This window comes from Thunnus thynnus, chromosome 12 (genome assembly GCF_963924715.1).
Source record: "Thunnus thynnus chromosome 12, fThuThy2.1, whole genome shotgun sequence".
Taxonomy (NCBI): domain Eukaryota; kingdom Metazoa; phylum Chordata; class Actinopteri; order Scombriformes; family Scombridae; genus Thunnus; species Thunnus thynnus.
In genome coordinates, this window is record NC_089528.1 from 25,576,177 (window position 1) to 25,720,355 (window position 144,179).

Here is a 144,179-nt window from a genome sequence, read left to right on the forward strand (position 1 = left end):
AGTATGAACAGGAGGAATGATTATGGCAAGAAAAACATGTTTCAATGTTCATTTGGGCTCCTGACTGTTTTAGGACAAACTTGAAAAATTTTGTACCCGTCCTTTAATCAGCAGTGGATTGTACAGTATCTACATACATTTTCTCAAGCACTGTAATTAAGTACAATAAGACTTAACTTAAATATTTTCATTTTATGCCACTTTATTAAATATAGTGCATTTTACAGATTTAACTACCTAACAGTATATGAAGTAGTTAAAATGATAACTAATTTATAATAACACTCCCAGCTAAATCATTAAAGTGCTGCTCAAGTAGCTGTAATAATAATTAAGTCATGTGATGTATAATATATATTTCTCTGCATAATGAGCACCTTTACTTTAGATAATTTACTGATAATATAAAACTTTGAATTCAAGACTTTTACTTGTAATGGATTATTTTTACATTGTGGCATTAATACTTGTGTAAACGATCTGAATAATTCTCCCCGACTGTATATAATACAGGAAATCAAATATTGCAACTTTGTTTTAGTTCTCTTTTTATCGACAAACTGACTAACATGCAGATAATGGAGTAATCCGCCAAATCTAATCTGTGTTGTTCAAAATCACGACGCTTATACTGTTTTGACCTCATATGAGGATGTTTTTAGATGAGCAGATACTGAGAGAGAAGATATTGATCATTAGGATTCTCAGTAGACTACTTTCTCGTACAGGGGGTAATTTTTTAAAACTCCATTATGAAGGATCTGCAAGAGCTGAACATTGAACCCAATTAATGAAGTTAATGAATTTTCTCCTATTGAACCTGATCTGATTGTATTTTGTATGATATTTGGTGCAGAAATATAATAATTTAGGTGCAGAGGTGGAGGAAATATTCATATCAATCAATCAATCAATCAATCAATTTTTATTTATATAGCGCCAAATCACAACAAAAGTCATCTCAGGGCACCTTTCACATAATTTCCTTAAATAAAAGTAGCATCAACACACACATCTCTTATGTAGGGCTGCAACTAATTTTTATTTTCATTGATTAATCTGGAAATTATTTTCTTAATTCATGATCAGCTGTTTGGTCTATAAAATGTCAGAAAAGGTCAATCACTGTTTCCCAAAGCTGAAGATGCAACCTGAAATCTCTTGTTTTGTCCCGACAAACAATCCACACCCAAATATTCAGTTTATGAACAGAAAGGACTAAAGAAAATAATCAAGTTTAAGAAACTGGAACCAGAGAATTTTTGTAATGTTTTTCTTAAAAAACGACCTAAAACGATTCATCGATCATTAAAAATAGTTCGATCGACTAATGGATTAATCGACTAATCATTGCAGCTCTTCTCTTATTATATGTAAAAATCCTGAATTTACAGTTATAGTTAAGTAAAACTACAGTTTTGGCAACAAAATGTATGTGAAGAATCAAATATTCTTTCACCTCAGTGTTATATTATCATATTATTAGATAATTATTATAGTTGCGATTTTAATGTTATTTGGTCCAAGTGGAGCTATTCTATAAAAATGGTTTAAAAATTAAAAATCATTTGCTCAGCTAGTCACCTTTCTGCATTAAACATAAAAACAAATTTTGTTCTCATTTAATACAATTGATCACTGATTACCTTGTAGTTTACTATCAGACTAATGGCCCCTTATTAAACTTTTTATCGTTGTCTTCGTGTAAAGCGTCATAATGCCATGTACGTCATTAGAGATTCAGGGCTGGATCTCAGCACCATGGAGAAGTCAGCATATTGGGTTACCAGGCAGAATCACTGCTTCAAAAAAAAAAAAAAAGAAAAAAAAAAAAAGAAATGTCTTTCTCCGTTTTGGCTGATAGATGGCGATAAAGATCCCACGCTCCCTCCTCCAGCCAGTCACACAGCCCTATTGGTGTGTAATGAGATGGGGTCCCCGTCTCAGCTGTCTCCTAGGTAACCGGGGCTGGGGACAGGGAGAGGGCAGAGTGTGTGTCTATGTGTGTGTGCGTGTGTGTGTGTGTGTGTGTTTACGTGTTGTTTGAACTGGATCTTCACAACTGATAAGGGACTTTATGAGGATTTTCAGAGAGTTAATGTGACATCTGAGTCTCATATTTGTGTAAGAACAGATGATGATGAAGAAGATGCACAGCAGTGACCTTCACGTGGGAAAGAACGAACAGCCTTGACATTGAGAAATAAGTCACAATGGTTTTCAAATTGACATGTTTTCAATTTTTTATTACCTCTCACAATAAAAGTAACTCCAAAATCTTACAAAACTACCATTTTAGTGACCAATAAAGTCCCAAAAAAGACTTAATTTGATATGCCAAAATAAAGCAGAAAGTACATTTGATTCAAAACATGTGGCTTCTGCAGAAGTGATGACGCCGTTAGCTTTCACCTCACGTTGCATAAGTCATAACCAGGATCAGGCACGTTCTGTTTGGGAGTGAGAGGCTAAGTGCAAGTTTAATAGTTTCCAGTGATTTTCGGTTCGCCCCAGAGTTGAACCCCATGTGCCATTCAAGTTCTAATTATGATTTTAATGAGAGGCTGTTTTGCATGATCCCCACTGAGCCGAAATCAATGTTTCTCTTGATGGAGGGAAGTCATGACAGTCTTGTTTCAGTCTGGAGAGAGGAGGAGGAGGAGGAGGAGGAGGAGGAGGAGGAGGAGGAGGAGGAGAGGAGAATTTAAAGAATAGAAAGAAGAAATAAAATATAATGATGATAAACTATTTATATAGCACTTTTCTTAACATTGTTACAAAGTGCTTTACAGTAGCTTTATATAAGCTGACGAAGGTCAGGGCACCCAATCAGTTTTTGGATTGTCAACTTTTTTCATGTGATGAGCGTGTAACCCAATAAACCTGAACATTAGAAGCTGCTTTTGAATCTCATCTTAAATACAGAAGGGTGACAAATTAAAGGAAAACCCGAATAAATGTGGAGTGCAGAAACATGAGGGATGCTGATGCTTCATTACAGGGCACCAAGAGTCACTGAATGGTTTGATGAGTATGAAAAAGAATGAATCATACAGTTAAATCTATATGTAACATACATAAGAAAATGTATGTATGTGATACTGTTGGAGGTGATAATTCAACTTTATGTTTATTATTGATTTAGTAGCCAAATGCCTATAATGTATTTGTGAATACTGAAAAATATTTTTCAGATCTCAGATATGATATTATAATGTGGTGTTCAATTGTTATTTGCAAGAAGTTTTGGTCAGAAGATGCTTGACCAAAACCCTTTATGTAAAACTACACAGGAAATCAGAACAGATACATGAGAAATGTGGAAAGTTGTGCCTGCCAGAAAGCTTAGAATATCTTAGAATAACATATAAAGTATTTTAAAACATTATAGCAGGTCTATACTTGTAATTGTTTTTAAGAAATTAGAGGGATCTATTGGCAGAATTGGAATATAATATTGATAAGTATGTTTTTATTAGTGTATAATCACCTGAAACTAAGAATTGTTTCGTTTTCGTTACCTTAGAATGAGCCCTTTATATCTACATAGGGAGCGGGTCCACCACTATGTTTCTGCAGTAGCTCTAGAGAGGACCTTACACGTTTTTTGTGAGTTTCGCTGCCACCGTAGGTTCTCCTACGCGCTTGGAATCAACAACCTCACTGCTCGATGCCACTGAATCCTACACACTGGTCTTCTACATCCAGGTGTGGAAATGATTATGTTTTATTATGTAGGCTACTAGTGATTTACAAAGTCACAGTGCTGCACTGATTATTTTTCCTGCTGACTGTACATATTCATGACCATTTCCTTTACTGCAAGAACCACAAGGCTCCACTAAAACTCTCCAAAGCCACCAACCTTCATCACGTCTCAAACAACTTAGCCAGATCTTTCTTCCTGCTGTATCGCTGATGGGAAAAACATGCAGCAACACCTCCTGTATGTGTAATGAGTTCAATTTAAAGTGAGATATTCACCTCCGGCTAACAGCTGCTCTAAGAATAAGCACAATTAAAGTACAAAATTCAATCAATATATAGATTTTTTTAATGGAAAGCCAGTTACTTATGCTTTCATTTGACTAAATAAAACTTCTAAAGGAATCATTAATCCTATTTTTTAAGAAACATCAACAGGATTTCAGGGTACATTTTTTTGTGCAAGCTTTCTATCTGTACTAGAAGAGGCCTCCTGACTCCCACAGTCTTCTTGCGGCTTCTTTTATAACATTTCTATGAGCCTTTAGTCAAATTACTGTAAAATCAGTGAATTAAAAGCAAGTAAAAGTCAGCCTGCCATCTGAAGTAGAGCAGAACCGATACACTGAAGGTGTTAGACCACCCACTGTAGCATGCAGGAGGCAACATGATGGGCTATGGAAATGGCAAAGTAATTCTCTGTGTGCCAAATAACATAATTCTATATCACACTGCCACAGCAGGCAGATATAAACCGCATCCTGTCACGTTTGAGTCTAGAGGAGGTCTAAAGGGGATGGAGATCAAGTCTTGATCAGAGAAAAGTGTGTTAGAGGACTACTCAGGATCGAGGCCAATACTTAAAAGAAACAACATATAGCTATTGGCAAAACGATCTCATCTCGAGGTCCATTTATTGCAGCTCTGGAGCGTTCAATCTTTCAATCCTTAAAGTGCTGAGAAAGAGTGGAAATTTGAGATGAAATTGTTTTGTCATCTGCTGTTTCCAGGCTCAAGAAGGAACTTGGAAATTCAACATACAGCTCCATTCTGAGGCATAAATTACAGTAAGTTTCTTAATATCACCAGTGGCGTATAGCCATAGCTGAGGTTCCTTTTATTTCCATATGTTACTATACACCGTGTATATGAATGTACTTATCAATGCATTTAAGTTAAGGCCCGTCTCACCACTAAGATTGCACATGTGAAATCCCTTAACTTTTTAATAGTGATGGGAAGAAAATATGTAAAACATCCAAAAAACATTGACTATTTTTATAGTTTTATACATGATGCATCAGAGTCAAACTCAGCATGAGAACAAGACTCTTTAAGCTCTTAAACAAGACTGTTTTTATTACCACTTCCAATAAATTCAAGGTAAACTTGAAGATTAGCGCTAAACATGCAGCAGGTCAATAACTCTCTGTCTGTCAGGTCTTTATCTCCCTTTGGAAAGTTGCTCTACAAAAGAAGTATGCACTCAAGTACTAAAAGGCACACTGGACACTAGTGTCTGCCAAATGGTGTATGTTATAGTAGCCTATCAGTGGCAGTGCCTTGACTGTATGGTAGAGAGCTTTTTATATCAAACACATTGTAATAAATAGAGGTCCACCAATACACTCAGTGATTGAATCTACAGGACATGTGATGATGCACATAGTGAGATAAAGCTGAACTTTGTAGGAAGAAGGTTTCAAACTTTTTCATCGGTTATGTAGTTAGACTTTCTTAAATGTTCGTTCAGGTGTAAGATAGCAGTAAACCTAAATCCTAAATGTTGATTATACCTCAGTTTGCTGAGGTCCTGTCTGAATTTAATCAGAAATGTAAAATTTCTTTTAAAATCTCAATTTGAACTACTGATATACACTGAAAGGTTTAAAATATACAGGTGGGAGATTAAGAGGTATAAATAACTTCATAGAACCAAATGTGAAATACCTTTATGCTTATGACCTTTTTTCTGCATTGATAAAAGCTCCTTTGGAAATCTAGTGAGGAACTTCATGGCTCAAAACTGGTTTAAGAACATCAAATTGTAAAGCTCTATCGCCTTGCTTGTGAATGTGTGATCTTCCAAGTTAACACTTGTAATGCCAGGAGATTGTTAAGGTCGAGGAGAACATGTCGAAGAAGATAAATAAATCTGATGACACTGATTTGCACAAAAAAAGGATTTTTGAAAAAACATGGAGGTCATCTTTATGTAAGGTCTTGTCATCTTGATCAAATGAAGGTATTGTATCCTTTGTTGTCATTCAGTGAAAACTTCACTGACTTATTCATTTACTTAACACATTATTCACTTCATATTGCATTTGTGTAAAACATCAGCCTCCCAGTGGTAATTATAAGTAGCATGTGGGAATGTATTGTTGACTCAAACTCCATAAAAAACTAAAAACTCTTAAGTAAGAAAGTTCATTTGTTGACCTTAGAATCAGTATGTATGAAAAAAATGTTTAACTAGAGGTTCACTTACTAGCCTTTACTGAGCTTTCAATCATATTTCACTGTCCTCATCAGTGTAATTTCACTGACAAAGTTTGCAAAAGCTAGTAAGTGGATCCTCAATTGAGATTATTTTGTCACACATCCAGGAAGTTTCTTCACGGAAATGACAAAAATGGAAGCAAACAAACCAACATCACCAGTTCAAGAACATACATCACAGTTATCTTTCACGCATATTCACATTATCACAGTCAGCATCTAGAGTGAGGGAAAACATCTGTTGCAGTTTACGACTGATATCACATAAATAGAAAAGGATTTTAGATATGGGACATCCAACAAATTAAACATGTGGACATTTCCACGGATCTGTCAGCTTTTTACGCACACACACACACAAAGCTAAACCCTCATACACACATGTACACAACCACACATCTTAGTGTCAAGTATTTTGGGCAGTGGCCAGAGGAGATAAAACAATAGCTGGAAAACCTGTGAATTAAATAAACAAGCCTCTATCTTTGAGCAGAGCATAAGACTGAAATACAAAACTTACAGCATATTGTACAGCACATCTCTCACAGCAGAGAGAAGTAACTGAAATCCTATTTAAAGTGTTGGAAAGACCACAGAGTTTTTGAGTTTTATGCATAACAATGATGTGAAACACAGTCATAGCAGAATGTCAGCAGACTTGGCTGAGTCTTGATATGAGCCGTCTCTGGGACATGTATGGCTTCCAGATTCAGCTATAGGTTTTGATAACGTGCGCTCGAATGAATCTGGAATGAAAATCAGCTGCAGTTAGCAACACTCAGGTTAGCTTTGGGGCCAGTGTCAGCCAGGTGCGTCATATATCATCAGTCTGACAGCCGGGTGTCCTAGAATAAGGCCTGTAATGGGTCAAGGCATCTTGGCTACTTGTTCTGCACTCCCTCTGCTCTGAGCAGAGTTTATTTGCTTTGTCAACCACGGCAGCTGCAACCAAACGAGCTGGTCATCATTTCTTAGTGGTGGAGTGTAAGAAAAATGTCTCTAATGACTGTTTTAGTTTTATGGTTTTGTGTTTTATCAGACAGATGAATCATGTGACAATATTTGATTTAAAAAACCATCACGGCCATTTTTTAAAAACTTTTTGAGCGGCTTAGTGTCCAGGAGTATCTTGATGGCCAGGTATGACTATGAAAAAAGCATGTATGTCCATTAAACCCCTGGATAAGTTTTACAAAACCCTAGAGGTCAGGCTACAACACTTCTTCATCAGTGAGTAGATCTGGGACGTGTGCGTTGCCCCGTCACTCCTCTGAACAAGGGATCCCTCAGAGTGCAGCATGTCACAGTTGGCACAGGAAGGCCTGAGCCCAGCACATTTAATTAGCCAAGCTGTCTTGGCATTGGACGGGAGGGGGGACACACACAGTGACGAGTCATCAACATCACCAAGGGCGCGGTGCTGCTCATTGCCATACTGCACATCTAAAACTTAACAGAATGGGAATAGGACACATGGGTGTTTATATAGACATTTGTCACTGGGAGATGGGAGTCTTCATTGGGAAATTGAGTAATGCAGCAAAAATAAGCCCAAGCAATGACTGACCTTTCTTGTAGAAATGCATAAGGTGTGTTCCTGTGAGGGTTTAATGTGCCAAACCTGTGTGTGTGTGTGTGTGTGTGTGTGTGTGAGACAGGAGATACATGCGCCTCACTGCTCCACATATCTGTCGTTATCATTCAAGTCAATATGCCAGATTGAATGAGAAAAAAAAAAAAAAAAAAGACTGTTGCTATGAAAAAAAAAGCAAAGTTAGGAGAAACAGTTTGGAAGAAACCATTCTGACATCCCTCTCTTGTAGCTGCTGCTTGCATGTGAAGAGCCCACCCCACCTCAGCTGTAGTGAGGAGAGCCCAGTCCAGGCAGCCAGCAACCAGCGCGTCTCTGCCTACCAATAGGCATGCTCGGCTCAGGCTCTGTGCAGTGCTCTCAGTCTCAGCAGCTGAAGCTGGGCGCAGGGGAACTGCGACGGCCGCGCCAAGCATCTTCCCAGGTATGCGTCTCTCTGTCGCTACGCCCTTATTCGTTTTTGCAATGTTATGGCATCCTTGCTGCATGATATTCCCTGCTCTGCCTACACTGGTTTATTTCTAGGGAGGGGTTGCTGTGTCTTTTTTTTTTTTTTTTTTCTTTTTTTTTTTGTGTTGCTCACGTAGCTTCCACGGTAGCGCAGGGCAGCGGGTCTTGGTAAACACTCACAGTCAGCGAAGACGCATCTGCAAAAAAAAAAAAAAAACCCTCTCCGTTAGCCGCGCGTCAACTTGCACACACCTCAAAATGTTCGCCCTTCGACACACCAACCAGCGCTGAGGAGCCGCTGCTGCTGCTGCTGCTGCTGCTGGTTGTGGTGGTTGTGGTGGCGAGGCGGGGATGTGCGCTCGCTGCTGTGCTGCATGTATTTCTCGGGGAAAAATTTGCAACGGGGTTATGATTTGGCCAAGCAGCTTTCGTCAAAACATGACCGCTGACTATATTTTTCAACTTACAGTGCGTGCAGGTAGAGGTTTTTTTTTTTTTTTTTTTTTTTTCTTTTTTTCTGGTAGGCGCTGGACTTGCGGCAAGGGGGCGAAGCAGGTATTGGAAGCTGATTTGAAAAATCATTTCATAGCAGTCAATTTTATGTAGGCTGTGCCATATTGCAGTAGGCTATAGCAAGGCTGTAGTAGGTCATACTGTATCCATGCATAGACAGTTCTTCCTACAATAGTCATATATTATTGATAGCTATGTGTTATGATACAACGGATCTATTTCAAATCATTAATACATTGAGTTATCCAGAGGAAAAAAAATAGTGAGGAAGATGTTTTTCGTAAAATCAGATGGACTTAGTTAACACAAAGTACTCTTAATCATACATATGCTGAACTTGTCATTTAAATGAGTTTGCATAAGCAGTTTTTTTTTTATGAATAGGCTGAGCTGTGGTGCTCTGTTTTCTCTGTCACTAGGTAAGATGTAGGTACACTCCCTTAGCAGTTAGGGTGGTGCTGCCTGCTAGTGCTGATGTGTTACAGTGGCCACTACCTGTGCATGCAGACTGCTAGGCCTGGCTGTACATTTGGGGGGCCTCCCTCCCTTCCTCAGCTCCCCAAGGGAAGATAATGGTTTGGTGGGTGATGGTCAATAAAACTACATTTTTAAAAAGTTCAAAGTAAATTTAGACTCAGCCCCCCCTCCCTTCAGTTTAAGTTATGTTTTTTAGTGCTGCACATGAGAGTTATCACCGCAGATTAAAATTGATTCCTGTTTCCAAATGCATAAAAAGGACTCAGCTCTTTAATAGCAGCAATTATCAGTTGATGAATGACCTCAAAAACAACTTTTACAGCTGCTGTTATTGTTAGTTCTCCTCACATTTAAACCCCCATCGTATTCCCTAATAAAGGATATCAACAATGCTAATGTAAAAAATCTTGTTTTGTTGTAATTTATTATGGCAGTTTTGTTGTTGCTATGCAAAAAAGGCTCATGTGCCATATTCCCACTGCAATCATTTGAAGCTGTGACCTTGTCAAAAAAGGGACTGCTGTGTGTATAGTTCACTCTGGTTCCCTCTGATAAAAGTCAGTGTTAAAGGAAGCCACTTTTTTTTACGTAGAATCAATCTTTACTGGTCACGACTGCTCCTGGATTTGGCTAATTCAAGAAGCCCTTGAGTTGATTTTTGCTGCATTTATCACACTACCTATTCACTCCACTTGAAGAGCCAGGAATAGTTGGAGGACTTATACATCAGAAGCCCCGATTTCAGCATGCTGATTTTTGGATGTTATTTTAGGCTCCGCATAAGCTTGTCTAGTCAGTGAAGTTACAATACCATTCATAAATTGGATAATCCATTTTCACATATGTTGTCCTTGAAAATATGGTTATGCACAGTGTGGTTTTAAAGTGGAGATTTTCTGCTCAGCTGTATTAGTTATCTGTAGGCTATGGGCTGATATGAAGTGTTACAGTGACTCATACGGTGTGAAATAAGCTCCCAGGCTAGAGGCAACTCCTAACTGCAAAGTGGACAAAGTTATGGAGTGAGAAATGTTAAGGTCACCTTAAGGTCAAGAGAAGAGGAGAGAATTTCTCCAAATCCATTCGAATGAAATGATCTTGTTTAGAATAGATATTTTTTGCGTTGTTGATGTAGACAGAGCAAGAAAAGAATTTACTTTAAACTTTTTTTTTGGGACTCTTTTCCTGTTTGGTTACTGTTACACCCAATTAGCATTGCCAGTTGAGAAGTTATATGTAAAATTTAGCAAAGATGTAAAACAAAGTCATTCTATATTATCATATTAATATTTATTGTTTCCAGTTCCTAGTCTTTTACTGTATTGCTCTATCATTAAAAGTCTGTCACTTACATGAAAGAGGACACAAGGAGGTATCGTATAAGCTGATTTAAATACATTGATTTGTTGGTATTGCTGCTCATGGTAAATATGAAACCAGTGCATTTTGTTTATACATTGGGGAAAACTCAAGACACTGCAACAACAAGTATTCTGTCTTGGGAAACTTCCAGAGAAGTAGTACTGCAGGTGTGGTGCTTACTATAGCGCTGTAAACTGTTTTCAGTCTGTGTAATGTTTGGTGTCAGATATTAATCTGTGTGTCTTTGGATCACATTAAAATACTTCTCAGTTCAGTTTATTCCATGGTCTGTAAATAAATACAACAGAGATGGAGTAGGAAAATAAATAAATATGTTCTCTGTGAACAATTTGTCAAAGAATCTCCATAACTTCAAGTGACTAGTGGTATGTTAGTCTAGTCGAACGCTAACATCTTTGATTCAACACTGTACTTGTCCTTTAAGTGACACCTTTTTAATGGAAAATGAATAGTGAGCCACTATTCAAGTCCAAACACGATTAGCCAAAATGCTAATGTGTGCAAAGCCTTTGATCACTGCGTTACTGTTTTATAAGCCATCCACTGTCATCTCCAGGCAGGACAGACTGTTATAGCCACTAATTAATATATCAGACAGGCAGGGCTGCTTGTGCACTCATATACACATCACAAGACACACACACACACACACACACGAACACACACTCTGTATAGGAACTTAGGAGAACAGACTTAACATAGAAAAATGTAGTTTGTGTCCAAGTATAAAAGTATAGAGTATAATATATGATAATATTTGAGTATAAATACATTAATTCTCAAGCAAAAATGCAGACTACAGAATATCTTTGCGTTTTGGACTGTTGGTCGAACAAAAAAAAGCTGTTTGATGACAGTATGATGGGCCTTTTTCATCATTTTCTGACTTTTCATAGACCAAACAATTCGTTGATTAATAAAGACAGTAACTGGCAGATTAATCAGTCTGAAAACTTAAGAAATAACTTGGTTGCTTTGTTGTTAAACTGACTTAGCGATGGCCACGCCTGGTGCGGTGGCCTGGAAAGTTTAAATATGGTTGGTTTGGTTACAAAGTGTTTGTCATAGAATAAATAAAGAAATAAATACAATATGATCATCAGAATATACTTGTCCAGAGGGAATTATCAATATATACATTTGTACAAGGGCTGAGATTTGACATTGTAACTAAAGCTGAAATCATGTTATATCAGTTATTGTGGGCAGAGCTTGGTAGGAAAAGGTGATGTGATGTATGTCTGTGCACCAATCACAGCTACATTTGAATCAAAAAGTGATGATGATGTGATTGTTTGCTTATGTTTCCAGCACTGTCAATCAAATCTGATCAAACCACACCCACACAGTCCTGATGAAGTAGATTAGTTGAATTTTTGAGTGTTTAACTTTTAATAAATAACAACTAAGGATATTTATTTCTGAATATTAATCGTTGAATATTTAGACATAATCATTTTACGCTGCAGAGAAATATTTAAGATAATTAAAAAGCCACATTCTCAGGGGCTTAAAACTTTACGCCTCACTTTCGTGTTCATTGCAGTTTTTTGTTAACTTTTATAACACTGACACTGCAAGTTAGACTTGAACCTTGAACTGGATTTTATGAATCAGGAGCTGAATCACTTTAATTACATGTAATAAATGTACCATATTTTTTTCCTGACGCCATTACTACAGAAGAAATACTGGTAACTTATGAACTTACACCATGTATACTGACACACAGCCCAGAGGCAAAGGGTGGTATACATTATGTACATTAATGCATACTGAATATTCCATTTTCTCCATGTCTGTGGGCATACAGAGCAGTTGCAGTAAGGAGTTACGGGGGGAGGGTAAATATATATATAATGGTAGAGATTACCTTAAGAGTAGGCAATCTTATCTATATTTTGTTTTTAATTAATGTTGAGGAATTTCTTTGTAGTTTCTGTTAGCAAATACAGTTATTCTTGCATATTAGAAGTAAAGCATTGAATGTTCACATGCTTATATTAGTCCACATGCCCAGACGCTGCTCTAAGTTTCTGGAGAGCAGTGATTGTATTGACTGAACCTATCCACCGAGAACCTGCTTGTGCTGAGGTTAATCACATTTTCCACTGTATTTATACCAGACAAATAGAGAAATTATAGGCAGTGGTTTAATGGATGAGAACAGCTCTCAATTTAGCACCTCTTATGCGAGACAATGGTTTTAGACACTTTGGAAAGATGATAAAATGTCTTTAGGACGAGCCAAGGGTGTAACTAGGAGATATCACCTGGACTGTACTACAGACTAAGAAAGGATGAGTTCATAATTTCTGTGATATGCACTGTTAAAATTGAAGTTGTACATTGTAGAGTCACTCTTGGACACACAATAATGACCGTGTTTAATTTAGGACAAGCTTGCAACATAGCTCATGCTGAAAAAAGTAATGCATTAACACATCTTGAAAGGAAACGCAAACATATGTTTTCTGACATCAGCTAGTGCGTTGAAAATCACACATCCTCATTTTAGGTGCATGCTGAAATAATCTGTTCACATGTTACCTCTTCCCTCCCCTGTGCTCCCCTCAGTGATGGCCTCTGCTGAGCAACCGTGCTCCAGCTTCCACCAGCAGCACTGCGCATAAGGCAACACACCCACCTTTGCCCTCCTGCCCAGAAGTGAGAGAGACACCACCATGTACAGCGTGGAGGACCTACTCATTTCGCATGGATATAAATTGCCCAAGAGCGGTCCTCCGTCTGCCACGCCTTATGACAAGCGCCCTGCTGATTGCCAGCGTGAACTTGTGGACAACAGGGCTGGCCGGGGGACACTGAACGGGTATGAGGCGGACCGGGGGGCATCTATCACAGGCATCTATGGCAGCAGGCAGGCACTGGTGAAGGGCTACCCCGCCACAGACAACGAGAGCGGGGAAAGGAACCAAAGGAGAAAAGAAGCCGGCATCGGTATCCTAGACGCTCAGCCCTTGGGTGATTCTCTTGCCACAGATAGTGGGTGAGTTTTCTTTTTTTTTTCCCCCCTCTCTTTTGCGATCCCCCACACCCTTTACCTTCCATTTTTTTCCCTCTTCCCCTTTCTCACTGGGGCCCTTCGGTATTGCATGCAAAACCGAGTCTGCACTGCGCAGGGTTTTTTTCCTCCTCTTCCCTTTCCCCTCCTTCCTGAGCTGCAGAACACTGTGGCTGCAGCAGCACCGCTGACATATCGTATGCTGGGATATGAGGAATTATGAAAGGTGCCTTTGCACTCATTTAAGTTGTTTGCATGCCTGAACAGAGGGGTAGCTTGTGTCTCTGTGGAGCCCACCCATGCACTAGTATCGTCTCCACAGCGTCTACCAGGCAGGCAGATGTAAACAGCAGCACTAGACAGTGAGCAAACTGAGGAGGACTGAACATGCCTCAAGACAGGCGCGTAATCACTCCACTGTAAACACTGGCACACTGAATCACGCCCAGCACGTGCTCTGTGATGTAAGCATGTTGCTGGGCAAGTGTGCACAGTGCGGCTCCCCTCAGCCATACAGTAGCATATGCTGCTGAGGATGATCCATTGACTTTGCTGCTAAATGAATGAGTACAGTGACTAACACAGTGATTTAGTGCAGTGCAGATATGAGATGGAGCTCTTATAAAGGCTAATTGTTATTCATTCATTTTTTGAGTTCTCTTTTATTATTGATTAGACTGGATATTTTACAAACATATCATAATATGTTTTTATGATATATTTTTTCTGTTTTTTATGGAACTGCTAACTGCAAATCACTGGCCTTATGCGGTTGTTTTATAAATATGAATCACCTACCCTGAGGAAAATACAATGATTGATTTATTGTTTTTGAAAGATCCAATTGTTACATTTGAATTCCAACAAGGATTTCAAACCACACTCCCTCATTTCATTACAACTGACGGTCATCAAGGTGGCTTAAAACATGCTTGGATGTGACTGATGACCTGGGGATAGTCATGGGGTATCACAGTATTTCCTCTGCTTCATTCAGCAGTGCCGCTCCACCGCAACAAGAAAATTACCACAACTGCTTAAGAAAATTAGAAAATGGCCCGTTTGCACACAAAGAAGTGCAGCTCTGATTTTTAGACTTAATCTGTTATGATTAGGTATGTTACTTCTAAAATAATTGTTTTGGCAGTGGAACATGTATTACAGCTATATCTTGCACCTAAGAGGTAAATATGGAACCATAACTAAAATTATCTTCAGGCGGCACTGCTTTATCACACTACAGTGGAACCGCTGTTTTGAACATGCCAACAGTAACTCGTCATGCAGTTGCCATTTGATGTTAGTTTCTGCAAGCATTTGATAAATTGTAGAAATGCTTGTGATACTACATATTTTCCCTAGCAACAATCAAAAAGGCTCTCTTCTTGTTACCGTCTCCCAAAGCTGATTGCTTTAAATGTTTATCGTTTATAGGTAGGTCATACTGTATTTCCTATCTTGCTAATTGAATTATGTGATCAATTAAACAGAGGGAAAGAGATACTTCTGCTTTTGTGTGAAATCAGGTAATGAGGTGTTTTTACTTAAGACTTTCTTTAAGAACCACTGTCGCTGTCCAGATGACCAGCTTCTAAGATAAGGTCAGCACAATTTAATATGCAGATCATATTGCAGTAGCATCACAATTTCATGGTGTCTTCAAGGGACTTGGGAGCAGCTGACTTAAGCACTTCTGTCTCATACTGTATGTGTTGGCTCTCCTCGATTAAGTTGTGTAGGAAAGCCAATACTGCCAAAGCCAAAACACAGGCTTGAAACTGGGATGGACATGCAACTTGTAACAATTGTAAAATCTCAAAAGGATACTGTTGATGTTTTATATTATCATAGAAACTGAGATCATGCTCTTTCATTTGTTGACTCATTAATTTTTTGGGCAACTATTGTAACTACACCCAGGAAAATAAGAAAAAGTGTTTGCAAGATTTCCTAGATCTAGAGTCCAACTCACTCTTTCTCTGTACATGGTAACTGTCTTATTAACACTGAGCTTTTCTGTCTTTATAGGTTCTATGATGTTCCTAGTTTGACTTATTCAGAACCGCTAAGCCATGACGAGAGGGATGTTTCCTACTGGCGGAGGCGAGGCCAGGACTTCAGCATTCTCCTGGACTATGCTGATGGCAGGGAGCTGAGGGCCTCTGCTGGGGCATGGAGGCCACAGGCCCTAATTGCAGCAGAGGAACACAGGGCAGAGCGGCATGCGCAGCAGCTATGGGAGGACATTTCCTGGCTGAGAGACCCAGACGCAGCCCCTTGTCAGCTAAGGGTGACTGGGGAGAGGAAGTGCCAGAGCCTTGGTACAGAGGAGTGGAGGCCCGCTGTGGGCCTGGGAAGGCAGTTGTCGGATGGGGATGGGGAGAGGTGGGCTCAGGACCAGTACCGTCTGAGGACACCTGAGGGTTTTTTTCACCCTAGAACTAAAGCAAAGTCTCAGTCTCTCCCCAGAGTTTTGTCACCTGATGGAACTGACAGCAGAGATCTCATTCCATCCAGACCAAGCCTACCTGACAGACAACAGAGGATAAACAGCACTGTCTTCTCTGGACCCTATAGTAGGTATATCTACAGTGCTGTAGGCAGGGACCGATGGGGCAGGAATGCCGGGCCAAGCAGCCATGTTGCACTTTTACCAAAGCCCAGGTTCAGCAGGCCTTTAAAGCCTCCGTCATATGAGATTCACCAGCAGACTAGGGGTAGCGCAGAAATGCTTGCTATAGACCAGGGTGCCAAACAAAAAGACAGGTCTATCTATTATCCAAGGGGTGGGGACCTGAGACAAGACTATTTCGCACAACACTCCCTCTCTGGAATGGAGCCCCCTGGCTACATCCCACCCCCATCTTATAAAAGAGCCCCACCCCCAAGAGCAGTTTCAATCAATCGCAATGAAATGGCAAACCTAAGATGGAGGGCGGAAGCTCTGCAGATGCCCAGCTCAGATCCTGGAAGGTGGTTTTCCAGACAGGCAAGTAGTTCATGGCTAGAATATTATGGAGACCGTGGAGCGTCCTATCGAAAACTGGTACATTCTGGACATGAAGAACAACCAGGTCATGCACGTCAATTACCTACTGAAGACCCAAGAGGGAAGCAAATCTCAGGAGGGCCTGGCGGAAATTCTCTCATTGACTCAGACAAGATCCGAAACATCAACAAAGAGAATCCGTCCGCTAAGATTTTAGGACAATCTACACATGATAGTGCCTTTCCTCCCCAACAGGGGCCAGCTCTCAATACTGACAGCCGCAAAACAGCTCTCAATGACAATGACAGCAGTAATCGATGGTGCAACAGGGCAATGAACAAAAAAAGTGACAGTGTAGGTCCTGAGCAAAACCGTAGTCAGTTTTTTCCTTCATCTATTCTGGGTAAACCACCACCTCCCCCATGCAAGCCGGCTGACCAGGGTGTCTCTGAAACTGTGACAGAAGTAAAAAAGGTGGAACAACCTGAACAACCAGAGAAAGACAAAACCAAGAATCTAAAAAAGAGACTTAGTGAGACAATTTTCTGTTTGGTGTCTGTCCCTGTTACTCCACAGCTCACTGGGACCATCCGTGATCAGAATAACAACAATGAGAAGTCACCAGACCCATCAGACAGTCCTAGTGACAACAAAACTGGCCATTTAACAAACCAAAGTCTCCAAAGCACATCTTCAGCTGAGGCTGAGCTGCAAGCACTAACTGGTAGCATAGCAAGCAGCAAAACAAGCAGCAGAGCGAGCAGCAAAATGTTTAAAAAAGTACCTTGTAGACCCCCTAAAATAAACCATTACAAGGAGCTGAAACTGTCGGGATCCTGGCCTGCAAACCAGTATCGAGACCAAGAGACACAAACTAGCCCAGAGGCCCGAAAACCTGCCCCTGAAAACAAGGAAGCACAACAAGACCCTGTCCCTCCCGGCACTGAAGTCCCTCCTGATAGCAGCGGTGTAGTGGGCACTGCCTTCAGTTTTCCTATAAAGGGAGTGAAGAGCCTGAAACTGTCAAGCAACAGCGCTTTCTCCCTGACCGCCACCTTCTCCAACCAGCTGAACAAGAGCACAGCTCAGCAGCCAGCAGTACCACCCTCAGGAAACGTGGAGGAGACCAAACCAGCAGCAAACAGTGGGCAGGAGTCATTCGAAGTTCCTGAGTTCTTGCTGAAACCGGCCAGCCAGCGACCATGGGATGCTGTCAAAGAGCTGGAGACCATCAAAAAAGAAGTCCAGGATCAACAGCAGCAACAGAGCAGCAAACAGCCCAGCAAACAGCCCAGTGTTGACAAGTGCATAGAGGACCTCAATGAGGCCTACAAAGACATCTTGGAGCTAGGCACTGCCAGCAATAAAGTCCCAAATGGTTCTGTTCAAATTCCTGAGCGTATCAAAATCCGATTGACATCAGAACCTCTCAACAAGCCCAGCAGCCTTAGGCGCAGTGCAGTAAGCTGGTCTGTTGACCCAGAATACAGGGAGGTCAAGAGCGCCTTCTCCAGGCCTGCAACAAAGTCCGTAACCTTCAGCAAGCAGCTTAGGGAGGAGCTCCCAGTCCCACCTCGGGAAACAGGCTTTAGAGAATACAGGGTTGTTGCGCATCTTTCGCGCAGACGGAGCAATGATGGCAGAACAGTGAAATTAGACCTGCCAGATGAGCCTATTGAGACGCCACTTTGTGACTTTAGTCCAACAACGCACACCACAGCAGCAGAGGTGCCGTGGGCAGATAGACAGCCAATGCAGGATGCCTCTACACTCACTAGTCCTCCTGATTATGAGGACATATGCCAGGCTTTGCGTCAGTCTAGAGACTCGGATGTCAATAAAGCGTCTGCAGGCAATTCCAAACCTAATGACGCAGAGACTCTTCAAGATCTCAGTGCTGAATCAGAAGAGGAGTGTCCTATTTGTAAAAGAGAGCTTGAGAATCAGATGAGACAGGGCCCATTGCCTCCACTTCATGAGGAGAACAGCTCGGACAGCTCCGCCAATCAAAATGGCAGTCCACCACAATGCGTTGCATTAGAAAGTCCAGCAGAAGATACAACACAGGAGCTCCAAGACTCAAATTTGAATCAATCAGGGTCTGAACTGTGTGCTGAAACAAGGGATCAGCATTCATTGACAGAGGAAAATGTGGGAGGGGGTGAAAACACAGACAATGTTCAGGTAGAAAACTTGGACAATTTGTGCGTGATTAATCCTGCTGAGAGCATACCAGCGAATGGAGCTACAGAGGACAGCACATCCACGATGTTAGCAACTGATGTGCCTGCAGACCCCCAAGTCACAGAGGAACCGAGTGTAAGTGAAACAGTAACTAAGGAAGTGGAATCGGGAGAGAGAGAAGCCATTACAGGAGAAACACCCGAAGGCAGTGCAGACAAACAGACAGCTGAAGTGAAAAGTGAGTGCGAGGAACAAGACAATACAATGCCTGATGACAAGCAGGAGCAAGAGAAGAAGCCATTTGCTGTCCCAGAGCATAGACTTGGTCTACGGACCCATTTGGGGCGAGACCACCCAGGGTTACCAGAGTTTCCACCAGATAGACTGCCACTCTCAGTTCCCCCGAACCTAGACCGCAGGCTGTCTCTAAGTTTGGAGGGAGAGAAGAGGAGCAGGGGCCCCTCCCACCGAATGGAAGCTCTGCAGAACAAGCTGGCTATTTCTCCAGGCCGGGTGGCAGTTGAGCGCATGGCCAGAATGAGGGAGGTGGACGTTATGTATCGTATGAGGCGCCTCAGCATCAGGAGTACTGACTCTGGGGAGGGGGAGGCAGAGGTAGAGGGGGAGGGCAAGGACGAGCAAATAGAGGAGCCCATCCCTGCTTCTCAGAGAGACAAGGAGAATGATGAGGAGGTCACCCATTCACGGCAAGTCTCTGAGGAGACAGCATCGCAAGATGAGGAGTCATCTTTCTCAGGTAAGATAAGAAAATTAGAAGAAACAAAACCATGGACCATGCATACAACTAAACAAAATTACTCCCAACTCAAAATTATCCAGGGTAACATTAAGTAGGTAAAACTTTAATTTGCCTTGTGGTTCACGCAGTTTCTGTAGAGGAAGAAATAATAAATAAATAAATAAATAAATAAAAAATATTTGTTCAGTGGAACATACAACTTCACTGTCCATATCCACAGATGTATTATGCTTGCTTTAGGATGACTGCAGACTAAACTACCAGTAATTTCATTTAAATATTTAAAATTCAGTGTTTATTGACGTAGTATATGGCTATTTAGAGAGGTTGTCATTGTATGTTGTATGGGCCAGTTTGACCCAAAATCTTACTCAGTAAAGGAACACACAAATTGTGTGAGATGGCTGAAATCACATTGTAGTTCTTATTTTTTCACACTTTATGGGTATTTCCTCACCCATAATGAAAATAAAAATTCATAAGAAAAGTTTAAGTTTTATATAATCAGGGGAGCACAATTGTTCATAAGGATGCATCTTAAGAATACATTTTTCATTTATCTCTGGTGGTAACAGGTAATCAAAATTGAAGTAACTATATATAGGCCTTGCTGTTAAAGACATTTCCACAAGATGGTGTCACTGCTTAAACATAGTGCAAGTGCTGAAAATTAAACCCACTGACATTTGTTTCACTGGAATAAACACAACACATTTTTTTTACTGTGCGGTCAAAAGTCAGTTATTTTTGACTCTGATGAATATTGCAGCTTTTGTCAGTATACAATAACAATACTAGATAAAGACAGAATACAGTATTTTGAGTGAATAATTTTCTTCTTTACGTCTCAGAACCCCATGATCCCAGCCGAGTGGAGACAGTGTAGAAAGACTGCGTCCATCATCTCCATCTGAGGTTTATAGCTTCAACACTGTGACCTGGCTGCCTACTAGAATGCCTTCATCTCATCTTGACACTGAAATGGCCTTCTTGTCCGACAAGAGCATTGTGTACACCCTCACCCTCGGCGCTGCGTTGACTACTAAGAGTGCTGTTCCACTGCCAAAGGGAGGTGCCCCTTTAACTTGTGGGGCAACTTCCACCCCGAAACCCTTCCCCAGCCTTCCCACACTGACTTCCCACTATCCCATCTGTCCTCCATCCTTGAGCCCAACCTCTTATAGGGTTTCTACTAGTTAGTCTTCTTGTAGCGGCTTGTCCTCTCTATTCTATCCTCCCTATGCTTTTCTCATTGGCAGACATTATGCAATTATTTCGTGCATACTAGAACTTCTAAAATGTCCATTGTGAATACAGTCGAGACATTTTTTGCATACTGAACGAATCTGTTTGTTTACGGGCGAGCTGGATATGAATGTAAGCGTTTATGTTTAACCTAACGTAGACATAGAAAGGTTATTGTCATAAACCTGTTCCGTTGCATTTAAACTACACCAAAATAAACTGCGTATCTGATTGTCGTGGTGAGGCGACAGCTGTTTTAGAACTGGACATCACTGTCTCTGGCTCAAGAACTGTTTTGATTTTCAGATGAGATCAATCAGCCTTTCTTTTTTAAAATTTAGACATCGTGCCCTTTCTCATTGCTTTTGTACACACTGCAACCATAGCCCATTAAGCTCTTCAATGAAGAGTGACTCTATACCATATGACATGATAGATCAGTTACCTATTATACAATACATTGTTTCTACGCTGGAGAGGGAGAGTTGCCTTCTTTAACCAGATGTGTGTTTCCTGGTTGGATCAGGTGAAGTTGCTGGTTAGTCCCCTGATCAATCCGATGTATAGCTCCCATTTCCAGGTAATTTCAGGAAGCAATAAAGGCACGGATTGAGTTAAAGTGGTGGTTGGCAACTTTGCTAAACATTAAAGAATGAAATATGGATATAAAACAAAAAAAAGATACGTAGAGCAATATTGTTGTACAAACAGCTCAGTGGTGTAGTGGAGCTACCTGTAGGAACCATTGTCAGGAGTTTTAATGTGAACGTGTCATTCAAATCATATTACAGGTATATGGAATCGTGTCAGGGTATTTGGGGCGCTTAACAGGGGGTGGGTGCTTTACTTCATGATATATATCTATGTTCATACATCTGTATCGCAAAGAGACAACATTTCACTGAATATTTATTTTTTTTTTACCATCGAATTGTTAATCAGTTTGCATAATGTACAAAATAAAGTATATTTTAAATATTTTAAGAGATATTTTGTATTTAACCATGAAATTTTATTTCTCCACACTTATATCAAACTGAAAGTATCATATGTCTGTAAAGTATCATATTGAGAGTAAACATAATTTTCTAGTGCTTTAAAATCTAACAGAATGATATAAGATGGGATGGCCCTGGGTGTGCCTTGATCACACGATTCGGTTTCAGTCAGCGATAGGGTTCATCATTGCGAGTGTTGACGTGATGGAAACTTTCTGATTGTGCCATGATTTCCTATTTGATAGTGCTTTTTCATACGCTAACAGAGTCGATGTTGGACGCTCCTTGTGATATTTGATACATCAACCCCATCTCAGTTGTATTTCCTATGTTGGTGGTCAGTCATGGCCTGTGTCTTAGTTTTGTCTTTGTATGTCTTCCAATTCAGATCATGTACTGTTCTGTTGTTGGTTCCTCGAAACATGTTTAGAAATAAAATTGGGAAATTGTTTCTTTTCTTCCCTTCCTCCATTCCTTCCTTCTTTCCCTCCTCCTCCTTCCCTTCTTTGTTTCTTTAATTTTACAGCGTATTCATTATGTGTAAATGGTTCTGCTGTCACTAACATTGACTGCACTAAAGGATACAATGCAGTGTGCTATGTTTGTCTTAAAACCATGTATTTGCAAAATGGATGAAAAAGATTTTTGAAAAAAATACAGGGTTTTTTAAATAAAGTTAAAAGCATAATAGTCTTAAAACTAACTCAACACATGTAATGATAAAAAAAAAATATTTTTGTGGATAAAAACAAATTTGCATTTACGTGGTTTTTTTCGACAAAGTAGCGCTGCATTGGTGTAACGTATCAACAACAGATCTGTAGGAATTCATCACTGTTTAATCATTCGTCAAGTATCACTTAATTGTTATGTAGCATTTTACAGTTGTAGCATTTTATCAACTCAGAACTTTGTCTTAGTATTTCAAACATTTCTTGTAAATTTTGAATATTCATGTCGCCTTATTATGTGTGCATTACATTATACTCCAGGCAATGCCAAATATTAACGTACTAAGCACTGTTTCATACATTAGGTTTTTACAAACAACTTACTGATCTACCATTCCTCCAGCTGGAGAGGTACAGTAGCATTGTGGATAGTTTCTGCTCTTCATGCTGTTAATATCTGTAGGAACATTGAATCAAAACTGTGAACTCCAAACTATACTAAAAGCATAATTTTAAAAAGTACAGGATGAGATTCAGTGTTTCAAGGCAACAGTCAGCATCACAGGGAGGACAAGCTGTGTACTGGCATAATTACTAACACATCTCATTTTCAATTCATTTAAAGACTGAAAGGCCTTGCCTCAGTCTTGTGTGTAAACTGCCCCTGACTACATTTAAATAGGCTATTTCAGTACATACGCCCCCCCAATAATTGGCATGTCAGGTACACTTGAACATAGTGTCATTTGACTTTTGTACTGCAGGTTATGTGCAACATGAAGTAATTATGCACACTTGTAATATTTTCTATTTTCATATGAGATTTAAGTGCTTTTTGTACTCACTGACATCTTTTTTTCTTCCTTGCATGAAATGCAAGAGAGAGGAGGAAAAAAAATGTTTTTCATAAAGTATATTTGCATTTGGTACTCCAATAGTAAAACCAGTGGGCAAAACATTATGTTTCATAATTTAATTTACAAAACTATGCCAAGTATTTAAATGCTATTTTTAGAGTAAATCAAAAGAGAACTCATTCATTTTTTCCTTTAAGACATGCCTTTATCTTTGTATCTATAAATATGAGCATAATCCATAGTCATATGATTGTGCTACTGTTGTATGATACTGCAGTCTGATTCATAAATAAACTCTTTGCATGAAATTTGTGTTTGTGATTAATTGCCTAAAAGAGCTACATGAATTATGTCATATATTGTCCACTGTGGGTATTTAAACCCTCTTTTCTCTAACACATCTGTTACTGTATGTGAAGAACACAAGGAAGCAAATAATCATAAACAATAGTCGTGATTTCAGCAAGAATGTCAGAATTAGAGTCATATTTTACAAAGCACAGATATTTCATTTTGAAATGAAACTCCAGTTATAATTGACTTCCATTCTTAAAATATTAAAGCAGTAGAAAAAGAGCCTATGTGTATGTACACAAGTATGTGCATGTTTTCACACATGCACATTGGTGTACTGGCAATTTGAGCCCAATTACCCTGCCAGACTATCAAACTGAGCTCCACTTGCTGGATCAAAGTGTTGGCAAAGACAATACTTGAGCTGAACCTAAACTGTAAAGACCTCCCAGCATGCTCTCTGAGGCTTGGAGGACATCCATCCTCAGACGCTTTTCAAATTCCTCTGTGTGCCATCTTTCTCTAAAAGGAGAGAGAAGTCTGATTAGTACTTCCTTTTATGTGATACTTTGTTGATCCCTGTATGGGAAAGCTTTCTTTTCATTAGTATCCCGATCCTTTGCTCTAAGGCACTTTGACGGGTGCTTGAAACAGCAGGAGGACTGAGAAAGAGGAGGGGTTATATACAGAGACCAGCTACCAGTATAGCTTGTCTCATTATGTACATGCAGCATCTGTCAGTGCTTCATAACATTTAGCAAATAATTAGGTCTACATACTAATGAAAAGGCAGTTATTATTTATATTGTCACACAAATACACAATCACAAAAACAGAAAAACAACTTTTCCATTGTTTTAGTTAAAATGTAAGCATCCCAAATTAGCCAGTTTGGTGTCAAATAACCTACCTTGAATGGAGAAAGATTGGATATATAACCACATAACATTTTAATATAGCCCACTAATAACATCTGTGCATGACTATATAATGTAATAATGTAATGTAAAATAAGAATATAGGTACAACACAACAGTTTATTCTATATTAATTGTACCTATTCATTTCATATCATAATTGTGACCACATAACTGATTTATTAAAATACAGACACACCCCTGGGCCACATTAATTTAACACTGATGACATAATAATTGGCACCTGTGACCACATGATACTTAATTAATGCTGTTTTTAAAGAACAGCAGTAACACTATATTGCCAGGTGAAGGAGTAATTCTAATAACCAATTTGAATATCATTTTCACTAGCCTATAAATATCAAATTAACATATTAATTGAACATCTTTCTTTTTAATTCATTTAACAGCTTTTAGCCGGAATTAGTGTTTCAGCTCCAAGGGTCACTTCACTTTAGCCGGTGCTGTAGGTTAACTAAGTTAATATTGCAATAATTTGGTTTGGTCAGTCTACTAGCTTCAGGTTGATGGATGAAGACTAGAGTCTGAAGCCGTGTGAGTGGCTGTGTGAGGCTGTACTTTATCGCGTTAGCATGCTGACATTAGTTAATTTAGGTTAACGCTAAGTACAGCTGAGGCTGACGGGATTGTTATTAGTTTTGCAGGTATTTTAACCTGACACGCCAGATGGTTTGTTACACAAAACCATCTGAGAAGTCGTCCATGGAAACTGTTTGGAAAAGGTCAGGCCCTTTCAAAAAATACTTGGCAGGTGAACCATCTGTCTATCACCGTCTAACATTGTCTTACCTTGCGAGGTAGCTAGATTGGCGACGCTGATTGGTCCGAATCACTGGTGGACACAAGAGTATAACTTGAAGCCTGACAAGATGGGTTCTGTGTGATTTTGTGATGTCGTGATCTTGCAAATCCAGCTGCCTCACAATGTAACAGGTATTTAGTAATACACCAAATTTAAATTTGACTTGATGATGGCACTAAATTAAAATTAAACAATCACCAAGTTATTATAATTCTTTCTGAGCCGGACATGAATGTGTGTACCACATGTCACATGAATACATCCAAAAGTTGACATTCCCCTCCATACCACAAATGTCAACCTCATGGTGGTGCAAGAAGAAAACTCAGGTGATCTCCACATTCATTAGGATTCATCGCCTGGGAACCTTTATGTCTGTACAAAGTTTTGTACCTATCCATCCATGATAAGATGATAATGATGATGGGATATTTTACTGGGTGAGTACAGAATGTGACCTGTTGGTGGCGTTAGAGGTAAAGTCAGGAGATCATCAAAGTCATTACGATTCATCCTCTGGGCACCATGAATGGTTATTGCAAATTTCACGGAAATCCGCCCAACAGTTGGCAATGCACTAAAAGCCAAAAATGTCAACCTAATGGTGGTGCTAGAGGAGAAGTCAATAGATCACTAAAGGCAGCAGAATTCATCCCGAGGGAACCATGAATGTCTGTTGAATCTGGACCAAAGTGGTGTTTCGACTGACCAACTGACAGACCGACCAACCAACATTATCATCCCTAATGCCAAGGAGCTACCACGGCGGAAAACTCCAGAAAACCAGTAAAGAGTCTTTGCACTTAACTTGGTTACATATTTTAAATTTTTAATGGGTGAGCAGTGGTGAAGTTTAACTAAGTACATTTACTGAAGAACTGTACTTAATTACAGTCTTGAGGTAATTGTACTTAACTTGAGTATTTTCATTTTGTGCGACTCTATACTTCTACTCCACTACATTTCAGAGGGAAATATTCTCCTTTTTACCCCACTGCATTTATTTCACAGCTACTGTTACTAACTTAGTTACTTTTCAAGTCAGTATTGTATAAGTAAAACATATGATTAGTTTTATGCAGTTATAGATTAAAGTATTCAACAGAATGTGTTAAAATTTGCTCTACCTTGACAACATTAAAATGCTGCCTAAGTTACACGTACACATCAATTAATTAGTTTTAATATTCAAATCATGTATATACAGTATATATACATGTATGATAAATATTACACTCTGGGACATTTTGCATAATGAGCACTTTTACTATTGATACTTTATGTACATTTTGCTGACAATACTTATGTACTTTTACTTAAGTAAGATTTTGAATGAGTGTAGATTTGAGTAATACTTCCTCCAACACTGTGGGTAAGTTGTATTTCCCATACTTAACTTAGTGCACTAAGCTAACTACTTATGCTAACGCTGCCATTAACGTTAGCCCTAAACCAGACAACTTTTTCTGAAATTATTTACAGTAATTTTCCACATAATGTTTTGTTGTGGTATGTTTGGGTCTTACCTTTGTTGTTAGACATTATTCAGAACAGGTTTTCTTACAAATGGAAGTTAGTCCTTAGCTTTGTCATAGAAAGGAGGCTAAAGTCAAAGCTGGTTAGTTGATGCTTAACTGATAGAATCTTTGTGCACTTTTTGTACGTTAGTCCCGTTATTAAACGTTGCTTACCTTGGTAACCATCTTGAAAAAGTAGAACTGCAGAAAAATTTGTTATTTTGTCACTTTTAGCTAACAGAGGACAACTTTTTTTGTGTAGTTCTCATGTGAGTCATCAAGTGAATCTTAATTTATTGCAGCTGTGACATTGAGAGACTTTAAGAAAATCCTCTCTTCAATTTCTGCTAAAAGCAAGTTATTTTGTTACTGTGTAGACCTATTAATATAATTAACAGCTAAGTTTAAATTACTGATAGCATTTACTATGTCAAAAATGTCTACTATTACTAAGCCACTGTTGCTACTACTTAATAATACGCCATGGATATATGCTGCTACTTCTATCACTGCCATTTTGACTGTTACCCTAGTAGTGGCACTATTTTTGTTTTCTTATTTATTGACATAAAAACAGTCACAATTTCCTTAGATTCCACGAAATGATCATACATAGAATATCAAAATATTCATCTTATGGTTTGCAGAAGAAAAATAAAAAAACAACAAACTAACTCTGAGCTAGGGGGACTTACAGTTCATATGGAGATTTTAAACAAAAATCAGTTATTCATAGTTTTTACAACCTTTGGATTAAAGGAAAATTGAATTGAATCAGTGTACTGTTCGACCTCCTTTGTGAAAACCAAGAAGTTAGACTTTACCTGTAAATTAGCTTTTATGAATAGAAATTTAGCCAATAAAATCAAATGATTTATTATATATAGCTGGTAATTCCATTAAGAGTTATCTTCTGGTATTCCAAACAGTACATATTTCCTAAATAATGTAACATTTTAATCAAGGGAGCTACAACAAAATGTACAACTGATATCAATATCCTAGTAGTGGCACTAGCTGTTAATACTAGTTACTATTAAACTTGCTCTAACCTCACTCATGTTACACTACACACATTGTTGAGAAACTGAAGAGATTCATTCCAAAGTCAAATGTTGACTTTTTGAATATTTAATGTTTGCCAGTGAAATTAAAACTCATTATAATGGGGTATTATAATCACTATAATGATCACACAATGAGATGACGAAATTGTCTGTGTTATCCAAACACAGTGTCTGGTAAAATCTCACACCTTTTCCCACTGCAGATATGTGGCATTCTCAAATTGAAACAGTATGCCACTGTTCTCTGGACCTCACTGCCATCCATCCCTCCAGCTGTCCCTCTATCGCAGCTGCCTCTGTCTCCGAGCCAGACCTCGGTAAGTAAACCACATATCTGTTATTACTGTACACCTGTCAATCCTGGTTGCCTCAGTTGCTTGGGGAATAAGTAATTCCAATAATGGCACAGTGACAGTTATCCTCCCTCTCCTCCACTCCTCAGTCATAACACATACATGGCATTCTCGTCTGTACCACACCCCAAAAGTGAGTAATAAAATGCAACTGTAAGGCTCCCATTTGCAGACTTGGGTTGTTGCATTAGCAAACAGATGTAGTATACAGCATAAAAAGTAAAAATATATAAATGGAACCAATAAAATATGTTAATAAAACAGCTGACAGTTATGCATGACCGTGATCAATGGAACTACTGTACAAGAATGTGATATCATTGATGATATTGTGATATCAATTACTGTAAATTCATGTGGGGCGTGTACAACAACAGCGTTGCGCATTGAGACTATGAAATTAGTGCAACATATTTGCAAATTAGAAAATAAAATTGATAAATTTTTCATTAAATATATGTAAAATTTTAAAAATGATCATCATTGACATCATGACATCGTCAAAATTCATCCTCGTGTGAATTAATATCAAATTTACAAAATGTGCACATACTTCTTTATGCACTCTTTAGCTTTGTTTTGTTCTCAGTGTTTGTTATATTGAGTGGAAATATGAAATTAGGAGATCAGGTACATTAACTTAACTAACTTCCTTGTTTGTGTTATGTTGAGTTGATATATGTTACGAGTAAAGTTAAAGCAAATTCTTGTCAGCACATTTGTAGCAAACGCTTTTAGTGTAGTAATCACAAATCACACATTTGCCTCAGGGAGCTTCATAGTATGCACAGCAATACGACATCCAAAAAAACATTTACCAGGGTAAAAATGGAAGAAACAGAAGTAACTGCATATCCTGTTGTAAATACTTAGGGCCACAAGGTGGAGACAAACAACAAATTAACAGAAATAAGAACCACAACCCATGACTAACCCTCCTTCTATTTCACTAACAGGTTTCATCATGCCTTTATCATATAAATAGCATTCATCTTGTCACCTGGACACATACAGTAAATGTCAGTAGATTAATGCATCAGTCTTTACCAATCTGGATATGCCTACACATATCAAAAATACAAAGTGTCAGCAATAACAATTCGACCTATAAACAGCAGATTTTACACCAGCTACAATGTCTGCAGCGTTGTACAATTTCAAACTCATTTTTTTGCAACAGCTGATATTGTGGCAAATGCCATTTGTTGCTGTAATAGAAATGCCAGTATCTAGGTGTGGAGCATGGGAAATCAAACATTTGGTTGACTTCAGTGCCCCCTGTGGTGGCAAAAACATTTTAGAGCATTCTTTGCAATGTTTATATGCCCCATTTCCATTCCCATTTTTGGAGAAAACAAAAGCTGCAAAACTTTTCATAAATATTTACATTGTCCTGTGTGTGTGTGTATTTGTGCAGGTGGGCAACCCAACATGACCAACACAGCAGAGATCCTGTTTTGTGCATTTCACAGCTGCTGTGTAGTAAGTGCTTTTGCAAGGATCATGGTCATAACACATTAAATGGTAAGTGGAGATACTGTAGACTCAATTCTGTACCATTAATTTTACTGGGAATTAATCTCCTGTCAGTTGTGGTCCTTAAAAACCTACAATGTGATCTTTATAACACTGATGCTTTATCCTAATGTTGGATACATTTTTTATTTGTATCAGTTAAATTAATGCAGATATAAATGTCACAAATATAACACCAATGTGTAGAATAACTGCCATACAAGGAGTACCTGCACACTAAATTAAAGTTCCCTTTAACTGACCAACTACAGGTCAGTTAGGTCCTCAGGCAATAGATTCGAATTTTGTATGCGGCGCTTATCCCACTTAGGTTTTGTGGATTTACACATGACCACTGTTTTATTTCAGTGTATAGATAAATCATGCATTGCTCAAAGATTTGGTTTGGTCCAGCTGTGTGCTGTAAGACTCCAGTGTTGTAGGGCAGAGCCTGGAGCACATTGTGCTGCTGGATTGTAGTTTTAACAGCTGATTCGATCACCCTGTGCTGGGAGCCCGACGCTTCCTGGCTATTTATGGCAGATGCCCCTCTATCGAGGCCGCTCTCTTCAGCCCATACATGGTTGCTGTTGGATAAGGTTACCATGCCGATTTTGGCCCACACTCCCCAAACCCTTTGGAAGCAGTGTTGGGTCGCCTTTTACCATCAGTCTAAACTAACACACCAGAGTCCCAAACCTGATTTACAAGAATGGACATTTTAAGAAACACAGGCTTGACTTTTGGAATAGTTTGAAGAACCACTTAGGACTAGTCTGTTCGAGCACCCCTGTTGTGTATTTTTCTCAGCTATTCTTCACCCTTCCTCTCACCTCAGCCGCTGTCTCTCTCCCTCTCTCCTTTACCCCTCTCCTGCTTACCCCACTCCCTCTCATTCCCTCTCCCTCTCCCTTCGTCTCTTTCTTCTTTGCTCTGCTGTTCCTGGACTTATTTATTTGGCCGGGTGCAGCAGAGCAAGTGGGAAAGCACCACGCTATATTTGTCGGCTGCTGAGGTTGGACCTGCTTCATGGTGGATGACTTTGGATCCTCTGTTGTTTGTGGTTTACCTGCTCATACACCTGCACTTCCTGCCTCCTCAACATCTGTTCTGCTCTGAATAAGGAACTAGTGAGACCCTTTATTTGGTGGTCTCATAGCCCTGAACTTTACCGTCAGGATAAATGGACTTCACCAATTTGTGTGTCAAATTGAAGCTTAAGCATTGTAAGTATTGCTTCCTATTTCTTGGTTTTATCAATTGCATGCAATGATATATATATATATTAGATCAAGCAAACAGTTATTTTATTATGAATCTGAAAAACAATCATTTGTGACATTGATGAGTTGCAAATCATATATTGTCAGGTATAAAACAGATTGTTTCACCATTGCGCTATTTACAGTAATTCACTTCCGTCCTACATTACCTCCCCCGTGTCTTAAATATAAAAATATCCCAAATAACTTATCTGTCTACAGTTTGAACAATGAAATCATCCCTAACTGTCAAGTCAAGTCAAGTCAAGTCAGTTTTATTTATATAGCGCCAAATCACAGCAGAAGTTATCTCAGGGCACTTTTCACATATAGCAGGTCTAGACCATACTCTTTAATTTGCAGAGACCTGACATTCCCCCATGAGCAGCCCTTGGTGACAGCGGCAAGGAAACACTCCCTTTTAACAGGAAGAAACCTCGAGCAGAACTGGGCTCTAGGTGGGTGGCCAATTGCCTTGGCCGGTTGGGTTGTGACTGAAAAATAAAAAGATTGCCTCTGACTTGGCATTATGTGCTGTCAATTAAAAATTTGGTCATGGCTGGTAAATTAGCTTGATGTCAGTTTGGTTGTTTGTTTGTTTTTTTAAATCACCTTGGTTCACAATCAGAGACAAAATTTTATATCATGCCCACAAGAATTTGATTTAATCACATTGCTGCAAAAACCTGGATAAATAGTCAAAGCAGAATAACACTGGATAGCAGCACAGTAGTATTTTCCACTACATCAGTCAGAATACCAAGTGGATTTAAAAGTTTGGCAGCCACTATTATACCTAAAATCTCGTTAGGATTGTGAAAGTCATTCAATGTCACTCATTATCAACTACCCAGAAAAGGCAAACTTTGGTGCCAAAACCAAAACTCAGCAGTGCAGTGCTTGATTAGTGTCTGGCTTTAATTTTCTCCCTTGGAGTACTGAATGTAGTTTCTCCACCAAGCCTCCCTCTTGTGCTTTGCACTGTCTCAAGTAACCACATGGGTATTAGCATTCCAAGCTCCAGATTATGGCTGTATGGCGGTATGTGTGTGCAGCTGATCTATCAGCTATGTGTTGGGCCGGTGTGTTGTTCCAGCACTGGCCTGGCGTCATTTCTTCACAGTTTTGTTTTTATAGTGTGTGTGAGTGTGTGTGACTCCGTATGGCAGTTGCTTAGTGCCCTGCACCTGCTGCACCCGTCAAAATGAACCGACAGGTTTACTGGCCGGCCCCATGTTTCACCCTCTGCCACTGAACCCTACTTGTCTTGCACAGACTTGCACAGACCTGCGACTGTTGTAGGCATATGTGTATATTGTCACCAAGCTGTGATATAAGCGTTCATTTGATGAAAGTTAATTATATATATGAACAAATACATATATGTTGCATCCTGTTGGCATCTTCGCTTGCCAGTGATTGGACTGGACAGCAGAACAAAAAGCTTTTATATAGAGATCTTTCAGGCATGAAACTAGTTCATATTCTTACAAACTGGATGTTTTTCAATGTTGACATATGGCTTATCTTTTTTTGGTGTTTGTAGTGTGAGAGTACTAGCAATGTTGGAGATTGTAGCAGGAAGTTGTGGTAGTTGTAAGAATATCTTTCTTGTGACTAATAGGGCAAAGATTTAGTCCTCAGAACAGCAAAGTGGCCTGTTGATAGTTAGTAAGACTTTAAACCTCTATCATTACCTGCTCCATCATTGTAAATGACATTGGTTAAGACCAAGCTAACCTATTGTTGGTTAAGTGTAATATCAAATATAACAGCCAACTCATCCGTATCTTCTCTTCCATCATTCTCCTCCTTGTTAAAAGATAAACCCTCAGAATGTCGTACATACTCTCATGCACCAATCATCCCTGGAGCTTGTATTCAGCACCATCTCTAACTGTCCCCACTGTCTACTGTTACCATCAAAGAGCTGTCCACAGCCTCCTGCTGGCCTGCTAACACGCTGGCCTCTTTCTGAATGTATGACTGCTGTTTGGGTCACATGTACAGTAACATGGAACATGGATTATGGCCTTTACACAAAGTACATGCTCCCAAATAGGTCCCGTATTCTAAGTTGTTCATAGTTACTTATATATCATGTTATTTGCATGCATAAGGAATAATATTTCTATTCTATTCCTGATATGTTTTGCATCAAACTATGTGTATTTTTAGTTAAGTATATTACTATTATTAAACTTGTAAATCTAACAAAAACTTATTTCCCCATTTGGAAAAAAGGCTGCTGCAGCAGAATTCAGCAGAGAAAAGATAATGTAAATCTAAATGTAAATATAATTATACTAATAGAATTTAACAATAAATATTACTAATAACCGATTATAAACAATAATTCAAAAATTACTTCATAAGGTGCAGTATGTCCACATTTTAGGTCCTAAATGCACAAATGTAATTTTATACATGTTGGAAAGACGATATTTGAGCAAAATATGGGTAAAAGGATTATTAATGTGATTAAATGATAGGTGTTGCTGCATTTATATAAAGTTGTTATGCACAGATAATATTTGTCACAAAGTTTATTTAAATGTGGGTAATGAAATTAGAAATAAGTGACGTAATTAGGAATATAACTACATGTACAGTGTAGATATACCAGCATAGATGTGTAAATGTGCTTTAGGTAAACAGTTTTTTTGTATTGTAAACCTTGTGATGTGGAGTATTTGATGGTCTACTTGATGGTTACCAAATAGAAACAAGAATGATGCCGCAGTTTTGTATTGTAACACTAATTCTGACTTATTGATTTGTGACTTGATTTGTCTTTGCAAGTTCACCATATTCCTATTAATGGTTGTACATCTGGATGTCTGAAGGGGTTACGGTACATACTGTTACATGGGTTATAATCAGAGCAGTGACTTATGTTACATATCATCTATTCTCTCCCATCCTTATTTCCTGTGAACCATCTATCCAAACTTAGCAGCACAAATAACATTCTGTCCCAATGACTAACAACATGAACATGAACAACATGAAAAATTATGTGGCAGATTGGCTCATGAGTTACTTTAAGTTACCTTATCATGTTACATAATGTGAAGATGTTCTTGGATGATGTACCTTTAAGGAAAGACAGCCAAATCCTCAAGTAACAATTTCTGGCATGAAATCCTCCTCTTTCTCCTTCCTCACTCTCTCTCTCTCTCACTCTGTCTCTGTCTCTTTTCCTCCCTCTTTCTCGCTCTGCTTAAGAGTTGCAGAACTTCTTAAGTGTCTCTCTGCAGAACTGGGCTCTGTGCTCATCGATATCCATATAAGAGCAGAGCAGGCAGATTTGTGTGCCGAGTGTCATGCAGAGTTGATGCAAGGCAGCAGAGAGGAACGCAGATCTGGATCTAAACAGGGAATGCCAGAGTAAATGTTTAAGGAAGGAAGCAGAGTGAAGGTTCTAGCTCTGTTGCCTTCGGCTCTAACTTGACCTATGAGGGAGAGTTTTGATTGTACTTGTGCATGTGTCTGCACATTAGTGCATACATGCCTGTTTCTCAGTGTAGATTCGTGCATTTAGCAGCTAGTTAACCTAAACAGAGAGAGTTTCTCCTAATAAAGGCAGTTCAGCATGGAACACATGTCTGCTGCTGCTGCTTAAAGTGTAAAGAAGCCTCTTAAGCAATATTTAATATTTTCCTAGAATAATAATAACCACCTTGCTATTCTGAGCACCAGGTATCTGGTGCTCAAACAGTTGCCTGGGAAACACATACAACATGAGTTACTGGTGAAAAACTCCTTAATCCAACTAACAGTAACTGGAGAATTTCTCGCCAAATGATTTTCCCCAAATCGAAGTGACCATGATTATTTTTCTCTTAAGAAATTTCTTCTTAAAGTAGCTGGTAAAATATCTGTAAGTACGATAAGTTTTGCAAGTGCTTTGCCGTACCAAGGACGGTCACTACCAGGGAGTTGATCACTTATTTTGTGTTTTGAAACCGGGGCTTTAGCTTAGGAGTCTAAAGCAGAAGTCTGGGCTCAACTCCAGCCAGTCATAATGTACATTATATAAAATCTGAAGCTCAGTAAAGCTCAGGCTGTATAAAGATTGGAACAAAGGATCATATGGTATTGGTTTCTATAGGAAAAACTCCATCCTTAGCCTAAACCCTTTATGCACCAGTGTGCTGCTGAGCTTCACAGCTTAGAGTCTGATTAGCTGAGAGATGCTTTGATGTTGAGTCACACAGGGACTTGTTGAGATACTTTGCCTCGTGGTGTTTACATGGTGTTCTGGGTGCTCAGTTCTATGGAAGTGTTTGACTGGTTTGTACAGCCTGTGTTGCATGATGAAATTGTTGAACTGAGTTTCACCCAAGAGATTAAACCCCAGATGTCTCAAATCTTAGATTCGTAATATTCATGTGAGTCAAGCAATAACCTTTTTAACCGTTTTGTAGCTGTAATCTGGCCATGTGTTTAGGTTAGAAAATGATCGGACCCTCCCCCGTATTCAAATAATAGTGTATAGTCATAGATGTTCTGAACAAATTCAAATATCTACTGTTTGTTTCTATAAAAACAACAAAAACAGCAGAGAAAGTTGCAGATGGTGTGAGATACAATAGGGTTTTTAAGAACATCTCACCTGCAAAATGAGAGAGCCAACTTGTCAACAAATTGCTGTTAAGTTAAATAATAAAGGAGGTGTGCAAAGCCAGATCTCACTTCTTTGTACTTGTCATAATGTGTGACACAGGGTCCCATGTTGTCATCATCTCTCCCTCTCTTAGCCCACCTCAAAATATATTTTGTGTTACTTAAGTGTGGTTCATTTCTAGGAAAAGTGACGTGTGGTCTGTTTTTAAATTGTGCATTTGTATGCAACCGGTGAGACACAGTGCCGGAAGATGTATCATGTTTGTTTCTCTGGGCACTGGCGTGGCGGTTGGCACTGGTAGGAGGGATAAACAGGGAAATAAAAAGTGAAACGGGAGAGGTGAAGAGGCAAATAGAGAAGAAATTGGACAAAAGAAAACATAAAGAATGCAAGAAAGTGATAAAGGGGATAAAGGGAGTTGATAGGAATGAGGAGGAGGGGTCAGAGGGAAGACTAAGATTGATGGCAAGCATTACAAATCTGGGGAATGAAAAGGAGAAGGAGTGAGAAAGAAAACAAGGCAGAGCAGCGAGCAGGCGTGGAGATGGTCCCCTGGTAAACACGGCCGGCTGGCTGACAGGGTGACCTCTCCCCGAGGCAGCCACTCACAACACATGTTGCCTTATTAGGGGCGTCTACAGGGAGCTGAGGCAGACTGGAAGATGGGGGGTGGGGGGACGGGGGTGTGAACATGGTGAGAAAAAGCATCAGACAGAGGAGGCGAGTGAGTGTGCAAGTGAGTAAGACCAAGAGAGAGAGAGTGGTCCAGAAGAGTCCAGAAGTGTGTGACAAGAGTAAAAGAGCTGGGCGTTTATTTTCCAGTCAGTAACAGTGCAGATAGTTTTTATTTGAGGACTTAAGTTCTATTGCCTGTCCAGTGTGACATAGATCTTACATTATTAATACATTAATACCCTTTATATTAAAGGTGCAGCGTGTAGGATTTAGTGGCATCTAGCGGTGAGGTTACAAATTGCAACAAACTGAATACCCCTCCCCCCTCTCCCGCTCATGTTTCCAACCGCAAGTCGGGACATTTAAAAAACAAAACGTAACATCATGGTGTTTGCTGTTGTCATGACGACGAAGGTTTGCGTAACCTTAAAGAAGTAAAAAAACATGTTTGAAGTGATCATTTTAACCCAAACCATGATCTTTCCCTAATCCTAACCAAGTAGTTTTTGTGCCTAAACCTAACGAGACCTTAAAGGTACACTACGCAAGATTTTCCTAAAAAACAATGTATAGACTCATACAAAAATAATCCCTCTTGATCATCACATGACCCACTAGAAATGTGTGGCAGTGTATGTATCTACAAAGACTCTGCCCTCTACCTGTATTTTCTTATTTTCTTATTATTTTGCTGTGTTCGGGACGATTCTGGGTGTCAACCTTTGGGCAGCGGGTGTGTAGCCCCCAGCCAATAACAGCATGCAGGGTTTGAGGTCGGGACTCATAGTGTAGTGACCAGATTACATTGTTGTCTCTGTCTCTCTCCTCTGCTCCGCTCTGCTCTCTGTCTCTGTGTCATGGATGTATAAAGAGCTGCAGGTCTGTGTGTCTGTTGACCGAGGGCGGGACCTGAACTACATACACATGTGCAGAGCAGAGAGGCCACAGCGGACAGGATGACAAAATCCAGCAATGTGGTACCTTCCTGCAGGCTTGTGCAGAGGTGTGGACGTGTTAATTTGTGCGTTAGAACGTAACCGCCATGAAACAATCAGAAAATAACGTTTTATTGTTCTTGTTCTCGCCGGCACTGCTCACTCTCTTCATTCACTCTCTATCTCGCTCAACCAACGCTACTCTCTCTCTCTCGCTCTACTCTTAGCTCACTCTGGTGGAGCCAGGCAGGAAGGGCCAACTTCGAATGCTCTATGTACAAACACCAACTGACAAATCCTGCATAGTATACCTTCAACCATAGAGTTGTCACACCATAAAACATAACTATTTTTTGTGATTTGTAACGGTTTTGGAGAGCAGCATATTATGGTCCTATGGGTCGATCTGCAGTGCACTATTTCTGCAGATAGATGGCGTAAACATAACTATAGGTCACTTTTTGCTGGCTGAATTTTTGTGCTATACTGTTGTTTAATTACGAAGATGTGTGCGTATTTTTTTGTGACCCAAGACCCTCCTTTAGCTTTTGTTTAGAGTTGAGTACACGCATGTACATCTTCAGATTTTTTCTTTTTGCTTTAACTTTTTTATTCAGGTTGTGTAAATAACAGTAAACTAAGCTACTTTATATTGTCTTTGTGATTAAAGCACTATCTTTCATTTTTGGCAGCTGGAGATGGAGTTGGCAGCACTTTTTATGCTAACTTTTGTAAACAGTTAAAAAGTTCAACATACAAAAGAGAAAACCTCTAGTGTTTAAAAATTTAATTCATCAAATATCTAAAATACTAACAATAAATGTCAAGAAGTGTTTTTTCTATTCCTTCCCCTAGCAGGTATTTACGTATTTATTTTTTTCACCAGAAGGGTCAATCCTGCTCTCCCTGAGGTGATTATTGAGACAAGCGGGTTTTTTCATTTCTTAAATGGACCCACTCTATCTGATTATGTATGTGCCTCTGAGATTGTTTTCATCTGTGGTACATAGAGCTCATGTGTACATTAAATGCATGAGTGTTTGTCACAAAGTGTGAAAGGGTAGAGAAAGACTGTGAGACAGTAAATACGAGGTGCAAAATGAGAAATAAATAAATTACAACCCAATTAATTAGTCATTTTTATAAGAAAGTCTCAGTATCACTTTCAACATTGTCAGAAATGCTTGGTAATGGTGTTCTGCTTATAGAGTAAAGATTAAAGTATGACAGGAAATCATGGATACTACTCTATTGCGCTGAATGTGTCAGCTTAATAAAGCCTCTCTTACTGGCTGAACTGGCATTAAGACAAGGCTGTCAGCTGTACAACTGTAATCGAGCTATCATAATCTCAGTGACACAGTGAATTTTATGCTCTAGTGGACTCCAGCTGCATTTAAAAAAAAGGAAAAAGGAATATTTCACAGCCAAACTTTCTGACAACTTGATAATAATAATTAATACTAATGCGATTTCTGGCTTCAGTTTTAGGAAATTTGATGGCGGTGGGCCATCTCTACTCATGCGTGGCTAATGTGTGTTAAAACCAGGATACCATCTGACTTTGAGTAGCCCTGGACCCCATACCACCCCCTGCAGCCCTGCTGGCACCCTCCTCCAATCCTGTTCCAGAGTTTTTATCATCAAGGCTAATTTCTGCCTGTAATCTGATTAGGGCTCTGAGCTGCTTTAGCACCCTGCTGTGTTGTCTCTCTCTCTTTCTCTCAGCTCCCTTGCACACACACACACACACACACACACACTGATTTGCACACACATATACACACACACACACATAATGTATGACAGCCAGTCTGTGTATGCTGAAGCTTGCTGTGTAGCCGGGGAAATCGCTCTGCTGTGGCTGTGTGTGCTTGTCCGTGTGTTTGTGTGTGAGTGTGAGTGTGTGTGTGTGTGTGTGTGTTTGGTCGTGTCACCACCTCCATCCCTGCCTGTCTGCTTGCTGGTAGCAGCCTTCGCTTCCACCACTGCTTCTCCTGCTGTCCACCACCGCTGTGACCGGAGGGGAGTCTAGCAGTGGGGCATCCTTCTATTCTCCTCCCTAAACATGTTTCGAAACCCATGGATCTCTAGTTACCATGTGAACCATGTGGAGCACTGTGGCCAAGGTAAGGCCTGTAGAAGGGGGAAGGTTGGGTCTAGGATGGCTTCCCTAACCCGCCTGATTACCCTTAACTCCATAGACTGGGGAATTGGCTAATACAATTTAGCTCGTTACTGAGCTAAATGACAGATTTTGCTAGTGATACAGTTGACAGGGGGGTTTGTCGACACCAGACGTGTGTAGAAACATCAGAGTTTCTTGCTTGTTTCCTTATTTTACCTCTGTTTTCTTTGTTGGACCAGTTAAAACATGGATACATGGATACAGTTAATGATATCATGGCTATTATGAGAAGGTATAGAGGGTTTCTATTGGTACAGACATGAATGTTAGCATACAGCCTGTTTCAAATGAATGGAGTGTGTGGTTTAGGAGTGACAGAGCAGTTTTAGTACACACATTTGGTGCTGCATATTCAACAGGTGTGTGCTGCCGTGTGGTATCTTTTACAAATTTTCCTGCATCTTACCCTCTGATGTTCTACGTTGTCAATACACTGTATATGAAATGCCCTTTACAAATATCACAAGGTGTATCATTGCCTGCTGAGATGGAGGAGGGCTGTTCATGTTCCACCAGCAACCTTTCCACACAGATTGTGAGCAATTGAGGACCCGGTTCAGTCAGAGAGTCTATTTTGCACCTCTGAATATTTATAGAAAATCCTTCTCCTCACCATGCTCACTTTGGGATCGTCAGCAGCCTAAGCTCCTCTCTGGCACTGCCAGCCTTGAGCCCTGCGCTGCTTGTTTTGTTGACAACCTGCAGACGTTTCCAAGGAAAGCTTCTGTGTGAGGGGTTTTCCAAACAGATAAAAAGACAAATGGATGAACACACACCCTCAAAAGGTTCCCACAGGCTTTGAAATTGATGGATTTTGAGAAGGATAACAGAGCGCCAAAGTTGTCAATGCTTTACATCCATAGAAAAATGAGATGGAGAATTACATTCATACACCAGTAGTTATAAAATGAAAACCTCCAACCCAGATTTCTGACTTGATTCGGGTCATAACATGTCACTTTTGAGCCCTTGAATTACCTCAAGTCTCTTCAGAAGACACTGAGAAACCTTTGAAGTGTGTGTTAGGACTCCACCACCACCACCACACTTTTCCCTCACCCGTACTTTGCTGTCCTGCCAAAAGTTCCCTGTCCCCCCTGTATTGCCACACAGTCTTCGGTGGCCAAAATAAGCTGGAGGTGTTCTGGAGGCATCTGGAGCAGTAACACGATCTGTCTCCTATACTGGGATACAACTTTACAACAGGCTGCTGTTGCTGTGACATGAGAGCAAGAGGGTCAGCTACGAACTGGGAACTGGATGTGAACTTTCTAAGTAACCTTTTTTGACAAGTGACTCATTGAAATTTACTGTCGGGACAAAATGGCACATTGCTGTTTACTCTGAGAGAGTAAAAGAAACTTTTTCCATAAACAGTTTTTGTTTCTTTTATTTGTGATTTTATTTCAAAATATTATAAAAATGAATTTACTAGAAAAGTGGTAAAAATTGGTAGTCTGAAAGGTAATCTATCATTTAATTGATTCTATTACAGTACATATACCAGCCTAATGCTATAATTGCATTGCGTTAATGAGAGTAGGTGTGTGTTGCTTTGATAATGTGGTTTTCTAGGGACTATACTTTTCTAAGATTTCATAAAAGATGTGTTATCATTGAAGAGAGAGTTATGAATGGGTCTAAATTTTTCCTTCTTTGTCAAACTCCTCCTGTTTTCAGGACACTTCAAAGGACCATGCAGTATCAAAAGAATATGTATTTTTTATATTGCTGGCCTGAGTGGAAATATCAGGCAATCAGATTGACAAAAGATCTAAAATCGTTCTAATCGTTAAAAGGTACCAACATCTGAGGTACCAATGAGACTATTAAATACAATCCAGGAAGTCCAGTTTGAGTAATCGTCCATGATTTTAAAGGCTCTTCAGACGCTAAAACAACAGTTTATAATACTATTAAACAGGGTTTTACAACTCTGGAAAGACAACAATCTTATCTTCCATCTTGACAGTTTGCAAGTTTAATAATAGAATTACGCAGCTCACGTAACAAAGTAGTATACTGGAAATGTGTGCCATGGATGGCGTTGTGTTGTGTTGCTGCAAAAACCATCTACAGAAGCTTAAGATTCATGCCAATGGTTTTATTGTGTATTTTATGTTGTTAAACTGGAAATTGGAATTCTGCCTTAACAGCTTTATTAATATAAATTAATATATTGTTAATATAGTTACTCCAGAAATGTACATTTGATTTTTACTCTTAATATCAGCGCAGAGATACTGAATATTGAATTAAAAGTTAGTGTTGATTTCTTTGCTATTCGAGTTTTTGACGAAGTCTCGTTTTTTTTTTTTTCTCAGGATTTGGATCTAACGCTCCCTCGAAACTTTGTAGCTCAGTCTCGTTGCCAACTGACGCCTTAAGGTGAGGAAGGAAAAGTCTCTTTTTGTTTGCAATCACCACACATATAGACATGGGTCGAATGGTCTTCATGTTTTTCAGCAGATGGATGGACTTTTTTCTCCTTAACTCAAAGCAGAGTTTGTGTTATTGTGTTTATATTCTTCTCATTTTGCTTTGTCATCAAGATGGGGATATGTAAGGATATAGATTTACTAAAGTGCATTAGCTTATCATGCATAGTAAGCATTAAAAGCTGGAGATGCCTGGCACAGCTTATCCTAAGACACTTTTTGTTCACATAGCATTAGAGCCGTAATACCTCCTCTAGGAACACTTTGCACCCAGTCCCCTTTTGCATTATTTTACAGTATTTCCTCTGGTTGTTTAGCATTCAAGCTCTTGCATAACAAGTTAAAAAACCATCATGTCAAGAGAAAATGTGAGATATAATATATTAATGTAACTAAGCAACAGTTTTCAATAACAGATATCCAGTGCTAAAAATAAAGGACACAATATTGACATCAGATTTTAAACATACAATTTGCTGCATAATGAGCAGTACTTGTATTTAATCCCTATTTTCTTCTTCTGTCTGAGTGAAAAGAAGTTTAAAGTGGTGTGTTCCTTAAAAAATCAGGTGCTTATCCCACAAATCCCAATTTTAATATACTAGATATTAACATTGGGATTCACTCTTACTAAATGTTGAACTTTAGTTCCAAGATTAATGCACATAATTAATTTATAAAGAGGTAAGAAGAATTGGTAAAAAAAAAATAGAGATTGAAAAAAGTTCTTATTTATAAGTTATTATATTAGAAATTCTATTTAAACAATAAATGAAATAGTTTGTGATGCTTTTTGAAAAATAAAACAGGTGAGTTAAGGTATCTGTGCTTATGTGACCTGTGGATTCTGCCAGGTAAAGACATTAAGAGAACAGCTTGATTGTGTGTTTCCCCTTTGAGGAGAGTCAAGACTTGACGACCTAGTTCTTAATCTGGATCCTGATGGAAGTCACACCAGCTGAGTTTTACCTTTACCTGCCGTCACCTCTTTAAGTCATTTAAGGCAGAGTTGTGCTGAAGGCTCACATAAGGATCCAGACAAGATTCATTTGTAATTTGAATTCTTTTTGCCAAATAATGACAAGTCTTGCCATGAGCTTTTGTTCTTTTACTGTCACCATTTTATTGTCTCTTATAATTTATCAAATTAAATAAAAGCCCCTTCTGATCAATCATCATTGGCTTTATATTTGCTGTTTAGAGATGAAAAGGAAGCAGTTCTAATGCACAATTTCCTAACCCTCAAAGTGTAATATTTCATCTTGGTTTATGACTTATGCAGGTTTATGACTTTGCCTTCTCATTTAGTTTTCAGAGTGACTTCTCCTTGGGCAACAAGACCACCTTGGTCAAGAGTGTTTCGGATACAGATGCCAAACTTCTGGCCGCCCTTCCCAAGGGTGTGTATTGGTTCTAAACACTTTACAATAACTCAGAATAAAATTAATACATAAGTTAACTGTTTCTATCACACTACATTTTAAACTTCTGTTCAAACTTTCAGTTTCAGAGTTGAAGAAATACTTTGAGGGAGCTGTTCCAAAAGATTTAGGAATGAACAGGTAATTGTATTTTAATTTAGTCACTTCTCAATATTTTTTACAAACATTTGTGAATCTTACCAGCTTCTAACCTTTACCCTCTGCCTTTTGTCTCTAATAGGAAAGACAGGATAGCCAGGCGCCTGGAGGGGATTGAAAGTGACGCTCCACCTGCCCTGGTGCCCGGTGGTTTGGTAGCCAACAGGATGCTGGAAGAGGATCCACCACGGTACACCCGTGCCTCAGACCCCTGTGAGCCTTGTGTGATGGGTAAGCATGGCACGCTGCACAGTGGGACAGTTTGATGCTGCCTTTAGTAGACGCCTTTAGGATAAACGCTCCTGAAATGTGTCTTGTATTTGAAAAAGAACCATTAACTCGCGTTTGTCATTAGATATTTCTAAACCATATGTTTTACTACATAAAAATGTTGTCAGCCTATTTACATTCACTATTACCTCAACGTGCTTTCGAGTTCTTGAGCGCCCCTGGCGAGCTGTGAAACTGCTCAGTGGCACTGTCGATATGATTGACTCTCACTGTCATACTGTTGCTATACTGTCTGTGGCTGTAACTGTCATCAAAGATTTGTTGCATGATGAGTGAGCTCCCTGATTAAAGAGGATTGATATGAATATCCTATAATGTGTTTTGCTAAAGTACATTAGAATAATATGACATTTGCGTCATGTGGGATGAAAGGTAACGAGTGGAAAAGTATCCATAATTTTAACTTGTGAGCGCTCACGTCTGACATCTCAAGATGGTTGTGTGAATGCAGAATTGATCACAAGTCTTAAAAATTACAGTGCATGGTCAATATAGCACTATATCCATTAAATTAGCTTTTAATTACATTCAACAAAGCAGATATATCTGAGTTTTCAGTAAACTTCAATTTTCCTAGTCATTATAATGACATGAATGTTGTAGTGAAAAGTAAATGGAAGTTAAAAAAAGGTAATTACAGCAACTCCCACATGACATGAATGCGGCTTAATTCATGGTTGTCGAGGAATGTTGGTAATAAGTAATAGATCATAGTGTTTCCATCATTTACCACAGTGAGGCGCTACAGTCGAGAGGAGTTGGAGGCCCCCCTGAAGCAGGTGTCGTCCCCGGACAGATCGGCACAGGTTAAAGGAGGTGTTGGCAGCGGCCGTCAAGAGCCAAAGTTGGTGTACGTTGACCCAGTATCGTTATCCACCTCCTCTACACCCACATCTGGCGCTACAGACACCACCAGCCTCACTTCCAAGGCTGAACGCATCGCCCGCTACAAAGCCGAGCGTCGCCGCCAGCTGTCAGAGCGGTACGGCATCCTCTTGGACCAGGAAGCAGACATGGATTACACACCGCGCTACCGTTCCCGCCGTGACCATGACGCCTCTGACCGACAAACTACTACCAGGCGAGACAGGCAGGAAGCAGAGGAGCCAGGACAGGAGTCCAGGGTGCCATACCGCTCTGGAGTGGGCAGGGTTTACATGAGAACTCACCCGGATCCTACACCTGTTAACACATCAAGTCCCGCCCACACAAACCAAGCCCCTCCCCCCTCACAAGAGAGATCGAGCAGATTCTCGGAGAGGGAAAGAGCGATGAACATGGAGAACTACCGACGCGGCGGGGCTCAAGAGCACCAAGTCACTTCTCGAACCAGAACCCATGAGCAGCATCCGCCCGAGCCTCAGCAGCAACAATACCCCCACCACCACCAAGACGCCGCCCACCAGGAGCCAAGCCCCGCCTCCACTAGGGACTATAGCATTGCGGCCGTGCCCAGCTCTCCTCGCACAGGCCGCCGGGCCTCCCTGCCCTCCACGCGCTACGGCATCTCACCTGGGGATTTATTCATAGAGCAGCAGGCCCAGAGCATCCTCAACAGGCAGGGGTAAGTTTACAAAGAACAAGTTATAACGTTCATGAAACACATAGTCAGGTCATAAGGTCATCACAAGCTTTTTTACGTAATAGAGAACAAGTGTACGACAAAGTCCGAATACTAGGGTTGTCTTATTAGATGAGTGCTTATGATGCAGGTGATAATGCTTTTTTAGGCACCGTTTTACAGCTAAAATAATACAAAAACAACTTGCCCTCATGATTTGGAGTCTGGTAATGTCTGACATGACAGCAGAATCAAGAATAGACATACTCTGCATGTATCTCTGTTCTTGTAGTTTGTTTTGGAACTTTTAATCGTCCACACACCGCAACACAGCCCCATAAATGTGGTCTGTTAAAGGTCTGTCCAGTCATGTCTGTCTCGCCACATTATTAATGTTTCTTAATCCCTATTTTGACTCTAGTTTTACTGTGTGCACCTGCAGATACAGTTCTTTAGTAATTTGAGAATAATAGTAGCTCTTTTTGAATTCCAAAATAGATTAGATCATTATAACAGGTCATTAAGTTTCTCTCTGGGTACTGTACATGAAGAGTCTGATGTTGTGTCTACAATGTATTTTCAGACTACATTAAGTCTCATATAACCCTGATTTCCTGCTGATTTTCACACAAATCCACTGGCTGCTTGTAACTTCCTGTAAGAATGTACTACACCGATCCTTTTTTTATTGGCAAACTTTGATTATTACAAAATTTCTTAACTATACTTGCATGATGTAGAAAATCCAACCACACTGCAGAAATCTGAATAGCAAAAAGTAATGGATGAGCACATTGCAATCAAGATATTTCAGCATTACAATATGCAGTGCAGTTTGGGGCTGTCCACTGGCTGCTCAGTTAGCTAACCTGCTGCTTCTTCCACTATGATAGTCTCTGGATCTTTCTAGACTGGGGGTCCATCTCTGTCACACTTGCCCTGCTCCAGTTTCACATAGAAAGGTGCTCTGGGGAGCTCATCAGGGAAAGGTTGTAGGGCAAGCAAGGAGATTGCAGGGGTTGGTTTTTGGAGGGGATATGATTTCCCCGCTTGCCCTGAGAGGTAACCCTGATTTAACTTCAGCTTGGTTCATTAGCTTAGTCATTTTCTATTATAAACTTGAACATGCTACCAGAAAAGGAATGAGAATTGTAACACTTGTTAAGTAAATTAAGAAGAATGTGACTTGAGGACACTGGAGCTGAGACAAGTTTTAAGACACGCTGTAATGACGCCTATAATAGTACTCTCCATATTTATGAAGTGACATCAGCAAAGAACTGAAAATGTTACCCATGACAAACTTCATCAACATGTTCAATGTGTACAACAGCCAATTTTAAACTGATCCTTTAAATGATAATCAGATTTTTAAACTTCTGCAAACACCTGAAAGTTGTTGTAATTGTGGTGGATCAGTGCCCGTCTACTTTACACTGATCATTGAACGAATGATAAGAAGTTTGCCTCAGGGTTTGACACTGTCAACACATCATTCTGTAGCCTTGCCGCCCTGTCACAGAGCGAGTGGTCTCTCAACACAGACTCAGAGAGTGACGCTCAGACAGTCTCCAGCTTGCCTTCAAGGTACTGTCAACTCGAGATGCCATCAGAAGACCTTACAAAGCCATGTAGTCCACCGCGGACCTGTGTTTTTAGCTGGTAATTACTAAAAAACCAGGCTGAAAAATTTATTTTTTCTTGCACTCATATCTTTTTCAGAGGGTTCCTTATAAACAATGACAGGAGTTAGAAATATCTTAATGTTATAGGTCTTAAAAATTCGTAAATATTCTAAAACTGGCAGACACCATGTAGAAATACGTCTGGGAACCTCTTACAAAGGGATGTAATAAGATAATAAGCCGGCACTTAAAAAACACATCCGTGGTGGACATGCAGCTAACTCATTCCAGTAGATATATATTATAACTGTCCAATAATACATTTCATTCAGTAATACTACCCTGATTAACTGATGTCATAGTATCCCATTTAACAAGTGTTTAATGGACCTCAGTGGATTTTGATTTTGCAACTGACAAACTTTCATTCCTAACTTACATCTCAACATTTATTCATCAAAATATTTGCTGAATATATATCTGTAGCTCACTTTACTTTTTGTGTCAACATGATCGTTATTTGTGCTATAATCTCAGAAACTGCCTTGATTAAGGACATTTAGTAATCGTGGTAGAATCGTGACTTCATCCCCTGTACATCCCACATGGCAATCAAACAATAAATTTTCTTGTTTAATTCTTTTTTATTTTTGTATCTGGTCTTAGCCACCAATTGTCATTTTTGATCTCTTAAAGCATAGTATCATCTATATTTTATTGAGCCAAAATCTATCTGCAAATTAAACACCTTGTCCCTAAAAGACCTTCCCTTAAAATCACATAGCACAGTTCCAGGAAGCAGAGGCAGTTGGCACACTTAGTGTTACAACTCTTCTGTCAAACAAGTTGCATTATGTTCTATAAACATACCTTATACTCTGTAAAATGAACATTTTTTCATTGGTACAATACCATCCACTGAACCTTCATTCTTCTTACATCAGTGTGTTTGTGTGTGGCCTGTGTTTCATGAGAGAGGTTGAGTGGTGCTGTTAGTGAACCAGAGTTGATGGAGTGACAACATTAGTCAGCTCCAGGCCCTGACCCAGTCGGTCAAAGACCCACTGACTCAGCACTTGTCAACTGAGACTGCACTCACACACGCCCCCCTCCACCCCCCCTTGATTCTGACCTGTTAACCCTTATGAAATTACATCTGACTCTTGTACCATCTCAGTGATGTTGACAATGAATTTGGATGTATGTTTTTAATCACCTGGTTTGGTTTTTTTTGCTAAAAGGATTCTAGAGAGATGGGGTTTACTAGAAACACATTAAAGTTTTAGGTCATTGAGTATACATGCACAGTGACCCCGATATGTGACATTGCTGGCTTACTGATAGCCTGTGAATGGCTGAATGCCCATTGCCAGACTTTTTTTTTTGCACATCTAATGTGTCTCAACAGAGGATATTCTGGACACTTTTAGCTAGTATGTATGTTCAATGTATGCCACTGGTACTAACTGCCCATGTGGCCTTATCAGCTGCTTATGCTAGCTGGTATTAGTGTGTACTCATGTAGCACGAGCACTGTTTAAGTCCTTCATGCCATGTCAGATAAGGCAGAGGCCCATCAATTATGTCTGGCTTAGTGGTCTACAATGAGATTAGTGCAACCTTTGGCTACCAGTGGTCAGAAGGTTACAGATGAAAATAGTTTGGCTTACTTTTTTGGCACGGAGACATCAGAGAGAGAGTTGTTTGAACTAAGACTCAAATTTAAACCTGGGGCATGCTGCTGCTTGACCTTGTTGCCATTCTAGTGCAGGATTTCGGAACTCATGTTGGTCCCATGATAGTCCCATGAAATAAACAACTCTCTGTTTCACAATATGTGCTCGGGGCACACTTAATTGATATTAGAATCAAATATTAGTGAGAATTCAATTATGTTTGTGCCAAATTAAAACCAATCAAATACTAAAGTAGCTGACTATTATTCAGATACACCACTCTACTTGAGCTATTATATTGGATAGTTAATTTGTGACTGGTGTATTTCATTATTTACCAGTCTCTGTGTCTTTGTGTGGAGGCTGTCATAGGTCTATTATGGAACTGGAATCTCAGTGTCCCTTATCCATTCCTTTCCCCCAAGAATTCGAGTAAGGGGAACGATTGTCCAGGGACGAAACTGTCCAGAGGCCCCTTGAGTGGAGTCCAGACAACCGCCAGGTAGTAGACATCGTGCTCGGAGGAACACAACACAGTTCTCGCCACAGCGCTCAGAATCCACCCAGCAAAGAACTGTTCCCCAGTCTCAGCACAGTGCAGACCACCAACCGGTCCATGGCCAAACAGCCTACCCTCCCTCTGCTCATGAGTACCAACACTCTGGCCCTGCTGTGGCCCACGAGCCCTATTTGGCCATGCCTGCCCCAGTGGCCACTGCCAAACTACCTGGACCACCTGAAGTACCACCACGAAGGAGAGTGAGTGCCGACCAAATCTTTGCCGCCCACAAGGAGGCAAGGTTGGAGGCCAGACAAGCCCCTGAAAGAAGAAGCCCATAACGGAGGGCCTGCTGAAGAGCAGGAAAGCTGTGTTGCCCTCAGAGATCCGTCGAAGAGAAAGGAGTGTGGATGATATTCATAGGGGCCACCATGAAGACATGGATTGGCAGAACTACAGCCCACAACGAGGAGGAGGAGTCGAGGTGAAGAAGACTGGGACAGGGAGAGACCGAGAGAGAGAGGAAGGGAGAGAAATATCGACAGGGTTAGAGAAAGGGGAGAGCATCTCTCTTGCCATGACAGCCAAGAAGAGAGAGTATTTAGATCTGTACAGCCTTCTCATTCGCTTCTGTACGCCAGCAGCTGAGGGCAGCAGCAAACTTCAGAGCCTGTGTACCATCAAGAGCCTCAAATGCAGCTGCAAGAACCAGAAAACAGAAATAGACAACATCAAATTCAACAGCAAGATCCTCAAAGGCAGCATCAATTTGACCACTATAGACAACCCCAAGAGCCACATAGACAGCTGCAGTCTCAAAGACAGCAGGAGAATGAACTCCAAAGACAAGAACCTCACAGTCAGTTGCAAGACTCCAGGAGAAGACAAGAGCCCCAACAAAACGAAGAATTTGAGCCTCAGAGGCGGCAGCAGCAGGATCCATCAGGGCAGCAGAGGTTTGACTCAGCCATCTACCTCCAGAAAGGCTCCTCTTTGCCTCAGGCCAAGCATAGAAGCATGGAGATGAGCGGAGGGCCCAAACCCAAGACACGAACCCGCTCCATGTCAGATATAGGTATAAGCCAGCATTCTGCCATGTATCGTCTGGAGAGGGCAGCTGCCAACAGAGAGACTTCCAGGATTGCCCCTCCATCAGGGATGGCTAACGGTGACATGGGCACGCTGGACACCAGGGTGTCAGTAGCACAGCTGCGACACTCGTATCTGGAGAATGCCAACCGGAAGCCTGAGTTGTAGGTCCACTGGCATGGGCTCTGTGTGGCATTGCTAATTACTATCTAACTTTACATTAGTATGCTGTTGCAAATAAGTAATAATAAAATCAATGTGAAGAAATTGCTGATAGAATATCTTCCTGTGGCATGAATGGTATCCAAGTGTATTGCTATCATATGAAGTTAAGTTTTGACAGTTTGATGCTGCATGTTAAGATTGGCTAATGGCTCCTCACAGTTGGGTTGCTATGCAGTTAGGTTGTGCTCAGCGTGTGTGGCAAAATCAATGTGTGAGTAGTGTTTTTCTAACTTTAGTGCAGTTTACAGTAAACTATTACTAAAAACTACGTCAAAACCAATCATCGTTAATAGTTCTCTCACTTGTATTCTCCCTTATTGTTGTCTTCGTCAATCTTTCCAATTTGGCTCCAAAAGCGAGACTACTAAAGTAGAACTGTCAGCAATGGAGGTAGATCCGGCTAGTCCAGCTGATCGGGACAGGGGTGCTCGGAGGCCACGACGCTACATCACACCAGGAGAGAGTCGCATGTCGGAGAGGTTTAGGACGCAGCCCATCACCTCTGCAGAGCGTTTGGAGTCTGATAGGTACAGGAAGGGCTTTCTGTAGAAGTCTGGAGGAGCGCTTCAGAGTCATTTTATTGACAAAGAACAATATACTGCATTGGATGGCAGAGCATGATGGATACAACATTTAGCATTCAGATCATGAGAGTATCCTGTAGTTCCTCAAATAAAAAACGCAGTCTAAATGCTGATGTTTGATGTATATTTATGTTTTCTTCAGATCCCGTCTAAGTCCATCACAGCTACAGGACGCTGAAGGTAAGCACATAATTTCCACTGCTAAAAAGTTGTATATTAGTATTATTTGTTATATTGTTTTTGTTTTTATGCTATGAGAGAATAAAAAAACAAATGACTCACACTAAAAATGTATTGCTTCTTATCATTTAAGGCACATTAGTGCCATTTTTTCAGAATTTTACATACAGTTGATGTTATATAACACAATTCTTCTTACTTATTTCTCACTAGACGAAGAAAAACTGGATGAGAGAGCCAAGATGAGTGTGGCTGCCAAGAGGTCTCTCTTCAGGGTACACTTCCTATTTTATGGACATTTCAATAATAAAAACAGATAACTGATACATGTTATGATGACTAATGTTTTAAATTTCATAATCAGAAAACCAAAAGATTGAGTTGTGTGTAGCTTCACAACAGACGCTGGTTGATGTGTAATAATATTTTGTACTAGCAAGTTAACTGGCTATTCACAAATGCTCAAATAGATATTTTTGTGTTTCTTAACATTTACATATTGAATGATATTCCTGATGTTTCCTGACATATTGTTCCAGGAGCTGGAGAGGACATCAGAGGGAGGTGTTCCCAAACCACGTTCTCGAAACGCTGCTGTAGAGAGACGTCTGAGACGAGTTCAGGACCGGTCACACACACAACCAGTCACCAACAGGGAGGTGGTCAATGCTTCAAGGTAGGTCTTAGATATAGCTTATATCACTTTATTTTGCATCATATAATTTGTATCTCTTTTCTTTATTTTGGTCTTTTTCTGTTCTTCTGTCCCTCTCTTTTTCTTTCCTTTTCCGCTTTTACCCCATCTTCAGACCTCTGTCAAAGTCTTTCAAGTCCTTGTTTACTTCTTCTCTCCTCTCTGGCAGTGTCTTGTTTTTTCCTCTGCCTTGCATCAGCTGTATTTCATATATATATGTGTCTTTTTTTCCATCTGTACCTAATTTTCCTCACTTACAAGTGACCCCGCAACATCATCACAGCCTGTGGGAATCCACACTCATGTCCCCAGCCCCACTGTAGTCAGCACCAATGTGACTAGCATCAGGTACAGCTGGACCGACGTCTGGGTGCTTACTTGTTGTGTGTTTGCATCTGTATGTGGTGTTATATTTTGACATCTAGAATGTCATATGTATATATAGTATTGAATCCACTTACAGAATCAGAATCCTCTTGATGTTTATTAAATTGCTCTATGCAAATAAAAAAGTTACAAAAAGATTTTTTGAAATAGAGCAGGGTATTTTACCACCTGGAACCAGATTAAAAATCAAACTGCTATTAGAACCCAATCATAGAGGTGAAATTGCAATTATGCTAAAAACAAACTTAACCTATGAAAATGTACACCATCGACATTTTACTCTCCATCTCCCTCTCCTGGTTGCAGTGGCGATCTGTCTAACCAGCTCATCTTACCTTGTTATTTCTGCCCCCTCATGTGCTGCTTCGTTGCTGTGCGCACCATATAGGGAAAGGAAGCCGCTGTTTACACAATAACTCATTAAGTGCTTTCCATGCCCAGTTCGCAAGCATTCTTTCTTGCAGCGTCTCCCACATTCACATCATGAAAATCTGTGAGGAAATAGGTTACATATCTTATGGAAAGGTCAGAGGTTGAACCAGTTAAAGCCCTCTGCATGTCAGGGCTCACGTGTCCTGCAATTTGTTTACCAACTCTGGTTTAACTTAGTTCACTGCTGGGAGATTGCAAACCCCTGCAAACATCTGAGTGCATTATATTATTATCTTGCAAATATGCGCTCATCTACTTTAGTCTCTGTTTCTGCGCCTGTAAACTTGCACAGTTATCACAGTTATTTACCTGGCTGGTATTTGCATGCATGTTCAGTTCATTGATATTTAGGGGAGGAATACTTTGGCTTTAGCCACCTTAAAGCTAGAGTGTGGGACTTGTGTCTCCCCCTTCTGGCAGTGAGAGTAATTACAAAAACACTGTTGACATGTGCTTACGTCATAGGCTCCACCGTAGCCTACTCCTGTAAAACGGTGGATAAATTGCTTTGAGCATCACAGAACCCCGCAGAACGACTCGTTTCACTATCAGAATTTGATCCATTCAGTCCAATAACATTCGGAAAGTCTAGAGAGTTGCATGATAAATTATGATAAATTATTTTATCCCCATTCAAGTTAGCAGAGGGCTAATCGGATGTCAGCCGACTCAGCTGGTGGAAGCCTCTGATGCACATGCTCTGCCTATAGAGCATGCTCAGTATGCATTCATCCCGCCGGCACAGGAATGTCAAACTCGACACCAGAATTAAAAACTCTGTATACAGTGAAATACAGAGAGATTTACCTTGTGATGATAGGCTTAATCAGCATTGTGTGAACTCATTTGGCAAGGGCTTAAATGTAAGAGATGTTCATTTATATGTAAAAGTTCTGCACTGCAGGTTTAAACTAATAAACTTAATCAAACTTAATATAATGGCTCAGGACTTTTGTTTGAATAGACAGGTTACAACTATCTCATCTAAAACTGAGATTTAACAGGTTTTTGATAATACTCTTTTTTTTCAGTCTTGAAGATTGTCATTCATCCAGATCATATCAAAAAGTCTGAAATCAAAGACAACAGGATTTGGTATTTTATATAAAGACACCTGTATTTAATTTTAGATAAGTATCTAAATTTTAGATATGTCACATTTTAGATGTATGCCTTCAGGATGAAGGGATGGTGATGATGATGCATATTTTGATAGTTGGACAAAAATTTTATTACTAGTAAAAATTATATTTTCACTCGCCATGTTTTTTTGCCTTTAAGATGTAACCACTTAGTCGAGCTTTCATTTTAATCTTGTTGTTATTAGAAGACTGACGCCCATCACTCACCCACTGACTCCTATCCCTCCCTCAGCATCCAGGCCTCCTCCCAGCCAGGCCAGGAGCAGGAGATTCACAACTTCCAGGAGCACCAAAAACCAGGTCCTAGTGCTGGGATGGAGGGAGACGAGCTTGTCTCGGAAGAGCCTGACTTGTCCACCCTCACTTTGGCTGAGAAGATGGCCCTCTTCAACCGCCTCGCCCATACTGCCGGCAAGACTGCTGAGGGTACCCGAGGGGACACCCGCCAGCGCAGGGCCAACACCCGTTTTCAGACTCAGCCCATCACCCAGGGAGAGGTGGAGAAGGTACAGATGTTTTAATTCATGTGATGTTTTTGGACGAAAACTGTGGCACTCTAAAATCAGTTGCATTGTCATTAATAAAAACGTGTACTATAAATGTGAAAGAAATTGAGAAAAAGTGCAAAATCAATTACAGTATTAACTTTTATTCTACCATAATCATAATAAATGTGTAATATATATAATATTTCTGAGTAATTAAAGTAAAAAGTTCTGTAAAAAAGAAGAAACAAAAACAATAGTCTGCTCTGAAGAAAGAAACACATTAGTTGGAAGGAATGTTTACAATGTTTATAATAGATTAACTTATTTCCTGTGTCCTTATCCTAAAACTGCTCACCATCTTTGGTCGTATCCATCCTAACAGCCCCAACAAAATAATGAAGATGAAGAAGTGAAAAATAATGAGCAGGCCAAATATTATGGAGGTAGACGCTATTGTGAAACGTTTGCAATATGATTGCAATTGCATACCAACAGTAAGCAGAAATTTGTGACATCCTTCAGTTACAGTAGAACAGTAGCACAGATGTGTGGAAAACATTGTAAATTGACATTATTGCATCTAAGCTTTACTTGGATCTTCTCAAACAGGCCTGCAGCTACAGACGATTTACTTCCAGGTCACTTACGTTCAGTGCAGTGAGTGTTTTGCAGCACACCAATTTCTTTTTGTGCTTTGTGGATTCTGTGCAGCTGAATGACTCTTAGAAAGCACAGAATACAGAGGTCACAGAGTTTATGCTTTATAACACAGTGGCCTCTAGATGTCACAAATCACCAACAATTCACATACAGTAAGGGATGTCAGAAATACTATATACATATATGTATTTTGGGCAGCTGATATGCAACTGTCCCCCATAGTGATGCATCAATCATGCAGGAACAGTTTGATTCAAGGAATATATATTTTTTTACCTTGGATCTTATTTTTGACACATTGATTGGATGAACATCTACTGATGCATCACCACCTTATACAGATATATTGTCCTACGAGCAGTAATTGCGTTTCCAAACCAGATCTGTCAAAAAAAAGAAAGCCGGTGTCAGATGCTACGTAATATGTTGACTTCACCTCCACCATGTTCTCAGCAGTGAGTCATAGTATCACTGGTGTCCACACAGGAAGCTGAGCCACCGGTAACTTCTGCAGTGTGTAACAACGACTTAGAGGCCAATCAGGAGGAACATGTAAGATCCTGTTGCCTGTACGGAGCTTCTGATTGGTTGCATTGATTGATCCCGCCATTAATTGATCTCATTTGTCTCTATAGTGACCCGTGTTGTCTTGGTATGGCAGTTGCTACTTATGGTAGCTGAGCCTAATAATTAGCTTAATAATGGCCATAAATGCAAACTAGTGTGTATTTTTAAACATTAACTTGCATAAGTAGGGCATTGCCTTAAAGGACGAGTTCACAATTTTTCAGGCCTGTTTTAAAACCACAGTTAGGTGCCAAAATGCACATTAAAGTAGTTTTTTCTTGTCATAATCATTCCTCCTGTTCATACTGACCATTAGATGATCTCTTCATAATGTTCTTACAATGTAAGTGATGGGAGACAAAATCCACAGTCCTCCATCTGTGCAAAAGATTATCTGCTAATATGAAGCTTTAGCCGTCCAAATGATGTAGATATCTTTCAATGTTACAGTCTTTTTAGTGTCAAATTCCCTCTTTTTGTTGCTATACTACCACAGCTCAACAGGGAACACTGTCAGAGGAAACACAAAGAGGGAATTTGATGCTAAAAAGACTTGATTTGACTAACTCAGACTGCTGAAGCCCCATATAAGCTTCAGATGAACTTGTAAATGCATTTTTGAACAAAATGAGTGAGTGGACACACTGTGGATTTTGGCCTCTATCACTTACATTGAAAGTACATTTGAAGGGGATCTTTTAATAGTCAGTATGAACAGGAAGAATGATTACAGCGAGGAAAACCTCTTTCAGTGTTCATATGGACACCTGACTGTTGTTTTAAGACACACTTGAGAAAAATGTGAACCTATCCTTTAAAGTTTAGGGTGCCTTGTTTGTTTTCAGTGGCTCCCCTTTTATTGGATTTCAGCTGCTTCTGCTACATGCTTGTTCGCTGCATAACAAGCATGGGATATCTGAGCGCAAATGGTGCATGCTAGTTCATTAAGGCCTCCTCCTAGCTTATCTGGGGAATAAAGTATGTGGGTGAGTCTGGCCGTGATATTGACATTGTACAGAGGGTGCGTGAGGGTCAATACAAGACCTTGAATTACAACTAAAATCAATTCACAGCATTCTGGTGTGGAGTTTATGCATCTTAAAGATGGCTGTGTATTGCAATCCCTTTGGTTGTTGCATCAAAATTAGAAAAAAAACTACCACAGTTTGCCATGATGCAGTTTTACTGGAGATGTTGCTGGAAGAACTGAATGGCAATACTTTATACATATACATACATTATACATATACTGTATTTTGGTGTTTTGTGAATGACAGAGTTGTTATAAAGCTGCGATTTGAAGAGCAAACCTGAACAACTCAGTTGCTGTTTTCCTAGCCCTCATCCATCCATCTTTGCCCTATTTTGCATAAACATAATTAGACATAATTTAAACACAATTTATCATCACCCCACCTTATTCTATCATCCATCGATCTGTTCATCATCACATAACCCCTGTACCATCATTTACCGACATTTATCTTTTCATCCATCCTTCCTCCATATCAATCCCTTCATCTCTCCTGTTGTATTTCTATCGTTTCTGACTTTCTGACATGATGCTTGCTGTCTCTGCAGCTGAAAAATGGAGGAGAGATCAAACTGGAGCCCCTTTCAGCCTCTTTGGTCCGTTCTGTGGCAGCCGTCACCTCCGAAGCCTCCGTCACCTCAGTAACCATGACGCCGGTCAGCAGTGGCATCAGAGATGATGGCGGTCTCCATCCAGGGAAATCCACCGCCATCCCCTACATCCCTGCCCAACAACAGGCTTCCAGCAACACAACCAGCCACCAGGAGAGGGCGCTGAGGTATTTCTCCATGACCCAGAGTGGGGACCCAGGCCACCCTGAGTCTGAGCTCAACTCCTCCCCTCTCCTCCCTGAGAGCCGAGAGAGAGTGGGGGCTCCCACCTCCTCCACTAGTCACAGGCGGCAGGGGGAGGCAGAGGAGGAGGGCTGGAGAGACCGGCAAGAGGAGGAGGTTAGGGGGAGACAGCAGGGAGGAGCCAAAGAAGAGAACCAAGACAGCAGCATTAAGGGAAAGCCACACTCCCCGGACAGGGACCGGGAAGAAGGGCAGCTGCAGCAGCATCCCCAGCCTCAGCACTCTGCCAAGCCCTCTTTGTGGAGGGGCGAGACAGAGCCTGTGCCCAGCTGGAGAGCCGCAGACGGAGACTCCCAGGAGAGTAAGGAGAGAGCCGAGGGAGGAGGAAGAGGAAGAGGAGGCTACCTGAGAGAGGCTGCAGTAGCTCACAGCTCCTCCACACAGGAGCTGCACCTCACTGAGAGGAGCAGTGGCCGGAGTCAAGCAGGCATCTCAGGTAGGAGGCTTGTCTGATGACCTAAACAGAAAGGAGATGGAAAAGGGTGGGGAAAGGAGTAATAAAGAGATGTGAATAGCTGCGCCTAGAAGGAGGGATGGAGGAAGAGAAATGAAAATAGAGTGGACAAAAAGAAAAAAAAAGAGAATGGGGGCGACAAAAAGAGAGAGGAAGCAATGTATAGGGAAGGGGCTGTTCTCATTATCCTCATTGTCTGATGCAGCATGCTCCCACGCATGATTGCTTTCTGCCGGCTACACACACACACTTGTCCCAGCTGGGGGTATTTGATTTGGCTGATAGAGAGAGAAAGAGAGAGAGAGAGGGAGTGTGTGTCAAGGAGAGAGAGAGAGAGAGACGTCTGAGGAGGCATCTAATTAGCATATTTTTCCATGCATTTGCCTCGTGGCTCTCTTTGTCTACAAAGAGGAAGCCCTTCCCTGACATGTTGTTTGTCAGCTAATAGACACCCAATATTTTTTATACTGAACTGTCTGTGTTCACTGTCATGGCCTATAAAGGGGCTGTGGTCCCCTTGCACCATATTACGCCTGTGGGTTAGCAGTGCACATACAACAGTATAATGGGCCTGACCTGTTTCTATGTGCCAATGCCGAATGTGTTCAGGGGTGGTCTTTTCCCATGCATGCACACAAACAGTACACGGAGAGATGAAAGCACTCAGTGAGAGTGTGCAGAACAATTGGCCTGCACTTACATGAAGCAGGTAGAGGACAGGAAGGACACAATGGAAGCCTTGTCTGCAGGCTGTAATCTTATTTAGTTCTGCATGGGTAGATTTTCACTAAAGTATGTCTATTATACTAAAACATGATGAAGCTACATGCCTAACACCAACACCTTACCCTACTTTAACGAAAGACAAGTCCTAAGACTAAGATGTAGTGGTTTTTCTTGTGGGGACTCGATTTTTGTCATCAAATGAGAGGCGAGTTCCCAAAATGTGACTCTGTGAACAGTTTTTCGGCCTCACAATGTGCACACACCTTATGCAGCACACACAGCAGGCTTTGTATGATACTAATTAGATTTATTCCCTATAAAGCCAGCTGCATATGTGCATGTTCAGGGATGATTATGTTAATCTAATATTGGTCTATGTAGATGTTTATGTCTCCAAAACATGCATGCTAAAATAATGGACATGATAGTCTGCCACTTACAGCACATTAGTATTTACAAAATCCAAAATGACCATACTATTGCTTTTTCATGTTGTAGTGCATTATCTACAAACTACATACATTGTTTCAAAACTCCTGTTGGTGCATTCAAAGACGCCACAATGTTGGAAAATGAGTGATCTTTCCTAACATGCAACTGATGAGCTATGTTGTCAGAAAATGTAATTCACAAGACAAACAATGAGTGAAAATTATGCAATGGAAAGAAGAATTTGGTCATTTCTTCTGCATCAAACTCTCAAATCTCAAATTTTGGAGCCTCCCTGAATGCAATAATAACTACTATAACTAAAGATGCCTAATTGTTTTCTCGAGTGTGTTTCAAACATCTGCAGTGTTTCAAAGTATCTTTAATCTAAAAATTAAAGATACTAATGATTTTTTTCATGTCTCTGATAATATATAAATCCTTTTGTCCAGTTAAAGTTAATTTCAAACATTGTAACTACATGATTGTCTATCCTTTTCTTTTAGACTTGCAAGATCAACCTACATCACTGAGGCCTCTGATAGCTAAAGTATCATCCAGGACCGTATCTCACGTGTCAAGCAGCCAACAACAGCCGCAACACGTCGTCCAACCGCCTCAAACTCTTCCTAAACCTTTCACACAGCAGCCCCCCCCAACCCAACCAAAATCCCAGTCATACATCCAGCCTTCCCAGCCCCCACCAACATATCCCAAAACTTTCACCCAGTCCCCACAAACTCAGCCAAAACCTCAGGGATTCCTCCAGTCTCTCCCTAAGCCTTACCCACAGACACCCCCCCAGCCTCAGCCCAAATCTCAGGTGCCTCCACAGACACCACCAAAACCCCAGTCCTTCCCCCAAGCGCTGGTCAAGTCCCAGTCCCTGCCTCTGGACCACAGCGAGGACTTCAGCAGGCACAGTATCCATTCTGGAGATCTACTGTCCCCCACAGAGTCTGGGGACCAACTGTCTGACAGCATGTCCTCCAAACAGATGTCCATCAAGGAGAGGTGAGTGATGGCTGAAAGGTTTTATTTTTACAACAACATAAAGGGTGACAGTAAGGCAGATGAGGGTGAGGGGACTACAACAAAGTTTGTTATTTTAAAGTGTGATGTTGAAAACACATCACAAGTAAAGTAAAATGATGATTACATTCCATTATGGTTGTGTGGCCAACACTGGCTGAGTTACAGTGGTCCAGCTCCCCCAAAACACTGATTTCAACACTGAAATCAGTTGCAAAAGTTACAAAAGTCCAAACAAGAGCATTTTCTGACATTCAAACAGCTTCTCACAGTGTGCCTTGCAATTCAGAGCCCACTTTGACAAGTGTTTTCTTACCTGACTGGAAAATTAACCAGATTTAGACCGTGTAATGCTGCTCTGCAGTATGATAGCTTCTTTTTTTCACTAGCTAAAACAAAGACTCCAAACCCCTGGTCTGTGGACTAGTGCTGGGCCTTGTACTGTTTTATCAGCTTTTTTGCTACTGCTTCAAAAACGCCAGTAATAGTTATAATTAGTAATTATTATATAACTGCATAGGCTAGTAAAGCTATTTTTACAATAATTACTCTAAATGTGGAACAATTTGTTTGTGCTGCATTTTCCCTAATTAATCCTTATAATGCCCCCCACAACAGCATACTGGTTTTTAACTACAGTAGGTCAGCTGTATGCAAAGTAACCAGTACATGAAATTTGTGTGAAACTACCTGAGTGTTACAGTCTGTTTTTTTTTATTATTTAGTAAGTAATGACAAAAAAATACAGATCACACAAAGAAAAGTTTTAGGGTCTGTCTTCAACTATTTTGGCAGTTACCCCCAGCCTTAGTCGGTCTGCAACAACATTGTCAATATCAAATTTAATTACAAAAAAGGTTAAAAACCCTTAAATTGAAAAATCTGTGGTAACTGGCCAGAAATCTAAGAGCAAATATAAAGCCACAATTTTGAACAGATATTCAGCAGTAATAGAAAAGTATGAGCGATATGAGTATCACTTCACAGATGTTAAACTCAATAGTCCAGAATGCATTGTGGTCAGAGGATGTGATTAGTGGTAAGGGGGTCAACTCTTGCTTTATCATGACTCAATAAACACATCACTTTCCTATCACTATCATAATGACTTTCAGTATCAATATCAACTGTCAGTGTCAACGAATTTCAGTCTGCTGTTAATTGTTGGACACCAACTGGATCTCCGATAGCAGCATGTTAAAAATAATAGCCCTTCTGAAATAAAGGCTGGGGAAAAGGGTGTTCCTTTAAAGCAAAGCTGCAGGCACTATTCAACCTTGAGTCCATTCACAAATCCAGTCAGAGCTCAACTCTTTACAAGATGAAACCTGAGATGTCAGCAAAGACGAGACACTGATAGAGCTTTTCTGCTCTACTTGTGCTTTGCATTGTTTGACAGAATCAGGCAGAGGTCACTGTCTGCCCTTCCTTGCAGTATATAGGTTTGTTCCACCCTTTTTTTTTTTTTACATTTTTGGAGGTGAGAGAGATTCATTTTTAGCAACATTGTGTTTCTCCTGCCAGCCAGCAGAGAGCTGTGTGGACTGAAGAAATCCTCTGAGACTTAGCAGATTCCTCCTAATGCCCTCATTTCTGCCCTGTCCACGCAAGCAGCGGATATGATGACATACTTTCTTTTACCCCTCAGCCATCCGTTATCAGCGCTCCTCATACAGTCTTTGGAGACCTTTTTTCAACAGTCACGTTTACTGGCAGTAGAGCAGAAGTCTGTGACCTGGTTTTTCAGCCTTGAAGGATTTTTTTTTTTTCTTATAACCTTGATGAAAATAATGAAAATGGTGTGCTACAAAAGCAATTTCAATATTAAGCACAGTTTTTGTCCCCTTTAATTTGATTAATGTTTAATAAGAGATAACAACAACTGTCACTGAGCCTAAAATAAACGGCCATGTTTATGATGAAGCATATTTTGCCAGAGCAATTCAAGAGGTCTCAGTCCATCACACCAAAATACTGTTTTAAGCTAGTTTGACACAGAGTTATGAGGTCAACATCCAGTCACTTTTACAGTACTTTTCTATTATGACTGTCTGTTCCTTTTGTATTTTATTGCTTCAGAAAATGATTAGCTTTTTAACATCTGAAAATATTAGTGAACCCACCACGACTGGAGTCATTTTCATAACATGAATTAGCTTCGAATAAAGAACATTTTCTCCTCCACTTATTGTGGAAAATATTAATATTTTAGATTTAATTTAGACGTACGTGGACAAAATACGTTTGGCTAATCTAATAACTCTATGATACAGCACTTTTAAGAATATTATCAAACATTATGGTGATAAACTATAATCAAGAATAGGATGTATGGAATAGCAGTGGTAATAGGACTGTAGTCATCTTACTTGCTACTTGCCTATTGTTTCTATTAAAAATGTTTTGTTTTTTTTGTTTTATGTCAGAGTGGCACTGCTGAAGAAGAGTGGTGAGGAGGACTGGAGGAACAGGATCAACAAGAAACAGGAAGTAGTTAAGGTGGCGTCCAGCGAGCAGCAGGCTCAGCTATGGGAGACAGAGCAGACCTACCAGAAGAAGGTTAGTCTCTACACACCGCAGTGTTAACAATAGATGATTCATATCACATTCTCATCCACAATAACCAGACAGTCATAGTGTCATGTAGATCGTTGGGAAACATTAACAACATTTTGTCACATTATTGTGGTTATCTTCAAAGGTTTATAAAACAGAGACAGAATGCTTTCAACACGGGAAATTTTATCTTTATTATCAATATAATCTGTGACCTTTATATGAGCAAAGCTGGTCTGCATCCCAATTCAGAGTTTTGCAGCGTAAGTTAAAGGAAAATCCATTTCTTTCTTTCTTTCTGGATTACTTCATTCACAACGTCCATTATAGCAAACATCACAAACGGCAAAGGATATCCATGCCAGCCCCAAATTGTGCCCCTGATGTTATTTTTGTTTTTGCATTCGAGACATTTGCATCAGTGATTAGATACCAGTCAAAACCACAAACTTGGCTAACTACAGTATGTGCATGACTTTACATTCTGTAAGAGTTGCACCGGCTGGGTTGTTGACCCAGTCTTTGCAGGACAGATGTGCACAGTGAAGAGACTCTGCAGTACCACCTGTCTCCCCAAGTACAGCATCATACAGAAATATCTACATGTTACCACTATTATTCTCCCCCCTGTTCTTTATTTACCTTCTGTCAATACATTTCTACATTTCTGTGAACAAACTTAGGTGAATATAGTTAGTAGGTCATTATTCAAGTTAAACCTCAAGTGGTACATGGCACTCATTGATTTCCAATTTTGAACATTAACTAATTTACTAGCTACGTATCTCTGAAATCTCTGCAGTACTGCTGGTGAGTCACATATTACCATAATCAATATAAATGAGGGCCAAAATAATGAAAATATAACCCAAGTTACAGAAAAAAATGAAATTTTCCTTGTACTGTTGACTTGAGGCTCATGTTATAATATTTATATATCCCTGAATTTAAAAATTAATTAATTAATAAATAGATTTGCATTTCTGAGAAACACTTCTTGGTAATATCACTGAATAGAGTAAACACTGGTGCCACATTTTATCCCCCATGCTTCGGGGTTACTATGCCAGCTCCAGTCCCCGCACTTTTCGCTAAGTGCTCCTTTCATTACCCCCTTTAGTCCATCTGTTCTTTGAGCCCAGTGGTCCAGATCTGTGCAGCATCCATCCCCCATTGGCTGTAAACTAGAAAGCATATGGGACAGTCTGATTGTAGAATTAGCAGTCTGGGGTATTTGGGGAGAATTTCTTTTCTGCAAGATCCACTTTTCACTTAAGTCTCAAGAGATAATGCCATGGAAAGCTTATTTGACAGAAGGGAAATGTTTCAAGAATGTATTCTTTTATGTATTTTTATCCATCTCTATTGGTTTAAACAGCAGCTAGAATTTAATTTATAAGCTCAAAGAACCTCTAATGTCAGCATTTGGGGCTCAGACACTTTAAAAGACTACTTTTTTCTGGGCTCATCTACTTTACATTAGTATTCTGGGGGGCGAAACTGCCTGCTTAAACCCTGGATGGTAATCCTCCAGGCAGTCTCACCCTTAAACCCAGGGCAACAATGAGTGCCCCCCCTCCCCACTCCCTCTGACCAAGTACTTCCCCTGTGTTTAACCCTTCAGGAGGAAGGGGTGGTCGTTCAGGAATACTCTGCTGTGTCTGTGTCTGAACAGCTGTGGGTAAGATCCTTTGACAGCCACACACCAACCCCAAGCCAATCAGCTTCATGAAGGACATGCGTTGTCCAATCAGAGCTTTGTGTGCACTTTGTGTGAGGCTGAATGCATCTCCTGAATCTTGCAGTCTTAAACGCTACTCTCTGAAGCGTTGGGATGATAGTTGGAAAGCGGCCGGCGCTGGAACTTTCCTAAGCTTTTCTGTGCTTTTGCTGATTGTGTCTTAAAGCGGCGTTAAGTAATCGATTCACTCCAAAGTAAACTTTTCTTGGGAAAGTTGAATCCAAATCAGTTTTGTTTTTGTCTTCAGTGTTCAATTAAAACTCTAGTCCACTGATGGATTCTACCATCTTCAGACATTGCACCACCTGGATGACTGAGATGAATGTTGACACTCAAAATAGACTTTTAACACCTTTTATTACTGACCAATGAAGTCTGGGAAAAATCCATTGTCTTCTAATGGATGGACATTTTTACAGTTTCAGAAAAAGTTACAGAAAAATGTTGTTTCATAAAAACAAGTACATAAGAATAATATTTTCAAACATATTCATACTGCTTTTTTATTTACCTTTTTTGCTTGAGAAACAAAATGTCTTCATGTGAGAAAAAATAGCAAGTTCCAAAACTAAGAATACAGTCCAGAAACTACATACAGATCAGTGGTTCCTAAACTGGGGGTTGGGATGTTTCAAAGGTAAATCTTAAAAACATTAATCGGCTTCGTAATATTACCTTTATTTTTTAGGATATTTATTGTAGCTTTTTTCTTGTAAAACATATTGTTGTTTTACCTCTTCAAGCCTCAAATATATTGAAAAATCAATAACACAGAAGTATAAAAAAAGTCACTCTTTCCTTGTTTCTACAGCTGGTAGAAATAAATGACCTTTGATGAGGGGCTGTGAGTTGACTTTTTATTGTTTAAAAAGGTCACAAGCCAAAATGTTTGGGAACCACTGATATACAGCAGATTATATGCAGATCTTATATAGAAGTATTACAATCATTTCAGGAGCATGTTCTGCATTTTCACTGTGCTGGTAATGTAATATGTGACAAGTTGTGCCTGTCTTGAGTTACACAGCAGCAGCAGAGAGAAAAAGGCTTTTGCAGCTTGCTGCTTTGTTACTAACAGTAAACATGTACCTCTTATTCAGTGGCCATTAATGATTTTAGGGAGCCTTTTTATTTTGGGATTTTTTATTAACGAGCAGGGAATTTTAATGCTTAATAAGTGGTTAGCACTGTTTCCTCACAGCGGGAAGGTCCTGGGTTCAAACCCTGGCTGTCCCAGGTCCTTTCTTTGTGGAGTTTGCATGTTCTCTCTGTGTTTGAATGGGTTTCCGCCGGGTGCTCCGGTTTCCTCCCACTAACAAAAACCATCGCCATCAATCCACCATCCAACCACCATCAAAAGGCATGTTTGTTAGGGTTTAACAGTCCCGTGGGTGCCCCTGACCAAGGCGCTGGCAAAAAGAACTAGAGTTGGTCCCCAGGCGCTGCACTGTGGCTGCCTCTAGGGTGTGTAGGATGGGTCAAACAAACAGGACAAATCTTAATCTTCTTAATCCAAGAAAGACAAATTGATATTTATATCATCTATGTACTGTATGCTCCAAAAACTTATTGGATTTATAGTTAAATTGTATCTGTTTAGTACACAGATTATGGGTGTTTACAGAGCTTTTGGATTAGTTCTGACATTATAGGATAGCGAATCGATTTAAAAACGTACATGTTGCATTCCTTGTTTCTAGCTTTGCACTGCCCATCTTTGCATCCTTCCCTCATCTCACCTGTGCATGCTCATCAGTTTTCTGCCCATTTCCTCCTTCCTTTTTCTTCCACTTATACATCCACCTCTACATCCTCAGGAACCTGTCTTCTCTTCCACTTTTTCTCCTCCTATCTCCCTTGGCCAAAAGTGTCAGTATATTGACCATCACAGTCAGGTAAGGACATGCACCTGGAACGCTTGAATGGGCTGCATGTATTAGAGTTTTATCTTCCTCGCTTGGTTTGCAGCTACTCGTGTGAAGGGCGGTTCGGGTGGTGTTGAGTTGTATTTGGTTATGACAGCGTGAGTACAATTCAGTGTACAGCCATGACTCTTACTGTGAAATCATGTCAGTTACGTAGTCTAGAAAGGACATGCACTTAGCACGCCCTGATGCATCAAATCTTTTTATATCTGCTTGGTTTGATACTGTTACTACATGAATAATTGCTCCAGAGGGAAGCGAGGAGTCACATGAAGTTATAGCGAAGCTGAAGGAGAGGTGATGTAGTTCTCTTAGTGTTGGTTAGTAGAGCTTATACAATGGAGTCTGTGAATATTTGAACATTATGACAGCTTTTTGGTTCGGCTCCAAGATCTCTTTTAGGTTTTGATGTTAATCTATTAAAGAAATAACTCCAACATGATTGAAAACACCCTGAAATTAAAGCCGACAGTTGGGCTCCATCTTGCGTAGATGATTGTTTTGCATGCAAGACTTGGCAACTTGACAAACTTGATAATCATTCATAATTTGATAATTTGCTGATGTCTATGCAGAAGAGTGGAGAGGAGATTGATGCCCAGATGACAATTGAGGAAAGGAAACAGATGATTTCAACTCGTGAGGATGCCTGGAAGACAAAGGGCAAAGGAGCAGCCAATGACTCCACCCAGTACACTGTGGCTGCCCGTATGGTTAAGAAAGGTCAGTGCACAAATCTAACATGCTATTCACTCTTCTCTCGTGCATAGCTCTGTTTGCCTGTATTACATTTTGAAACCAGTTATAGTCATCTGGAACATTTTCTCTGTGCACAGAAGCTGCAAAATCAAACTTTAAGAGTAAAATACAGAAGCTGCTCTTCCCAGAGAAAGCTGAATGTGCAAACAGAAGTCTTTTCCACCTCCATCAGCCACATAGAAACAAGGGGCGGAGGTCTGAGGGAGACAGAGTGTGCTAATTATGTCACTTCCCATGATTTTCAGGGTATTTAAAAATCCAAACAATTACTTCACACTGCCATTTGGGGCTGCTAGAGTGTGAAGTTGTAGAGCCCAGCATCAAAAAATCACACCTACTCTGACAGCTCAACATGAGCACAGCATTTAAATGCTTTGTTTTTGTTCGCAGTTTTATAAAATAATTATACACTTTTGTGTAATATTCTTTCTGAAAATAGTTAGTAGTGAACTCTGAATATATTCTTTCCACATTGGCTGATATTTTGTCTTATCTCGTGTGAATGTCTGTCTGTCTGTGCACAGGTCTGGCAGCCTCTTCCTCAGTTATCAGTCCCATCTTGTCACCGGTCTCCACCAAACTCAAGAGCAGCATGCCTGCTGTCAACAAACCACAAGAGGGTGAGACAGATTTGCAAATCCTGTGTCATCACTGCCACGTCAGCTTTATAAATCCCAGTCAGAGAAGATTTTATTAACCAGTGTAATTCGATGTAAACTGAATTGATTCATTTGCTGTTCATTCATATAAATTGACCTTCAGATTAAGCCAGAGGTGAACATTATTTTTACTTTTTAACACTTGTAGCTCACACACTATACTTCAATTTTTTTTTAAAAAACAGCAAATTACTAAATGCTTATTCTAAAATGACTTATCATAAGGAGACAAATGAGTTTTTTTTAAAAGAGATTTTAATTGCTGATAAAAAATTTAATTATTTCATTTTTAGAAATTGAGGCCAGACCAGAAATGGAATCAGATAAGAAATTAGACAAGTTGGAGAGCTTCTTGGGACGTCTGAATAGCAAAGGTAAGCACTTCCGTTCTTACTTTAAGGTCAGCTTAGCAATATTTTTGATAGTAACGTAGTGACTGTGAGAATGTTGCTGGCACTGCTGGTCCTTTGCTGCATGTAGTTAATTTTTCCTTTTTAGTGTGCAAATTGTACACAGTATGCTGTATAATAACATGACCTATTCACCTGTATTAAATCACTGAAATATAACTTATTCATCCAATGAGGGTTTGCAGAGCCTGCAGTGACTCTTTTTGAGATCTAAATTACACATTTACATTTGTCTTTGATTTTAAAAAGATTTAAATTTTTAAAAAGTTTTAGTCATCTGCCTTTTTTCTAGTTTTAGGGCAAGTGTTGTACTTTTTGTGTATAGATTTATATCTTTTCTCTCTTGTATTTCTCTGTTTTGATCAGTGGCCGGTCTGCAGGAAACCACTCTGACAGTGACGGAGAAGGCAGTGAAGGAAGTGATGAAGCTGGACGACGAGATCTTCTCCAAATTCTACAGACGCGTTGCTGAATTCCCACGCATGCCCACCAGGATCGAGATCAACGAGGACTTTGATGCCATATTCGGTTCTCAGGGCCCCAAGTGAGAAAATAATAAAACTTTGAATGATGACTGTAGTAGCGGACTGCATATAACACAACTTGCCTCTGTATTTTATGAATGTGAGGCACGAAAAACTGTACTGCTAGTTCGCTTAGCTTTACTTAAATACGTAATGGCTTTTACATGTTTAAGTGAACAACTTAAAGAACAGCCTATTTGCAAGTTATTTAGATCTTTAGTTATGAAATAAAAACTGCCATAAAATATCTCATCATTCTCATAAACCCTGGTTTTCCCCTCCACCAGGTTGACTTCAGCCATGGTGCAGCACAAGCGGTCGGTGCGCCCGTCCAGGAATGTCCAGTCGTCCAGAAACCCTCTAAAGATGCTGGCAGCCAGGGAGGACATCAGACATGAGTACACCGAGCAGAGACTGAATGTGGCACAGCTAGAGAGCAAGAGGATAAAGACTGAGAAGAGTGAGTGGTTGGATGACAGTGTGTGTGTTTTTGGGAAGGTGACAAATCAGCATCTGTGCCTTGTGCTTTGTGGTGAAAAATCTCAGCTGAAAATTGGAAACTATAAAATATAGAGTGTTTGTCTTGTTTTTCTTTTTCTCCTTCTTTGTCTTCTTTTGATTTATCCTCTTCTTCCTCCTCTTCTTCTTTTTTTTTCCACCAATACCAGAAAATGTGCTTCATGCACTACAAAAATACATCCATCTTCACCTCTTTGATGATTGTATAAACAGCACAAATTGGCATGCAGCCTCATATGACCCACTTTTGCAGCAGAGTTTACAACCGAAATTTAGTCACATTAAAGTTTAATGAAGCATTTATGTGTTTTTCTACCCCCCGTAGAGCTGCGTTTTTTTATTTTTTTAAAAATTGTGAACTCTTTGCTTTCTAGTAAATAAAACCTCTGAGTACTCTGAAGCTGCTCTGGCGGGTCTGGCCAGTAAAGAAAACTTCAGCAATGTGAATCTGCGCAGCGTCAACATCTCCGAGCAGATGTCCAACAACAGCGCTGTGCCGTACAAGAACCTCATGCTGATGCACATCAAAGGTAAAAACTTATTTTTGACTCAGTGCTGAGCTATATTGTGTGCTGTTTTACCCGCGTTTTGAGGCTCCCCTTCATGTTAATATTGCAGATGAATAAATTTGACATCATTCTGTGCAGGTCGTCGTCACGTTCAGACCAGATTAGTAGAGCCGAGAGCGTCATCACTTAACAGCGGAGACTGTTTCCTGCTGGTCACTCCAGAGCACTGCTTCGTCTGGATAGGAGAGTTCTCAAATGTCATTGAGAGAGCTAAGGTGAGTATTTTACCTTCATTATAACAGATTGTACCAGATATACAGAGCTTTGTTTAAGGCATCCAGCATCAAGGCTGTTGCCATAATATTGGCATTTGCTGATTGTGCCTCTCATTTTTTCCCCTCACACACAGACTTTCTCTCTCATACACTCACAAACACACTCTGACACATATCTCCATCTGTGCTCCTCATCAAACACATGCTTTCAGGCTATTCTAGAGCTCTTCTATTTCCCCAAAGGAGGTCTGTCTAGACACTTTCTAATAAACATTTGTTTCTCTACTCTCGCCTCCTCGCTCAGCGCTGTTTACTTATTTTATTATGATTTTATGCACAAAAAACCCAACATGATTCACCAAGTCTTATTTTGTCTTCAGTACATGACAGAGTTGTTTAGCTGCACTGGGTTCTCAGAATTTGTGTATAAATGTGAAGATCTCAGTTCATCAAGTCAAATTTCCCTTTTTTTTTTACATCAAAGTCACCCAGACATCATCCCTGTCACTCGCTGAAAAACAGTTCCTTGTTTCTTGCCTTTAGGCGAGAGATTTGGCCACATTCATCCAGACGAAGAAGGACATGGGCTGCAGGGCCAACCAGGTGCAGACCATCGAGGAAGGGGTCAACCCACAGGGTCCAGATACCCAGCAGTTTTGGACAATTTTAAGAGGACAGGCCTCTTACCAATGTAAGAAATTAGCTCTTAAAAATTAGCAGTTGAAGCCATCGCTCCGCATTTAAATTGTCTTACAGTGAATGTACAGACATCCGTTAACATTTGTTGTTTTTTCTGGATGTTTTGGTTGTTCTCAGGCATTTATATTGATATATGGCTAATTGTATGTCTGTGTAATTGTGTGATAGCGGTGGGTCCACCAGAGGAGGATGAGCAGTTTGAGAACGCCATCGTGGAAACCAACTGTATCTTCCGTCTGCTGGATGACAAACTGGTCCCTGATGATGACGAGTGGGGGAAGGTCCCTCGCAGCTCTCTGCTAACGTCCAAAGAGGTCAGTAGAACTTCCTGTCTGTGCACAAAAACCTTTTTATGTCCTTTGCTCTCTGGTGGTAAATATATCCTGTCAGTCTTTTTAAAGTGATTAAATTAATATTCATACTGTGAGCTATAGGGATGCCTTTCACTGGCTGTGGCTTTTGTTTTTGGTTGCACCTTGACTCACTCTGATCAGAGAAGAACCTGTTTTTCTGATCCAGTTGTCTCATTAGACCAGAGTGCAATGGGATCAAGACATGAGCTTTATCCCAGTGTGTAGCTCATTATTAATTTAAAACTAACGTGTAAGAGTATCTGATGGTGGGCCTTTTCTTTACAGCACAGGTTGCTCTAAATATTAAAAATATTTTATACACCTTTTTCAGAGGAGCTCTGTGCTTCAAACTGGTTTTAATTTGTTGCCTAGCAACAACAGGTGCCATGGCGAGCACCATCTACATCCATCAGTGTACTGCTGCTGGTGAAAAATGAAACAGGCTCAGGACATTGGAGCTAAGACTGCAGTTACGTTATGTAATCTGCATATAGATTATGAAGCATCATGTTACTGTTACTTGTTACTGGATTTACTGGATTATTGGATTCTGCATGTTGTGATTTGTGCTGATTGTTTTGTAGTATACTTTCAATCCTTGTTTGTCCTGTAAACCCTTCTTTCAAAATTTAAATTACTTACATTTTGAATTTAAAAACATAAAACTAAAAATGACCTGAATATTAATTAGTATAAAATAAGAAGTTAAATTGTTTTTGTTGCTGTGCTGTGTATGCTGCAGGTGTTGGTGTTTGACTTCGGCAGTGAGGTGTACGTGTGGCACGGCAAAGAGGTGACTCTGGCCCAGAGGAAGGTGGCCTTCCAGCTCGCCAAACACCTCTGGAACGGGACGTTTGACTACACCTGCTGTGACATCAACCCGCTGGACCCCGGAGGTTGCAACACACTCATACCCAGGTGGGAACACACACGCTTGTTTTTATCACTTGTGAGGACATTGTTTTGAATTACGCACAGTCCCTTGAGGCTTTCCCTAACAGTAAGTATAGATATAGCCCTTATCCCAACCTCAGACTCACCATAACCTTAACTCTAAAACCAAGTCTTAACCCTAAAATGAATAATTTATCTTGCCTTTTGTCATCAGATGGTAGGTTTGTCCCCATAGTGTGACTATGTGACCTGATATATGGCCCCACAAGCTGAAACTCATTAACATAATGCTTTCTCTAGCACATCTACATGTCTAACCCTAACTCTTACCCTAACCTTAACTTAAATCTAACATTAATCTTTAAATCAATTTAACCCTTTGAAGGAAGCAGGAGTGTTTTTTTCTATCCTCACTCTCATGGTCTAAAACTCAAATTGGTTCTCACAATAAAAACACAATAGCACACAGACGCTCAGTTTAAAGATGTTTACTTTCCTCTATAGTTTGTGTAGGATTATAGTATTGTCACCATCTGCGTCTTTATATTTTAGCTACAGTTATATACTGTATCTAAAAAACAATAGCTGACATAAAAAGCACACGTATATGAACTTGCACACACACACACAAATTTAATAAGCGTGGTCTTACTTTTTTAAAGCTTTTTGATATAGCATAGCAAAGAATGGAATAAAGTTTAATTTTTGACATGTTTATCTCCTTTTCCCTGTGTGTGTGTGGGTTCATCTCATCACAGGAAGGGCCAGGGCCGTCCTGACTGGGCGATATTCGGCAGACTGACAGAGCACAACGAGACCATCTTGTTCAAGGAGAAGTTTATGGACTGGACTGAAGCAAAGTCGCCATTACCAAAGGAAGAATGCGAGCTCGTACCTGAGCAGAAGGTGCACATCAGACAGGCAGAAAAAGTGGAATATATATATTTATTAATTACACAGGTCACTCACTTTATGTTTTTTCTTTCCCAGGAGGCTCCGGGGCGAGACTGCCGGCCTTATGACGCCACCCTGATGCTGCCTGTCCTCCAATCATCTGTTTCCACCATCTTGGATGGTGTAAATGTCGGCCGCGGTCATGGTCCTGTGGAGACCGAGGACCACATGAGGACTCAGGAGATCAGCACGGTCTCAGTGGACGTCTGGCACATCCTGGAGTTCGACTACAGCCGCCTCCCACGCCAGAGCATCGGCCAGTTCCACGAAGGAGACGCCTACGTGGTCAAGTGGAAGTACACGGTCACCACGTCAGGTTAGTCACCGTGGACTCACCTTCTTCTATGGTGAAGTGAGTTGTAGATGTGGGCACTATTTTTAAAAGCCTTAAAATGAAGTTTTAACAGTTTATACGAGGAGGCTCTGCTGCAATAATAACATTATTTATTTAACAATATTGACAATTCAGAGTATTTTGCAAATTCTTCGTTGTGTATTTATGTTTGTGTCCCAGTTGGTCGTAGGCAGAACCCAGAGGCGAGGAGTAGTGGGCCGGGCAAGGAGAAATGCTGCTATTTCTTCTGGCAGGGCCGATACTCCACCGTCAGCGAGAAAGGAACGTCAGCGCTGATGACGGTGGAGCTGGACGAGGAGAGAGGAGCGCAGGTACAGGAGACAAGGCCTCACACTGCAGAGATAATCAGTCACACAAACAAAACACAAACTAATGTAACGATTAATTTGTTTGTGGTGTTTAAATCAGTAGATTATACTAATAAGCAAGCACTCATATCAGTATTATTTACTATAATGTGCTCAAAGAAATGTTTTTACAAATTATCTTCAGTGATTCTTTCAATTTGTTCAACCATTTTAAGAATTTTAAGGACTTTGCATCATTATATGAATAAGAACCAACTGAATGAGAACCTACTCTGCTACTCTACCAGTATACTGCTGTATATACTGTATACTGTTTACATTAGCAGCATCCTGTACTGTGTTCCCTTGTTTATCAGGTCCAGGTGCAGCAGGGGAGGGAGCCTCCATGTTTCTTGCAGTGCTTCAACGGAGGGATGATCGTCCACGCTGGCAAGAGGGAGGAGGAGGAGGAGAACACCCAGAGTAAATATTTTGACATTTCCATTTTGTTTCTCAGGTTATAAATCTACTGTGACTTCTGATTTCCAGGCAGTGATACTGGCATGTTTGGGCTGAACTCACCTACCAAAGCCTGAATCTGCCTGCTTTATTTTTCCTGTGTCTTTCTAAATTTTAGACAGCAGTAAAAAACTAAAAGTCATTTTAAAGTAGTTATGACGAGCTGCCCCCTTTTTGTGGTAATTTATGAAATACAAAGCAATATATATATAAAATTCTACTCCAAATTTCATGTGTATAATTTTTAATTCAGTGTTTATTTTGCATTATCTTAACAGTTGTATATTAAAATATATAATGAATAACATTTCCAAAATGAAGTCATCATCATCAGAATAAGAATTTGCTGATTTTTGCACAGGTTTTACTGGAATAAAAGTAAACAACATAGTGGATATAGATCAGTTTTATTGACAATTATTTTGTTTTTATTGACACACAAATATATGTCATTTGTCGTAAATTACTTACAAAACAATTGGGTTTTTTGTTGTGCTCTGTCTTCCAACTTCCTCTCCACTGATTGTGTTCACCTGCCCGTCTGTTCAGGTGAGTGGCGTCTGTACTGCGTGCGGGGCGAGGTGCCGGTAGAGGGACACCTGCTGGAGGTGGCGTGTCACTGCAGCAGCCTGCGCTCCAGAGCCTCCATGATCCTGCTCAACATCAACAAGGCCATCATCTACCTGTGGCACGGCTGCAAGACGCAGCTACACACTCGCGGTGTGGGAAACACAGCAGCGCTCAAGATCAAAGAACAGTGAGTTCAATCTTTTTTGCTTTAGGATGAATTTAAAGATGTTATTTAATACAGCAATACAGATTAAAATATACCATCAAACATAAAACATCACATATTCTTACACATGTAATGAATTCTGTCTGCCTCCTGCTTGTGTCAGGTGTCCTCTGGAAGCAGGTCTCCACAGCAGCAGCAAGGTGACCATCCATGAATGTGATGAGGGAGTGGAGCCTCCGGGCTTCTGGGAGGCTCTGGGGAGAAAAGACAGGAAGGCGTATGACTGCATGCTGCAAGGTACAAGAACCATCACTCGATTTTAAGCCCTTTCGTGTGAAAAGTGATATTATGTTATATGATTTTCTACCAGTATATACTTTTATTATTACCTCGCTTGCTGATCCAAACCTACACCAAGTCCACCAAGTAATTAACAATAATGATTTAAATCAGACTATATGTGATCAGCAGATGAATAAACTAGACTAAGAATTTGACCAGTAAGTGTTTGGTTTTAGGTTTCTGCACTCAAAATTTGAGATGCTATACCGAAGTTCTAGTGCTGCAGTTGTCACTTGAGGGATGATGTATCTTGTTACATGTTGGTTTCTGATTTTCTTTTTTCAGATCCGGGTAAATTCAACTTCACCCCGCGGCTCTTCCAGCTGAGCAGCACATCTGGAGAGTTTGTGGCGTCCGAGTCCTTCCACCCGTCCAGAGCCCCAGACCTGGTTAGCTCACTGCCCTTCCTCCAGGAAGACCTGTATAACGCACCGCAACCTGGTGAGGCCTGAACACACGCACACACACACACACACAGCATGTTAGGGGTTTTTATTTTATCCTTTGTAGATCATTTGGGGAGATTCATTACTTAATATGTAGCATTAGATTAAAGACAAAATGTAATGATGCTCTTGCAGAAATTTATGTACAGAACAGAACTTACATCTTTAAAAATTCTCTTTACTGTACATTATATGCTGTAGATTTGTAATTTAATTAGATGCACACCCGGCTGTATGCAGAGTGCAACTTAGACTGAAAGAGTGAGACATCTCTCTCTCCTCCACAGCGTTGTTCCTGGTGGATAACTTCCACGAGGTTTACCTGTGGCAGGGGTGGTGGCCTCAGGAAAGCGAGTGCACCGGCTCGGCTCGTATCCGCTGGGATGCAGACCGGAAGTGTGCGATGGAGACTGTGCTGCAGTACTGCAAAGGTAAGTGAATGACAGGTGGGAACGTATGCACTGTATATGCAAAACATTTTATGAATTATCTGGATAAATATGAGGAATTAGTCCCTCAATGTATTTTTTTCCCCTTAAAATGACATATTTCTGCTAAATATCCAGCAACTGGGATCACTGGTGTCAGGGAAATTTGGTTACCAGATACCAGTTTCTACTCACACACTGCCAACCATTCATTTTTATATGAATAAATTAAGAATTTATGGATTTACTGTTGAATTACAAGAGTAATTGTAACCGTGAATAAAATGAATGAATGAATGAATCTCCTGACATTATATGACAGTATTTAGATGACATATTTCAGTTCATTTCAATATCCAAGTAATTTCTGACTTCCTCTTCCAGAGAAGAACGATAAGAAGTCTCAGAAGTCCTATCTGATCCACGCTGGTCTGGAGCCACTCACCTTCACCAACATGTTTCCCAGCTGGGAGCACAGAGAGGACGTTGCTGAGATCACAGAGAGGGTCAGCAACATACACACACACACATTTTTATTTGCTTACATTCATATCTTGTTTACCCTAACATTAAGCTACATGCCCTATTGTCCATAAAGCTTGATATATAAAGTACTCACTCAAAAAACATTAAAAAACATGAGTGGAATCAAAAAAACAATCAAAATATACCCACATATCACCCTCTATTGGGCTCATTTGATACTGAGTATTTACTGATACTGAGCCCCTGTCTGATATTGTCAGTATACAGTATATAAACACAAGCCTCTGTGTTGCCTCTTCATACTCTCACACATTCATAAACTAGTTGTCTAAATACCGGCCCTTGTTAGGAAGGACTTGACGCTGTGTGCTGTGTTGTGGCTGCAGGAGGCGGAGGTGTGTAACCAGATCATCCTGGTGGAGGACGTGTTGGCTCGGCTCTGTCAGAACACCTTCCCTCTGGCTCAGCTGCAGGCCCGGCCGCTCCCAGAGGGAGTCGATCCGCTCCGCCTGGAGATCTACCTGTCTGACCAGGACTTTGAGGTCAGTAAAGTTTTTTTTGTTTGTTTTTTTTCTTTTTTTTGTTTGCAATGTTGGAGGCAGAGTTAAAAATAGTGCGTTTCCCTCTTTTGATCAGATGTTTAGGGCATTTTTTATTAAATTATGAAGTAAAACATTTCCATATCGGCAAGTAAATCGTAAAACAACAAATGCTTCTTTCTCACTTTCTGTTCACGTTCTGTGAGAGATTTTTGTGATTCAAGGACAACAGATTTTTTTTTCAGTTATCTCTCATCATCGTCTTTAAAACAAATAATCTACTCTCTGACATTTTAACATCTGTTAGTCAGGCTTTGTGCATTTCTGTTCTGTTTTTCACTGACGGGTTACATATATAATCGCAGGCAAGAAACCTTGATGTTGTCTTTGACTCAGAACTAAACTTTGGGGTTCATGTGTCACATGTTACCAAATCTGCTTTTTATCATCTCAAAAACTAGAGACTAATGTGTCTTTTAATTAGTTAGTGCAGGAAAAAAACTTTTAAGTTTTTATGCTCAGAGCCGTTGGTGCCTGATCTGAGAGCAGACATTATTTATTATATTTTATTTTTATTTTATTTTATTAATGTTTTAAAATCTTTTATTCCCTCATATCTATTTTATTTATTATCTTTTATCTATTTTACTTTTTCAAATCCATTTTATTGTTTTTTTTTTAAATAACATTTTCATCATTTTTATTTCTGCTGCTCATTAGTCTCAAATTTTTTTCCTGTTTACATTTTTACTGTCTTATTATCAGCTTGTCCGTCATCTGTAAAACACTTTGAATTACACTAACCTGCATGAAATGTGAACATCTAAATGTTTCTAGAAACAGCTTCAGTAATTTGTGATTCTGGAGGAGCCGTTTTATGCTAACATTCAACAGTCACACTGTGAGAAATCCCTCGTATACGAGGCGAAGATTGATGCAGCCTGATGTAAAGCCAGTACATTACATCTCTAAATGTCCTGCAGTGTGCTGAGACTGAACACCTCACTCATATCATCCATCCTAACTCCATCTAACTCTCACTTTGCAGACCAAGTTGTAGGTGGATTCAGGTAAGAAGAACCACTCGTGTGATTCATCAGCACTTTGGCGACCTACCTGTCCTTCTCTCGAGCACGTCAGCTTGTGTTTCCTTTTTTTTTTTTTTTTAACGTGGATTGAACTCTGACTCACTCCTGTTTCACTCCTGTCTCTTAAGTGTGGTGCCGGTTGAGGAGGAGGAAAGTTTTGCGCACGGCTGCACGATTACGTCTGAAAAGATCATCCTGATGACTCGGTTAGACATTACGGTCGAGTCCTTTTAAATCAGCTGCAGTCATAAAGGACTCCCACATCTTCACCGAGCAGATAAATATAAAATGACACACAACCCAAACATGAAGCTCATTCCTGCCAGGAAAATACATAGATGAAAAATTACAAATGATAAAGTAGAAGCTCTCATAGGAAGTCAACATTATTACTATTAAAATATTTGAAAAAAATTGTAATATTTAGTCAAAAGTACAGATATATATATGCAGCTAATATCTTCTCAATTAACAATCAACATTTTTGACTTAGTATCTCAGAATTTTGAAACTTTTGATGTATTATTTCACCATTTTTACCTATTAAGTCCCAATTTCTGTCTTGACATTTCATACATTTGACCCACTGAGAAAAACATACTCTTAATTTATCATCTGTTTCTTTTTAGCAGGAATGGGCTTCAATACGAGCTCCAGTGATAACGAGGACAACTTGTAAAAACCTAACTGGGTAGAAAAATATTAAAATAACTCACGCTCCAACAGCTTCTAACACACCTCCCTCCTGTATATGAACAGCTGAAGTTGTAAATTAGATGTTTAAACACTTTTTTTGCTAAATTAATACTGTTGTTGATTGTGGTCATTAACACGTTTAATTGTGCAGCCCGTTGTATCTCCCTGCTCAACACCTTCGACTACACCACACTCTGCTGCTGCTACTCTTCTCTTCACACTCACCTTCCACCTGAGACTTTCTCTTCTCTCAGTTCAAATACACGCACTTATGATTCACCGACAAACCACACTGCAGTCTGACTCACCGTTTGTCTGTGGAGCACAAAATAGAGGCATGAAAACAAACCACAACTAAACTGTCCTTGTGTGATAGAGCAGGAATACCCACAGAGCAGTAGATGTGTTGCCAGCTTCACGTCATATAGTATTAAAATAATCAGCTTATGACATAAACAGTCAATTCACAGATGTACAAATGTCAAAACATACAAAACTGCAGATAAAAGATGAAGTCGAGGAAGAGAAAAAAGGCATCAAACCAGCATTAAAAACCATCTGAATCCTTCTGATTTATTTTGGATTATATTATTTACTTTATTCTACATTTTATTATATTTTTTTGTATATTTTTTTATTGTATTTATTCAGACTCCTGCACTGAATTTTTCCCACAGGGATCAATGAAGTGTTATCTTATCTTGGAACGCAGCGATATGGGTTAAGAGTCATATATGTATACATATGTAGAATATGTTGCTTTATTTAATATGTATTCATCTACTCTAGAGGTATTAAATGGCATAAAATTCCTCACGAGCAGTAAATATGATGTACTGTAATTCGACTGTAATTCAGGTATTTAATAGTTTAGAAACGACACTATTACAGATCATAAAATAGCATTTCTTGTGTCATTTTGGTCCCGTTCTTTAGTAACTACAGTGGCCAGTATCAGTGACAGAAAACACACCAATACTTCCCTTTGAAACATCATTTGAAACGCAACAAACACAGTGTTGAACTCTCTGTGTCGTCTTCTTAACCGATTCATAAACTGCATGTGTGTCTTTGTCATTACAGAAAGCGTTAGAGATGAAGAAAGAGGAATACGAACGTCTGCCAGGGTGGAAGCAAGTGAACTTAAAGAAGGCCAAAGGACTGTTTTGAGGAAGTTTTTGATGGACGACGGCACGTGAAGAGGACAAAGAGTGGACTGAGATGGAGATAAAGGAAATGTCCTGTAAACCTGATTTTGGTGGTAACGTCTGAAGACGTTGACACAGAAACCGAATCTGAGAAAAAAAGCTACATGAAGGTTGAGACTCGAGATGCACTCGCCTCGCTTATAGTCATGTTCCACCTTTCATCTTTGTCATTACATAACAAAAATTAAATTCAAGTGGTTTAATGGAGGGTAAATACCACCATGCTTTGGTTCATACATGGTGTATGTGTGTATTTGGAGTCTCCTCCGAGCACTACAGTCACCGCTCACGCCATGGACTTGTGAAAGAAAATGTGCACACTAGGACGCTTGGTGTCAGAGTGCCATGCTACGGTTGTGTATGTATGTGCGTGCGACTGTATATAACGTTTGTGTATGTACGTAATGTTTGTGTAAATGTGTGTGTAGGTGCGTTTGTGACTTTGTATTTATGTAAAAACAAACCCGTAGGAGCAGGATGAGGTCGGCTCATTCAGCTGTCACGTCAGACGTTGTGAGTGTCGTTTTTTTTTTTTTTTCTTGTCTACAGTGTCTGGATGCTGTCAGGCCAAGTAGGTGGTAGCTCATGTTGCTCGAATGTGTTAAACTGCCGAAGTGACTCTTGACTTTACTGAGCACCTGAGAGCAGAGCTAAGAGTTGTAATTTAAAAGGTTTGATTTTAATGAGGAAGAGAAACAGCAGCTTGATGAATCTGAATGTATAGTGCCTTGCTTTTTGTGTACAGTTTATATACAGAAATTCTAGTCTGCATTTTTAAAGACTTTCTTTGTGATATAAGACATAGTGAATTAAATCACAATTATGCCCAACTAAAAGTACGAGTCAGTCTGTGTCTCCTGCTTCGTATATTAAAGCACTAACATTTTTCTGGATCATTTTCTCAATTAATTGATTGATCATTTGGTCTCTTAAATGTCAGAAAATTGTGAAAAATGTCTTTCAAAAATTTCCAAGAATCCAGAGTGATGTGTTCAGATTGCTTGTTTTGACCAAAATAAAGTCAAAAATTCAAAGATGTTCAGATTACTGCCATAAAAGACAAAGAAAAGCAGCGGATCATCACATCTGAGGAGGTGGAATGTGTGAGTTTTGCACTAATTTTTGTGGAAAAATTACTTGAAATTAATAATCGATCATCAAATTGTTGCTGATTATTGACAAATGACTAATTATTTCAGCTGTGTAAAATAAAATATATAAAACAACAAAAAGCTAATAGTTCATAAAAGGTCTGAAGTCTTATTGCATGAGGAGCGCACAGTTTAGACTATCACAGGTCTGACACACAGACAAGCACAAGCATTTACATTCAATCAAAACTGTGACCATTTTACAGTCACCAATATATAGAATATACATATACTATATATATATAGAGAGAGAGAGAGACTGTGTATGGCTGCTATTACATCATCATTTGGGACAATGCTTTAGTTCCACTTGAAGGAACAACATACAGAGATATTTGAGGCAGTTTGTGTTCATCCCTTTCTTGTTTCAACATGACAATGTGTCCGCACACAAAGCCAGCTCCAAAATAAAGAAAAGGTTTTCCCAGTTTGGTTTCCCCAGCCCTGAGCTTAAATCTTTAGGACAAACTGGAACTCCGACTGAGACTCAGACCTTGCTAATGCTCCTCTGCTTGAATGGGAGGAAATCCCTGCAGCCAGGATCCAACAAGTCTTGCCAGAAGAGTATTTTGGAATGACATGCCCACATACTTTTAGCCAGTGTAGTATGCAGTATGTCCCTGAGGAGCCTGTTGTTATTTATGGTGGCCACTAGGTGGAGATGTAAGCCACTCCTGGTAAGTATCACTGGTCCTGAGAGGAGAGCTGACAAAAAATAACAATCTACCATTTAAAAACCGACACATCTCTTTAGATCTTCCATGTGCCTTTTCATATTTTTTTTTAATGGGAGATTTTACACTCATGATGAGTCTAGTTTTAGGTCAGAGTTGGGACTCTTCTCTCTGTTCAGATGGTGACTGTTGCTGAGTGGGAAACATAAAGGAAGGAAGGAACTTTATTGTCCACAATATGGAAAATTATCTTTGGTTTCAGCACACTGCACCAAAAGAAAAAAAAACAAAAACAAAACAGCACAAAACAGGACAGTTGACAATATAGGGTCACCAGATCAACAAAGCACATCATTTAAAATACAAAAATATAGTAGAGAAAAAAAGGTAAATAAGATTAAAAAAAACAAGCAAATATATAAATAATAAATTACATAAAGAGAAGGAAGTCAGTCGTTAATAGCACCAAGGCTTTTGCAGTACTGTTCAGAGTTCCTAGCCTAGAGTATGGAGCTAGAATCTAGGGTACGCACATCTGGGAACATGCACATAACCCCCATACCTATGCATATATATCTCCTTAAAGGGGGGCACCAATCACACATCGAAGACAAGCCCAAAGCATGCCTCTATTGTGAAATTTCACTGGCAGGCAGCTGATCAAAATAACTGATTAATGGTTGCCAATACAAATAGAATCTATCAATGGAAACTCTTATGGAAAATTTGATTTTTAAGAAATATATGACATAACATATCCAGGATTTAGATGACGGGGGTAAGGAGGATTTCCAATACAGAATTCTTCGGCAAGCAGTGAGTGAGGTAAATACATTTACATTTCTTTGAATATTTGTTGTGATATTATCTTCAATTGATCTACCAAAGATGGCCATGTGGGGAGACAGTTTGCGTTATTTCAGAAACTACATTAATGAATGACTCCCAAAACCTAAATCATTTGGGGCACAACCAGAACATATGATCACATGGAGAAAGTGAGCATCTATTGCATTTATCCTCTAATGTATCTGGGTAGATTTTGGAGAACCTAACTTCACTATAGTGAGCTCTGTGAAGCACTTTAAACTGGATGAGGCTAAACCGAGCACAAGAGGAGGAGTTAACAGCTTCCAAAACTTTGTCCCAGAATTGATCACAAGCAGGTTGTTCTAATTTTCTCCATAATTGATTCATTTGTCTGCAATAAAAGGTCATAGAGGTAAGAGACATGACCCTTAGTTAAAGTATCAACCATGAGTATCAACCAGTGGCAGGTGGGGTTTGAGGGAATACAGAAGAGTGGGTCCTTGCAGAGTCGCATAGTTGGAAGTATCTTAAAAAGTCTGAATTGTTTAGTTTGAAAGTGGCGCACAATTGGTCAAAACTAGCAAGTGATCCATCTACATACAAGTCCTCCTAGCAATGCAGATCTTTTCTTGCCAAGGATATAAACCTTGGATCCATTCTAGCTGCTAAGAAAAGATGGTCATTGCAAATAGTAGTTGAACGAGGAAGGCTGGACCACGTAAGGTTTCGTCTTATTTGTGCCTATATCTTCAGGGTGGCAATAACGATGGGGCTAGTTGTATATTGTGAGGGAGAGAGGGGCAAGGTATCACATACCAGAGCCTGGGGTGAAGAGAAGATACATGAGCTCAAGTTGGCACCAGCTGTGAACCGGGACGTGAACCAAAGGAGGAGCTTGAGCATGTTTGCAGCCCAATAGTAGCACAGGAAGTTTGGTAAGCCAAGTCCGCCTGTTGATCTACTCCATTGCAGAGAAACTTCACCAATTCTCGGGTTCTTACCAGCCCATACGAATGAGGAGATGATAGAATTAATAGATTTGAAGAAGGATCTGGGTAAGAAGATGGGGATACATTGAAAAATGTATAAATACCTGGGTAGTATATTCGGTTTAACAGTTTGCACTCTCCCCGCCAAAGAAAGAGACAAGTGGCTCCACCTTTGCAACTCAGATTTAATTTTTGTTGTTAGGGCCATGAAATCTTGTTCATGTAATGAATGAATGGATCGTGTGATGATGATGTATTTGAATCCTGATTTGGAGAGCTAAAATAGAATTGATGACGACAGTATTTCTAAGGCTGGTTGGTTGATAGGGAAACATTTACTTTTTTGAATATTCAATTTATTTATTTTCAACTTTGACCATGTTTAACATAGATATCCTACATTATAACAGTAAATGAATAACAGAAAATCACAAAATGTGTGATATGTCCCCTTTAAGATATGTAAAACAATACTTTGGGATAATAATTTGTGTCTGATAGGGTTTTCCCACCAAAAAAAGTTCAATTACCTTGTTAAAATCCTTAAAATTACATCTGCACCTTCTCCCTCATTGACTCTATGAATATGCAAACATACAAGTATCTATTAAAAGTTTCACTGTTATTTTGTTATGAAAGTATCACAATACTCTACACATACTGTAGTACTTGAGTCAATGTTTTTTCCTCCTCTAATTTTTTATAAACTTGTTCTCAGCAGTGCTAAAAACCCTGAAATATTTTAAACAAACATAGATTGGTGTCAAGTTGCACAAAGCTTATTATTAACCTAGTTATTGCTGTTATGAACAACTTGTTCTTATCAGCTATGCCTCAGGTAGACTCTGTCTGTGTCAATATGTGTCTCCCTCCCCTCTTCTTGCCTCATCCTCTCTCCCTTCCTCCCCTTACCTTACCTGCCCCCAACCAGTTATTCCTGCCACTCCAGACCCCAAATGACACAACGAAGAACCTCATTTTAACAGGAGACCAAAGTCATTCAAAGGAGACACAAACTTTGAAATAAGACCTCCTCCGGCAGCTTTAAAACTGGATCTGACACACACCGGTAGGTTTATATCAGATATTAAGTTTTAAAGACAACTGCTTGTCTTAAAAAAACTCCAGCTGAAAGAGTTCTTTAAACTTTAAATTGATGAGTGAGTTACAAGGGGGTGTTGGTGCACTCTAACAACAACGTCTTGAGATAACCCTGAGAAGTTCTGCTCCTTTCAAAACTCTGTTTAAGTAATTTGTGTTTTTTATTCTGGGAGAAGTGAACATACTATACCGTAAGATAAACAGAGATGACCAATCTTAGCTCCCAGTCTTCAGTTTGGCTCATAGTAAACTAACCAAAAAGTGATAAATAGAGCTGCAAAGATTAATTGATTAATATGTTAGTCAATCGATAGAAAATTAATTAGCAACTATTTTGATAATGGATTCATCATTTTGAGTCATTTTTTAAGACAAAATAATAAAATTCTCTTTCTCCTATTTCTAAAATATGAATATTTTCTGGTTTCTTTATTCTTCTATGACAGTAAACTGAATATCTTGTGTTGTGGACTTTTGGTGGGGACAAAATAAGACATTCGAGGTCTCATCTCAGGAACAGTGATCAACATTTTTCATCATTTCTGACAATTTATAGACAGCTCCCAATTTCTATGCCAAATGTATATCCTTCCTATCTCCTGCCCCATACTGATTTCTCCTTGATTGATCCTGTCTGTATGTAAATGTCCTTCTCTTCCTGCTCTGCTGGTCCTATGCAGACAATGCTTGGTCTTGGCTTGAAATTGAAGCCAATGCGGAGGTCCCTTGAAGTGCAATACCACTGACGGTCGCCAGATGCTGGCTCCAAAAAGTCCCTGGCTCCAATAGACTCCCATTCAAAAAACTTCTCTCTAGAAATACTAGGGCAATAGATTTTTTTCAGCGAGTCATTATGGTCTCAATCTCTAAATTGAAGCCCTCCCATAAGTATGCTGGTGGTCAATTTGGAAATTATTACTCCGTTAATAAGGTTTGAAGACTTATAGTAGCTTTGACGTTGACAAACTTGCCCCAGGTGCACGCATGCTGCTCATGAGCCAAATCATTCACAATAAGTTTATATTTCACATGCACACACACATTCCTTGGAGGAACACACAGTACGTTCTAAAATAAAACTTTGAACTGGGTTGTGCACCATCAGGAGACCGTGATGAACATAAGGGACTTTTAACCCACATGTCATTTTCACTCTAGATGGACACTTGCTTTAGCCGCAGGTAGGTCACATTTCTACTTTTCTGACTTTTCTTTCCCTCTGCAGTCCCTGAAAGGAAATTAAAAGATGCACATGAACATGGTACACTGTTAAAAAATTATCTCTTCTTAAGAAAAACTTGACAGTTCATGATGACATTACATTGTAAAAAAATGAGTCTCCTCTGTGACAAACTGCTTTCTTTACTAAACATTTGTTAAAGTCAATCATTTTGATGACTCACTTATGTATTTACACCTTATGTATTAATTTGCACTGGACTTTTTCCAAGTGTCCTTCACAGTCACCCCTTGTCTTGTCAGCTTCCATAAGGGAATACATGCACAAGTCTTTATGTGAGGCAGGGAGAAACAGAGAAGAGAGGGCTTTGTTTTTTCATTTTGTGTCTGAGTCGACTGACACCGAAGACTGGTTGGTTTTTGACAAGCTGAGGTCTTCTATTGTTGTCTTGTTTTAGTCAGTGCTCCATCATCTGTGAACAGGACACAGATATATGTGTGTATGTGCATGATTACCTTATACATTATATTACATTCACAGCACAAAGACTAACCTTGTGAAGAAAACAGCAGTAGTTTCAGAAGAGATGACCTCCCAAATCAGACTGAGGCTGCTGCCGTGCGCCAAATGCTTGTTCGATGAGCCCGTTCAGGTGAAGGTGGCCGGGCTGAGGTCGAGGCAGGTGGTCACCATGAGGGCTAGATCGACCGATGAGAAGGGAGTGGTGTTCAGCTCCTCGGCCACCTACAAGGCTAATGGGAACGGGGAGGTCGATCTGGAGAGAGACCCCTCACTCAGCGGGAGTTACATTGGGGTTGAACCCATGGGTCTGCTGTGGTCGATGAGTGCGGACACCTTGCATAAATTGTTTCAAAAAAACAGGTCACTAAACCCTCATGTGGTGAAGTTTTCTGTGCATGAGTTGGAGGGGGAGGGCAGGATGCTAGCAGAGGCGACTAATGAGAGGTTTCTAATTGGAGACGGGGTCAGCCGGGTCCCCGTCAAAGAGGGGAGCTTTCATGGAGTCCTGTTTACTCCTCCAGGTTAGTGGCTCACTACTTTCTGTCTTCATCATTGTCTAATTACAGCTTAATACTGTGTTTTGTCCTGCAATGTCTAATGAATGTGCAACAACGTTATTGACTTTCTTAGTTTCTGGGTTGGTCATCACAACATCAAAATATAAGAATAAAGATGTCATATTTTCTATGATCTATTGATATTATTGTGTGTGTTTCTGTCCAGGTGAAGGTCCGTTCCCCGCTGTGTTGGATCTGTGCACCTTTATGTCTGAGAAGAGAGCCTGTCTGTTGGCCAACAAAGGGTTTGTGGTTCTGGCTGTGTCGGTGTACAATGACAAGCTCAACAACGTCAAAGAGATGCATCTGGACTATTTTAAAGAAGCAGTTGATTTCTTACAACAACAACCTAAGGTGAGCTGTATGAGTAATTGTTGCTTTTAAACACAGCAGCATAAAGTTACAAGCTTTTGATTTTGATGACACATTAGGTGGTCAGCAACTATTACTTTAGGTTTTTAACTTTAGGATTTTAACTAAGTTAAGCAACAGTTAATTTGTTAGTGTTACAGATATCACCCGGCAGCACCAATGTAACAGCGAAAAACCTGAAATTCAGGAAAGAACAAATGAGGCTGGGAGATGTGGCCTATGGTATAATGAGAGGAAAACAGAGCTCACAGACATACAGCCACAGTCTCTGGTTAAACCACAGTCTCATGCTGCCTCTTACTGTTAGGAAGTACACATAGCAAGTTTAAGTCTTTGTCAAAACTGCAGATTCATGAGAGGCCAGATACTGAATACTACTACTGCATGTGTGATCACACTGTTAGTGGCATATGGAGCCATGATTGGCTCCAGACTAGTTGTGATGTCACAAATCCTGTTCATAAGTACACGCCTTAAACTCAGATTTAAGGTGAGCACAGAGAAACTTTTCATTTTCAGCAGATGAATGTGAAAACAAACTCTGCACATCATTCTGCACAGTCAAGCTCAAACATCCAACTGAAGTAACAATAAGCAAAACACATTTTTTTAGTGATTTTAGTGATTTCTGCTTTCTGTTATTTCAGAAATGTGGTATTACACAGTTTTTTAAAAAACAATTTTGTCTAGTCAAATTGAGTGAACAGCTCAACATGTTGGCAAGTTAGGTAATGTTCTAGTAGTTAATATGATAAACATAAAAGTTAGCTTTTGTTTTTCACAGGTGGGAAATAAAGGACTTGGTATAATATCAAGATCAAAGGCTGGAGACGTTGCACTTTCACTTGCTGCTTTTGTGCCAGGTGTTGAGGCAGTGGTGTGGATAAACGGCTGCAGTGCCAATGCGATCACTCCTCTCTACTATAAGAAGAGCAAAATCCTCTCACCGCTGCTGATTGACCTCAGCAAGGCGATTCCCACTGACTCAGGGGCTATCATAGGCAAGTATTGTACTAACAATCCTCTGGCAGAGGAGAACCAGGCCACCTTGGTCCCCATCGAAAAAGCCAAGGGACATTTTCTCTTTGTGGCTTCAGAGGACGACCTTAACTGGGACAGCAAGGCTTTCATGGACCAAATGGTGGAGAGACTGAAGCGTCATGGGAAGGAGAACTTTGAAAGTGTGTGTTACCCAAGAGCTGGACACTTACTGGAGCCGCCGTATGGACCCCACTGCCGCTCCAGCTTACATGGCATTGTAGGCAAGCCAGTCATGTGGGGCGGTGAGCCCAGGTCCCACGCAGCAGCTGAAGTCCACTTGTGGAAGAACATCCAGGAGTTCCTCAGATCTCACCTGAGCTGTGAAGCTACGAAGACTAAAGCTAAGTTATAGATGCAAAAACCATGATAGGAAAGATTGAGGAACACAAAACAATCATGACATCATGACTGCCAATTAACTGCTGTATCATGAATAAAGATTGAATGTTTTTGATTATTAAAATGTAAAAACAAAATAGAAAATAGGAATTTGAGATTGAAATGACAAATTGATATCATGAAATGGCAGTTTGAGCATGGAAAGTGAAATCAAAAAGCCTGAAATGGCTACAAAAAAACCCTAATTGAAAAAAGAAAGACAAAAGAAAAACAACTACACTGAAACAGCTTTAATTAAAAATTAATTTAAAAAATCATTAACACTGGACATGGAAAAGACAGAATAATGTGAGACGTTTTCAAAAGTTGGCGACACCTTCAAAATTTAAAGTAGCCTTTCACCAAGTTAGTAGGAATTCGTCCGCTCTGACTGAAAATAGTCTTTTTGTAGACGTGGAAGTGTGGCTTGAAGCTGTGGAGGCACAGAAGCAAATAGCCAATCATTGTTGGTAAAACCCAGAGTAACACTACTTTAAAATAGGAATTACACACATTAATCCTGTTCAGTGCCATGCAGGGCTGGAGCCATTCCTAGAATTCAAAAGAAGAGTATCCACTCTTTTTTTTTTTTTTTAAGTCATTTTTCTTATATTTAAAATATAAATAGGTGGACTGTTATTTTTAAATTCTTTCTGTCTGTCAAATATCAATAAATTTGAAATTTTTGTAACATCATGTCTATAATCTTGCCTGAATTGGGACATCATATAGTACATGCCATTGTATGCCTGTTAGCTCTTACTGTATTCATGCATAAATATATCTTATTAATACTAATTTCCCTCTCACTGCTAGTGTTATTATTCCCTCAGGTTGTCTCACATAAAAAACTAAGACTACCTGAACAGTTGACCTTATTATTGTCAGACCTGTGACGTTACTCAGACGAAAGCCAAGTGATAGATTCAGTTAGGATGACAGGAAAGATTAGGAACACGTTACAAAATCACAATGTCATGGCTGCCAGTTAACCTAAGATAATTATACATGTTGAATGTTTTGTGATGAATTAAACTATTTAATGTTTGATTGATGACAGAAACATATTGAAAGGTTATGACCTGCTTATCACAAGCTGGTTAACCCTCCTGTTATGTTCTGGGTCAAATTGACCCGTTTTAAAGTTTGAAGATCTAGGAAAATCTGACGATGTCAAGACAAGCATGACCTGTGTGAAATGTGCAAAATTCATTTGCACAAAGCACAGTGTGGTGACATGTCACTCGTGTGCTGTGTAGATGTACGCACACACACACACACACACACACACACACCTAGACAAACACACACACACACACACGTTCATATTGCGATTGCTTGTTTGTTGTATTGTTGTATTGTTGTATTGTTGTATTGCGATTTTGTTCATTTCTGGTTCACAAACAGTGCATGTATGTAAAACAAAATTTAAATGTTATGTTTCAATGTTATGTAAAACTATTGTGTTTCATATGTTGGTCTGTCAAAAGCAATAAAGTGGTGAAACATTTAAAAAAAAGTTTGAACATGCATTTTTTAAATGAAAAACGAGTGAATTATCCTAATTGAACCATTACCTGTTTGAGGTAAGGAACACCATTGCACTAAATATTGACAGAACAGTTAGTAATGGAGTTAGTAATGAAATATTCACACTGCTTGTCAGGATTTTTTTTGGTTTCGGACATCTTTTGGATAATTAAACATGCACTGGGTCAAATTGACCCGGGAACACCATTGCTGTTCCTGACAAATGAACATAACAGGAGGGTTAAGGCTTACTACATGTAAAAGTGAAAATAGAAAGATCATTTTAGTGCTTTAATAGAGTGTTTGGCATTTGTGGTGCCCCCTCAGTGTACAGTACAGTTATTGATTACCAACTAGTGCGTGCCATGAAAAAAATTAGAATTAAAGTCAAAACTTTATGAAAAAAGGGCAACTTTTCCCTCACTGGACACAAACAGCTTTAAAAGATAAACCAGATGCTCTAACTGTCAACTAATCTAACAAAAAGACCAAAACTGTCTTAATACTCTCTGACGTCCAATCCCAACCCCGTCTGTCTAAAAATACTACACTTATGGAGTGTATTCTTTGTATTGCTGCAGCCAAATTATGAACAGCTCAGCCTTCTTCCAGGAGTCTGTCAGTAGTCACTGTAGCCACAAGATGGAGATGTAAGCCTCTCCACTTCAGCATCCTCTCAGCACAGAGCAGACGCTGCCAGTGTTGCAAGAACAGGCTGCAAGTTTTTGGGAGACAACATAATTGTCCACATGTGATGGGAGCATTGTCCTCATACATACTAGTTACCCTGTTAAAAATGTAATATGTAATGTAACTATTTTAAATTCTTCATCAAAGTAATGTAACTTATTACGGTTGATTACTTTTCTAACAGATATTTTAAACTATGGCAATTAACTCACCTGCAGATGTTTCCTCAGCTTTGACATTGAGCATTTCGATGTTGACAGCATTTTCACCGCTGGTAAACAAGCTTTACACTGAACAGTAATGTTAGAGCCCTTTTCTGATTTCAGAAGAAAAAACACTGTTGAATTTCCAGTACTGAAAGGCGTTCTTGTCCGACGACATGGCCACCCACCTCGACATGGTTGGCTGGTCGCAGGCATGGTAGACTCAGGTTACTTGGTGCAATGAGCATTGATTTGATCGGCAGACGAGAGGTGGTGCAAATTCAAATGAGAGAACCAATCAAAAACAACGCTCAAAATTTGAGCACACACTGCCAAATGAACGGAGCCTGTCTAGAAGTAGAGACAGCTCCTTGTAAGCCATCCTAACCTTGATGGTGTTGCAGTCAAACTTGTCCCAATGGCTTTGCTGACCTGTTTTGTTCAGAAATAGAAAGAAGGCATTCCTGCAACAGAATTAATGTTATATTCTACATATAAGCTTTTTTTTTTAACAAAAAGAATATATTTGGATGTAACCCCTTTGTAATCACCAACACTTCGATTAGTAACTATAATTTAATGACATATTTTTTCTCAATAACTGTAATTGTAACAGATTACAATTACATTTATTTTGTAATTTAATTTTGTAATGGCGTTAAATGTAACTAATTACTCCCCAACACTGCGGATAAGTGAAGAGGGCTTTCATGACTGGAAGTAACCTCTTGCTGTCTTCTCCTGCAAACACAAATCTCATCTGGAACACAGTTTTGATGGGTTTTTTTGTTTCTTTTGTATATATATATATATACAGATACCATGCACCATCTTATGGTAAGTATTAAAGGATCACTTCACGATTTTTCAAGTCTGTCTAAATCAACAGGTGTCCATATGAACACTGAAAGAGGTTTTCCTGTAATTCACTGTAATCACTCATGTTCAGACATGATGCAACGATTTGTTTTCAATGTAGCCTAAGTGATGGAGGTTGAAATTGATCTGAAGCTTATATGAGGCTTCGGTAGTCTGAGTTAGTCATATCAAGTGGATGTCTGCCATATTTACAGTCTTTTTAGCATCAAATTTCCTCTTTGTGTTTCCTCGGACAGTGTTTCCCTGTTGATCTGCAGTTGAAGCACAGTAACAAAAAGAGGGACTTTGACACTTTGGACAACTGAAGCTTCATATTAGACTCAGATAAACTTTTAAATATATTTTTGCACAGAAGGACTGTGGATTTTGTACATTGTAAGTGCATTATGAAGGGATCTTCTAATGGTCTGTATGAACAGGAGGAATGATTATGGGAAGAAAACCATGTGTCAGTGTTCATTTGGGCACCTGACAGTTGTTTTAAGACATGCTTTAAATAAATGTGAACTCGTCCTTCAAGGGTTAATGATTGAAATGTCATTCCAGATAAGAGCAGTTTATGAATCAATAAGGGAAACTGCAGTGCTACAGCAGCAACCATTATATGGACATAACTGGTAGTTACGGGAGAAAAAAAAAGTGACGAGATTAACTGAAGTAACAATTTGGACCATGCTCAGCTCTAAATATTTACAAGGACAGTGTCTGGCTATAATTTGTACCTTGTTAGTGCAAGTCTTTATGTTTAATTATCTTTGTTCAGCTTTGTTGTCCTTGTGTATCTTCCTGAAGATTGTTGTGTGTAAGTACATTGAGAGCTACTAGAAACTGGAGTCAAATTCTTTGTATGTGTCAACATACTTGGCCAATAAAGTTGATTCTGACCCTGATATGAGCCTCAAACTGTCCCTGTATGAACGTTGTTGCTAACAGTAGTTGGTGTTTGTGAATGAAGCTCTGTGCAACTCAACACTTTCGCCACCGGTCTTTAATTGTTTAAAATGTTTCAGTGTCTTTTTACACTGCTGAGATCAAATTAAAAACATCAGAGGTGGAAAGTAATTGTACATTTACTTAAGTACAGCAGTTAAGTGCAGTTGAGGTAGGCTACTTGTATTAGAGTATTTTTTATTATATGCTTCTTTATATTTTTAAAATTTCACTACTTTTCTTTGACAGCAACTGTTGCTTTCCAGATTAAGCTTTCACATACAAATTATAGGATCATCTTATAAAATATGATGCATTACAGTATATAAAGTAGTTACATGTTAATGAATCAATGAAAATGATCCAATAATATGATGTACAGTGTATTATGATAATGTAATACTCTGCAAGGAGCCATGCTGCCATGAGTACTTTCACTTTTGATACTTTGAGTGTATTTTGCTGCTAATACCTCTGTGGTTTTAAAATTTGAGTGCATGTTGATTGGTTGTTGGTGCATTTATTGCTGTAAACCACTTATGTGTAAGTATCTCCTCCATGTAAAAAAAAAAAAAAAAGTCTGTCTGAACAGACAGAGAAAAGAGCCCCAGCTGAAATCACAGTAATGTAATAATAATAATAAGACAAATATGTATTAAGATCTTTGCAGATGTGTTGGTTTTGGTAGTTTGGTGTTTTTTCAGTAAACGGTCAAAATTTAAGTGTAAAGTGAGTATTCTGGCATTTGCACCTGACGTGGTATTCATTGGCCTTGGATGACAGTTGTAATGAAATATATTAACCCACATACTACAATGTATAAATACTGAATTCTAATAAAAGTCCTGCTTTTAAAATTCTACGCAAGTAAAAATGGAAGTATAAAGTAGCAGTAATTGGAAATGTTCAAGTGAAGTAAAAATATCTCATTTAAATAGTACCTGAGTAAATGTTTATACTTACACTTTACACTTGAGCTGAAATTATACTTTCCGCGTCCACGAGGGTCCACTATGGTCTGCGTGGCCATCAGAGGGTGTAGACTCTGTGCAGACAGCCGCAAACCTGCAATTTGTTGTGTCCGCATGGTCACAAGCTGTCTTCCTGTAGACGGCAATCTATTACACATGTGTGGAACGATCCCAGAAGGTAGTATAAACAGAACAACTACCCATCTGTGGTGTCCGCAGCTGTCCTTGTAGGCGTCCGCTTGGGAGTACAAATAAAGCTTTAGGGCGCTCAGAATGGGTTCCTATCACAGTTTCTGTTGTAGATTGTAGGGGTGCTTGTTTTGTTTTCCTGTTGAACATTGTCCTCATATGAGACACTGAGAGAACTGTGGAGCCACAATCAAACCACCACCCACTCGTGATATGCAGGAGTTAAAACAAATGAACCCTCTGCACTGAAGCTAGTTGGCGGACTTCTATTCACACAACACGCTATTCATGTATTTGATGAACCAGACTCAAAATGAACCACATAGATCAAGTATGCTGACACAGCCAAGGAATTTACAAGAACTTTACAGGGGATGAAATGAACATTTTCTGTTATAGTTTTCTTTATCAGACAGATGAGGAATGTGATTATGCCAATTTTTTGTCGAATTTCCCACAGAGCAAAGGCGAAACTTATAGGATCTTTAGTTTCAGAAGAGATGGCTTGCCAAGTCAGACTGAGGCTGCTGCCGAGTGCCAGATGTTTGTTCGATGAGCACGTTCAGGTGAAGGTGGCCGGGCTGAGGTCGAGGCAGGTGGTCACCATGAAGGCCAGATCGACTGACGAGAAGGGAGTGGAGTTCAGCTCCTCAGCCACCTACAGGGCTGATGGGAGCGGGGAGGTCGATCTGGAGAGAGACCCCTCACTCAGTGGGAGTTACGTCGGGGTTGAACCCATGGGTCTGCTGTGGTCGATGAGGGCAGACACCTTGCATAAAAGGTTTCAAAAAAACAGGTCACTAAACCCTCATGTGGTGAAGTTCTCTGTTCATGAGGTAGAGGGGGAGGGCAGCGTGCTGGCAGAGGCGACCAATGAGAGGCTTTTAATTGGAGACGGCGTCACCCGGCTTCCTATTAAAGAGGGGAATATCTGTGGAGTCCTGTTTACTCCTCCAGGTTGGTCTATGTCTCTGTTGTGTTCTGAATGGTTTAATTATTAATTTAAAGCAAAATGCTGAAATTATTTTAACTTTATTTTTAACTTTATTTGTCTCCATACTTTTCCTGTTAGATCTTAGATCATTCGACACAAATGACCATCAAATCCTTTTGCAGAGACTGGAACATTTAATTGGCATTATTCAAACTGCATTAAGCTGGTTTCAGTCCTATTTATCAGACCGATTTCAGTTTGTACATGTTAATGATGAATCCTCCGAGAAGGCAAAAGTTAGACATGGAGTTCCACAAGGGTCTGTACTTGGACCGATTCTATTCACCTTGTATATGCTTCCTTTAGGTAATATTATTGGGAAACACTCCATAAATTTTCATTGTTATGCAGATGATACCCAATTATATTTGTCAATGAAGCCTGATGAAACCAATCAATTAAACAAACTCCAAGCATGCCTTAAGGACATAAAGACCTGGATGACCTGCAATTTTCTACTACTAAACTCAGATAAAACTGAAGTTATTGTGCTTGGACCTAAACACCTTAGAAACACATTATCTAATGGCATTAGAAAAAGAAATCACATTTCTCCCATTTTAGCTTTGCTACATTGGCTTCCTGTAAAATCTAGAATAGAATTTAAAATCCTTCTCCTAACTTACAAAGCCCTTAATGGTCAGGCACCATCATATCCTGAGGAGCTCATAGTACCGTATTATCCCACTAGGACACTGCACTCCCAGAATGCAGGCTTACTGGTGGTTCCTACAGTCTTTAAAAGTAGAATGGGAGGCAGAGCCTTCAGCTAACAGGCTCCTCTCTTGTGGAACCATCTTCCAGATTCGGTCTGGGGTGCAGACACCCTCTCTATGTTTAAGAGTAGGCTTAAAACTTTCCTTTTTGATAAAGTTTATAGTTAGGGCCGGCCAGGCTCACCTTGGATCAGCCCTTAGTTATGCTGCTATAGGCCTAGACTCTTTCTCCACCCAACGGGTCAAAGCAGATGGCCGCCCACCAAGAGCCAGGTTCTGCTTGAGGTTTCTACCTGTTAAAGGGGAGTTTTTCCTTACCGCTGTCGCTAAGTGCTTGCTCATGGGGGAATTGTTGGGTCTCTGTAAATTAAAGAGTACGGTCTTGAACTGCTCTATGTGAAAAGTGCCCGGAGATGACTTTTGTTGTGATTTGGCGCTATATAAATAAAAATTGATTGATTGATTGATTGATTGATATAGATTATGTCTTATGACACAGAACTCCATTGTTGCCCAAAACCACTTTTGAAAACATATTTTCTCGTTGTGGCTCTAGAAGATGACCTCAACTGGGACAGCAAGGCTTACATGGACCAGATGGTGGAGAGACTGAAGCGTCATGGGAAGGAGAACTTTGAAAGTGTGTGTTACCCTGGAGCGGGACATTACTTAGAGCCACCTTATGGACCCTACTGTCAAGTACAATTTTGAGGTACTTGTACTTTACTTATTTCCATTTTACGCTACTTTATACTTCAGGGTAATACTGTACTTTTTACTACATTTATTTCACAGATATGGTTACTTTTTAGATCTTGACATGTAAAACAGAATGGATTTTATATTTTTATATATTTATATTTTATATTTGTAATTAATTTAGATCGCTTTAAAGAGGACTTGATTCACGCTGACATTATGATTTTTTTCTGTTCATCAGTGTCATAAAAAGCCACAATAAATCCCTTTGATTTGATGTTATAAAACATATAAAACATGAAAACTTCCAAGAGGGGTGAATACTTTCTACAGGAACTGTGTATCTGTATGTATATATGTAACTGAGTAGGGACATTTTGCATAATAAGCACTTGTACTTTTGATACTTTTAAATTTTGTAAAACCTGACCCCTAGGTTGGGAACCACTGGACTAAACTAGCTGTAAATAAAGTAGTTGAAACTAGCTCCACCTCCAGCAGCTACAACAGTAACATGCTGCTTACACACTGATGCTTCAGTATTAATAATCTAATGATGTCATATATAATAATATATCAGTCAGAGGGACCAAACCACTACTTTACCTAACCATTACTTTTAACTAACCATTGCACAGTTATGACACTGGAAAGCGGACAGTTAAACTGGCCCCATGCAGTCTATGACTGGATTTGTCTGAAAATAGTAAAAACCCACTGAGCTGAAACAATCAGTCCCCTTTGCGTCTGCTTGTCAGGTATGGGACAAACACATGCATGCTATTGTGAGAATACACCTGATGAGTACAGAGAAGAGGCAGACACACAAACATTTCATTCAGGAAACAATTTCATGATTTGAACCCTTTATTTTAGTGACATGCATTTTAGTTTGGCAAGTGTGGTTGACACACTCTGTCCCTGAGCTCACAACCCCCCCGGCAGAGCCTGAGATACGCAATGATGAACATTAACACATTAAAAAGAAAATTTCAACATCGCAAACAACTGAATGCTAATACAGGAGGAGGCTGGTTAAATGTTAAATGCTGAATCAGGCAGCTGTGAAGCAGCAAGGTCACATCACAGAGAGGACACGAGAGAAGTCAGTTGTGGACAAACTGCCATTAGGCTCCAGGTCCGCGCATGCTGCTCATTGGCCAAATCATTCACAGTAAATCAATATTTCACATGCACACACACATTCCTTGGAGGAACACACAGTACGTTCTGTACCGACAGTTAAAATAAAACTTTGAACTGGGTTGTGCACCATCAGGAGACCGTGATGAACATAAGGGACTTTTAACCCACATGACAGTCATTTTCATTCTAGATGGACACTTGCTTTAACCGCAGGTAGGTCACATTTCTACTTTTCTGACTTTTCTTTCCTTCTGCAGTCCCTGAAAGGAAATTAAAAGATGCAGGGAGGGCTTTGTTTTTTCATTTTGTGTCTGAGTCGACTGACACTGAAGACTGGGTGGCTTTTGACAAGCTGAGGTCTTCTGTTGTTGTCTTGTTTTAATCAGTGCTCCATCATCTGTGAACAGGACACAGATATATGTGTGTATGTGCATGATTACCTTATCACCTCTCTACTTTGATTTGAAATCTACTGGCTATTGCATCATTTGTTAACCCTTTAGACAGGTGCTCTGACTTTACAGTCTTATATGTATGTAATAAATCAGCCCTCACGCTCTGAGTCATACCTTAAAATGCAAACCATGTAAATAAGACTTTGCTATCTAGACTTTTTGTTTCCAGGACACTCACTTTTCTTTTTTCTTTTTAAAACACTTTTCATCAAGTGTTGATGTGATTAACGAATCAATTTTTTAAAAATAAATTGTACACTTTATTTTTATAAACAGGATTGTAAACTTTTTTCTTTTTTTTACATTATCAGCACAAAGACTAATCTTGTGAAGAAAACAACAGTAGTTTCAGAAGAGATGACCTCCCAAATCAGACTTAGGCTGCTGCCGAGTGCCAGATGTTTGTTCGATGAGCCCGTTCAGGTGAAGGTGGCCGGGCTGAGGTCGAGGCAGGTGGTCACCATGAGGGCTAGATCGACCGATGAGAAGGGAGTGGTGTTCAGCTCCTCGGCCACCTACAGGGCTGATGGGAACGGGGAGGTCGATCTGGAGAGAGACCCCTCACTCAGCGGGAGTTACGTCGGGGTTGAACCAATGGGTCTGCTGTGGTCGATGAGTGCGGACACCTTGCATAAAAGGTTTCAAAAAAACAGATCACTAAACCCTCATGTGGTGAAGTTTTCTGTGCATGAGTTGGAGGGGGAGGGCAGGATGCTAGCAGAGGCAACTAATGAGAGGTTTCTAATTGGAGACGGGGTCAGCCGGGTCCCCGTCAAAGAGGGGAGCTTTCATGGAGTCCTGTTTACTCCTCCAGGTTAGTGGTTCACTACTTTCTGTCTGTGTGTTTTTCTGTAATGTCTTATGAATGTGCAACAAAGTTATTGACATTCTTTTTTCTGCCACTATACTCTGCCTAATTGTGAACAAACCACATTATTCATCTGCATATATCATTGTATCACTGTGTTGTCCCTGTAGCAGCCTGATGTGAATCAAATGAAATATTGACAAGCAAACAGGAAAAAATGTGTGAGAAACCAAATTTCTTCTAAAGGTGAAGTATTTATATAAGGATTACATTTACAAGTGAAGAACATTTTAAAAAATAAAGTGATAACAGCACACCATAAGGTCTTAGAGATCAAAAAAACTTAACTTGCATAATGTCCATCACTTGAACTCACTTTAATAACACAACGTTTCAGTCCTCAGACTTTCATACAAACAAATGGCAACATGTAACAATATCATTCATATAAAGGTGGAAAATCCTGTAAATCAGAGGATGCCAACAATCTACAGAAATCCTGAGATGCAAGTGAGAAAAAAATTCTGATTTAAATTGTTTTCTCTCCTGTGTTTATAACTTAAAAACGGGTGAGAAAGAGGTTTTGCCAGGATAATCTTTGCAAGTTCCTATATTTGTTTTTTTTCATCTGTGAAACATGTGGAAAAGGTTTTGGCACGTGAACAAAGTTTTGCCAGGATCATTTTCTAAGTTACTTTTTTCATCTGTGAAAACAGGTGAAAAAACGTTTTAGCAGGTTATTTTTTTGTTTTGTTTTGGTTTTGCCAGGATCATTTCTCAAAGTATTTGGTGTTGTAATACTCATTTTGGCCACAAGAGGCTGAAGTGCACCACTACCCCATGTTCTAAATAGGACTAAAATCATTCAAGTTTTCTTCCAGTTGAGTTTTAATTTCTCCATACACTCTAAACACAAAGTACATATATTGTGTGTTAGCAAGTTATGTTATGAATTGTTGGACCCACCAGTCAATTTCCTCTGGAATATTAAACAAACAAAAATGAGCTGACTGGCCTCTAGGGTGACTGATCTAAGTCATTGGTTCTCTAAGTGGGGTTCGGAGAATAATGTTACATAACTCGCTAACATGCAATATGTGTACCTTGCCTTTAGAGTGCATGGAGAAATTCACAGATGGAAAAAAAAGGAACTTAGAGAGATTATCCTGGCAAAACATAGGGCATGGCGATAAAACGATTTCGATACAGGATCGCAATAAAAGTTATGTCGATTACGATAATAAACTTCAGACATTTTTTACTTGATATGGATAGATCTAACAGCCTATCACGCAGCAGAAATAAACGTGACAACAGCTAGTCAGTCTGCACTTTTTGGGTTGCATGTCAAAGTACATGCCCATTCCTGGTGAAGAAAGTGGATGTCCTCTGAAAAAGAGGGAAAAAATATGTGGGACCGAGGGGCACGAAAGCAATATGATGATACCAGCACCCTCAGATTAGCCTCTATGTCAGAGTCTGTCCCCGGGTAAACAGTGAACCCAGGCTGGCGAAGAGGGACAAACTCTGCCTCATCTTTTTAATGAGGCTGCTTTTACTATGGATTCACAAGGCTAACTGCTAATCTAGGCTAAGCACAAAGCTAAGTAAACAGAGTTGCAACGTAAGGCTACTAATCATTAACACTAGTGTTGTTTCATTAAGAAAAGTGGCGAATCGAGTGATACGTGAGCTAAGCACAGCAAATAATGTAGTCAGTAAGATAAATGAAGAGGTTTTTATATATATACACAGTTGAGACCCCTTTGGTCTCAGACTTTTGGACCCTATTGTATATAAAGATGTAGCATAATGGCTGATTTAGAATTTTGCACTTTTTACTCAGATTTCTACCTCTAAAACTGAGAGATGGCCAAAGGAATTTGATGTGATACTAGTCACAACTTCTAGTTTTATTTAGAGTATTTTAATAAGTTACAAGGCAAGCTAACTTGCGTTGTTTGCTAGGCAGATAAAGCATGTTTGCAAAGTTAAATGCTTACATTATGTTCTATTTATTATGTTAATAAACTATTCTACAGTTTAACTAATGAACCCTCTGGTTTCTTCAGGCCTTAGTCATTATCCGGATACTCTTCAAACTGGCAGCATTATAAAATAATATATTGTCATGAATATTGATATTGGTCAACATGGAAAAAATTACTGTGATCATATTTTTTGCCATATCGCGCAGCCCTCACCCGTTCTTAAACACAGGAGAAAAACAATTTAGATCAGACTAGGAAATTGAATCACCAGCATTTTCTTCTCATCTGTCTTCCAGGGCTTCTGTAACAATCCCTACCACTGTGTATACAGATTAAGGTCAGGATGGTTTGTATGAATTTTTCCTGATGGAGGTCTCAGTTCATGTGATGGACAGTGTGCGAGATTCTTTGGTTTTAACAAATGAAATGAAAAATGCTTATATTCAGCTATAACTAAAAAAAGCTAAACATGGAATTGAATAAATTGAATTGCTGAATTAAATTAGTTAAACAATCAAATAACTATTCATAGCTATGGTTGTCACATTGATTGAAAGCCCTTTTCACAGGAGACATTTTGACTAGTCATAGTAGGAAAAGCACAGCTGTAAATAATAAAATGAATGATGGCTGAAGTAGCTGCTTCAGAGTCATCATTAATATTATCAGTAACATCTGTGCTTTTTCTATTATGACAATCAAAATGTCTGATGTGAGAAGGCCTATTATTTTTCAGTATTGACTGTAATATATGCTTCTTTTCGATTGTTGAAATAAACTAAGTTAAATGATCTTAATCAAATGCCTAAATATAATTATTGATGTAATAGTAGTAGTGGTACCTGTGTTACTTCTTGTGTAATTACATTGTCATGACCCAGCTCTTTGGCGACAACAAAATAGGAGACACAAAAAGTTAAAATCAAATCAAAAGTTAACTAAATATTTGCAATAGGGAGTGTGGATATCAGTATAATCAGTAGTATAATGTGCATGTGTGGAAGATGTGTGTGGGGGTGTTGCACAGTGCATGAAAATAAAGCATAACAAAACTAAGGCGACATAACAAAACCAAAAAGTGTCTGTGGGGAAGATGGGAGAGCTGGAACAGCAGCCAAGTGCCCAAAGTGTCAGCCAGAGACTGAGCTGTGCTGCAGCCCAGAATTAAATGAACTAACAATCCCTGCAACGATCACCTAATGTGCTAATGATCACCTGCAAAAACAAAGCAGACAATCCAGTGAATTGCACAGTAAAAACAGCACACAACAGATGACCCCACAGGGGTCATCACATCAAAGTATAAGAATTAAGATGTCATATTTTCTATGATCTATTGATATTATTGTGTGTGTTTCTGTCCAGGTGAAGGTCCGTTCCCCGCTGTGTTGGATCTGTGCACCTTTATGTCTGAGAAGAGAGCCTGTCTGTTGGCCAACAAAGGGTTTGTGGTTCTGGTTGTGTCGGTGTACAATGACAAGCCCGAAAACGTCAAAGAGATGCATCTGGACTATTTTAAAGAAGCAGTTGATTTCTTACAACAACAACCTAAGGTGAGCTGTATGAGTAATTGTTGCTCTTAAACACAGCAGCATAAAGTTACAAGCTTTTGATTTTGATGACACATTAGGTGGTCAGCAACTATTACTTCAGGATTTTAACTAAGTTAAGCAACAGTTAATTTGTTAGTGTTACAGATATCACCCGGCAGCACCAATGTAACAGTGAATAACCTGAAATTCAGGAAAGAACAAATGAGGCTGGGAGATGTGGCCTATGGTATAATGAGAGGAAAACAGAGCTCACAGACATACAGCCACAGTCTCTGGTTAAACCACAGTCTCATGCTGCCTCTTACTGTTAGGAAGTACACACAGCAAGTTTAAGTCTTTGTCAAAACTACAGATTCATGAGAGGCCAGATACTGAATACTACTACTGCATGTGTGAACACACTGTTAATGGCATATGGAGCCATGATTGGCTCCAGACTAGTTGTGATGTCACAAATCCTGTTCATAAGGATACGCCTTAAACTCAGATTTAAGGTGAGCACAGAGAAACTTTTCATTTTCAGCAGATGAATGTGAAAACAAACTCTGCACATCATTCTGCACAGTCAAGCTCAAACATCCAACTGAAGTAACAATAAGCAAAACACATTTTTTTAGTGGAGGGGGACTTTAATTTCTGCTTTCTGTTATTTCAGAAATGTGGTATTACACAGTTTTTCAAAAAACAATTTTGTCTAGTCAAATTGAGTGAACAGCTCAACATGTTGGCAAGTAAGGTAATGTTCTAGTAGTTAATATAATAAACATAAAAGTTAGCTTTTGGCAGTTTTTGCATTGTTGTGGTTTCTCAAGCTGCCTCTTGGAAGGGACAAAACACTTTCAGCTATTGTGTTATAATGACATACAGTGTTTTTATCCAGTTTTATCATACAATTTACAAAATATATTGGTAATGCAGTTTTTTAACTGAAAGAACCACCTTGCCTCGGGAGACCTCTACATTTTATGTAGCTTTTACATTATTATCCTTATTTACCCTCATAGCTCAGTTTTTAAGCTCTGTGTGTGTATAAAGTTTTCTTCGTCTCTAATTTTTCATGTTTTTTCACAGGTGGGAAATAAAGGAGTTGGTATAATATCAAGATCAAAGGCTGGAGACATTGCACTTTCACTTGCTGCTTTTGTGCCAGGTGTTGAGGCAGTGGTGTGGATAAACGGCTGCAGTGCAAATGCGGCTATTCCTCTCTACTATAAGAAGAGCAAAATCCTCTCACCGCTGCTGATTGACCTCAGCAAGGCGATTCCCACTGACTCAGGGGCTATCATAGGCAAGTATTGTATGAACAATCCTCTGGCAGAGGAGAACCAGGCCACCTTGGTCCCCATCGAAAAAGCCAAGGGACATTTTCTCTTTGTGGCTTCAGAGGACGACCTCAACTGGGACAGCAAGGCTTTCATGGACCAGATGGTGGAGAGACTGAAGCGTCATGGGAAGGAGAACTTTGAAAGTGTGTGTTACCCTGGAGCGGGACATTACTTAGAGCCACCTTATGGACCCTACTGCCGCTCCAGCTTCCATGGTGTCGTAGGCAAGCCAGTCATGTGGGGCGGTGAGCCCAGGTCCCACGCAGCAGCTGAAGTCCACTTGTGGAAGAACATCCAGGAGTTCCTCAGATTTCACCTGAGCTGTGATGCTATGAAGACTAAAACTAAGTTATAGATGCAAAAACCATGATAGGAAAGATTGAGGAACACAAAACAATCATGACATCATGACTGCCAATTAACTGCTGTATCATGAATAAAGATTGAATGTTTTTGATTATTAAAATGTAAAAACAAAATAGAAAATAGGAATTTGAGATTTAAATGACAAATTGATATCATGAAATGGCAGTTTGAGCATGGAAAGTGAAATCAAAAAGCCTGAAATGGCTACAAAAAAACCCTAATTGAAAAAAAGACAAAAGAAAAACAACTACACTGAAACAGCTTTAATTAAAAATTAATTTAAAAAATCATTAAAATTGGACATGGAAAAGACAGCATAATGTGAGACGTTTTCAAAAGTTGGCGACACCTTCAAAATTTAAAGTAGCCTTTTACCAAGTTAGTAGGAATTCTTCCGCTCTGACTGAAAATAGTCTTTTTGTAAACGTGGAAGTGTGACTTGAAGCTGTGGAGGCACAGAAGCAAATAGCCAATCGAACAGTTGACCTTATTATTGTCAGACCTGTGACGTTACTCAGACGAAAGCCAAGTGATAGATTCAGTTAGGATGACAGGAAAGATTAGGAACACGTTACAAAATCACGATGTCATGGCTGCCAGTTAACCTAAGATAATTATACATGTTGAATGTTTTGTGATGAATTAAACTATTTAATGTTTGATTGACGACAGAAACATATTGAAAGGTTATGACTTGCTTATCACAACCTGGTTAAGGCTTACTACATGTAAAAGTGAAAATAGAAAGATCATTTTAGTGCTTTAATATAGTGTTTGGCATCTGTGGTGCCTGCTCAGTGTACAGTACGGTCATTGATTACCAACCAGTGCGTGCCATGAAAAAAATTAGAATTTAAGTCAAAACTTTATGAAAAAAGGGCAACTTTTCCCTCACTGGACACAAACAGCTTTAAAAGATAAACCAGATGTTCTAACTGTCAACTAATCCAACAAAAAGACCAAAACTGTCTTAATACTCTCTGACGTCCAATCCCAACCCCGTCTGTCTAAAAACACTACACTTATGGAGTGTATTCTTTGTATTGCTGCAGCCAAATTCTGAACAGCTCAGCCTTCTTCCAGGAGTCTGTCAATAGTCACTCTAGCCACAAGATGGAGATGTAAGCCTCTCCACTTCAGCATCCTCTCAGCACAGAGCAGACGCTGCCAGTGTTGCAAGAACAGGCTGCAAGTTTTTGGGAGACAACATAATTATCCACATGTGATGGGAGCATTGTCCTCATACATACTTGCTACCCTGTTAAAAATGTAATATGTAATGTAACTATTTTAAATTCTTCATCAAAGTAATGTAACTTATTACATTTGATTACTTATCTAACAGATATTTTAAACTGTGGCAATTAACTCACCTGCAGATGTTTCCTCAGCTTTGACATTGAGCATTTCGATGTTGACAGCATTTTCACCGCTGGTAAACAAGCTTTACACTGAACAGTAATGTTAGAGCCCTTTTCTGATTTCAGAAGAAAAAACACTGTTGAATTTCCAGTACTGAAAGGCGTTCTTGTCCGACGACATGGCCACCCGCCTCGACGTGGTTGGCTGGTCGCAGGCATGGTAGACTCAGGTTACTTGGTGCAATGAGCATTGATTTGATCGGCAGACGAGAGGTGGTGCAAATTCAAATGAGAGAACCAATCAAAAACAACGCTCAAAATTTGAGCACACACTGCCAAATGAACGGAGCCTGTCTAGAAGTAGAGACAGCTCCTTGTAAGCCATCCTAACCTTGATGGTGTTGCAGTCAAACTTGTCCCAATGGCTTTGCTGACCTGTTTTGTTCAGAAATAGAAAGAAGGCATTCCTGCAACAGAATTAATGTTATATTCTACATATAAGCTTTTTTTTTTTTTACCAAAATGAATACATTCAGATGTAACCCCTTTGTAATCACCAACACTTTGATTAGCAACTATAATTTAATGACATATTTTTTCTCAATAACTGTAATTGTAACAGATTACAATTACATTTATTTTGTAATTTAATTTTGTAATGGCGTTAAATGTGACTAATTACTCTGCGGATAAGTGAAGAGGGCTTTCATGACTGGAAGTAACCTCTTGCTGTCTTCTCATGCAAACACAAATCTCATCTGGAACACAGTTTTGATGTTTTTTTGTTTCTTTTTTATATATATACAGATACCATGCACCATCTTATGGTAAATATGTAAATATTTACTCCCATAGTCATTGATTTATTTTAATTTATCATTATCACTGTGTTCTGTGTAAATATCATTTTTGAAAAGTAACAATAGAAAAATAATTATGAAAAGTTTGTCCAAGTGACTCTTTTTCAGATCATTTCCAATGTTTCAAACTCTCTAATGGCAAAATCATGTTCTGCAAAATGTAGTGGACTGCTCTTGACTTGAAGAAAAGGTGATCTAACCATGAAACAGTTATAACATTTACCGTTTAAAGACATTATTATTAGGGGTCCAGGCAGCAAAACTGTGCTGGAGCCCTATAGTTTTTGTTCTCATTATTCTTTCTTTCCTCTTCTTCTTTATTTTTCTCCGCTAAAAGTGTTGGCATTCAGTCAAAATTCTTTCATCATTTTACCTCTCAAGTCATCTGCATCTGGTCTTCTGCTCTAAAAATGTCAAATTTTGCGATTTTTTGCAATCTGCTTGGACCCCGGTTATTGCCGCTTGCAGCTATATTTCTTTCTTTCTTCTTCTTCTTATTTTTCTCCAAACGTCACCTAAATTGGCAGCTGGGTTGCAAATTCCACCCACTACTCAGGCACATAAAATGATACTCATTGACCTCAAAGTGGTGCTGAAACAATCAAGAAATGGTTTAGTCTGTAGTAAAAATTCTTTCATCATTTTAATCTCTCACTTCATCTGCATCTTTGCTCCAGTGGTCTCCTGCTCTTAAATTTTGTGTCTTTAATTTCAATTTTACATGAATGCTCATAAATCACAATTTGCTTAAGCTATTGTAACCTAACAAACCAAATGGATGCTAAGTCCAAGCTTTGCTACGCAGTCCTGGGATATGCTGTCACTAGGGGGCGCCACACATGTGAAAGGTTTATATCTTGTAATTGGCTGCATGGATTTGTATGAAATTTGGTTTGCACGATCTAGCGTATTGACTCAGTCAATGCATAAAATTTGGTAATGATTGATTAAAGTGGGCATGGCTTATTACAAAAAAAATCTAGATTTCTGGACATTTCACATTCCAATCTTTAAAAAATCTAAATAAATCTCCCTTCAGTGTCCTGCAGAGCAGATTTTTTTTTAGCACATCCACTGAATTGTGACAGAAGTTTGCCTCAGTGCCACTTATGGTCAATTCAGAAGTCCGTCACTCTTTATTTTTCAAAATATGCAAAATCAATTAACATCTATATCTCCACAAGGCTTCATTCATATGCTACCAAAATTACCTTAGACATTCTTTGGATACCAGATATTACATGTTTCAAATGATGTTCAGATCGTTCAAATGATGAGTCTGCAGTGATATAAATGATCTTACTGTAATTTGTACTGTATGCACAACATTTTCTATTTCATCTCATTTTTCAACATATTTCACCAAAATATTTGACAATACACCTGAGAAAAGCAGGTTGATGTGTGATTTTTTTCAGAGTTGTATCCCCAACAGGTAAATTGTCATGATTTTTTAAAAAAGTTTTATAACATCCCTCTCTCTAACTTCTGCTTGTGAGGTTGGTTTCAGGATCAGATTCAGATTCAGACAACTTTATTTATCCCATTTGGTTTCCTTTCTCAAGAGCTGGTGAGACAGCTGTGCTCTCCTGATGGTCTAGTAGTCTAAACACAAGCCTTATAACTGTAAGGTCACTGGTCTGCATCTAGACCGGCACCAAGCAAACTTCATGAAAATATCAGGGAACATTTCTCTGTTGATATCATGTGATTAGTCTTTCAAGTATGTATCTATAAATCTGTAATTTTGGTGAATATTTGAACTTCAGCTGCATTAAGACCCACAGACTTCTGTTGTATTCAACTTTGAGGTCGTGAAAACAAAAGACAGCCTGTTCACCAGCAGAGCCGATAATCCAGGGATTAAACTGTTGACTATGATACAGGGTTCAAATTCCTGGGTGGACAGGTCCTACTTGACAACAATGTAGTGAGTCATGCATGTGATATGTTTTCAAGTGCTAATTGAGGTCACATTAAGTTGAAAATTGCCTACTGTGGCCTTGTGAAAATTTCTTTTTTTTAAATTATTTTTCTCCACTAAAAGTGTTTGTGCAGCAAAAAACATAAGACCAAAAGTCACCCTAATAGGCAGGTGGGTTGCAAATTCCACCCACTACTCAGGCACATATAATGACATTCATTGACCTCAAGGTGGCGCTGAAACAAACAAGTTTATGTTTTCACAATTATCTCGAAGATGGCTTGGCTTGTAGTCAAAGTTCTTTCATCATTTTAATCTCTCAAGTCGTTTGCGTCTTGTCTTCTGCTCTAAAAATGTCAGATTTTGTGATTTTTTTGCAATCTGCTTGGACCCCAGTTATTGCCACTTGTGACTATATTTATTATTGTTTTTATAAATTAATTTCTTACTTAACCTGGAAAGCCTCATTGAGATGACGCTGACAATCTTTTTCAGCTGTGTCCTTGCCCAGAGTGGCGATGATCATTACTATTAACTAATGATCATTATTAACTATTAGGCTCTTTTCTTTTCATGCGCACATTTTCTTAACTTTGTCATTTTTAATAAACATTATATAGTCTGTGTAAAGATCACTAAATGTTATTCACACAACTAATCAAGGAAGGGAATAGATAGATTGAAGACATTTATTGGGTTTATAATTCAATACATTTGATCAAATCATACATAACACAGCCAATATGACTTATACACATGTTGATGATGTTGATAGACAGAAGTTATAGCATTAAAAGTTTCATTCCTCACCATGTTGACCTTATGTACTGAGGGACTGAAGATGAGACCAGTTCAAGGAAACACAGGAGCGTTTACCAGGCTAAATAAAAAACACAATCAAGCAAAATAAACATTACTTCACTAAAAACAACGTACACAAAATAACACTGCACTATGAAATAAACACAAGTGCATATTTACTTGCAGCATCAGGTCTACGCCCCCTTATTGGATATCAGTTATTGATTGATACACATGTGTGCAAACACACACTCCATCAGAAGTTTCTACAGCTGTTAAAGCCGACTGACAGCTGATCCAGATGTGATCAGCTGTCTCCGTCATCAGAAACGGACGTCGCTTCACATGACGAGAGGAGAAGACGTCTCGTTTCCTCCTTTGGTACAATGGATACACCCTTTGGATGGACCCATTGAACTTGACTTTGAATCGCTTCTTCACTTCCCGCAGAGTCAACGAGCGGAAACACAGACAGCGCCATTCTGCCATTGCAACCCACATTGTCGTCGGAGGGGGGATTACACCCGAGGGTTTAACGGGAGGCCCACTTTGTGCCAATGAACTTTCTAGTCTACAGGGAACAGCCGGACCCTCTGACCTCAGACCATATCAAGGGGTGGGGTGAAAACACCAGTTCCTGCATGTCAATAGTGTGTTTCGGCTGTGGCCGTTTACCGGACAGTTGAGCCAGAGTCAAGTTTTGGAGAAACACAATCAACGTCATCGCGGCTGAAGGCTGCGGTGACCAATTACAGTTCCGAGAAAACTCATTTTTAACGGGAGAAAACAAGTCAAAGGAGAAACAAACCGCTGGACACTTTGACACACCGGTGAGTTTATATTATATACTAATGTTTATGACAGATTCTTGTCTTAAAGCAACTCCAGGTGAAAGAGTTTAAATCGATGAGTTAGTTAAAAGTGGGGTTGATGAACTCAAACAATTTCTTAAAATAACCCCGAGGAGATCTGATCCAATTTCTCTGTTTTCTCTCCAAGCGATGAGACAATACTACAGATATTGATAGATTGATAGACATTGATCGATTTTGTGTCTGTTATGGTGTATTTTCCAAAAAAAACGGGCCTTAATGGTTTACTTTGTCGCAGTCAAAGGAAGAAAGTTTCAGAAGAGATGACCTCCCAAATCAGACTGTTATTGCCTGTGGAATTTGATCTATGCATGACCTGGAGTTATATAAATGTGGTATGTCAGGCACCACCTGTGCACACATACATGAAATGTGGTCAAAAACCGATTTTTTTTTGCTACATTTCAACGTACAAAAAGTCCAAATTGTTGCCAATTAAAAGAAACAAATTAGTGATACATTGGAAAACATTTCTCCCATCCAAACTTTGTTAATAAAACAGGGCTGATGGTAAACCCACTTCTATTTTCTCTGTAGTTCTTGGCAGCGCCGCTCAAAACTGCAGTTCTCTTTCACTGCTTCATAATTAAAGGATCACTTCACAATTGTTCAAGTCTGTCTAAATCAACAGGTTTCCATATGAACACTGAAAGAGGTTTTCCTGTAATTCACTGTAATCACTCATGTTCATACTGGCTATGCAACGATTGGTCAGTTAATCAACTATTAAATTCATCGGCAACTATTTGGATAGTCAAAATTATCATTTTGAGTCAGAAAAAAATTCCAAATTCTCTGATTCCAGCTTCTTAAATGTGAATATTTTCTGGTTTCTTTAGGCCTCTATGACAGTAAGCAGCATATCTTTGTGGGTTGTTGACAAAACAAGACATTTGAGGATGTCATATTGGGCTTTGGGAAACATTTTTCACTTTTTTCTGACATTTTCTGGACCAAACTACTAATCGATTAATCAGGAAAATAATCGATAGATTAATCGATAATGTAAATAATCCATAGTTGCAGCCCTACTTCAAATGTGCTTTCAATGTAGCCTAAGTGATGGAGGCCAAAATCCACAGTGTGTCCACAGTCATTTTGTGCAAAAACGCATTTAAAAGTTGATCTGAAGCTTATATGAGGCTTCAGTAGTCTGAGTTAGTCATATCAAGTGGCCATATTTACAGTCTTTTTAGCATCAAATTTCCTCTTTGTGTTGATCTGCAGTTGAAGCACAGTAACAAAAAGAGGGACTTTGACACTTTGGACGACTGAAGCTTCATATTAGACTCAGATAAACTTTTAAATACATTTTTGCACAGAAGGACTGTGGATTTTGTACATTGTAAGTGCATTATGAAGATCTTCTAATGGTCTGTATGAACAGGAGGAATGATTATGGGAAGAAAACCATGTGTCAGTGTTCATTTGGGCACCTGACAGTTGTTTTAAGACATACTATAAATAAATGTGAACTCGTCCTTCAAGGGTTAATGATTGAAATGTCGTTCCAGATAAGAGCATTTTATGAATCAAGAAGGGAAACTGCAGTGCTACAGCAGCAACCATTATATGGACATAACTGGTAGTTACGGGAGAAAAAAAAAGTGACGAGATTTACTGAAGTAACAATTTGGACCATGCTCAGCTCTAAATATTTACAAGGACAATGTCTGGCTTTAATTTGTACCTGGTTAGTGCAAGTCTTGTTTATGTTTAATTATCTTTGTTCAGCTTTGTTGTCCTTGTGTATCTTCCTGCAGATTGTTGTGTGTAAGTACATTGAGAGCTACTAGAAACTGGAGACAAATTCTTTGTATGTGTCAACATACTTGGCCAATGAAGTTGATATGAGCCTTAAACTGTCCCTGTATGAACGTTGTTGCTAACAGTAGTTTGTGTTTGTGAATGAAACTCTGTGCAACTCAACACTTTTGCCAGCAGAGGGCACTCACCGGTCTTTAATTGTTTAAAATGTTTCAGTGTCTTTTTACACTGCTGAGATCAAATTAAAAACATCAGAGGTGGAAAGTAATTGTACATTTACTTAAGTACAGCAGTTAAGTGCAGTTGAGGTACTTGTATTAGAGTATTTTTTATTATATGCTTCTTTATATTTTTAAAATTTCACTACTTTTCTTTGACAGCAACTGTTGCTTTCCAGATTAAGCTTTCACATACAAATTATAGGATCATCTTATAAAATATGATGCATTACAGTATATAAAGTAGTTACATGTAGATGAATCAATGAAAATGATCCAATAATATCATGTACAGTGTATTATGATAATGTAATAGTCTGCAAGGAGCCATGCTGCCATGAGTACTTTCACTTTTGATACTTTGTGTATATTTCACTGCTAATACCTCTGTGTTTTTAAAATTTGAGTGCATGTTGATTGGTTGTTGGTGCATATATTGCTGTAAACCACTTATGTGTAAGTATCTCCTCCCTGTAAAAAAAAAAAAAAAAAAAAAGAGCCCCAGCTAAAATCACAGTAATTTAATAATAATAATAAGACGAATATGTATTAAGATCTTTGCAGATGTGTTGGTTTTTTAAGCGGTAGTTTGGTGTTTTTTTAGTAAACGGTCAAAAAGTGTAAGGTGAGTATTCTGGCATTTGCACCTGACGTGGTATTCATTGGCCTTGGATGACAGTTGTAATTAATTATATTAACCCACATACTACAATGTATAAATACTGAATTCTAATAAAAGTCCTGCTTTTAAAATTCTACGCAAGTAAAAATGGAAGTATAACATAGCTGTAATTGGAAATGTTCAAGTGAAGTAAAAATATCTCATTTAAATAGTACCTGAGTGAATGTTTATACTTACACTTTACACTTGAGCTGAAATTATACTTTCCGCGTCCACGAGGGTCCACTATGGTCTGCGTGGCCATCAGAGGGTGTAGACTCTGTGCAGACAGCCGCAAACCTGCAATTTGTTGTGTCCGCATGGTCACAAGCTGTCTTCCTGTAGACGGCGATCTATTACGCATGTGTGGAACGATCCCAGAAGGTAGTATAAACAGAACAACTACCCATCTGTGGTGTCCGCAGCTGTCCTTGTAGGCGTCCGCTTGGGAGTATAAATAAAGCTTTAGGGCGCTCAGAATGGGTTCTTATCACAGTTTCTGTTGTCGATTGTAGGGGTGCTTGTTTTGTTTTCCTGTTGAACATTGTCCTCATATGAGACACTGAGAGAACTGTGGAGCCACAATCAAACCACCACCCACTCGTGATATGCAGGAGTTAAAACAAATGAACCCTCTGCACTGAAGCTAGTTGGCGGACTTCTATTCACACAACACGCTATTCATGTATTTGATGAACCAGACTCAAAATGAACCACATAGGTCAAGTATGCTGACACAGCCAAGGAATTTACAAGAACTTTACAGGGGATGAAATGAACATTTTCTGTTTAGTTTTTTTTTATCAGACAGATGAGGAATGTGATTATGCCAATTTTTTGTCGAATTTCCCACAGAGCAAAGGTGAAACTTGTAGGACTTGATAGTTTCAGAAGAGATGGCTTCCCAAGTCAGACTGAGGCTGCTGCCGAGTGCCAGATGTTTGTTCGATGAGCCCGTTCAGGTGAAGGTGGCCGGGCTGAGGTCGAGGCAGGTGGTCACCATGAAGGCCAGATCGACTGACGAGAAGGGAGTGGAGTTCAGCTCCTCAGCCACCTACAGGGCTGATGGGAGCGGGGAGGTCGATCTGGAGAGAGACCCCTCACTCAGTGGGAGTTACGTCGGGGTTGAACCAATGGGTCTGCTGTGGTCGATGAGGGCAGACACCTTGCATAAAAGGTTTCAAAAAAACAGGTCACTAAACCCTCATGTGGTGAAGTTCTCTGTTCATGAGGTAGAGGGGGAGGGCAGCGTGCTGGCAGAGGCGACCAATGAGAGGCTTTTAATTGGAGATGGCGTCACCCGGCTTCCTATTAAAGAGGGGAATATCCGTGGAGTCCTGTTTACTCCTCCAGGTTGGTTTATGTCTCTGTTGTGCTCTGAATGGTTTAATTATTAATTTAAAGCAAAATGCTGAAATTATTTTAACTTTATTTTTATAAATAAATCCCAAGGAGAGGCCAAAGTCAACACTCAGTCTATCCTACTAATAACGCGTCTTAATACCAAGCAGCCACAACCTTGGCTTGAAATTGAAGCCAATGCGGAGGTCCCTTGAAGTGCAATACCACTGACGGTCGCCAGACAGACAGTTTCAAAAAAACTTCTCTCTAGAAATATTAGGGCAATTTGGAAATTATTGCTCCGTTAATAAGATTTGAAGACTTATAGTAGCTTTGACGTCTGCCGTGTGGGCATTGATTGGCAGCTGTGATTGCCAGTTGGCTCACCTGCTGCTCTCCCCGGCTTCGGGACTCACACTGAGTCGGACTATTGTCACAATATTTCGATAAGTTTAATGTTACTTGATAATGATATCTATTCTGTTAGTTAGCTAGTGTTAGCTTCATTCCAAGGTGGCATGAAAGGCAACACCCTGCACTCCTTATTTGGAAGGTTCTGGCTCCAAATAGAAAAGATGACCAGAAGCTGCAACTTTGGGCTTTATACATTGTTCACTGCAAGTCTTTATGAAATCCTGCTGCTTCTCTTGCTCTGGTAAGAAAACATAGACCCTACAGATGCATGCTAGTCTGGTACCTGCCTATCTACCTCTATAACCTGAGGTGCCCATAATAGTACCCAGTAATTAAAGTAAACAAATAACTAATAAGAGAGAATACTATTGAATTCTAGTCCAAATAAATTGAGAGCAACCAAGCACTCCAAACAAATACTAATAATTATTATTAATAAAACAACAAACAAACTAATAAATAACCTCATACACTTCGCATTCTCAGAATCATGGAACATATTTTACTCTGTTTTGCTGGATTCACATGTTGAAATAAATAAATTGGTTGTGTTCAACTCTTAATATCCAAATCCAAATTCATGGACCTTTTATCTATTTTATGCTGTTTTTGGATGATAATGGAGTGTTAAACTATGTTTATCAGGCAGCAAATCATTGTCTGTCACTTTGGCAAAATGAAACATTTTGTAACTTAACTAACTTTTACTTTAGTTACCTTTAATTTCTGTACTTTGTTTTTATGAATATTACAATAATTTTGTGTTCCGTGTATCTTCTGGTTCAGGAGAAGGTCCGTTCCCTGCTGTTTTGGATCTGTACACTTTTGGGGGAGGTTTGTCAGAGAAAAGAGCCGCTCTGCTGGCCAGTAGAGGATTTGTGGTTCTGACTGTAGCGCTCTACGGCCATGATGACATGGCAAAGAACATCAAGGAGGTCCATCTGGACTATTTTGAAGAGGCCATACAACTTTTAAGAAAACAAGATAAGGTGAGTTGTTTGAAGTAATTGCTATGTATTGTAGTAATTAATCTAAAAAGCTTGATTTTCTGGGGACACAGATGGTAGTTTGTTACTGAGGTGAGCCAATGTCCAAACATATTTAAATTGTTCACAGCAGCTTTCATTTTGTTGCTTTTAATTTGTCTGTTTTCCCACAGGTGGCCAATAAAGGAATTGGAGTAACATCACTTTCAAAAAGTGGAGATCTTGCACTTTCAGTGGCCTCTTACCTGCCAGGTGTTGATGCCACAGTGTGGATCAACGGCTGCAATGCCAACACAGTTTTACCACTTTACTATAAGAAACGCCAGATCCACCCTGCTTTAATGTTTGACCCCAGCAAGGTTATTCCCACTGAGTCAGGAGCCATCATAATCAAGTATGGTATGAACAATCCTCTGGTGGAGGAGAACCAGGCCACCCTGATCCCCATTGATAAGGCCAAGGGACATCTTCTCTTTGTGGCTTCAGAGGACGACCTCAACTGGGACAGCAAGGCTTACATGGACCAGATGTTGGAGAGACTGAAGCGTCATGGGAAGGAGAACTTTGAAAGTGTGTGTTACCGTGGAGCAGGACATTACTTAGAGCCACCTTATGGACCCTACTGCCGCTCCAGCTTCCATGGTGTCGTAGGCAAGCCAGTCATGTGGGGCGGTGAGCCCAGGTCCCACGCAGTAGCTGAAGTCCACATGTGGAAGAAGATCCAGGAGTTCTTCAGATCTCACCTGAGCTGTGAAGCTTCACGGCCTACAGCCAAGTTATAGATGCATATAGGAGGATAAGAAAGACAAGGCAAAAGATCAGTCATGATATCTTAGCTGCTAATTACATGTGTATCATTACATATGAATGTTTTGTGACGAGGTGAACGATTTAATATTTGATGTCTAAATATTTCTTTATTGAAAGATTATGATTATAAACTAATGCAGGAGAGAATATGCCAAGATATTTTTAGTGAACTAATAGAGATTATCAGCCTATAATATAAATGTTGGAGAATATAAAGTAAAGACAAGTACAGGGTAATACTGTACTTTTTACTACATTTATTTCACAGATATGGTTACTTTTTAGATCTTGACATGTAAAACAGAATGGATTTTATATATTTATATTTTATATTTGTAATTAATTTAGATCACTTTATAGAGGACTTGATTCACGCTGACATTATGATTTTTTTCTGTTCATCAGTGTCATAAAAAGCCACAATAAATCCCTTTGATTTGATGTTATAAAACATGAAAATTTCCAAGAGGGGTGAATACTTTCCACAGGAACTGTGTATCTGTATGTATATATGTAACTGAGTAGGGACATTTTGCATAATAAGCACTTGTACTTTTGATACTTTTAAATTTTGTAAAACCTGACCCCTAGGTTGGGAATCACTGGACTAAACTAGCTAACTGTAAATAAAGTAGTTGAAAGCTCTAACACTGATGCTTCAGTATTAATAATCTAATGATGTCAGATATAATAATATATCAGTCAGAGGGACCAAACCACTACTTTACTTAACCATTACTTTTAACTAACCATTGCACAGTTATGACACTGGAAAGTGGACAGTTAAACTGGCTCCATGCAGTCTCTGACTGGGTTTGTCTTAAGATAGTAAAAACCCACTGAGTTGAAACAATCAGTCCCCTTTGCGTCTGCTTGTCAGGTATGGGACAAACACATGCATGCTATTGTGAGAATACACCTGATGAGTACAGAGAAGAGGCAGACACACAAACATTTCATTCAGGACACAATTTCAAGATTTGAACCCTTTATTTTAGTGACATGCATATTAGTTTGGCAAGTGTGGTTGACACACTCTGTCCCTGAGCTCACAACCCCCCCAGCAGAGCCTGAGATTCACAATGATGAACATTAACACATTAAAAAGAAACTTTCAACATCACTAACAACTGAATGCTAATACAGGAGGAGGCTGGTTAAATGTTAAATGCTGAATCAGGCAGCTGTGTAGCAGCAAGGTCACATCACAGAGAGGACACGAGAGAGGTCAGTTGTGGACAAACTGCCGTTAGGCTCCATGTCCGTGCGTGCTGCTCATGAGCCAAATCATTCACAATAAATCAGTATTACACATGCACACACACATTCCTTGGAGGAACACACAGTACCTTCTGGACCGACAGTTAAAATAAAACTTTGAACTGGGTTGTGCACCATCAGGAGACCGTGATGAACATAAGGGACTTTTAACCCACATGACAGTCATTTTCACTCTAGATGGACACTTGCTTTAGCCGCAGGTAGGTCACATTTCTACTTTTCTGACTTTTCTTTCCCTCTGCAGTCCCTGAAAGGAAATTAAAAGATGCACATGAACATGATACACTGTTAAAAAATTACTTGACAGTTCATGATGACATTACATTGTAAAAAAATGAGTCTCCTCTGTGACAAACTGCTTTCTTTACTAAACATTTGTTAAAGTCAATCATTTTGATGACTCACTTATGTATTTACACCTTATGTATTAATTTGCACTGGACTTTTTCCAAGTGTCCTTCACAGTCACCCCTTGTCTTGTCAGTTTCCATAAGGGAATACATGCACAAGTCTTTATGTGAGGCAGGGAGAAACAGAGAAGAGAGAGCTTTGTTTTTTTCATTTAGTGTCTGAGTAGACTGACACTGAAGACTGGTTGGTTTTTGACAAGCTGAGGTCTTCTATTGTTGTCTTGTTTTAGTCAGTGCTCCATCATCTGTGAACAGGACACAGATATATGTGTGTATGTGCATGATTAACATATCATCTCTCTACATTGTTTTGAAATCCACTGGCTATTTCAACATTTGTTAACCCTTTAGACAGGCGCTCTGAGTTTATAGTTTTAAATCAGCCCTCACGCTCTGAGTCATACCTTAAATGGCAAACCATGTAATCAGAGAGTTTGCTATCTAGGATTTTTTGGTCACATAAATCCTGTTTCTTTTTTCTTTTTCAAACATTTTTTTATCAAGTGTTCATGAGATTGACAAATTACATTTTTTAAAAGAAATGGTACACTTCATTTTTATAAAGAAGATTGTAATCTTTTTTTTTTTTTTTTAATTTTATATTCACAGCACAAAGACTAACCTTGTGAAGAAAACAACAGTAGTTTCAGAAGAGATGACCTCCCAAATCAGACTGAGGCTGCTGCCGAGTGCCAGATGTTTGTTCGATGAGCCCGTTCAGGTGAAGGTGGCCGGGCTGAGGTCGAGGCAGGTGGTCACCATGAAGGCCAGATCGACCGATGAGAAGGGAGTGGAGTTCAGCTCCTCGGCCACCTACAGGGCTGATGGGAGCGGGGAGGTCGATCTGGAGAGAGACCCCTCACTCAGTGGGAGTTACGTCGGGGTTGAACCAATGGGTCTGCTGTGGTCGATGAGGGCGGACACCTTGCTTAAAAGGTTTCAAAAAAACAGGTCACTAAACCCTCATGTGGTGAAGTTCTCTGTTCATGAGGTAGAGTGGGAGGGCAGCGTGCTGGCAGAGGCGACCAATGAGAGGCTTTTAATTGGAGACGGTGTCACCCGGCTTCCTATTAAAGAGGGGAATATCCGTGGAGTCCTGTTTACTCCTCCAGGTTGGTTTATGTCTCTGTTGTGTTCTGAATGGTTTAATTATTAATTTAAAGCAAAATGCTGAACTTATTTTATCTTTAATTTTATAAATAAATCCCAAGGAGAGGCCAAAGTCAACACTCAGTCTATCCTACTAATAACTCGTCTTAATACCAAGCAGCCACAACCTTGGCTTGAAATTGGAGCCAATGCGGAGGTTCCTTGAAGTGCAATACCACTGACGGTCGCCAGATGCTGGCTCTAAAAAGTCCCTGGCTCCAACAGACTCCCATTCAAAAAACTTCTCTCTAGAAATACTAGGGCAATAGATTTTTTTCAGCGAGTCATTATGGTCTCAATCTCTAAATTCAAGCCCTCCCATAAGTATGCTGGTGGTCAATTTGGAAATTATTACTCCGTTAATAAGGTTTGAAGACTTATAGTAGCTTTGACGTTGACAAACTGCCGTTAGGCTCCAGGCTCATGAGCCAAATCATTCACAATAAATTAATATTACACATGCACACACACATTCCTTGGAGGAACACACAGTACGTTCTAGACCGACAGTTAAAATAGAACTTTGAACTGGGTTGTGCACCATCAGGAGACCGTGATGAACATAAGGGACTTTTAAGCCACATGACAGTCATTTTCATTCTAAATGGACACTTGCTTTAACCGCGGTTAGGTCACATTTCGACATTTCTAGCCCTCTGCAGTCCCTGAAAGAAAATTAAAAGAGGCACATGACCATGATACTTAGTTAAAAAATCTCTTCTTCAGAGAAACTTAACATTTCATGATGACATTACGTCGTGAGAAACGAGTCTCCTCTGTGACAAACTGCTTTCTTTACTAAACATTTGTTCAAGTCAATCATTTTGATGACTCACTTAGTATTTGGTGGACTAAAATAAAAGCCATTACAGTCACTCTCCTTCCTAATCCTTATGTATTAATTTGCACCGTCCTTCACAGTCAACCCTTGTCTTGTCAGCTTCCATAAGGGAATACATGCACAAGTCTTTATGTGAGGCAGGGAGAAACAGAGAAGAGAGAGCTTTGTTTTTTCATTTTGTGTCTGAGTCGACTGACACTGAAGACTGGTTGGTTTTTGACAAGCTGAGGTCTTCTATTGTTGTCCTGTTTTAATCAGTGCTCCATTATCTGTGAACAGGACATAGATATATGTGTGTATGTGTGTGATTACCTTATCGCCTCTCTACTTTGTTTTGAAATCTACTGGCTATTGCATCATTTGTTAGCCATTTAGACAGGCACTCTGACTTTATAGTTTTATATTTATGTAATAAATCAGCCCTCACGCTCTGAGTCATACCTTAAATGGCAAACCATGTAAACAAGATTTTGCTATCTAGGACTTTTTGTTTCTAAGACACTCGGGTTTTTTTTCTTCTTTTAAAACACTTTTTTATCAAGTGTTCAATATGATTAACAAATTAATTTTTTTAAAAGAAATGGTACACTTCATTTTTATAAAGAGGGTTGTAATCATAATTTAAAAGAGGGAAGGAAGGAAAAAATATTTGAATGGAAAAGTGCAATTTGTTGTGCTGTATCTAGCGCAAAATACAAACCAAAGAACACAAAAAACACATAGTTACATAAATAATATGGTATATACCTTTATAGATGAACAAATCTAAAGATGCACAAATAATTAATTAGATAATTGGAAAAAAAATAAAACATTAACAGAACATAAAACCCTGAGATTCTACGCCGTCATGAAAAAAATCTCTGAAAAGCTGGACTAAGATGGTCCTGAATCTTTGGTGTATTTTTCGGTGGAGAAAAATTAAAGACAAACAAGGTTCAACACAGACATGTATAATGTATCTGCTATGTCATTCTCCTGAAATAATGTAAGTTTCCTATTTATTTTTTTATACAATCACAGCACAAAGTCAAACCTTGTGAAGAAAAGTAGTTTCAGAAGAGATGGCCTCCCAAATCAGAGTGAAGCTGCTGCCGAGTGCCAAATGCTTGTTTGATGAGCCCGTTTAGGTGAAAGTGGCCGGGCTGAGGTCGAGGCAGGTGGTCACCATGAGGGCCAGATCGACTGACGAGAAGGGGGTGGAGTTCAGCTCCTCGGCCACCTACAGGGCTGATGGGAGCGGGGAGGTTGATCTGGAGAGAGACCCCTCGCTCAGAGGGAGCTATGTCGGGGTTGAACCCATGGATCTCCATACTTGTCCTGTTAGATCTTAGATCATTCGACACAATTGACCATCAAATCCTTTTGCAGAGACTGGAACATTTAATTGGCATTAATCAAACTGCATTAAGCTGGTTTCAGTCCTATTTATCAGACCGTTTAGGTGAAAGTGGCCGGGCTGAGGTCGAGGCAGGTGGTCACCATGAGGGCCAGATCGACTGACGAGAAGGGGGTGGAGTTCAGCTCCTCGGCCACCTACAGGGCTGATGGGAGCGGGGAGGTCGATCTGGAGAGAGACCCCTCGCTCAGAGGGAGCTATGTCGGGGTTGAACCCATGGATCTCCATACTTGTCCTGTGAGATCTTAGATCATTCGACACAATTGACCATCAAATCCTTTTGCAGAGACTGGAACATTTAATTGGCATTAATCAAACTGCATTAAGCTGGTTTCTGTCCTATTTATCAGACCGTTTAGGTGAAAGTGGCCGGGCTGAGGTCGAGGCAGGTGGTCACCATGAGGGCCAGATCGACTGACGAGAAGGGGGTGGAGTTCAGCTCCTCGGCCACCTACAGGGCTGATGGGAGCGGGGAGGTCGATCTGGAGAGAGACCCCTCGCTCAGAGGGAGCTATGTCGGGGTTGAACCCATGGATCTCCATACTTGTCCTGTGAGATCTTAGATCATTCGACACAATTGACCATCAAATCCTTTTGCAGAGACTGGAACATTTAATTGGCATTAATCAAACTGCATTAAGCTGGTTTCAGTCCTATTTATCAGACCGATTTCAGTTTGTACATGTTAATGATGAATCCTCTGTGAAGGCAAAAGTTAGACACGGAGTTCCACAAGGGTCTGTACTTGGACCAATTCTATTCACCTTGTATATGCTTCCTTTAGGTAATATTATTGGGAAACACTCCATAAATTTTCATTGTTATGCAGATGATATCCAATTATATTTGTCAATGAAGCCTGATGAAACCAATCAATTAAACAAACTCCAAGCATGCCTTTAGGACATAAAGACCTGGATGACCTGCAATTTTCTACTACTAAACTCAGATAAAACTGAAGTTATTGTGCTTGGCCCTTAACACCTTAGAAACACATTATCTAATGGCATTAGAAAAAGAAATCACATTTCTCCCATTTTAGCTTTGCTACATTGGCTTCCTGTAAAATCTAGAATAGAATTTAAAATCCTTCTCCTAACTTACAAAGCCCTTAATGGTCAGGCACCATCATATCCTGAGGAGCTCATAGTACCGTATTATCCCACTAGGACACTGTGCTCCCAGAATGCAGGCTTACTGGTGGTTCCTACAGTCTTTAAAAGTAGAATGGGAGGCAGAGCCTTCAGCTATCAGGCTCCTCTCTTGTGGAACCATCTTCCAGATTCGGTCCTGGGTGCAGACACCCTCTCTATGTTTAAGAGTAGGCTTAAAACTTTCCTTTTTGATAAAGTTTATAGTTAGGGCCGACCAGGCTCGCCTTGGATCAGCCCTTAGTTATGCTGCTATAGGCCTAGACTCTCTCTCAACCCAACCGGTCAAAGCAGATGGCCGCCCACCAAGAGCCAGGTTCTGCTTGAGATTTCTACCTGTTAAAGGGGAGTTTTTCCTTACCGCTGTCACTAAGTGCTTGCTCATGGGGGAATTGTTGGGTCTCTGTAAATTAAAGAGTACAGTCTTGAACTGCTCTATGTGAAAAGTGCCCGGAGATGACTTTTGTTGTGATTTGGCGCTATATAAATAAAAACTGATTGATTGATTGATTGATATAGGTTATGTCTTATGACACAGAACTCCATTGTTGCCCAAAACCACTTTTGAAAACATATTTTCTCTTTGTGGCTCTAGAGGATGACCTCAACTGGGACAGCAAGGCTTACATGGACCAGATGGTGGACAGACTGAAGCATCATGGGAAGGAGAACTTTGAAAGTGTGTGTTACCCTGGAGCGGGACATTACTTAGAGCCACCGTATGGACCCTACTGTTGCTCCAGCTTCCATGGTGTCGTAGTCAAGCCAGCAATGTGGGGGGCCCAGATTCCACGCAGCAGCTGAAGTCCACATGTGGAAGAAGATCCAGGAGTTCTTCAGATCTCACCTGAGCTGTGAAGCTTCACGGCCTACAGCCAAGTTATAGATGCAAATAGAAGGATAAGAAAGACGTGGCAACAGATCAGTCATGATATCTTGGCTGCTAATTACATGTGTATCATTACATATGAATGTTTTGTGACGAGGTGAACGATTTCATGTTTGATGTCTGAATATTTCTTTATTGAAAGATTATGATTATAAACTAATGCAGGAGAGAATATGCCAAGATATTTTTAGTGAACTAATAGAGATTATCAGCCCATAATATAAATGTTGGAGAATATAAAGTAAAGACAAGCCTTAAATATAAAAAAGGAAAAGCTCACATGAAAAAATGCTCACATGTAAAAAAGCGCACAACAAAAACATTTGAAAATACACAAATAAAAGAGACAGCTTTAACTGACACGGGACACAGGAGAACAAGCACATGCACTTAAAATTTTCTAGCATTTTTTGCCTCTTTATCAAAACCATCCATCAAAACGTCAGCAGCTATTGTTACAAAGATGTTTCAACATCTTGACACAATATTTTCCATAATTTCTTTCAAGTATTTCTTTGAATATAAAGGCAAAATTAATTTAATTGAGACATTGTTCTATTATTTACACTCGTGTTGATTTTAGCAAAAGTATGATACAGGTTATTATTGCTTCCATGTGTTTGTATGTGAATTTAATGATACCTTTTCTTCTGTTTTGTTGTGAATATCTCAAGAATATATCAGCAGAATATTAGAAGTCTCTCTCTCGGTGTGACAGGCTAGTGTTTTGTGTCTTTAGAGGGATCTTTACGAAGTTTCACCAAAGTTGGAGCTGAAGACTACAAACTGCGAGTGTTTAAGTCTATATTACTCACTACAAGCATCAGAATGACTCTGCAATGTAACAAAGAACATTTACTCAAGTACTGTACTTAAGTACAATTTTGAGGTACTTGTACTTTACTTATTTCCATTTTACGCTACTTTATACTTCAGGGTAATACTGTACTTTTTACTACATTTATTTCACAGATATGGTTACTTTTTAGATCTTGATGATGTCAGATATAATAATATATCAGTCAGAGGGACCAAACCACTACTTTACCTAACCATTACTTTCAACTAACCATTGCACAGTTATGACACTGGAAAGTGGACAGTTAAACTGGCTCCATGCAGTCTCTGACTGGGTTTGTCTTAAGATAGTAAAAACCCACTGAGTTGAAACAATCAGTCCCCTTTGCGTCTGCTTGTCAGGTATGGGACAAACACATGCATGCTATTGTGAGAATACACCTGATGAGTACAGAGAAGAGGCAGACACACAAACATTTCATTCAGGACACAATTTTTCAAATTCAAGATTTGAACCCTTTATTTTAGTGACATGCATTTTAATTTGGCAGTGTGGCTGACACACTCTGTCCCTGAGCTCACAACTCCCCCCCGGCAGAGCCTGAGATACACAACATTTGATGAACATCAACACATTAAAAAGAAACAACTGAATGCTAATACAGGAGGAGGCTGGTTAAATGTTAAAAACTGAATCAGGCAGTTGTGTAGCAGCAAGGTCACATCACGGAGAGGACTGTGGACAAACTTCCGTGAGGCTCCAGGTGGGCGCGTGCTGCTCATGAGCCAAATCATTCACAATAAATCAATATTTCACATGCACACACACATTCCTTGGAGGAACACACAGTGGAAATTATTACTCCGTTAATAAGGTTTGAAGACTTATAGTAGCTTTGACGTTGACAAACTTTCCCCAGGTGCACGCATGCTGCTCATGAGCCAAATCATTCACAATAAGTTTATATTTCACATGCACACACACATTCCTTGGAGGAACACACAGTACGTTCTAAAATAAAACTTTGAACTGGGTTGTGCACCATCAGGAGACCGTGATGAACTCGGGACTTTTAACCCACATGACAGTCATTTTCACTCTAGATGGACACTTGCTTTAACCGCAGGTAGGTCACATTTCTACTTTTCTGACTTTTCTTTCCCTCTGCAGTCCCTGAAAGGAAATTAAAAGATGCACATGAACATGGTACACTGTTAAAAAATCTCCTCTTTAGAAAAACTTAATATTTCATGATGACATTACATTGTGAGAAACGAGTCTCCTCTGTGACAAACTGCTTTCTTTACTAAACATTTGTTCAAGTCAATCATTTTGATGACTCACTTATGTATTTACACCTTATGTATTAATTTGCACTGGACTTTTTCCAAGCGTCCTTCACAGTCATCCCTTGTCTTGTCAGCTTCCATAAGGGAATACATGCACAAGTCTTTATGTGAGACAGGGAGAAACAGAGAAGAGAGGGCTTTGTTTTTTCATTTTGTGTCTGAGTCGACTGACACTGAAGACTGGTTGGTTTTTGACAAACTGAGGTCTTCTGCTGTTGTCTTGTTTTAATCAGTGCTCCATCATCTGTGAACAGGACACAGATATATGTGTGTATGTGCATGATTACCTTATCACCTCTCTACTTTGTTTTGGAATCCACTGGCTATTGCATCATTTGTTAGCCATTTAGACAGGCGCTCTGAGTTTATAGTTTTATATTTATGTAATAAATCAGCCCTCACGCTCTGAGTCATACCTTAAATGGCAAACCATGTAAATAAGACTTTGCTATCTAGACTTTTTGTTTCTAGGACACTCGTTTTTTTTATCACACTTTCTTATCAAGTGTTCAATATGATTAACAAATTAATTTTTTTGAAAGAAATTGTACATTTTTTACAAATTGTAAAACTCATTTTTATTTTTTATTTTTAAAACACTTTTCATCAAGTGTTGATGTGATTAACAAATCAATTTTTTTTAAAAGAAATTGTACACTTTATTTTTATGAACAGGATTGTAAACTTTTTTCTTTTTTTTTACATTCTCAGCACAAACACTAATCTTGTGAAGAAAACAACAGTAGTTTCAGAAGAGATGACCTCCCAAATCAGACTGAGGCTGCTGCCGAGTGCCAGATGTTTGTTCGATGAACCTGTTCAGGTGAAGGTGGCCGGGCTGAGGCCGTGGCAGGTAGTCACCATAAGGGCTAGATCGACCGATGAGAAGGGAGTAGTGTTCAGCTCCTCGGCCACCTACAGGGCTGATGGGAGTGGGGAAGTCAATCTGGAGAGAGACCCCTCACTCATTGGGAGCTATATTGGGGTTGAACCCATGGGACTGCTGTGGTCGATGAGGGCGGACACCTTGCACAAATTGTTTTCCAAGAACAAAGTGCTAAACCCTTATGTGGTAAAATTTTCTGTGCATGAGTTGGAGGGGGAGGGCAGGATGCTAGCAGAGGCGACTAATGAGAGGTTTCTAATTGGAGACGGGGTCAGCCGGGCCCCTGTCAAAGAGGGGAGCTTTCATGGAGTCCTGTTTACTCCTCCAGGTTAGTGGCTCACTACTTTCTGTCTTCATCATTGTCTAATTATAGCTTAATACTGTGTTTTGTCCTGCAATGTCTAATGAATGTGCAACGTTATTGACTTTCTTAGTTTCTGGGTTGGTCATCACAACATCAAAATATAAGAATTAAGATGTCATATTTTCTATGATCTATTGATATTATTGTGTGTGTTTCTGTCCAGGTGAAGGTCCGTTCCCCGCTGTGTTGGATGTGTGCACCTTTATGTCTGAGAAGAGAGCCTGTTTGTTGGCCAACAAAGGGTTTGTGGTTCTGGCTATGTCGTTGTACAATGACAAGCCCGACAACATCAAAGAGATGCATCTGGACTATTTTAAAGAAGCAGTTGATTTCTTACAACAACAACCTAAGGTGAGCTGTATGAATAGTTATTGCTTTTAAACACAGTAGCATAAAGTTACAAGCTTTTGATTTTGATGACACATTAGGTGGTCAGCAACTATTACTTTAGGATTTTAACTAAGTTAAGAAACAATTAATTTGTCATCATTCAAAGCACTCCAGCACCTATGATTTTTTTAGCATGTCAATGAAGGTATTATTGCAGTTCTTGATCTTTGAAGGTTCTTCTGGAGGTTTCAAGTTTCCACATCACACTTGTGTAATTGGCCGTTCACTCATACAGACTCGAAAGCTGAGACAGCAACGGCTGATATTCATTGTGAATGAGACCTGGCTTTACAGCCCAGTGCCCCCCACCAAGCTACAGAGATTACATGCAAATGTCTTCTTACACAGTGGAAGTGAGAGCCAATCACGCTAGCTACTGCTCCATGCTGTTATATGACATAAATTTAAACAACATGGAGGAAAAGCTAATTGTCATCGGACCATTAAAAGAGCTACGACATGTGGAAACAAATTACAGACATTGCTGGTTCATTAGTACGACGGCTATGTCAGAAAACAACTGTCCAGCTGGAGCAGAGTATGTAAATTGTGTACTCAACGCAACACACACAGAACTACAGATTCATGAGAGGCCAGATACTGAATACTACTACTGCAACCATATGTGTGAATGGCTCCGTATGTCACTGTTAGTGGCATACGGAGCCATGATTGGCTCCAGACTAGTTGTGAAACTCTGCATATCATTCTGCACAGTGAAGCTCAAACATTCAACTGAAGTAACAATATACAAAACACATTTTTGAGTGGAGGGGCATTCATTTTTGCTTTGTTATTTCAGAAATGTGATATTACATAGTTTTTGTAAAAACAATTTTGTCCAGACAAATTGAGTGAACAGCTCAACATGCTGGTGAGTAAGGTAATGCTCAAGTAGTTCATATAATAAACATGAAATATATTTGTATTGTCTCATGAAATTTTATTTCCAGTTAGTTTTTGGTTGTTTTGCAGTGTAGTAGTTTCTCAAACTGCCTCTTGGAAGGGAAAAAACATTTTAACCTATTTTGTTTTAATGGCATACAGTGTTAAATTCATGTTTTTATCCAGTTTTATCAGACGATTTACTAAATATATTGGTAATTCAGTTTTTTAATGAAAGAGCCACCTTGCCTCAAGAGACCTCTACATTTCATGCAGTTTTTATATATTATTATCCTAATTTACCCTCATCGCTCAGTTTCTAAGCTCTGTGTGTGTTAAGTTTTATTCACCTCTAATTCTTCATGTTTTTTCACAGGTGGGAAATAAAGGAGTCGGTATAATATCAAGATCAAAGACTGGACACATTGCACTTTCACTTGCTGCTTTTGTGCCAGGTGTTGAGGCAGTGGTGTGGATAAACGGCTGCAGTGCAAATGTGGCCTTTCCTCTCTACTATAAGAAGAGGAAAATCCTCTCACCACTGCTGTCTGACCTCAGCAAGGTGATTCCCACTGAGTCAGGGGTCGTCATAGCCAGGTATTGTGTTGACAATCCTCTGGCAGAGGAGAACCAGGCCACCTTGGTCCCCATCGAAAAAGCCAAGGGACATTTTCTCTTTGTGGCTTCAGAGGACGACCTCAACTGGGACAGCAAGGCTTTCATGGACCAGATGGTGGAGAGACTGAAGCGTCATGGGAAGGAGAACTTTGAAAGTGTGTGTTACCCAAGAGCTGGACACTTACTGGAGCCGCCGTATGGACCCCACTGCGGCTCCAGCTTCCATTGGCTCGCACGCCAGCTAGCGATGTGGGGCGGTGAGCCCAGGTCCCACGCAGCAGCTGAAGTCCACTTGTGGAAGAAGATCCAGGAGTTCCTCAGATCTCACCTGAGCTGTGAAGCTTCACGGCCTACAGCCAAGTTATAGATGCAAATAGGAGGATAAGAAAGACGTGGCAACAGATCAGTCATGATATCTTGGCTGCTAATTACATGTGTATCATTACATATGAATGTTTTGCGACGAGGTGAACGATTTAATGTTTGATGTCTGAATATTTCTTTATTGAAAGATTATGATTATAAACTAATGCAGGAGAGAATATGCCAAGATATTTTTAGTGAACTAATAGAGATTATCAGCCCATAATATAAATGTTGGAGAATATAAAGTAAAGACAAGCCTTAAATATAAAAAAGGAAAAGCTCACATGAAAAAATGTTCACATGTAAAAAAGCACACAACAAAAACATTTGAAAATACACAAATAAAAGAGACAGCTTTAACTGACACGGGACACAGGAGAACAAGCACAGCACTTAAAATTTTCTAGCATTTTTTGCCTCTTTATCAAAACCATCCATCAAAACATCAGCAGCTATTGTTACAAAGATGTTTCAACAGCTTGACACAATATTTTCCATAATTTCTCTCAAGTATTTCTTCAAATATAAAGAAGACATTGTTCTATTATTTACACTTGTGTTGATTTTAGCAAAAGTATGATACATGTTATTATTGCTTCCATGTGTTAGTATATGAATTTAATGATACCTTTTCCTCTGTTTTGTTGTGAATATCTCAAGAATATATCAGCAGAATATTAGAAGTCTCTCTCTCGGTGTGACAGGCTACATGATTTTACACATCAAAGTTTGTTTATAGGTACTGAGGAATATTCCTGCACATGTGAAATAAGTTAAATAAAGTGTTTTGTGGCTTTAGAGGGATCTTTACGAAGTTTCACCAAAGTTGGAGCTGAAGACTACAAACTGCGAGTGTTTAAGTCTATATTACTCACTACAAGCATCAGAATGATTCTGCAATGTAACAAAGTACATTTACTCAAGTACTGTACTTAAGTACAATTTTGAGGTACTTGTACTTTACTTGAGTATTTCCATTTTACGTTACTTTATGCTTCAGGGTAATACTGTACTTTTTACTCTTTCACAGCTATGGTTACTTTTTAGATCAAGATTTCACATGTAAAACAAAATTGATTTGATAATTTTATATATTCATATTTTATATTTGTAATTAATTTAGATCACTTTATAATAGGAGAGCAGTGCCAATCTCATGGATGTATTATAAGAACTAAATATGAGTTCAGTCTATTTTAAGGAGCTTTCTCTCAGGAGCCTGTCGTTCGTTCATGATACCACAAGATGGCGATGTAAGCCTCTCTAATGTGGTCGGGCTGTTCTTGTAATACAGCAGATCAGGAAAACTACCTGTAGGACAGGAATGAAAGCACCAACAGCAGCTGATCATATTTAGCCTATTCATAAAATAAAAAATGACCGAATCATGAATCAATCATATCAAATCAATAAATCAAAACACTAGATCTATAATCAAATGATAAAAATTGGAGCAGTTATCAGGTGTTTTCCTTCCAGCTATCACGATGTAGAAATTATTATTAACAGTGTAAAATGTTAATAATGAATTTTAAGTGTAAACTTTAGAGTTTAAACTGAATAATTTCTACATGTTGACAGCTAACTTCTACATATTTGACAGTTGAGATGTTGTGCGTCATGATTAGTTGACGTCTCCTCAAAATGACGCTGGAATGAGCGAGGACGTCCCATTTGGTGAATTAAATCCAATGTGTTTAACTATATAGGGGAGAACGGGGTAACGTGAACCACTTTTTACATTTGGTGATTTTAACTGAAAAACAAAAGTGTATTTGTTTGAAATAATAGTTACTATATATACCTCAGGTTGTTGTGTACCCATGGAAATTAAAACAAGTTTAGAACAATGACCCATCAAAAAAAAAAAAAAAGTCCTATGGCACAACTTACCCCCATGCTCATTTTACCCAACTTTAGGGGTAAAATGAGCATGGGGGTAAATTGATCGATCTAGGGGTAAAAAGTGATACCATTAAATACTGATATAAAAATGACACAAAATCATACAATTTTGAAATAATTTTGAACCTTATTAATGCCATCAATTTAACAAAGGCAAAAACTCATATTTTTATCGTGTCCTCGTGTGATTGACAGCTGTTACTGTTGACCAACAAACCACCGCCCACCAACAATAAACCCTGAGACCAGCAGGAAGACCGGAGCCGCTTTCATGGTGCAGAAGAATATATGAGTTCAGGGGATGAACTGACATCAAATAATAATCTGTCAGACAAAAGACCACAAAGTAAGTAGCTAGAAAAAATTAAAAATCTTACGTGGAACTCATGTTTTTAAAAAGAAATTAACATTTGTTTGTGTCCTGTTGTTCAACATGTTACCTTAACATTTTCAGTAAAGATTAAACTGTGATCTTTGTGTGTTAGCTACAGAAAGAATGTGTGTGTAAATGTGCTTTTGTATGTGTTTTTAAAGGAAAAACCAGTACAGGCCTGAATGCTTGACCCCTACAGTGAGGGGGTCTGGGGACTCTGTTATGCTTTGGGGGGCATTTTGCTGTCATGGTTTGGGTCCACTTGTCCCCTTAGAGGGAAGGGTCACTGCTAATCAATACAAAGTTGTTCTGAGTCATCACCTTTATCCTGTGATGAAACATTTCTATCCTGATGGGAGTGGTCTCTTCCTGGATGACAATGCCCCTTTTCACTGGGCATGAGGGGTCACTGAATGGTTTGATGAGCCTGAAAATGATGTGAATCATATGGTGTGGCCTTCACAGTCACCAGATCTCAACCAAACTGAACACCTATGGGAGATTTTTGACTGATGTGTTCGACAGCGCTCTCCACCACCATCATCAAAACACCAAATGAGGGAATATCTTTTTGAAGAATGGTGTTCATCCCTCCAGAATAATTCCAGAGACTTGTAGAATCAATGCCAAGGTGTATTGATGCTGTTCTGCTGGCACATGGTGGTCCAACACCTTACTAAGACACTTTATGTCTGCTTTTCCTTTAATTTGTCACCCGTCTGTATGTTCAGCAAGTTTGTGTGTGGATTAAACTTAACATTAGTCAACAATTAGGTATTTATTCATCAACATTGTAACACTTGAACCAGTGATCAAACATTAACATGAACAGTGTCTCTGGTCTCTAGAATATCAGAAGATAATTTTGGTGGGTAAATTGAGCCATTGACTCAACTGGCCCCAACATCACTGGCACGTTTTACCCCACAACCTCCATTTTTGACAAAACTGTTATACACAGTGGCTCAAATCAACAATAATGCTAAGTTTATGACCTTCTTTTGGAGCTTACACTGACTTAAATTAACATGTAATAATGTCGAAAACTTATTTTAATGAAGATACAAGACTGATAACAAGACTGATAACTTTAGTAACGTGTAAACTTGGCATGACAAAAATCTTTTTTTTTTCTATTTTTGCTCTGTTTTGCTGACCACTCTCTCCATGTGCTTGAGTCCAAGATGGATTGAGTAATGTGAACTATACTTACTTAATTTGTGGTCCCATGATTACTTTTGTTTATGGTTACCTAAATGAAGGGGGTGGCTCATTTTACCCACTGCCTTGATTTACCCCGTTCTCCCCTACCTTTAAACAGTACAGTTAGGGCTGAAAATGACAACATAAATAAACAAGTTTGCCAATTTCACATATCTGCACAATTCAAATCAACTACCAGTTGTCTACGGAGGACGTGACTGTTGTTGTTAGCGCGACGCCACTTTGATTCTGTTTCCCATTTCAGGAAGTTGCCGACCAAAGTTGTAGGAGGACTTAAGAAAGGATTTGAGGGGGGACTTAACCGCCCACTGGTGATTGTTAGTGAATTAATTTAAATATTGCTGGGAGAAGAAAGAAGAAATACTCACCGTGAGCTCCAAGGTTAATGTGTATGGAAGCCCATTTCCACAAATGTGATGAAAAAAAAGATCCTTTAAGTCATTATACTGAGAAACTACCTCAAATTGCCCATTTTTCCGTTTTCACAAATAGAATAAAGGTTTCACAAATCTGAAACTGTGTTTTAAAGAGTCTCTGGGGTCTCCTTGGTAATCTAGTCCAGATTTGACAAGTCTAAGTGTGGTGGTTTTTTGATTTGGACCCCACCCCCCAGCAGAGCCTGAGATACACAATGATGAACATTAACACATTAAAAAGAAACTTTCAGCACCACAAATCATTGGCAATAAGTCAAGTTTGTATTTCACAAACACACCCATTCCTTTGAGGAACAAACAAAACATTCTGTACCGACAGTTGAGATTGGGTGGTGCACCATCAGGAAACTGTGCTGAACATAAGGGACTTTTAACCCACATTACAGTCATTTTCATTCTAGATGAACACTTGCTTTAACCGCAGGTAGGTCACATTTCTACTTTTCTGACTTTTCTTTCCCTCTGCAGTCCCTGAAAGGAAATTAAAAGATGCACATGAACATGGTACTTTGTTAAAAAAAAAAAACTAACTCTTCTTTAGAAAAACTTAACATTTCATGATGACGTTACATTGTAAAAAAATGAGTCTCCTCTGTGACAAACTGCTTTCTTTACTAAACATTTGTTCAAGTCAATCATTTTGATAACTCACTTAGTATTTGATGGACTAAGATAAAAGCCATTACAGTCACTCTCCTTCCTAATCCTTATGTATTAATTTGCACTGGACTTTTTCCAAGCGTCCTTCACAGTCAACCCTTGTCTTGTCAGCTTCCATAAGGGAATACATGCACAAGTCTTTATGCGAGGCAGGAAGAAACAGAGAACAGAGGGCTTTGGTTTTTCATTTTGTGTCTGAAGACTGGGTGGTTTTTGACAAGCTGAGGTCTTCTATTGTTGTCTTGTTGTAATCAGTGCTCCATCATCTGTGAACAGGACACAGATATATGTGTGTATGTGCATGATTACCTTATCACCTCTCTACTTTGTTTTGAAATCCACTGGCTATTTTGCATTTTTTTTTTTAGTCATTTAGACAGGTGCTCTGACTTTATAGTTTTACATGTATGTAATAAATCTGTATGTGATCCTGTGTGTTGTGACACATATCACAACTTACAGCCCTCAAGCTCTGAGTCATACCTTAAATGACAAACCATGTAAACGAAGACTTTTTCTATCTCAGACGTTTTTCTTGTCCACATAAATCCTGTTTTTGTTTGTTTGTTTGTTTTTTAACACTTTTTTTAAATCAAGTGTTCATATAATTAACAAATTAAAATATTTAAAAGAAATGTTACACTTCATTTTTATAATGAGGATTGTAATCATAATTTAACCCATAAGAACCCGGACCCATTTCTCCTTAAAGGAAAATTATGGGGAGTATAAAACAGACCAAATGGACCACAAGGAACACAGACTCACAAAAAATACATAGTTACATAAACAATATGGTATATACCTGTATAGATGCACAAATAATTAATTAGTTAATTAGAAAAAAGGCAGCGATCCCTCCGCAGCTACGCCTCTCCGACACGCCGACAGAATCTGATGTTAATTAATGTTCTGTGTTCTTCTACACATCCAATAGGCCAGCTGTTACACACCCAGTGCATGTTGATACTGTTTGGAGTAAAGCAGCCGTCCTCCTGATAAATCCTGAGCTCCATTATGTCGAGCAGCGCAGCAAAACTAAAAACTGTAGTTATCAACTTGACAGGACAGAGGAAACTATCCAGCAACGTTTAGCCTCTGAAATATTTTTTTAGACAAACAAGCGAAAAATTAATGGTTTAATTTCTATTCTAATTGTGATGAAGGACTCGTTTGTTTGTGTATAACAGTAGTTTAGTCAATCAGTTGGGTAGTCGGATCAGCCAATCAGCTCCCTTGTTGTAGTAGGTAGCAGGGATCGGCCAATCAGCGCCCTTGTTATTAGCAATGCAAGCAGTGCCGGTTGCTGTTTTTTTTTTATTTCATAGTTACCATGGAGAGCGGAAGAAAGAGAGACTGCAGTCGAGTGTATATTGTAAATAATGGCCACTCACGAGCTATCCTCGTATGTGTGCGTTCAGAAACATGAAAGTGGATCGTGTCACGTAACTTTCTGTGCCTTTAAGTTTATATTAGCGATGTAAATATGTTCGGTTCAGATCAAAGCTATTAGCATAAAGTCCGCTAGCCACATGCTAACACGCGCTATAGTAAATGTAATCAGTGGCTGTTACTGCCATGGTGGAAATGTAATTGCTCACATATTCTGATATTCATACTCCGGCTGTATCGCTGGGCATGTTAGGATTAACAGTGATGTCATGACTATTATTGAAGTGCCTTATGACGGCGGTGGTCTCATGTGACCAAAGTGTACGTAATACAAGTGACTTGCTAAACAGCACTATACCTCTAGGGTAAGTAGAGTTATGAGAGGTGCTGTTAGGATTTATTAGCATTAGCACTGCTTAATGATTCCTGTCAGCAGTGTTGCTGCCTGTGAGCCAATGCCGTTTGTTTATTCTTGTTTGTAGAACCACACACACACCTGTGTATACCTACCTGTTGGTATTAATAAACCATCGAAGAGAGCATCCCAGCATCCCTGCATTCTTGCCGATGCACCACAGTGGTCACCCACCCCCTAACTAGCTACAGTTACAGTTTGAGCTATCATCCTCCATTATACTAATTGTCGATTTGAAGAGGAAAACCGGTTAGGGTGTCTGTTATCAGACAAGTTGAACAGCTTTGGACGGAGGGTCCTGTGTCTAGTCTGCCGGAAAATAGAGGACGTCAGCCGAGTAGGCGATCTTTCAATGTGGCTCAGGACACATTGCGTTTACACTACTAAAAGAACGTGGTTACATGCAGCCCTGACCACCTCCGAATGTGGCCTGAGTGATCGGATCCCAATAGGTTTTCAGTGCATCTTGGGTGCGTTTACACCTGTATTTAGAGCTCACCCGAGACGCATGTTAATACCAAGTGTAGTGGGAGGGGTGTTTTGCCTCTTTTTGGGGATTTGACAGTTAAAGTACTCTTTTTAAGGAAAAACATGTTTGAGTCAACTTAAATGAATTTCTATTTGATAGTCTCCTGAAATAATGTAACTTTCCTATTTTTTTTTATTTATTTATTTTTTTACAATCTCAGCACAAAGTCAAACCTTGTGAAGAAAACAACAGTAGTTTCAGAAGAGATGGCCTCCCAAATCAGAGTGAAGCTGCTGCCGAGAGCCAAATGCTTGTTCGATGAGCCCGTTCAGGTGAAGGTGGCCGGGCTGAGGTCGAGGCAGGTGGTCACCATGAGGGCCAGATTGACCGACGAGAAAGGAGTGGTGTTCAGCTCCTCGGCCACCTACAGGGCTGATGGGAGCGGGGAGGTCGATCTGGAGAGAGACCCCTCGCTCAGAGGGAGCTACGTCGGGGTTGAACCCATGGGTCTGCTGTGGTCGATGAGGGCGGACACCTTGCAAAAAAGGTTTCAAAAAAACAATTCGCTAAACCCCCAGGTGGTGAAGTTCTCTGTGCTTGAAGAGGAGGGGGAGGGCAGAATCCTGGCAGAAGTGACTAACGAGAGGGTCTTTATTGGAAAGGGGGTCACCCGGCTCCGTGTCAAGGAGGGGAATATTCGTGGAGTCCTGTTTACTCCCCCAGGTTGGTTGCTTCATTTTTGTCGCTATTGTTGTCTTTGTCAGGCTTTAACTTCATTTTTTAAATTTCAAGCACAATGCCAGTGTTATTTTATCAAAAAAGTATTATATTTTATCAAAAGTTCCTGAAAAGAGACAAAAACCCACTGATGACCTTATCCTAAAAAGTACTGTCTCTGTAGCCACAGGCTTATATATGAATCTTATGCTTTGTGCCAAGTCAATTGTTGTCCAAAAACCCTATTAAAAACAAACAGAAAAGCAATATTATAGCATTGGCTGGCTTAATACCTCTTTAGCCACACGTGCTTTTCAACATCACCAGCATGCTCGTGAATATTAATAATAGTAGTGGCAGTTCATATACTGTAAACACAATATGAAAAATGAAGATGCATCATGACATTAAAGATGTATTTAATATTGTGCTCTCATGTGTTCTCTGATCCAGGAGAAGGTCCATTCCCTGCTGTGTTGGATCTGTACACTTTAGGAGGAGGTTTGTCAGAGAAAAGAGCCTCTCTGCTGGCCAGTCGAGGATTTGTGGTTCTGACTGTAGCCGCGTATGGCTATGATGACATGCCGAAAAAAATTCAAGAGGTCCAGCTAGATTATTTCGAGGAGGCAATGCAGTTCTTAAAAAAACTAGATAAGGTGAGTTCTCTGAATTTCTGAAATTTGATTTCTAAAAGTAAGTTAGCCCGGATGCCTCTATACTTAGCTAACTCTCCCTGGTGAATCCTGAGGGACAGAAAACAGTCAGTGACTCCCTTCCTGTGACACACAGATGCATAAAAGCAGCCCTCTATAACTCTCTGCTTCAACACTGCTGTGTGTAGCGGTCAGGGCTAACTATATGTAGCTGGTATTGCTCCACCTCTTGCTCTAACTCCAGCTCCCTCCCAACTAGAGACACTTCACATCCCTGTTTACTCAGCCAAGGTTCAGCATGCTAAGGCCCCCACCTCTGACATTGCACCTGACCAGACCCCGACACTTGTGGGTGTCTGGCCCACATGAGAGCAGACTCATGTTGCTTCTTTTGGCTGAGCCTAAAATCATTGAGCTCCTGTCCAAAGTCAGTCTCAGTGAGAGAGTCCCCATATCCCTATTCCAGTCAGGGTTGCTCTTATCTGGAGATGCCATTGACGTCTTGATGAACTGCAATAGAAGAATAAATAATAAAAAAAGATAAAGTGAAAAAGCAACTAATGTGCAGTCTGTTTTTGTAACTTGTAATCTGCACTTTGTGTTTTTACAGGTGGGCAGCAAAGGAGTTGGTGTATTATCACTTTCAAAAACTGGAGATGTTGCTCTTTCAATGGCCTCTTATCTGGCAGGTGTTGATGCTGTAGTGTGGATTAATGGCTGCTGTGCCAACACACTTTTCCCCCTCTACTATAAGAAAAGCCTACTTCACCCTGGGTTACTGTTTGACATGAGCAGGATGATTCCCACTGAGTCAGGGTTCGGCATTGTCAAGAATGTTATTAACAATCCTCTGGCAGAGGAGAACCAGGCCACCCTGATCCCCATTGAAAAAGCCAAGGGACATTTTCTCTTTGTGGCGGCAGAGGACGACCTCAACTGGGACAGCAAGGCTCACATGGATGAGTTGGTGGAGAGACTGAAGCGTCATGGGAAGATGAACTTTGAAAGTGTGTGTTACCCTGGAGCGGGACATTACTTAGAGCCACCTTATGGACCCTACTGCCGCTCCAGCATCCATTACATCGCAGGCACAACAGTCATGTGGGGCGGTGAGCCTAGGTCCCACGCAGCAGCTGAAGTCCACATGTGGAAGAAGATCCAGGAGTTCTTCAGATCTCACCTGAGCTGCAATGATACTCAGGGAACAGCCAAACTCTAGATGCAAATACGGTTATATAACCAACATCAAAACAAGTTTAGTTGAATTAAGTTGATTTAATGTTTTCACAATTAAAGGTGCTACGTGTAGCATTTAGTGGCATCTAGCAGAACGAACTTGGCAGAAATGGAATATAATATTCATAAGTATGTTTTAATTAGTGTATAATCACCTAAAAATAATAATCATTATGTTTTCATTACCTTAGAATGAGCCCTTTATATCTACATAGGGAGCATCCATACTTTATGAAGCCAAAATTAGTATCTCCAGTGAGAAAACAGAAACAATCACCAACAACATTTAGAAAACTATACCTTCAAGCAAAGTGGAAACAATAGGATTGGACAGATGTTAGACCTCTGAGGAGTGTTTTTGGTGACTCATCATTTGTCATTATTTGTAGATTAATTTGTTGTAAACAAGAAGGTGACAGTGAAGTATTGGACAATATTTGCATCACAGTTATGGTGGCACACTAAGTATTATAAGTTTATATTTTCTGACTGTAAGTGCACAAATTAAATTACTTTGTATATTTTTGTTCAAAAGCAAATGAAATAATGTTATTTTTTTAACTTTATAACTTAACAAAAAAAAAGAATAATATTCATAATATCCATTGATCACCAGACAGATTGAATCACATCAATCTCAGCCCCTGTACAGTACGGCTGAAAAAAACATACCTGGGCACATCTTAAAGAACAAAGAATTTCAGACATTGGAAGAACACTTGATACAAAATTGTGAAGCTTTTATGTGTTAATATTGTTTTAATCTTGCCTTCAGACTCACTGTATAACACTCAGCAGCTACAAATCACCTGGAAACAACCTTTGCAAAAGAGAATAAAACAAAAAAAGGAAATGAGAGGCAGGGAACAAAACACGAGTTCTTGGTAACTATATCACCCTGATCTTTCTCGCTCGCTCTGCAAAGACAAGAAATAACATGTTATTGTTCGTAGCAGGCTCACTACAACGCAGGTTAATCAAGATAGCAGAGCCAGCCTTGATCTGTCTCCTCGATTTATTAAGCAGCACTGTTGAAAAGCTTTTTTTTTTCCTTCTTGTTCTATATGTGTCTGTATTTGTGTGCTCCCTTTCCCTTTCAGTGACATAGAGGTTTCTGGCTCTTGAAAGGCAGGGGTTGATCCAAATACTGCACCTCCACTAATAGATGTACAAGCATCAGAAACTCGAGGTTGAGGTTGTACCTCAGTAAAAGTGTATTTATATGTGTGTGTTCGGGATTGATGGCGTAGCCTCCATTGCTACTTGGTATATGTTTGAGCTGACGTGCACCTCCTCAAAAATGTAATTACATCTTTGGGCTTTTGCGCCTACGGAGACCACAAGAGCTGTAATTGGTCAGCTTGGGGTGCCTGTGTTTTCTCTCACAGTCTTTAGATGTTGTCAATAATTAATACAACATCAAGCAACGCCTCATTCAGTGCTCTAGTTCATCCCAAAGGTGTTTGTTGGGGTTAACGTCAGGGCTCTGTGCAGGCCAGTCAAGTTCATTCACACTAAACTGGGAAAACCATTTCTTTATGGACCTCAATTTGTGCATTTTGTACTTTTGGCCATATAGTGTTTAAGGCACTGTATGTAAGCATGCAGAGAACCACTGAGAATAAGAATTGAATTTGTTATATATATGTATATATATATATCTATATCTATATCAGTCGGTTTAACCGTCAGTTTGGTCAATGAAATTGATTCTGATTCTAAATAATATTTGTACGCAATTGTAAAGTTTAAGCACCTCATTCTTTTAATAAAGCTAAATTGATGACATTAGGTTTTGACAACTTCACTTCCCATTGGGCATTGATAGCTCATATCAGTGTTGTTGAATGCAAAATAATAAGGATGCTTGTTTCCCTTCTTCGCCCACAGTTCAATGTTTAAACTTCCAGTCATGAGTCATGAGACTTCTCTAAGTCACTTCCTTCATCTTCTCTCTCATTTATTGTGACTTATGCTGGAGACACTAATGAAAGGGAGGTGCACAAAAACTTAAACACACCCTGGTGTGCTGCTCTAGCTTTCTCACTTGCATCATCAATCTCACTGCTCCGTCACAAACAGAATTCATATGTTCCATTACTAGACTGTTGTTGTTTTGCAGTTTTCATCATTTATTTTAAAGGGGACCATTATGCTTTTCCTTATATATAATATGTACAGTATTAATTGTCATATATATATATATATATATATATATATATATATATAATGTTACACTGTTGGATGTTCATATTAAATGTGGCCAAAGTTTCAAATAATGAGGTAAATGTATATAGAAATAGTCCCTGTGAGCACCGGCTTCAGACTGCTCTGAACGTTCAGTTTCCAACGTTTTTTTCTACTTTCAGCCCGAGCTGACATCAGCTCGTGACAGATTTATTTATATGGTCATCTGCTACACGCACAGCACATGAGTTCTCTGCTCCTCTCTGCTAACATTATGGCATTTTTCCATTGTTTTGAGGGTAGTCACGATGAGCCATGACTCGAGTTGAGCTGGCACACTGTGAGTATTTTCCATTACACAGCAGGGCAAAGTAAAATAAGTAGTTTACCTATTGGAAGTGTTCTGGTTGTTTACAGCTCTTTATCAAACATCATCATCACTGTGGCTGTTTCTGCTTGTACTATTCCTCCCTGCATTATTTCTAACTGATCCACTGAATGAATAGCTCCAAATATCTATCATTTTTAACGCTGCTAATGAAGCTCTGCCAATTCGGTGAGGAACATGTGTCATATCCTGTAAATTCTTCACAGTAAAAGTCTCCCGTTATTTAGTCATTTAATAGCTTTTAATATAAAGAGGCAAAAGCCTCTTCATACTTCTTGTTAGAGACAGAGACTGAACTGAGGGGCTTCATAAAGGGTCAGTATAAGCTAAATAAAGAGTTTTTTGAACTGTGAATCATACAAAGCTACTCTAGTGGAATCCCAGAGTAAAAATAAAGAGCTGGAAATGAGCATAATAGGATCCCCTTAAGCTTACAGGAGTCTGCCATTGCTTTCCTGATTGAGAGCAAATGCCGGTGCAGCTGTGACAAGCCATCCATCATGATGCTGTGTTTTGTGATTGTGGCCACAGGCCTCTTGTGTACACAGGCTATTACTGCTGTATTTTTAATGAGGAATAACGACAAGGAAGCATGAAGCAGTGCTGAAGGTGAAACAAAATCAAAGAGCAAATATCATGGTACTGCAAAGTTTGTTAGAGTGATATGAATCTATTTGAGGAATGTGAAACCTTATTTGCACATAGATAAACTTAAGACAGAACTGTTAAATCAAGCCATATACAGTAAATGTCAGCAAAATCCTTGTTGCCTAAATTTGTTTTAGTGTCAGATTATGTGAGTATAATTTTTTTTTTTCTAATTAAATCTAGATTCTAGCCCTCTGCGAGGTTGTACTTGGATATGGTGATGCTTTGAGCTAAATGCTACTGTCAGCATGCTCACATGCGCCCAATGAGTATAGTGTGTTAGCATGCTAATGTTGTCTAATTAGCACTAAGTAGTAAGTAAAGCTGAGGGAATGTCATTAGTTTTCCATGTATTTTAAACCAAAGTAACAAATTTGACCTGATGATTTGAAGAAGTTAACAATCGACATGAATGTATGTTCCGAATTTCATGGCAATCCATCCAATACAAGGCATTTTATTCAAAAGCACAACCTGCTGTTGGCACTAGAGGAAAAGTCAAGGGATCACCTTGATTAGGATTCATTGTTTGGGAAGTAAATACTGAGATATTTCCCAAGGTAACACCAAGTGGTGCACAAGGGCTAAGGTTAGCTACTTTAGCTAAATTATGCTAAAATGGCAGGTATCATTATCAAGTAACATTAAACTTACCAAAATATTGCAATAATAGTTCGACTCAATGTGAGTTCTGGAGCCGCAGAGAGCAGCTCATGAACCAACTGCCAATCACAGCTGTCAATCAACGCCCACACGGCAGACATCAAAGCTACTATAAGTCTTCAAATCTTATTAACGGAGCAATAATTTCCAAAATGACCACCAGCATACTTATTAGAGGGCCAAAATTTAGGGATTGAGACCATATAATGACTCGTAGAAAATAATGATTTAGTATTCCTAGAGGGAAGTTGTCGCTTTTTGAATGGGGGTCAATTGGAGCCAGGGACTTTAAGGTACTTTTAGGTTTTTGTGTCTAAACTGTGGCTTTAGCTTTTGAAAATGCGAGACAAATATTTCGAATGGTGTCTGTTTTAAACATTGTTGTCTGAAATTCAGCAAGAAATGGATAATGTTATCTGTCATACCAGAAGATAGGAGATAATAATTGTGTATTGTCAACTGAAGCTTATTTTGAGAGCAAACTCATCATCCACTGTGTGCTGTGTAGACTCATTTGATCATATGTTGTCTTGCAGAAAGTATGGGCGACAAAAAAACCTGTCTGACACATTTATTCCATGCAATTTGTCACCCTCACTGCTGAGCCTGTGTTGTGCACATGCAGGTTCATCCACCTGATTACCTCAAATATATGTCAGCTCTGACTAAATTCAGCAATATAGTATCACACAGACCTTCTCAGATGTTTGTTTTTTTTCCATTTTCTTCTTTTTCCAGCTGTGTTTACTAGCTCTGGTTATCCAGAGTAGAAAACAGTGAGAAATCAGAGCTGTGTTGGTTTTAGCTGTGTGAATTGTACTGATGAAAATTACAAGGCTATCATGTCACCTCTGTGTATTATTAGGCTGTATGTAGTCTACACCATGTAATTAGATCAGCAGGCTATCAAGGGCTGGTGGCATCTCTGTGCTCATCTGGTGCAGAGTTGTTTAATTGCGTGTGTGAGTCTTCTGCATGTCTTCATTGTGTATTATTATACTGCATTTCTGATCATGCAAAAATCAGCCCAACTTGATAGGTATTGTTGGCATCAAAAGACAGGACACAACAGTAACATAAAAAGACCCAACTGTGCTTTAAATTCAGACAGCTCTAACTCTTGAAAGCCACTGCTCTTTTAAAACTGAAACTTAAGAAGAATCTCTTGCACTCTGCTAAATAATGCATCACACGTCAGCATCCTTTTCTTCAGCACTTCCAGGATGCTTTAAAGAAAGCATTTGGTTTCCAGCAACTGTGATATTGATTACTGAATGAGGCGAGATTCCACATAACTAGTTATTTTAGTCCAACTGGGTGTCATCACTAAATTTGATAATAACCTTTTAATCGATTGAAATGGTGCTTAAAAAAAGAACAATTTTTGTTCAGTTTACAAAGTGAAAATCACTCAAACAATAGACCACAAGCTTGTTTGAAGAACATTATGTGATGACAGATTGAGACTGGAAGAGACTTGACATCATGCTTTATAGTAAGGGACAGGCAAGTTATTCAGTCTTTTTGTTCCTGTCTTCCCTGAAATCAATAAGGGTCCATTTACATCTCATTAAACATCAGAATCACACTTGTTGTTTTAAAGGGAACATTTCAATATTTGGACCCTTGTTTGCTGGAGTTACATGAGAAGAATCATGTCATTTCAACTCCATGTTCAGTAGATCAGTAGAGATTGGTCCTGGATGTTGTTAGCATAGCTT

General features: G+C 39.5%; 6 protein-coding genes and 3 long non-coding RNA genes across 24 annotated transcripts; 6 read left to right on the plus strand and 3 right to left on the minus strand.

Moving 5' to 3' along the window:
- The first annotated feature begins 13,206 nt into the window (after positions 1-13,206).
- Positions 13,207-24,157, plus strand: LOC137194572 (junctional cadherin 5-associated protein). Its single transcript, XM_067606593.1, has 3 exons — positions 13,207-13,628; positions 15,672-19,573; positions 20,428-24,157. Exons 1-3 carry the CDS (start codon positions 13,306-13,308, stop codon positions 20,460-20,462), a joined length of 4,260 nt encoding a protein of 1,419 aa, XP_067462694.1. The 5' UTR covers positions 13,207-13,305; the 3' UTR covers positions 20,463-24,157.
- A 4,018-nt stretch (positions 24,158-28,175) lies between these two features.
- On the plus strand, positions 28,176-80,918 carry LOC137194573 (supervillin-like). Of its 5 annotated transcripts, none has more exons than XM_067606594.1 (40): positions 28,176-28,285; positions 29,739-29,845; positions 41,851-41,914; positions 43,273-43,364; positions 43,469-43,526; positions 43,627-43,775; positions 44,571-45,399; positions 50,867-51,037; positions 51,237-51,274; positions 51,488-51,549; positions 51,814-51,950; positions 52,230-52,316; positions 54,162-54,435; positions 55,564-55,629; positions 57,226-57,967; positions 59,647-60,154; positions 62,599-62,731; positions 64,353-64,409; positions 66,287-66,364; positions 66,970-67,117; positions 67,678-67,773; positions 68,106-68,186; positions 68,589-68,766; positions 69,034-69,206; positions 69,640-69,795; positions 69,913-70,049; positions 70,593-70,740; positions 70,917-71,062; positions 71,844-72,019; positions 72,754-72,901; positions 72,986-73,265; positions 73,464-73,615; positions 73,969-74,074; positions 74,660-74,867; positions 75,010-75,143; positions 75,474-75,629; positions 75,922-76,065; positions 76,447-76,568; positions 76,935-77,090; positions 79,955-80,918. In XM_067606594.1, the coding sequence occupies exons 1-40, from the start codon at positions 28,200-28,202 to the stop codon at positions 80,039-80,041; spliced, it is 6,870 nt and encodes a 2,289-aa protein (XP_067462695.1). In that variant the 5' UTR covers positions 28,176-28,199; the 3' UTR covers positions 80,042-80,918. The 5 variants fall into 5 exon arrangements, with proteins under 5 accessions (XP_067462695.1, XP_067462698.1, XP_067462697.1 ...); XM_067606597.1 differs by lacking the exons at positions 28,176-28,285; positions 29,739-29,845 and adding exons at positions 30,486-31,062; positions 31,462-31,556; XM_067606596.1 differs by lacking the exons at positions 28,176-28,285; positions 29,739-29,845 and adding an exon at positions 30,486-31,062.
- A 5,028-nt stretch (positions 80,919-85,946) lies between these two features.
- LOC137194574 (acyl-coenzyme A thioesterase 6-like) lies at positions 85,947-90,385 on the plus strand. The gene is made up of 4 exons (XM_067606600.1): positions 85,947-85,985; positions 86,525-87,027; positions 87,230-87,417; positions 88,220-90,385. Exons 1-4 carry the CDS (start codon positions 85,963-85,965, stop codon positions 88,826-88,828), a joined length of 1,323 nt encoding a protein of 440 aa, XP_067462701.1. The 5' UTR covers positions 85,947-85,962; the 3' UTR covers positions 88,829-90,385.
- A 2,744-nt stretch (positions 90,386-93,129) lies between these two features.
- On the plus strand, positions 93,130-96,667 carry LOC137193521 (acyl-coenzyme A thioesterase 1-like). The gene is made up of 2 exons (XM_067604732.1): positions 93,130-95,203; positions 96,513-96,667. Exons 1-2 carry the CDS (start codon positions 94,663-94,665, stop codon positions 96,665-96,667), a joined length of 696 nt encoding a protein of 231 aa, XP_067460833.1. The 5' UTR covers positions 93,130-94,662.
- Positions 96,668-97,202: 535 nt separating this feature from the next.
- LOC137194575 (acyl-coenzyme A thioesterase 1-like) lies at positions 97,203-129,889 on the plus strand. Of its 6 annotated transcripts, none has more exons than XM_067606601.1 (4): positions 97,203-98,014; positions 98,568-99,070; positions 102,421-102,608; positions 103,680-104,611. In XM_067606601.1, the coding sequence occupies exons 1-4, from the start codon at positions 97,992-97,994 to the stop codon at positions 104,286-104,288; spliced, it is 1,323 nt and encodes a 440-aa protein (XP_067462702.1). In that variant the 5' UTR covers positions 97,203-97,991; the 3' UTR covers positions 104,289-104,611. The 6 variants fall into 6 exon arrangements, with proteins under 6 accessions (XP_067462702.1, XP_067462705.1, XP_067462706.1 ...); XM_067606604.1 differs by lacking the exons at positions 98,568-99,070; positions 102,421-102,608; positions 103,680-104,611 and adding exons at positions 118,615-119,117; positions 126,996-127,183; positions 128,484-129,889 and having other exon boundaries at positions 97,212-98,014; XM_067606605.1 differs by lacking the exons at positions 97,203-98,014; positions 98,568-99,070; positions 102,421-102,608; positions 103,680-104,611 and adding exons at positions 109,318-110,075; positions 113,619-114,116; positions 115,305-115,507; positions 115,678-116,962.
- On the minus strand, positions 109,120-113,090 carry LOC137194578 (uncharacterized). The gene is made up of 2 exons (XR_010930984.1): positions 112,962-113,090; positions 109,120-109,324 (listed from the first exon to the last, which is right to left on the minus strand). It is a non-coding gene; the product is annotated as an uncharacterized lncRNA (long non-coding RNA).
- Positions 109,959-112,955, minus strand: LOC137194579 (uncharacterized). Its single transcript, XR_010930985.1, has 2 exons — positions 110,262-112,955; positions 109,959-110,214 (listed from the first exon to the last, which is right to left on the minus strand). It is a non-coding gene; the product is annotated as an uncharacterized lncRNA (long non-coding RNA).
- On the minus strand, positions 116,144-118,775 carry LOC137194577 (uncharacterized). The gene is made up of 3 exons (XR_010930983.1): positions 118,628-118,775; positions 117,664-117,842; positions 116,144-116,269 (listed from the first exon to the last, which is right to left on the minus strand). It is a non-coding gene; the product is annotated as an uncharacterized lncRNA (long non-coding RNA).
- Positions 129,890-133,416: 3,527 nt separating the features above from the next.
- LOC137194580 (acyl-coenzyme A thioesterase 1-like) lies at positions 133,417-140,714 on the plus strand. 7 transcript variants are annotated; one of them, XM_067606611.1, is made up of 4 exons: positions 133,417-133,454; positions 136,187-136,689; positions 137,137-137,339; positions 137,947-140,714. In XM_067606611.1, the coding sequence occupies exons 1-4, from the start codon at positions 133,432-133,434 to the stop codon at positions 138,553-138,555; spliced, it is 1,338 nt and encodes a 445-aa protein (XP_067462712.1). In that variant the 5' UTR covers positions 133,417-133,431; the 3' UTR covers positions 138,556-140,714. The 7 variants fall into 7 exon arrangements, with proteins under 7 accessions (XP_067462712.1, XP_067462715.1, XP_067462713.1 ...); XM_067606614.1 differs by lacking the exon at positions 133,417-133,454 and adding an exon at positions 135,005-135,065; XM_067606612.1 differs by lacking the exon at positions 133,417-133,454 and adding an exon at positions 135,016-135,967.
- The last annotated feature ends 3,465 nt before the right edge of the window (positions 140,715-144,179 follow it).

Excerpts from the sequence above, each read along its gene's own strand:
- LOC137194572 (XM_067606593.1), top strand. The coding sequence starts at position 13,306 with ATGTACAGCGTGGAGGACCTACTCATTTCGCATGGATATAAATTGCCC. Across the intron at positions 13,629-15,671 it reads TCTCTTGCCACAGATAGTGG|GTTCTATGATGTTCCTAGTT; the intron begins GTGAGTTTTCTT and ends CTGTCTTTATAG. Across the intron at positions 19,574-20,427 it reads TGAGGAGTCATCTTTCTCAG|AACCCCATGATCCCAGCCGA; the intron begins GTAAGATAAGAA and ends TTTACGTCTCAG.
- LOC137194573 (XM_067606594.1), top strand. The coding sequence starts at position 28,200 with ATGCCACTGTTCTCTGGACCTCACTGCCATCCATCCCTCCAGCTGTCC. Across the intron at positions 54,436-55,563 it reads CCCAGGGAGAGGTGGAGAAG|GAAGCTGAGCCACCGGTAAC; the intron begins GTACAGATGTTT and ends GTGTCCACACAG. Across the intron at positions 72,020-72,753 it reads TGCAACACACTCATACCCAG|GAAGGGCCAGGGCCGTCCTG; the intron begins GTGGGAACACAC and ends ATCTCATCACAG.
- LOC137194574 (XM_067606600.1), top strand. The coding sequence starts at position 85,963 with ATGGACACTTGCTTTAGCCGCAG. Across the intron at positions 85,986-86,524 it reads GACACTTGCTTTAGCCGCAG|CACAAAGACTAACCTTGTGA; the intron begins GTAGGTCACATT and ends TTACATTCACAG. Across the intron at positions 87,028-87,229 it reads AGTCCTGTTTACTCCTCCAG|GTGAAGGTCCGTTCCCCGCT; the intron begins GTTAGTGGCTCA and ends GTTTCTGTCCAG.
- LOC137193521 (XM_067604732.1), top strand. The coding sequence starts at position 94,663 with ATGAGGAATGTGATTATGCCAATTTTTTGTCGAATTTCCCACAGAGCA. Across the intron at positions 95,204-96,512 it reads AGTCCTGTTTACTCCTCCAG|AAGATGACCTCAACTGGGAC; the intron begins GTTGGTCTATGT and ends TTGTGGCTCTAG.
- LOC137194575 (XM_067606601.1), top strand. The coding sequence starts at position 97,992 with ATGGACACTTGCTTTAACCGCAG. Across the intron at positions 98,015-98,567 it reads GACACTTGCTTTAACCGCAG|CACAAAGACTAATCTTGTGA; the intron begins GTAGGTCACATT and ends TTACATTATCAG. Across the intron at positions 102,609-103,679 it reads TCTTACAACAACAACCTAAG|GTGGGAAATAAAGGAGTTGG; the intron begins GTGAGCTGTATG and ends GTTTTTTCACAG.
- LOC137194580 (XM_067606608.1), top strand. The coding sequence starts at position 135,374 with ATGACGGCGGTGGTCTCATGTGACCAAAGTGTACGTAATACAAGTGAC. Across the intron at positions 135,448-136,186 it reads AACAGCACTATACCTCTAGG|CACAAAGTCAAACCTTGTGA; the intron begins GTAAGTAGAGTT and ends TTACAATCTCAG. Across the intron at positions 136,690-137,136 it reads AGTCCTGTTTACTCCCCCAG|GAGAAGGTCCATTCCCTGCT; the intron begins GTTGGTTGCTTC and ends TCTCTGATCCAG.